Raw genomic sequence first — 144,179 nt, forward strand, 5'->3', positions numbered from 1 at the left:
CTCCACATCCTGCTATCAGACACCATCGTTCTTTTATCTGTTCATACTCTCCTGGGATCCCTGTTTGTCTCCTTATTCCCTCTACATCCTCCTCTCCTATCCTCCCCTCCTATTTTCTCTTTCTTCCCCACAAGTCTCTTGTCACTGTCTGAGTTCCCAGTGGCACATCTTGAAACAAACAATCTCGAGATAGAAATGTAATATGGACAGAGTTGAAATGAATAGAGACACTGGAGGACCAAGAATATTGCACTGACAAAGGAATGCTTCAGAATGTGTACATGGATGTGTCTCCAATACTCGTCTAATTAAAGCCTGGTAAAGGAAGCCAAAAGGAACGCATGCTCTGGGTGCGTCTCCATGTAGTTTAAATGTGTGTTCCGCAGACAGACTTCAATAAAAGCAAAGACGAAGCTCATAATCCCCAGATACCCCCTTGTCATTTCTCCAGGCTCCCACCCCTCCTCCTTTTGCAGTTGTTCTCAGGGTGAAGCTGACACGGGACCCTCTTTTGCTGTGGGCCTGACATGAACCGATATCGTCCCCATCTGGGCCTGCGCAGAGTCTGGGCCTCTCATCACAGAACTGGCTGCCTGACAGCTCATCCATTCAGCCCAACCCCACTAGGCTTTGCCCCAGTGCGCGCTGCTTTAACTGGGCCTCCATAACAAAATGTCTGCACTGTGTAGACTGTTGAAGGCAAAAAGGGCAAGGAGCTGAAACCCGTCTGCCAGTATGGTATTTGAGTCTTGGGGGGTTGTAAGGTGGTCAGAACTGGAGGCTCGAAGAATGGATGGCTCAGGGAGTGAGACGTGGAAAATGAAGTAAGGTTGAATGAAGAAAGATGCTGGAGTCAATAAGTGAGCTAATACAGCAGTCGCGGGCGGAGCAGGCATTTCTCTTCTCGGTCCCATGTGGTTAGCACGGTGAGCAATTCTTCAAGTTAAAAGAAGGATTTGGGTTAGATGTGGAGGCCCATGAGAGTCAATGTGGCATTTGCACTATGCAATGGGTACTGGCTGGGAAAAAAAAAAAAAGGGAGCGTATTATAGAACAAATAATATATTGTCAGTGTTACAGACAGAAAAACAAACAAAACAATGTGGGTGAAGGTGTTTTTATAGTGAGGTAGGAGACAATGAATATCAATTAAAAATCACCTTCATCGAGAAGAATATCGGCATAAGCCACTGTTTTAATCACTTAGACCTAGATACTGAGAAGCTCAACCAAAATAGCTCCGTGTTCCGCCCCGCTTATTCCCTCACGTCTAAGTGGGTGCACCATCGCTGAATAACCTCCTCCACACTCTGATGGTGGCCAGTTTCTACTACAGATGGAGGGAAATTGGATGGATAGAAAAAGAAATAGAAATAGGACAAGCAAAGCCTGAAGCAAATAAAACAGAAGTGAGAATCAATTTTATCATCCAATTATCATTTTGGCCTGACCCCTGTGCACTCAATATTACTACTTTCAGTAATAGATTTAAAAGTACTTTCTCGTCATCCTAATTAGAGTTAGTACACAGACAAAAGGATGGACATCTTATTAATCCACTAAACCTATGCTGGGTGCATTTGGTATATAGGTTGCTCAGCAGATATGCTTGAAATTTTCAAACTCGTTTCTATAAAATAAACGATTGTACCGTTTAAAACTACATAGCCTGCATTGATTGCATTTTGTCAATAAATAAGGAATTATTTAAAGAATTACATAACCACACTTGACATGAAGCTCACCAGAAAATCTGCATAATTAATCATGGCGAGAAATTGTTCAGTTGTCCTTGGCCACTATTGGGAGGAGATTAATTATTTTCTGAATGTGAAGACGGTATTATGCCAAAACAGTTGATCTTCACTCACAAATTTACTTAACACTCGGCTTGAAATGCCACCGAGAATTAAAGAGCATGACAAGTAAAACATTTCCATTTGAATTGAAGGTGGTAACTATCGAAAGGAAGCAATTAGTCAAAGTACCACAGACTAAAAATAAATCATTTAGAGGACATGACAAAGGTTAACAATGTTTTGGAAATATCTAAACTACTATAATCCTTACATTGTGTGTCTTTCATGGTTATCCGACATGTGACCACTCTGTCTGTATTACATCTGCTGAATGACAATAAAAGCTTTCACTCATAATGTTAGCTGTTGTTACAGGGAAGCATTTTGGGCTGTTTGCTTCATCGACTTCTCCAAAGCATTTTTCAACGTGAAAACTGGGAGATTCAGACAGCACAAGGCCAGACTACAGCGATGTACTCCTTCATGTAAGGGTATTTGGCTCCCCTCTGGTATTATGTGCAGACACCAGTCGGGTTTGTTTGATAGCAGGGGTCATTAACCTTTAGCCATCAAGAACAATTTGTGAATTGCGCAAATCTCATTCTGTATTTTTTTTCCCACTCACTTATGGACACTCCGGTGACAGCCATGACCTCTGCCATCGTGTCAAGGACCAGAGCTGTTCTCAGGATAATGGACAAATTATGCAAAGGGCTGAACAAACGGAATGAAATACACAAAAATCCCTTATTCCTGTTCTAGTACCCATGCATTCCCTTCTCTTGTAATGCAAACATGATTCTAGTTCAAAAGTGAGAACAATTGATTTTCCACATTTCAATCCATGACTCTCATACTTCGTCCAAATTGGAAAACGGCACTTTGACTGAATAAATATGGAGACCTTTTATGCATTGAAGGGTAAATTCACTCCTACTAGGATGTAATCCCTCTAGCTTCAGATTTCCGAGACATGCAGAGCAAAGCAAAGCCAAGCATGCTCATAGTACAATCACAACAGCAATGAGACCTATTACCATATTAATAAAAGCTGTAAATTCTGCCGTATCAGTATCACCCACTCCATCAGTGAAAGGTGAAACACATCGGAGCTGCACATTATGCTGAATATTTTAAGTCCCTTTTCTTGATGGGATATGACATGCAGCAGGTAGAATTACCAATTCAACTCTGTGTATTAGGCAGCAAGTAGATACTTTGTCCTCAATGTCGACGGCTTAGAAGCGCGACACACTGGATGGGATTTGAGCGACTCTGACAAGAGACAAATTGTGACGGTTAGACGACTGAGCGAGAGCATCCCCAAAACTGTAGCTCTTCTGGGGTGGTCCTGCTCTAAGGAAGAAAAAGCAGTGAACTCACACGTGGGTCATGGGCTGTTAAGGCTCACTGATGCATGTGGAGAGTGAAGACTTGCCCGTGTGGTCTGAAACAACAGACAACACACTGCAGCTCAAATCGCTGCTCAAATTAATCCTGACTCTGATAGAAAGGTGTCATAAGGTATGGGTTAGGGTTTTGTATGGTGCGTGCACGTGTGTATGTGTGTGTATGTGTGTGTGTGCGTGAATGCGTACATTGTAAACCTTGCATGTCTTTTTGCAACTCATCTGCACCTCCTTTGCTCTAATGGGGTTGGATAGGTTACATCTGCTGCGTTGCACTGTGACATTTCAACTCCTAAAATTGATGTAATTGTTTTAAGTGTGCCGGGGGAGACACTGTGCACAGACGCAGGCCAACATAACACAGCTGAGGTTAGTAATAAAACGGGAAGTAATTGTAAGTGTTTCCATAGAGACTGATAGCAATCCATATGGGAGCCTTGTAGAGATTAAAGCTTTTGACCTCAAGGCCAGGAAAGTTTCATTTAGCTTGGTAAATGACACTGGAAAGAAACTGGTTTAACAAAAAGTGATGACTTGACTCTTTTGTCTTACTGCTTATGTTCGGGGCAAATGGATACCGTGTTAAATATGCATTGAAAAACAAATATTTAATTTCCTTTCTGTCACAAACACAAGACTCTCACCATATTTAATTAAATTTGACAGTAAAAGTGGAACAAATTGCTTCAACAGATGATACGTAGACAAACACCTGTGCATTCCCCACAAAACATTTTTAGCGCGCATTCATTTTGCACCCGTACTTTCTTCATCATTGAGACGAGGCACTGCAGTGAGCATACATACACGACAATGAGGCACGGTTTAATTCCTCAAGCAGAATTTCTCTGACCAACGATGTCTCCGATTTCACTGAGAAGTCCCTGATGCATAACATACTATCCCTTTCAGTGTCTTTGTAATATTGCATTAATGCAATGTGCAATGTATTTTATCAAAAGCAATACAAAGATAATTGGTTTACTTGAATAGTGTTGGTTACAATCATTTACTTCTATCACTAACTTCATTCATGTTCCTACTTTTAGTTGTCCATCTGTCAACGTGATAGTTTCCCTACCTTGTCTCATTCCCATTTACCTGTAAGCCACTCTCATTTTCAGCCCCCCAAAGAGACAAACAATGGTCTTACACAACCCATTTCTAGGTTATGTACTATGTAATTAAACTGATTTCTCCAATTATACTTAAGTGCAATGTAATCACAGCTTGCATTAAGTTCACGGGCAAATTTTAATGAAGTGTTACATTACCTAACTGCATTGGAGTTGACAAGGGTGGATTCAATTGGAGGATGGCCATGTAAAGAAAAACAATGTGCTCAAATACCGTAATTATTTCTTATTATTCTTATTCTTAATAATATTATTAATCAATTATTCTAAAATGTAGAATTTAGTATAGTTTTAAGATAGATATTGCATTATGACTTCACTGAGTATTGGTTTGTTTTTATGAGCTGTATAAAGATTCATCTGAGATTGGATATGTGTGGAAGCAATAGACTTTTTACCATGCGTCAGATTGTCACTTAATGTAAATAGTCTAAAACTATCAAAGGCTGTCATGTCTTGTCAGCTGCATTGCAAATACTGTATAGACAGATATCACCAAAACAAATAACACAAGCTGTTCTTCAATTATCATTTAGATTGGAAATTAATTGAATATTGTAAATGTCATCATCCTTAATAAGCTCATACCCAAGAGACAAAGCACAATCAAAGCCAGCCACGTGATGCAGAAACAGAATAACAGTATTTGTTTTTAAAAAGTAACCACGGGATGACCAACTGGCAGATCCAGATGACCACCCAACAAGCGCAGTTACAGTGAATCCTAAACTCCTAGACTAAATAAATACTTGTTGGCCAACCCAAAGAGCAATAAAGAGGAGCAACCTGGCAACAGAACAAGAGTCTTCTGTCTATTCTAACACAGTTCATCATACCTAACAATGAAATTAAAGCCGTGAAAATAAAACTAGTAGACCTCCCAGAACACAAAAGAGAGAAAAACAAGGAACTACATGGAGTCTGAACCCAATCCAATTCTCTGCAGCAGTATCAGCAGGGCCAGGAGGCAGGGAAACTTAGTGATGAGCTTCTCCCCTCCAGATTTGTCTTTATTATGGGATGCACCTCTCGTAAGATGTGAATTGACTGAGAGAGTCGGGCTGATCAAGAAAGAGAATTGACACCACTTTTTGATATGTTACAAGGATTATGAGTTTTCATTTCATGCTGCCGTTTAAAGAAACGGCCTCATTGAAAGCTTTAAACCGATCTATAAAAAGTGTATTAAACCTGTCGGCAGAGCGAGCTCATACTATACCGCAACATAAGGCGCAGGGGCAAAGTCAGAATGTCATGGATCTGCAAATAGCAAACACGTTTTCTTTTAACATGTTTTTGATGTTACAATAAATTGGAATGTAGACAGAGTTTCATAGTCAAAGTGTCTGAGTCAAAGTTTCGCTGTCACAATAGACAGCAATGACCTGCATGATGAGAATTTCATGACACAAATTTTACTCCAATTTTGTTCAATTCTTTGATGAAATGGGTCAAATGGGAATATGCAGGTGCTGGTTTAATGGGTACAATTTACTCTCTGTTCCACACTGAGGTAGAACACATCTAAGACCTGTCCCTGTCAATTAAGCAAATGTGTTCACATTGGCTCAATGTGTTCACAGTATTTCAAAATAGTAAAAAACACCATCACAACCAAAAAGAAGTGTTTTTTGTAGTTGTTGGGGTTGTTTTTTTTATTGACCCTAAATTGGGACTTTGTGAATAGCCTGCATCCATCCAACCTCTCTTTCCTTAATTGGTTCATCCAGAATAGGATTGAAGCAAAGGGTTGCACACACAGACAAATGTCACTGCCTAGACAGGCTGCTAAACTATTGCAGATCCAACATCACATACACACACCCACAGGCATTTCAGATCTGACCCAACAAGAACTGTACACAGAAAGATCCCAATAGGTCAGCAGGTCAAGCAGCCTTTGAGCTGCAAGGTGACCGTGCTAACCGCTGAATCATCATCTTGCCTGAACAGACTTGAATAAAGTCCTTTTTGTAATGTGAAATTCTCAAGCTTCAGTTTTCAGGCTTGGTTGCATAGAGCAACACTGAAGTCCAATGTGTAATCTATTTTGCGTCATGCTCACTCTTGCATCTTTAATATTGGATTAATGATGTAAATAAAAAAGTATAGTGCACAGAAACTGCAACATGTGCTGTATACAGTGTTAAGAAAATTGAGATCATGCAATTACAACCCGTGCAAATTCCATGAAAGTCTGCAGCATGTGCAAGGTTTGAGTTTGTTTTTCAAAAACCTCACATTTTTTGCGATAACATGTCTGGAGGGAAGTCATCAAGTATGCAAGATGAACCGATTATTAATATTACATTGTTAATGTCATGTTGTTATGCTGCACACAAGAGGGGGAGACTATGCAGTGTGACATACAGGTCCAGAAATGATGAAGCGTCTCCGATGGGAAGTAAAGCATCTTCAAAACCTCACGCGCATCAAGTTAAGATGAAAAGAAGTCCAGATGTTTTGCCTCTGCCAAGCATCACAAACTGCCCCAGCATGAACAGAACCAATCAGCTCTTACTGTGTGTAGTTATTTTGCAAAACGAATGTGCAAGTTATATCATCTATAGTCTTTCATGATTTATTCTTTGAACCTTATTACTGTAATATGAACTAGGCCTATTATCACTTAAGTGATTTTAAAACTTCTTTTAGGATGCAGTAGTTAAAAGTAATACAGCAATTATTTCCCAATTCCCATTCATTAACCCCCCCCAAAAATTTTTTTCAATATTTGCCAGAATATCAAGGTTTTTGACAGTAACTCTAAAAATCAAAAAAAAAACTCAAAAAAAAACTCAACATTAACAACTCTGCTTTTTGCTGGCCTAAATGTGGCTTATTGCCATGGTGCATTCACCCATTGAGAACACATCATCATTTTAAAATGGATGCTGAAATTTCTCTGGTGCGCTCACTGGTAGCATCAAAGAAATCTTGTGGGGGAAAAAAACCGATGCCTTTTACATTCAGTATTTTGCCTGTTTTGTGGTCGTTGTTCTGTACCGCTTTTAAACTTTAATCGAAGTGCACCCGAGTTATTTTGAAGTTAGTCCTACTTTTCAAATACACGTAGTTCCTCACATTGGTGTGCGCCACGGTTCAGATGATACCTCCACAAATGAACTCCACGAGCAGAGCAGTTGCACCAGCTTTCATTTCAATGCACAAACGTGAACACACCCGAAAGAACTGTTGTCTAAAAGACTTAGCCACTCAACCGTGGTACATACTTATTTTCTGAAAAGGTGGAAGGTCCAAGGGTTGAAAAGAGACTACGCTCTGCTACTTGAAAAAACTAAACGTAAACAGACCAAGTAAGATAAAGAGGAAGACTAAAGTGCAGTACTGTTTTCCACCTCTGGATAATATAATGATAATATCTGACAATTACTGAAAAAAACCCACTTCGAGACCACAAATACATCACTGTTGACTCGTACGGTAAATAAATCATATCCTTATATTAAGTGTTTTTGATGCTGCGTTTGAGTGTTCTCATTATAGAAATATATAGAGAAAAAAGGCATTAACAGGATGTACAATTGAGATCATCTAAGAATATGAAGTACCTGGAAACTAAAGAGGAATCCCTCAGTGATTGTAGCTTTTACTAACATACACAATACAAAGAAGGGTGCAACAATAGGATTGTCCAGATGGCTTTAACGAGTGAGCACTGAATGACATTATAGTGCCACTCAAATATCCTGCCACCAAACCCATTTTGATTAAGTCTAAGATACTGCATCTGGCGGCAGCTCTCAGTTCCCAGTCTGATGATTTAATGACAGGATCTTCAATCCTCAGTATAAAACAATCACTCCCACACAAGTTTAGTCTGGAGACTTGAGGCAAAGCCTCTAGAGTAAAGAGGGAAATTAAAAATACAGTTACATTGTTAAAGCAGATGACAGATCCACACAGTGATGTCCCCCTCATCTGTGTGTGGTTCGTTACAACATTTTAAAATTACAAGCGGAGTTTAATGCACAAATGTTTGTATGCAGTGAGGAAATTAAGACGTAGCCCCACAGCAACAAAGAAGAGTGGGAAGTCCCGTTTTCAGGCTTTTGTTTCAAGGAGAGGAACTGTGGATTATGCAGTAAGCTCAGTAAATATTTAGACAGCGAAACATTTAAACTTCACAGTCATATTTTGGATGTAGAAAAAAAAAAAAAAAAAAGAAGATCCATAAACGTGCCCCTTCGTTGTCACAAACTGGTTCAGTGTTATAGAAATGAGACCACACAAGTTGGAATTAAAAACCACTATGAATAAGTAGCAGGTACACTAGGATTGTGGGAAATTAAAGACAAAACAGCCAGACAGCGTGGAAGCAATTGCGGAGTCGGACTGACTATGAGAACTCATATGAAAGAGCAAGACCGTGTTAGTATTTTTTTATTTCTTTCTTTTTTAAGTTCTTTTCATCCCCTCCGGCCCACCCAGCTCCCGCAGCGGGAGGCATGCCCCAAGGCGGCCATCCCAGCAGGTATTTCTCAATCTCAGGGATGTGTCCAATGTAGAGTGCATTCGGAGGATTGCACCACCATCATTACATGCTGTCGTAGAAGTACTTTAATCAAAGAAACTCAACCAAATAATATTTACAAAGAAGTAAAGCATTTTCAAGGTACATCCTTGGTGTCTTCAAACACCTGAATTGAACAAACCCCGACGGTTATGAAAAGAAGACTGTATGCTCTCCATGTCCCAGCAACTGCTCGTCCCACAGATAAACATTGTTATGGGTGCAAATTGCAGCCTGAAATTTAATGCAATTGTTTTTGGGTTCCGACAATATCTCTCTGAAATTAAGAGTTTTACGTGCCAAGATTCTATATTCTATGCATTATAAGTTTTAAAGCCAATGATGCATTTTCCTCTTTAAACTAGTATTACTTCTCATCTGATGTAACACTCACAAATTTACATTTCTGGGAAAAACAAAGCAAAGAAAAAGAAAAAGCTGTGTTTTTGTATTCATGAAGTAAACGGAACCATTTATGTCGGGAGCTTCCTTTTCACATCGCAAATGGATCGAATTGCTGCAAAATTATTAAAACAACCGTTTGCTGCCGAAATTAAACCACCAACACAACATTGCCATACTTATATGGTTTTGAAGCCAAGTTAGCAATGTGATATGGTTTTGAAGCTAAGTTAGCAATGTGTCCATGCTTATTTTTTGTCTGGTTATCGTTGCAATGTTTAATGTAGACTTTGGAGAGTTTGTTTTAGCTTTTCTTTTTTTACTTGACGTTTCAAAATTCTTTTTGTGAAGCCTGTCAAGGAAGGATTCTCACTATCAACGATAATCCTCCCATCCACTTCTCACTAATTCAAACATAAGATACTATTATGCACATAATAAATATAGATATTAATTTAGATTTAGTTTGATAAAAAAAAAAAAAAAAATGTCCAGGTTGAGCAAGAGTTGAGAAACCACTGTTTCAGTAGCACAGAAAACTGACAGGCTTTGAAATTTAGTGTAACTGTGTCTGAGCCTGGAACGACAACAGCTCTGGCAGTGCGAGAAAAAAACAAAACAAAAAAAATGTCTTTAAGGTGGGAATACATTATCAGCAAACAGACTTGAAGAAGTCCCATAATGGCCTCTCACACCAGCTCCTTTTATTTCCCTTTGAAAGCACCAGACACTTTTCTATTAGGCAGGAAAAAGAGTCTCGGCCAGAATCTGGTGAAAGAAAACTAAACAAACCAACACAAAGATAGAAGACTCAGAAAAGCTTCCAGGGGCAGATGAGGTCCTGTTTTACGCTAAATTTATCTTCGAGCTCAGTGTTCCTACAACATATATCCTTTGATTTTGAGACAAAAAAAAATGTTTAGCATTAAGCCTTTTAGTGTTAAGCTAAACCTGTGGCGGCTGTTATCATTTAGTTGGGAGTATAGTTGGGATGTGCAGTATATATGAGGAAGTGCCATTATCTAAATATGTTCTTTGGGTAACGGTCAACACATATTCAGTAACTGAGCAGTGTCTCTCTTTTCCTCTTCTACACTTAATACCGAAGTGCGAGCATTATATCACTTTCCTCTTGGTCAATTCCAGGCATTGACGGGAGATCAATAAGACATGCTGTTCTCCTCTCGTGGTGTTTGGAGATCATGTCAGGGTGGAGTGATGAATGGCAGAAGAACAGGCTCCGCAGTGGAGAAAAATGAGCTGGACAGGGAACAGGAGGTCAACCAGGTTAATGATGTTGGCCGTGATTATTTGCAGGTGTGAATGATCTGAGATTAATCATTCAGGAACAAAGCTTGAATGACAGGAGATGAGAAATGGCAGTGATCAAACTGGAAACGTTCATGAGCTCCACAAAACCTTTACTGAGGTGGAACAACACAATGACAAGGGCAAATAATGCATCTACCCCCACTCCATCCACTGGACTCCGCCGTGTTTGACAAAACAAATGGCAAATTTTGGGACACGTACTCCGGGCCGTCCGTCAGTCTCCTGACATTTGTCAGAAGAATGTCAAATATAAATCATTTGGATGGTAGAAGAGTGGCACTGAGTACTGGGAGAGAACAGAAAGTAATTAAATTGTGTGTGTGAGTTTGTGTAGCTGTGTATGTGTGTGTGTGTGTTACAAGTCACAGTATTGTTTTACTTGGGTTCTTTCATGCAGTACATAAACAACATATAGCCTATGTAGCCTATCTTTTTGAAAGTCTTCCGGTCATGGGATTAATACTGGAGTTTTCATTAATATCTGGAATGTGAGGAAGGTCTAATTTCTTCGTGGAAACAATATATCTGAAACGTATCGAACTTGATAGCTTCAAATGTATTGAAGAGATCGATGAAGCAGATTTGATGTCACTTGACACGTTTCTGTCTGTCTGGTGGGTCGTAATTGATATTCATCCTGTCTCGATGTGCATACACAGTATGTATGTTCGAAATGTAATGTGTTTTCACTTAAGCTGAAGTATGTCATCAAAGCTCCTTTGTCATAAAAAAAATTACTTTGACAGGATCAAGAGTATGTCCAAATTTGCAGCTCTTGTGGGATTATCATGGTCCGACTTTGCAGTGGCCAGTATAAATCCAAATTGGTCTAAAAAAAAATAAAAAGGAACTAAGGAACAATATTGATGTGTTTAAAAAAAGTCTACCGACTGCAACTCAAATTGCTGCAGATATTAATGCTGGTTCTGATAAAAAAAAAAAAAAAGGGATCAGAACAGTGAAATGAGGCTGTTCAGCTGGAGAACAGCTATGGTTGCCATACTGACCCCTGCCCACTGTCAAAACAGTCGCCAACGTGCTCCTGATCATCAGAACCCAGCCACAGACAAATGTAAAAAGGTAACGTGGACTGACGAATCACATTTTCTTTTAAATTACGTGGATGGCTGGGTGCATGTGCCTCGATTACATCGGGAAACACATTTTATCAAGAGACAATGGGAAGAAGCAATGTTTACAGCTTTGAGCAATGTTCTATTGAGGAGCCTGGGCTCCGGCAAATCGTGTGGCTGTTACCTTAACACGTTTTACCTATTCCACAATTTCATAGAAAACGTGGCCTCTGTCAGCACGCTACCACAAAGTAGATGTTAAGCAATAGTTTGAGAAATACAACTTTAAGTTCGGGGCATTGACTTGGCCTTCAAATTCTACAGATTTCAATTGTCGCAATCTGACAAATAGGTGAGATTAACGGAGGTCACTCCCTGGGACTTCCCAGATCTGCTGCTAAAATATTGGCTCTTGATAATACAGCATTTCTCTGCGGTTTAAAGGAGTCCAAATAAGTCCTGAAGAGTGAGCTGTTTTGAAAGTAAAAGGGGAACCTACATGTTATTAAGAACGTGGTCCTAATGTCATGGCTGATTGGTATGTATATTTATTAAATCACAAAGTAATCCAATTTCAGTCACAAAACAAAAGTAACACTTTCCCTAAAGCCACATTGTCACGGTAAAAACAGCAAGACATTATTTGCCGAGACAAAAAAAACTCGGACTCATTTTGTGTCAAGATTATTCAAACGCGGACCTCTCAAACATATAATTTTCCATCTTGGCTTATATAGATGGTCACAAGGTTGTTTGTCATTTTTTTCTGCGGAGCATGTGGACATGTTGCCTGTTTGCTGTCATCATGTGATCGCTTGGACAGTCAACTCCTCCAAATGGGACATTGCCCAGTTTCCAGCATATGTTACTTCAACATCATTTCAGATCAACAGAATAACATAGGGGGAAAAACATGTTTTTTTGGGGTATAATATCAAATGACTTTTATGGAATGTATATTGAGTAAAAACACACTAAATACCACATATATTAGTGTATTTTGTTTGAGCTCATCCAATTAAACAATAGCACATACTAACAAACACACGGCACACACACAGTCACAAGTCAGATGTCCTATGTTGAGTCAACCAATTGAAGCAAAGCACATTACCCGAGCCTATGACGAGGAGAGATACATATATGTTTTTAAGACACATTTGAGAGCCCCAGAAAGCAGTTGATATAGATTTATTGGCCCTGCTTAAAATCTATCTGCACGGACGTCTACACCCGGCTGTCTGTGTGGTGAAATCAGCAGCACAGTTCTGGGAATCGCGTTGCGGCAAGGAGAATGTGTGTGTACTGTTCCAGAAAGGATCACTTTGATATTGCAATCAGTATCAGAGTATGTGCAACATCAATTCCAGAAATGTCGGAACAAATAAAAAATGGGATGGTGGTATTTCCCCGTTGATAAACGTGTCTTTTACACAAACTCAAAATGAGCAAATGCTTCTGATGGAATCTTAAAATAGTCTTAGTTTTAACATCTGATGTGTTGTCCATGTTTATAGCTTCAAGAAAGGATGGAAGACTTTTCTATTTACAATAGCCTGTGACCTCTAACTCTTTCTCTCTTTTAAATGATTTCTACCAACCTGTGAAAGCCGATGTTTTGAGGTCATTGTTGTGATAAGCCACGTTATCTTCTCAGCCCAGGTGCCCTATAAACTTAGAAATGTCAGGATAGCTTGCACTATTAGCAGCAGGAGCTGTCATTGGGTTCACTAATTGAATTTGATGAAGATGTGCGCACTCTGTATGGTGTTTGTATGCCAGATTTCTTCTGGCACATCCTCCACGCCACTTGTTCTTTAATCAACATTCAAGAAGCGTGATCTACTGAAAATTGTCTGAGAAAGGTGCAAAATAACGCAAGCTGTCATTTTAGAGCATTTACCGTCATGACTAGGGGACAGTGGGTGTGCCTCCCAGATCACCCAAACTCCTCTGAGGATTTCATGTTAACCTCTGCAAATGTTTGTTCATTTTTACTGTGTTTGAAAACAAATTGTGCAGATCCGCTGCTGCCGTTACTGTGATGAGGGATATTTCCCTGAGCTGGCTCACCGCAACTTTTGTTTGCAGATTTTATTAAAGGGTATTTCTTGTGTTGTACTTCAAATGTTTACTTTCTACCAAATCATCTCCAAGGTTGCAATTTTCTTTCTCTCCATGTCTCTCTTTTTTCCCTTTTCAAGTTTAGATTCATTGCCTGTTATGCTTTGATATGTTTGATAACTTCCTGCACAGACGTGTGAAACTCCACATTTTTAAAACGGGTTCTAATGCAAGCAAATCCCTCATTTGAATAGTCCTGATTGCGCATGATGTCACTCGGGGTGTTATTCTTAGTTGATCACCCGAGAAACACACGCAAACTGAAAATGCAATCTATTTGAGTGAGCGTGTAATTTGATGCCTTTTATACAGGGTCTTAATAAACCAGACTCTAACCGACTATTTCTGGTGGCGCTTAACCGTTTAGCCGAATATAGTCCCACACATTCAAGAGATGGAAGAAGGTTGGGGACCGACGGTTCATGCACTGCGAGTGTTTAACACGTGCACTCATTTGTAGAAACACGCAGCGAGCTGCCAGAATTTAGAGATGCTCCTATTTACATTTTCCAGGATGCCTTTTGAGATTTGTACAGGGATATTTCAAAGCAAACATTTATTGCAATGCAGATATTATTCATGACTTCTGGATTGATTATCTATAAGTGTAGTATGCAGATTGTCTCAGCAGTATATGAATCAGGTTGAATGAGAATATAATGCGATTTGTCACAAGTGTAGCAGAAACTATTTCACCGTGCCGCATTTTAATTCTAGTAATTTAATGATTATGGTAAGGTCCATTTTCATAAAGCACACAGTTAATCACCAATTGAAAAGCATTTTTCTGCCAATGGCCTGCAACGATGCTAAAAGCACACACAGCATGAGTCTTAAGCTGATCAATGAAGTGACCTCCCACAGAGCTGTTTATGTCTTATGCCCCTGACACATAATCGATTGATAAAAGTGGAATTATGAACTTGAACCAATCAGATGTTCTAATCAGAGTCCCGAGCTATTCATACATGATGTGCATGACTGAGCAGCAAACTGATGGACAGGAAACAAATTCAGAGAATAACAGGAAGGCAACATGGAGTGCATGGCTGTGCAGACAAACAGCAACGCTCCACTTACGTGAGATATGAGGCAATTATTCACAGTAAGTGTATCAAACACGATATCAGATTCTCTAATAAAATTTTGAGTGCATATATGTATTGTTTTTTATTTATATTTTTGTGAATTATACCTCAGATGTTTGCAATTAAAGGCTAGTTGCATGTTTCCTGAAACATTTGGGACTTCGATTTTCACGAATCCAAAGACAGCTAAGAATCCAAATGCACTGATTAAATAGTTTTAATCAATTGCATGTGTATGTGTACCTGGATATGATCCTATAGTGGTGCATAAGGACAGTAATTGGTTTCTGCCTCATGTTAGATGAATCACTTCTCGTTTCCCCCTGACTGATAGACCGTTTCTGCTTGGTTTTGTCAGTGCGGCTGAATATTATAAAAGGCAAAGCTCTGGAACTGACCAACGCATCTTTAACATCACGACAAAATATGCTCACAGTAGCCATTTTCTCACTGAAATACACTTGCTTCAGACTACTGTATTTTTAACTGAAAAATATGTTTTCCCAACATCACATGAGCGATGACTAAAGCCAAATGGTTGAGGCTGATTTTCCTCTTCGGTTTGAGTAATATACTAAACCAAAATGGCATTAAAAACATCCAGTTTATATATTTGACCATTGTACTTCAATATTCCACATTTGCACACTTGCAAAATAAATAAAAATATCTGGGTCTGAGAGCCCACTATCCTCAAAACAAAGCACGCACGCACGCAAGATATGGTTCTAATGCACAAGCCAAATCAAAGTTTTTCGGAGTAGTTATCTGAATTATTAGGGTAAAAATGAGTATCTGTGTTTCTGAATCCCTTTAAATGGATGCTCAGAAAGGCTAAAGCCGATATTTGTGAAGACAATTATTATCAAGCAAAGCAAATCTCAACATCACAAGTATAATAAAGTGCCATCATCCTCTTCACATATTCTGTAAACAGCACCATGTTCAGATAATGATTGACACTGCTCATGATTATAATTGGCCTAAATTCTGAAAGATGATTGGACTGATTTGTGGCAAAATATGCACTCCACGCACATTACTTCAAAATCTGAAGAGCTGCAGTCGATTAGCAATGTTTGTTTAATCCCTTTATTCACATAACAACAAAGTCCTTTATGCCAAACAAGCCAAATGATTTCTGAGTTAACTTCTGGGACTTTAGTTACAGTAAAAGTGAAATTGATTAAATACTAAAGAGCACAAACTGAAGGCATGTGCCAAATCAAAACATATTTATGCTGCTGCATCATTAAAAATGGAACACTGGTATGTTTTTGACAAATCAAAGTTAAGTTTAAAAAAACAAAAAACTAAAGAATACTTTTTCCGAACCCCTTTTTAGCTGCGGTTTGCAATCACATGAGCTGTCTCCTTGCCTTGACGTCACTGTCTCTGACTTGACGTCACTCGGAAAAATGATGTACAGTAGGTGTCCACATTTGATCAGACTGCGAGTTTGGAAATTGGATGGTCTCCTTAGCCTGTGTTTGAGAGCGCAGAAGTGAAGAAAGTATATCATCTCCTTCACTTGCTTGCTTCGCCTTTTTGCGATTGTGCACTCATATGGGCAAATCAGACATTTTCCCTTGATGACATCAACTGGGGAAATGACCACTCCCTCTGGCAGTGGGTACTCCCTTTGACCCTCCCGTAGGCAGATGAGCTCTGCCCTCTAAAATTACCAGCCGGGGCAATTTTTGCTCCTCGTAATCACTACTGGAGACGGGCGTGGATTCGGTGTGGACACACACACAGCTCATTGGCGTTGCAAAGGTACAGACATAGAAACAGTCTGTTCTCAGTGGAGTGGATGTTAGTGGCTCTCTGACAACTATGTGAAATAGTTGACAAACTGTATAATATTGGACATTTACATTTCTGCACTCTTGAAAATATACAACATACGTTGTCACTGCAACTCAGGATTATTGGTTTAAAATTATGATTAGAAAAAGTATTGAATGACCATGCTCAGCGTTCATCCATCCACTATAGCGCTTAATCCTGTGCAGGGTCGCAGAGTGCTGGAGCCAATCCCAGCTTATGATGGGCAAGGGCACAGTTACACATTGCACACTGCACAAGCCTCCAGTCCATCACAGGGCAAACACGGAGAGAAAGACAACCACACACACACTCACATTCACACCTAGGGGGAATTTAAGGTCACAAGTTAACTTTACATGCATGTTTTTGGACTGTGGGAAGAAACCAGAGTACCCAGAGGAAACCTGTGCACACATGGGAAGTACACGCAAACTCCACGCAGAAAGGCACTGGGCAGTCTTTGAACTCATGACCCATTACAAGCCTTCACTGCCGCCGCCCTCTGGAACTCACTCCCACAACCCATAAACACTCCTCAAAACCTACCTGCTCAAACTTGCTTTTCCTTAAACTCCTATTTTATTTTTTTCTTTATTTTTGTTTCTCTTATGTAAAGCATCTTTGAGTGTACAAAAAAGTGCATACAAGTTTGATGCTTTATTATTATTATTACCTGTCCACATGCCGAAGTGTCCTCGGGCAAAACACTAAACCCCAAACTGCTCCCATTGGAGTGACAGTGCCTTGCATGGCTGCAGCCTCCATGAGTGTGTGAATGGGTGAGTGTGGTGAACACGCTAAAGCGCTTTGGGGCTTCACGGAGTTGAATGGTGCTATATAAGTGAAGTCCATCTACCATTTAAACGCCACTTCATTTACAAAATCAAAGGCAAAGATGTCATTTTCTTTCCCAGAGCTGTCATATCTTCAATCATCATTTACAGTCTATGGTTCTTCTGTACAATTAAATATAAAATGGATGCTTTCAAATTCCAAAAGCTTCCAAATTGTATTAGGCTTGCCGGCCCTACATCTCCTTGACAACAAGCTTCTGAGAAAGAGTTTGTAAATCGGAAGCATAACACCATAAAAATGTGTCGCAGCTCAAGTATATTTCAGTCCTCTCCCATGGAATAGTTATAAATGTTTAAAATCCCAGACTAATGTTTTATTTTTAGCAGAGATCCTTAACAAATCATGACAATGAATATTTGTCATAAGAGGGCTTTCTTAAAATGGTGAGCACTTGTTGCTAAAATAGAGATAAACAATTTACTAAAGGGTTCTTTTAAAGGCCATTAAAGGAAGAACAAAAATGGGCAGTAATATAGCAGAAGCCCAGTTGGGCTTCAAAGATCTAGTTTTGAAAAGAGATGAGTCACAAGGACATTTTTCCAAAGAACAAACAATAGAATGTGTCTCAATAATATTCAATATGAATAACAATGAAGCTGATGGATGGACATTTTAAAAAGTGAGTCTGGAAACCTCTCCTTCTGTCCAAGAAATTCTGGAGGTCAAGGAAGCTCTGAAATAAAATATTACCTTAAAACACAACACAATATAAAGCATACCAATTCATTTCAGTGGGAGTGCCAGGGTTACGGGCAGACCCACACGCCTTCCCCTCCTCCTCCCCACTCTAACTAATGAGAAGCTGTAAATGAGGAGGTTTGGATACTGTTTATCTATGTGGCTGTGAGGGGCCAAGGTGCCCTCATACACAGCAGCGTGGAGAGAGGGCGACTGCTGGGCATAATACTTCACACATCAGCTGCCTCTCACATATGGCTGTCCTCGGCTGGCCCTGGCTCCTGCCCCATCTGCCTTCCCACCTCAGTCCCCAAAGTTTGTTGTTTCCAACCAGCGATTGGCTGCTTCTGAGTCTTTATTGTGCTGCCACACTGCACTCTGAGCCAGACGCATAGTTTCTCTCTGTGCCCTCTTCTTGACTGTCATGTGCATGTAACTAATCTGTCCTCCTTCATTCGATACGAACCCAGTCTCCTTCCCCTGCTTCCCCTCCCCCTGAATCTCTGCCCTCATCCTGCCAGGCTCGGTGTTAGGTCACATCTGGAATGGAGAATTATTGCTGCCCCATCCCAGCCCTCCCCTCTATGTATTCACAGATGGCCTGTTGATTTTAACCTCTCTACTGTACAGTGAATGCTGCCTGTTGGCAAGAAGAGAATGGCTACAGGAGAAACCCTGTTGAGGACTGCAGTGAGTAGATTGTTTCTATGTTTTCATTAAACTGATATGAGAGAATTGGTCATAACATTGTGACTACTTTCCACATGCTTTGAAGGTCCACATGCTTTGTAGCTTGATTCTACAGTACACTGATGGTGTACTGTAGAATCAAGCATCAAGATGTTGGCAGAATATAACATCCTATAAGATTTGAGCCGGAGCGTCCATGAGACCAAAGGCATCCGTGAGCATCGGTACCGTATAAGTCACTTCCTAATATAAGTCGTACATGACACATTTAGAAGCAACTTATCAAAATATACCAGTATGTACCACCTGAGACCAGGAGGCGACTTTTTATGACAACAAAGTGCAGCTACAGTACAACTGAAATACCTCGATTACTACGGTATCTGACTGATGAAACGGGCAAAATGTTGCAGAAAAGAGAGAGAGAACATAATTTCAACTAATCATTTGGTAGTATCATGACAGATTATAAATTCACATAAATTGGTGAACGTGAGCTGGGTTTAGACCGTCGTGAGACAGGTTAGTTTTACCCTACTGATGATGTGTCGTTGCAAATGGTAATTCACAGATTCTCAAACAGCAGCTGTTGGCCAAGGCTATAAGTGGTACAGCATGCCACTTATATACTAGTGTGATTTCTATATGCATCCTATTTATGATCTTTCCCTCTTCTTGGTGCATTTTTTGACAGATACAGACTCCCAGAAATTATGGTACGACCATGGGCGGTAGGTTTAAGATACCCTGAAACAGTCACGAGCCATCCCAATTTGACCCTTTCCATGCTCACTCAAATCTTTACTGTTTGCCTATTTTTTTTTAAACACATTAACTTTAAGGACAAAATATTCACTCATTGCTTGATGTATCACAACCACTGAACACTCAGTTGTGCTGTACTTTTCGAACAGATGCAGGTGGTTAACGTTACTGGTTTTATAATTCCACCACGGTGTTTGTTGCGATGGATTAAGCGTTTGGTATTCAGTCCACCAGAAGGTGCCGCTTCAAATCAATATCAGCGTAGACAGCCACGACTAAAGTAGTCTTTGTGTGTATCTGTATCTAACATTGGTCATATTATTATGGGTGATTGGTGTAAAATTGAAAAAAGTAAGAATCTTTGAGGATGACTGTGAGAACAAACCTGTTGCTTTGAAAGGCTTAATAGTAATATACTGACTTAACAGGTAACCTCTCACAATGATGCTTGGCACTAATGTGGCCTTCTTGAAATAGTGAAGGGGACTGCCACATACTTCTGACCTTTTTATGTCTACTGCAGCTTTATTCCCGTGTTTATTATGCAATTGTGCTTGACAATGAAGTGGTGTCTACAGAGAAGAGGTGGTGGGGAATGGTTTGTGTAACCTGCAATCTTAAATTGAATGAAGCAGTATAGAAGATGGATTAAAGATTATTTTTTTTTATTTATGTCAATATTAAGTTGTTTTCTATAAAACTGTTTATACAGCTTGATCAATTTCCATCCCCAGATACATTTATAAACACCTGCTGGATGATCTCAAGTGAAAGATGTTGACATTCTCACTAATGTAATATCATTCATATCTAGTATGCTTCTTTACAGTGCAATTCAAGTCTTTGGTTGTAATAGAATTAAATAAGGATGATTGTACAATTGAAAATAACCTTTAAATCTAACTAACTATAACTCTATCAGACTTTTCTTTTAAGAGGTTAATTTGTAGTCTGTGTAGCAATAAGTCATTGTTTTTAAAATGCAGTGAAGCAGATCAAGATATTTGTCTTTCGGTTATTTGAACATTTAGTTCACTTAAAATGTTCCGTATGGCAGTATATCAGTGCCAGGAGACGTGTCAGACAGAAGCATTCAATATTTGTATTTGCAAATAATAAAAGAAAAACGAGGGACATCCAACTTATGTGCGCTGTCACAAAAAAGGTAAAATGATGGGGAATTATTGTTCACAATTATACACAACAGATGCTAAAAAACAACAGCAGCAGACATTAACGTGGCAGACCAAGGAGACTGAACATAATAGATCAAACTCGCACAAAATTCATTTCAATCCAAAGATGTCCGTATGCAGTATTGCCACGCCGTCAGCACAGAACTGGGGGAAACCAGGGGGACACCAGGGGGACACCATAGCACACACACACACTTTGAATCTGTTAAAAAATAAATAAAGAAATAAATAAAGAAATAAATCCTTTAAAGAAATACAGCCAAAAGCCATTCCTCCAAACACAAGTGACTGGGAGCAGGAGAAAATCAGAAAAGGTGCCTCGTGCTGGCAAAAATTCACATATTTGGCTTCAAAATAGGCAGTTTTTACATCAAAGTGCTGGAGAGTAGAAATACTACTTTCTACAGGCACCACTGAAGCATGGCAGTGGTTCATGGCAGGTTTTGGGGTTGAAGTACACACAGATTCCTAACCATCTGGCAATACCATCGGGGAAGAAACTGATTGGTCCCAAATTCATTCTGAAGCTTGACAGTGACCCAAAACATACAGGCAGAATCATAAAGAACCATCTTCAATAATAAGAAGAACAAGGAGTCCCACAGCAGATGGTAAGGCCTCCACAGAGAACTAATCTCAACATCACTGAGTCAGTCTGGGATTACACAAAGAGTCATAAGCAACTGAGAACATGCTAATTCACACCAGAACTGTGGCACGTTTTCAAAGTTGCTTTGAAAACTACTCTTAAAACTGGGTCATTTCAAAAGCAGAAGGTCTTTGCTGGGATCAACACTGATTTGATCAGTCAATGATTTGACTGATCTTTGCATGCTGGTATTTGCTAAATAAAAGCTATGATTTCTGCTTTTATTGAAATGTGCTCAAGAGGTTTAAAGCTGGAATTGACCAACCCATATTTACCAAATTGTAATACTGGGTGTATTACATTTCTTGGTAAGTATGTGTTAGTCGATAGTATCCAATCCCAATATGAAAGGCAGTGAAATTTGCAGTGTGTTGTTTTATTAACCACTTTATTATGACATTTAGTAATAGCCTGAAGAGAGAAGTCTACATATTTAGATTTTTCCAGGAAGGAGGCATCTCGAAGAAAACTCCATCAGATCAATTCGACTTTTTAGAAGTCTTGGAATACGTTTCACTCCTTTTCCAAGTGGCAAATCAGTTTGTCCTTGCCAGCCTAGTCAAGGGAACAGCTTGAAATGGCGAAGCAACTTGTACAAGATGTGAAACAACTTCAAAGACATATGACCAAGTCCAGTTTACCTGATTCAATTTATTTAGAGATATGGAAATGGATTTTGATGGTCATATTTGCCTCCTGTCTGAATGCAGGGTTCTAAGCAGATAATAATTTATTTAAAAATGTGCATGAGTTGTCACACGTCTGTAATCAAAAAGCTGACTCACACAAATGATCAAAGATCAAAGATTTTCCTGAAAGTTCAGACCAGGTGATGGTTATCCTTTAAGGGTCCCAAAGGACCTACCGGTACCCAGAAACACAAGCCGAGTCCAAAACACGAGGAGTCCAAAAAGACGAGGAACATGGGATGTCTCCACACAAAGGTATGATGACCATCTGGCAACAGACACATGAGGGAAGAGGGAGTATATACTGTACACTGGTGATTGTGGGGAAAGAGAAGGCACAGTTCAAAGGCATTACCAGAATCAGATGCACAAAAGAGAGGACAGACAGGAAGACTAAATGTGCATCGATAGAGACAAGACAGGAGAGTATCAAAATAAAACAGGAAGGGACAAACAAGTAAGACTTAATGGAGACACACATGGAGACCTGACAGGAACTCTTTACAGCTGTTCTTGACGCACACACACACGCACGCACACGCACGCACGCACGCACGCACGCACGCACGCACGCACGCACGCACGCACGCACGCACGCACACACGCACACACGCACACACGCACACACGCACACACGCACACACGCACACACGCACACACACACACACACACACACACACACACACACACACATACACACACACACACACACACAGTCAACATCAACATACCGTCAGAAGCCAGAGGGCTGATAGTGAAGCCAAAGAAAGACTACATACATTGAGCCAGTCTTTCAATCTGCAGCTTATCTGCTCGGCAAACACAGCAGTGGAAGAATTTTTTGATCTGAATCAACTCCAACTTTCACAAGGTGATGGGAAATTAGTACGTAAACAACTACTGAGCCCAAATTAAAGCAGTTCCCAGATGAAATTAGATTAGCAGTGACTTGGCCAGTGTATGTCGGGTAACTGTTATTTCCTAAACATTCAAAAGAAACTCAGTCTAACATTATACTCATCAAGATCAGGGGAGCTGGAAAGGAGGGAAATACACCTCAACCTCAACACGAGGTTGGAAGTAATGTTCTAGAGGATGAACCATAGAGGTCACTCCCTGAGCTCGCTCACTGGACCACAACAAAGGTCAAGGTTGTCAACTCGACAGTGTTTGTTACTCCGGACTCTTCACTACACTTTTGAAAGCCTTTTTAAGTGTAACCCTCTGAGGCGTGAATTATGAAAGCCTTGATCTAGATTTGATTCTTCTCAGGAAATCAAAAAACAAAGTTACATAAACGTCCGCTCCAGTGGACTATATGCGCCTGATCATTCAACATAACACATCATGAACTTACTGTAAACATGAATAACTTGTGTTTTATTGTAAATATATGTATATGTATGTTTTTGTGCTTTGAAAGACATTTCAACAATTCTTTTAGACAGTTCAACACTGTATATATGTATACACCTACAATGTTCAGGCCTGAAAAAGAAACCAATGAATTTCTTTCCATCTCTTTGCGATGCAGGACTGCACTGATCCCAGCATGTTGGTTTGGTTGTTGTGACAAAAACTGACATTTCATTCTCCGCATTGCTGAAGAAAAGTGTGCAAACCACAAAAAATGCATATTTTGAATTGATAGTCTATGTTTGATGACAGTAGGTACCTTTCACAAATCATATTATCACAATATATAAATTGCAAAGCTCTAAAACCCCACCTGAAATTGTCATGGTAAAGCAAACAGTTTAGCTCAGATGAGTTACCACAATTAATGTAAAATAACCCCCAAAAATGCTCAGAATTCATCTCTTCGCAATCGAAGATTCGTTGGCTTCTGGAGGCCTTTAGCCGTCCCCGATAATAGAGAAAGAAATCATGTTTAATGTGATTTCTTTATAAATCTTGCTTTCTCACCACAATGCGGCCACTCTAAACTTTATAAATATCTTCTGCGTCACTATATTTATTGCTTTTTTTGTTTTCTAAAGTGAGAAAATATAGGTCTGTGTTTTCTTGTAACCCCAGATAATTGCAATGTAGTCCCAACTAGAATATGCATCCCCCCCCACAGTAATTTTTTCGACACAACCGTACATGCTGAAATACTGGGTTTGTTTTGCCGTATGCATTTCATGCATGGCGAAGGAGAGACAATCTAATTACTCTGTTAGTTCCCATCCAAACAGAGGCAATGTGGCACACAGGAGATACAGTACATTAATAATGGATTTAAAAACACGAGACGTCAAATGAAGGGAAATTTTGCAAAATGGAGAGCCGCTCAGTGCTTCCATTAAGCTGTTGCAACTTGATTCATCCGCTGCAGCCTTTTGTGCACTTTAAATCCAAACAGTTGGCCTGGTGTATTTCCGTCTGAAATCACATTTGGCAAGCTTCCCTTAAACACCTCTTTCCCCTCCTCGATAGATCTCTGCTGGTAGACACTGGCAGCAGAAGTTTTTCTATATTTAGTATCAGTTATTATCTTAGTATTACTGGTAGTAGACGCAACATGTGTGATATCTTCAAAAGGTGCAAAATTAGAAGATTATCATTTAATCTTTCAATACCAACTTGCACCATCTTTTGAACTTAAAATACGTATTTTTTTAACCAAGGTGCATATCGTAAAAGTTGATGCAAATCTTTACCAAACAGGTTGATGAATAATACCCCCTACACTGGATATTCTGATGAAAATAAGAAATCAAGGGTAAGAGAAGTCAGAGATTTTTTTTTATTTATATTTTTTTGCTGATGATATAGACTATTTAGTTAGAAGTTTGTGGATCAAGTAATGTACGCCAACATCATCGGCACACAGTTGCAAAAACACAGTTGCTGTGCTGAAACAATAGAAATATCACACTGAACACAAGGCAGTGTTATAACATTCTCTTCTCCGCTTATACTCAAGCAATTTTGGGCAATTATACCACAGGCTGAGCTTTCACACAAAACAAAGCAACACATTCAGCATTGTGCACTCTTCAGCTTCAGATGGCAAGAAAAGAAACCCAGTCAGTTACCAACACTAAAAACTAACGACTCTGACCAATTTTATATTCATCAAATTATTTTTGAATTAATGTCACATTAATGAGCTGGAAATACAAATATGTATGTTTCTGCCTGAAACACCAAATGAACTACTGGACAAATAAATAAGGGATACTATGTGAGACAGAGAGACTATTTGTAGATATACATAAGTATTAGGGTACTCAAAAAGGAACAGCATGAACTTGTTGAATGATGAGAAGTTGGGAATATTTTCAAAAGGGGACAAAATATTGGTAAAAACAAGCACTACTTTGAGACACTAATAGAGCTTTACCCTATTAGCTATGACCTGTTCACAAAAGAGACACATTTACTCCTTATCTGAGGACTATTTGATGATCATTTCTGCCACCCGCAGTCACATTGCACACAGCTGTAGCACAATACCTTAAACTCTTAAAAGGTGCAGCACCTCATTATCACTCATGATAAATACTGCAAGCCAGAACACAAAGAATAACACTTTTTTTTTTTTTTTTTCTTTCAGCTGGTGGTTCCATTATCAGTTCAGAATCTGTGAATAAACCAACAGATAATAATGGGCACATGAAAGACAAGAGTACATGGGAAAAAATATAAAAAAACTAAAAAAAAAACCTCCCTTTTTTATGTAACTCATAATGAAAACAAAACATTCACAAGCATTATAAGGAAAAAAAACACACATGATGCAAATATATGCATCATATGCAGGGCAAGCTCGTAATAAACATGGATGAAGATGAACTGATAGGAAGTCTATGTGTCAAGACACAGAAATTGAGATTCATAGTGTTTTATCTTCCTTTATTTGATTAAAAAAAGAAATCAGAGTGCAACAGCATGGAGGTAACAATAATACCACTCAACAAAAATATGTGAAAACAGTGTTTACCATCCGCAACCAGGCACCAACACATCACATTCCTCCAAAGACAATTGATTTATTGACTTTAGTGGTGACACTCTATTACCGTATGTCATTCAGTGAGGATTCACGCCACTTTACCCTCTTTGACACAGCCACCATCTTGCCTCAAATCTTGAGAGATTTCCAAACTCTCTCAGATCAACGTTTCTGTTTTTCTTACAGCAAGCGTATCACCTGGAAAGCACCAACAGCACATACAATTTCTATGTGTGACAATATTGAAAACCTACTGTGTGTACTTAATGCTTCACATTATACATTCGTAATGGATACACTCATCTTTTTACCATCAGTTTTTTTTTTAAGTGAGATAATTTAACCCATGGTTGAACATGAGGTCTGTCCGGAGCTTCTGTTCTTCCAGTTTTTAGATCCAACAACTCCAGCTTGTAGCACTCGACAAACTGTGTTCCAACCCCTCTGAACTGATTCCCAAAGGGCCATGTGCGATGAAAAACCTGCCAGGCTTTGGATCCTTTGGGAGCGCAACTACAACATTGACTAACATCTTCAGCATTAGTTACAGTCAGGTTAACATTTCCCAGCTTTCACTTGGTTCTCATGTATGACCGCTGGTGTTGTATCACTATTACAGTATATGTTCTATTTGAGTTGGTTTCAATATCTGTATTTGACTGATGGGTCTGAACTTGTGTTTTTGCATAGGTATAGTAATTCATGGAGTTGCCATTGTTTAAGCACATTAGTGTACTCACAGTGTCTAGAAAACTAAAATGTGCTGTGCTGTGAGAATCCAATGCACAGAACGATCAAATAAAAGAATAGTAAAAGTGGTATCGACTACAAGTTTGACAGTAATAATGAAGGATAGAGTGTAACTGGTTTTATTTCCACAGGTTGTGACATAGAGATTTTTTCTTAATTGAGCAAACAAAGCTGATTGACATTTGGTGTCAAATGTCCCACACACACACACACACACACACACACACACACACACACACACACACACACACACACACACACACACACACACACACACACACACACACACACACACAAAAAGCATTGTTGCCTATGAGATACAGCCAATGCAACAGCCGCATATTATGTCCTACAGTAAAAACACAATCCGAATCCAATGTAAGGCCACTATTATGAATCAGTACTTTATCAATACCAACATGACAGCTGATCAACAAGCACAACACATCAAGACACCACTGTGTAGCATCGCCATCAGAGCATCAGATTAGCACCAAATGTCAACAGCAGCGCCAATCTAATCTAGAGAAAGTAAAATTTTAAAAACTAGCACTCACCCATCACTTGTAGATGAAATCCATTCTGCGATCCTTTTTGATAAATTGCTCGGAGGCTGCTAAAACCACTGCTATTCCATGTTCCGGAGCTTGTACTGAAGAGTAAACATGGCCGGCTTGTTGTGCTCCCAGCTAGCTGTCACCCAGTCCTACTTTTGGTAGTTTCCCACTGTAAAATGCTGCACAAAGTCTTCCTCAACTCACAATTTCCATTTCTTCTGCAAACGGGCGCCTTGAAAAAGGCTCCAGAAGCAGGGTCGCTATCGTATCATCCGATCTTGCTGTTAAATTTGCCGCCATCACCTCCAGAATGGCAGCTAATAACAGAGCGTCATCACGCGCCTGCCCATGGGCCAATCAGTGAAGCTCATTTCAATGACGACACCGAGACCAGCGCTCGAAACTCCGCTTGCCCTCCGGCGTACCGTCAATAACACGTCAAAATGTGATTGGCTGATGGTACTGTCACTCAACATTTTAACCCAATAGCAGCGTCCAGCTTCGATCAGAGGTTAGCGATGCAATTACTGCTGTGATGCGTTCATAGGACATAGGAGATTTGAGCGCCACAAAATATAACCATTCGTTGTCTGGATAAAGTTGCATACTGAACAAGCATTAATTAGTATTGATTCCAGACTCAAATTTCAGAATCACTTTTTAATTATAAAAAAAAAGATAAATTATTTTTGACAGGGCTTGCTGCCCCTGACTGCACACCACTGGTGATAGTCAAAGGATGAGGTCATAATCTTTGGTAGGTTCTCAGTCGTTATTCCACACTGCAATTGCACTCCCATGCATACATTGTTCAAATATTGTTAATTCGCTAACTAATCATACTTTATCAATCCCCTTGGGGAAATTCCTATTCTATTTCTAGGGTGCCGAGTCAACCACAGTGGGGCTCAAACCTGTGAACATCCAATCCCAAGTCCTCCTCTCTAACCTCTAGGCCTATTCTGGGCATATTATGTGAGGTACTGCATTTTCAATGAAAGCGTATTGGTTCAGAGTCAACGAATGTCTATTAAAGTGGTCGGCTATAGAGGGAAATAAAATTCTCATAGACACGTTTCACGGAATTTGCTAAATGTTCTCCAGTTGACATAAAGTGGGAGAAATGCCAAAGTTTGTTTTGTTTTTTTCATGTCAGTATTGTTTAGTTTGCCAGAATGTTTAAAATCACTGACACCTCCATGATATTGCCTGTGGTCAAAAGTGTAATGATATCACACACACACACACACACGCACACACGCACACACGCACACACACACACACACACATCTTTTTTTAGTATAATTTCAGAGCGAAGCAATTTTTTTCAGTTTTTCTATTCTTGTGATGTCAGCGGAGTCTTGCTGCTGAGCGGCTCTCTTGGAGATGCCATGCTCTTTGAGCATGACACTATACCAACAAAGACATTATAAGTTGGATTTCTGTGTCTTGTAGTCACAGGGTCCTAAAACTGGGTCCTCTAGTTGAAGGGTGGTGTCCGGGCTATTGCCAGCTTTCTCCCTATTTAAAGTGATCTACTGACAAGGACGGCAGCAGTGCTCTGAGTTTGTCATGTTTGTGGGCCCATTCCCGACCAGCCATAGCTTTGTGGTATGTGACATTATCATGCTATAAAAATGAAAGATGGATTCATTACTGCCGCTAAGCAATGCACTAGCATGGCAGTGATTGCCACAGACCCTGCATACCCATGCAGTCACTTTAGTGAGTCGTGTCCATCGTTAGTTGGGAAACAATGGGCTATTTTTAGTAGCACCACTTTTTCTCTATTCTTCCTCTAATGAACAAATACACTGACTGAGTCGGGATAAAATTACACTCGACCATGTCAAGATGATTTTAGGATCATTAGTTATGAGGAAAATCTCAACATATTTATATAAATGACCGTCATCAACTTCTATATTTATTCCAAGGTATACATTCATTGTCTGTTACAGGAAGAATATTCTAAGCCATCCTTGTCTCAACAGAAGCCATTTCCTGTGGAGTTTAGGCTGTGGCTATTGTTTTCTTGAAGCAGGAAACACGTTTCTTCTATTAATGGAAACATGAAAACAGGTTGAAGAGAAAGACTAGTATCGTAAAAAAAAAAAAAAAAGGGATGTTGCTTGCTTTCCCTTGACATTTCAGTGTCTCGTGGTTGAATTTATTTATGAAATGCATTGCTTTTTATATCATTATGTACAGTTAAGAGCAACAATGAAACAAAGGTTTGAAGACACTGCAGTTGAGACCAGTGTTGTTGAAACCTTTGAAACCACAGCTGGCTTGTTGTGGCATCACTGATAAAATAACCTAACGACAGCCTCTGGGCAGAAGCTGTCTTGCATACGCTCATAGACTGTTTGTAGAAGATGTGGCTGTCGAGAAAATCAGAAAAGAAAAAAAAAAAATCCAAATAAACAAAACAGAGGGGAAAAAATAATGTAATTAGATCAAACAAAAATACAGTGCCAGAAAACTGATATGTATTACACGAGGTACTCTACTCCAGCAGTGGGTGACCTAATCTGGCATTTCTCAGCATCCTGCCTCTGAACAAAGTGAAACATTTTCAAACAGGCTTTGTTGGTTTTCTAGGAGTGTACACACTTGACTCCAGTAGTACCCTGGAGGTTGGAGAAAAAACGGCATTCTGACTGAAAATATGCCAGATCTGGGCTCACTACAAAAAGCCTAGTGAATACCACTCTTAGCCTCAACATCTACTATCAAAGTGCAGTTGAGCAAGGCACTGAACCATCAGTGCTTCCAGAGGTGCTGCAAGACTGGCAACAGAAATAAAATAAAAAATAAACCATTGTAGTGGGCAAGAGTGGGAGGAAAAAAACCCTGAGTGGGTATCTCAAGCTTTCAGTTGCTACACCGACTCGTCTTCTTTGGTCAACATAAGAAAATAACATGGAAACAGCCAACAGTGAGCTCCTCTTGGATACTATACAGTAATACTGTAACTATGAAATTATTTTATTATTCATTACATCACCTCTCTGGATTTTCTTATATCATTGTGCGACTGGAAGCGTATGTGAACAGAATACTGATTTGTGCCCATTCTGCATTTGAAAGTCACGGCGATTTGTGTTATTACTGCTCTGTCAAGCTGATGGAGGTGGGATTGATGGGGCTGCTGAGGTGTTGCCGAATGCTCGCATGAGAATAGAGGTTACAGTCTTTTTCTCATCAGCACCTATGACACTGTGATGAGTGGAGGCTTGTAGTTTTGACTGACAGTGAAATGTGTAGGCCGGCCACGTACTTCGGAGAGGCAACATGTGACTGGAAATTTACAGGAAAACACTTCAATTCATGAAGCACAAAACCTGAGTACAGATATGAGGAGGAGGGGCAGAAAGAAAGAGAGAAGTCAAGAAGAAGAGCGAAAGATTTAATGAAAAAGGGTTTAAAGTCAAGGTTGAGCGGAGAGAAAGATAAATAGAAAAAAAAATAGGAGTGGAACTATAGAACAGGTTCAGATTAACAGCACTGTGGCACATGTGTAGTGTGTGACTTGATTATAATTGACAACAGGTGGAAAGTGAGAAAATGAGCGAGATGGTCGAATAAGTCACAACTATTAAACCTGTAAGAACACAATGTGCTCATGAATTTGGAAAGTTTTAAAAATGCCTTGACGCTCCACATTTGATATTTGGCTTGGGGAAAGAAAGAAAAAAAAAAGAAAAAATCTTTGTCAAGTTCACTGAATCATATATTTTACAGAGATAATTATTTTTAAAACCTAAATAAACCAGAAAGTCTTAATATTTCTGTTTTTTTAGCGAATGCCCCATAACAAGGCACTGAATTCTATCTCAATGTGAATCTGAGCAGCCATGTAATATAGTTTTACCAAAATGGTGAATGTGGTGTTTCACAATAAATACGACAAAACAATAGTAATAATAGACGTTAATACAATGGCGCAAATCACATTAAATGTGAAAATAGGCCACATTCTCTAGAAGGGTAGGGGCTATCATGGCTCCCTGAAAGGAGAACTCAGTTGGCCAGACACCGTCGCTGATGTGGATAACGTTCATTTTATTAGGAGCGAGTGTTAAAAAACCTCAAAATCCCAAAACGTGAAGATCACACATACAGTATAAAGATATTGTAGATATTGAGTGAAACAGATAAATATTCATTAATTAGAGTACAATCATCAAATGTCAAAACAATAGCTCACAATACCCTGTTTTTCCAACACTGAAAGCCGGAGAATGCTCAAGAAACTCTGGTGCTCTCCCAGGGGAGCTCGGCCATCCAATTGACCCTCATGAAAAGAAGACGAGAACAAAACCAGGTGGGGGAAATGTTTTTATTAGTACGAACTGAGAAGTGATGACTGGCACAGCAGTGAGTGCCACGTTTGGAAAATTGAACTTCAGCAGCACAAAGGGGAGCCTGCTATGGTCCAGGTAGAAATCCAGAGATACTTTTTCATGTTTTCGCTCTTCCAGGAGCTGAGAAAACAAGTACTATGGTTAAAAATTTGCAAAACCACATTACCCTACGATAACAGCAATGGTGTTTTAGTTATCTTGGTCAGGAGCCATGGCCTTTTTTTTTTTTTTAAAGGAACCAACAAAGATGGATGTTTTGAAAGTCACAGTGTTCATCTGCTCGAGCATTTGTTCAAGTACAAAACGGCAAAGAGGAGAACAAGAATTGGGACTCGTGAGGAAAACATGTTGACTGTCTGCCATCTCTGTCTCTCTGCCTCTATTTTGTTTGCATGGAGGGTTTTCTGATGACCTCTATGATTTAGTTGGAGTGCGTCAGTAAGCCAGCTAATCAAAAGGAGAGATGCAAAGGTCAAGCAAAAAGCCAAGAAAACATGTGGTCAACATCATCCTGCCAACCATCTCTCCCCTTTAATCTCTTTGCCGATCTCTCTGTTGAGTTCAGTCTTTTTGAATGAGTGGCTGTATCACAGCTCCGAGTACCTTCTATGGCAGACAGCAGTGGGTAGTTTATCTAACTCCACAGCCCTCTTTCATCACATCAGACTTCCAGCTGTCATTCTGGACATCCTTCCAGCCACCACACTGAGGGGAGAAGAGGTTAAGTCCAACAGAGCTGCTCGGGTTCCTCTCCAACATATCAAGCCCTCCTAGGAAGTCGGAAGCTGAAGCAAAGGGAGCTTTTCCTCTTTCCTGTGGTTCACAGTGTGCAAAGATAGTTATTATCAGGAGGAGGGGGTGAGCGAGCATCTTATGAGGCGATAAGGTGCCGAATGAATGGATGTCTTTCTTCTCGAGTCTTTCTTTCTTCTCGTTTTCTTGTGCCTGTCCTGCAGTGTATTTCTCTTTCACCTTTCCTCTCCCCATGCCTCCTGTGCTTCTCCAATTCCACACAGCAGCTGACACCAACACAGGTAATTCTGACTAATGTGACAAATAAACTCTTCTAATCTCTACAAAGCGGCTGCTGCTTTCTCCTGTGCATTCATCTGTGTTAAATCAAAGGTTTTATGTAAAAAAAAAAAAAAAAAAAAAAGGTTTTTATGGGGTACTTTTCATCCAAATAAGCAGCTATATCAGGTTGTAAGCTGGACAGCTTTGAATTTACTGTGTAAACAAGTGTCAGGCTTCATGCTGAAATGCAAACCCCTCCAACATTTGCCTGTCAAAAGCAGACTTTTCCCAAATCACACCCTTTCCAATGAGAAACGACTCCCACAGCGAGGTTTAAGTTTTTAATCAGGTGTGTCTGGTGTGTGATTCACCTTCTCTGCTATTTGAAACTGCTGTGACCTTAAAGAGCTTAGCACAACATCACCACTTCCACCACAGAGCCTCACTGCATATGCAAAGCTTTATGCTGTCAGCTGTGCAAACTAGATAAATAATGTCGGTAAATGCTGCTATTCCACAAGTAAAGACGTCAGATTTGTGCCGTCTGATCAGTCATATTCCAAGTTATATCTCCAAACGCTGCATGCATCTTATTTATTTATTTATTTATTTTCTCTCTCTCAGGCTGGTGGGAAAGTACATTACTGTGTGTGTGTGTGTGTGTGTGTGTGTGTGTGTGTGTGTGTGTGTGTGTGTGTGTGTGTGTGTGTGTGTGTGTGTGTGTGTGTGTGTGTGTGTGTTTCATTGGCATGGCAGTAAAAGCATTTAAACATTAACAACAATGCATCAGAATATATGGGAGCTGTCAGGCTGCATGCCGTGTATAGCTGGGAAGCACGTTGCCAGAGCACGGCTGTCTTGTAAGCGAGGGTAGGTTCAGTGCAGCAGAAAGACAAAGCGTCACCCTGCAGTATTTATGAACAGTTTTTAGGGGGAGGTGCTGAGTGCTCTCCTTTGTACTCACCAGTCTACATATCCTGGCCTACATAACCTACGTGTGACAACAAGCAGCCGTCTGTTGAGTGCCGTCTTCTCTCCGAGGGGAAGTCTTGTGTTTCTCACACTTTGGCAGCATCTTGTCTTCGATTTAATGTGCCAAACAACAGATTCATTAGAATACAGGTGCACAACGAAAGCCTCAAGTAATGTCAGTTGGTCCAGATCACAAATAGGCAACATTTTTCCACCTCTTCCAAGTTATATTGAGTCAAGCACATAGTTTGAGTTTTAGCTGCCAAAACAGTCTCTGCCAGTGAGGATTATGCTGCAAACACGAAACAATGGAGGTCAGTGGAATTGTATTGTGCTATAAACATTAACTATTTACATTTTAAAAATTAAACAACTACAAGGCTTTCCAGAGTAGTTTATTCAGGATAGGGTTTTTTTTTTCCCCGAAGTAGCAGGGTGCATCCGACTCAGATATTTATGTGGGGTTTTTAGGTTTTACACTGACACACACACACACACACACACACACACACACACACACACACACACACACACACACACACACACACACACACACACACACACACACACACACACACACACACACACACACACACACACACTTTTAGAGATGTGTTTCTACTGTTGCTTGTTTTCTGAAACAAGCAACAGTCGTAACTCTGAGTCTCCCACCCCCAGTCATGTCCAGCAGCCATGCAAGTTTCCAATAAAGGCAGCAACACGAGGAGACCCCCAATATTTTCCTGTTACAAGAGTAAATACTGTTAAAAACACTTAATGGCTCTCAATCATCTAAAAGTTTATACCGAAGCTGCTAAACAACACAAGGGCAGGGGAAAAAAAAGAAGACTCAAACTGGCATGATTTGTGTTGTGCTTTCAATTGCTTGTTGTGAGTAGACGAACATCCCTGCAAAAGGTAATAAAACCAACACATGCTTGAATGCACCCAAACACAAATTTTCTAAGGAGTAATGATACAAATTTATGAAATAACAACAATTACTGTCTTTAACAGTTTTACGTCCCCCCCTCCATCATCACTGGGCTTCAGTCTGTCCCCCTGTGGTGCTACATGATGCCATCAGGAACGGATGTGGTCTAGATACCACACAGGCCTCTCAGTACCACGCCAGCTGCAGCCTTGCCACCCATGGCACCCTCTCAACCTTTTGGAATTTAACGGTTCATGTACGTCAGGGCTGAACCATCTGGCTCTCTAAAGAGTTTTTGCATGTCAAAATGACTTTGGAGGTGATGAATGGGCAACCTGATCAGTGCAAATCATGACAGTTTTTTTTTTTTCTTTTACGTTGAATAGTTTATTTTTCTCCCTCCATGAAATGGTTCTTTTTTTTACTAATTAGTCACATCATTCACCTAAGGCCAGTTTTAATACTAATTTCATCATGGTAATATATATATATTTCCAAATCTTAACACAATATCTATTTTAATATCCTCGCTACACATTAACCACTTTAGGTGTATTCCCAAGAATTTATTTGTTTGTTCAAGAGAAAAATCGCTCATTTTAGTATTGCATGATTTGCCATATATTAAAAATAATATTACCTGCATTCATGTATGACTTTGCCAAAGCTGCTTCAGTCCTAGTTTATCCTTTAAATTAAATGTGAATCTATACACTCCAGGAATATGTGCAAATATTGATATAGCATATTGACTATTGGCTAATATTTATCAGCCACCGTGTTGGCATATAAAGATGAAGGTGGATCAATAGTTTCACCAATAACATATTCTATTTTGCGTTTAGTTAATAAGCAAAATGGTACATCAGTCAATAAGTTAGAAAGCTCCTGCACTTGACAGTTGGAATTAAAGATATATGTTTTTCACCTGATTAATGTGGTGTGGATCCTGTGTGCAATGAGACCCTTGATTGTAAACGGATGTCATGCCCATTGTGCCACACAGCGGATCTGAGACAGAGAATGTCACTGTCCTTCTGTCACTCACCTGACACCTGGAAACAGGGTGTTCGGATGTGCACTGGGCTGTGATCTGAGCTGTAATACTATCTCCCATCCACAACGCATGCACAGCTACACGCTTGCTGTGATAGTCTGGGTGGTCTGGAGGAAGGGAGACACAAAGGGTAGGAAGGAAAAAGAGCAGTACATCTGAAAGGAGAAACATTAGAAGGGCTCTCAAATGTTTTCCATTGAGGTAATGGAGATGTGATGGCGATGTTTGACCAGATAAGAGCAAGCAGGCATGAATGGAAATGGATCACAGCTTTATTTTCCTACGTAACCCACAGGTCAGCATGATGAAAATGTGACTAAGAAATCTTGTAGCAATGTTTGCTTTTAGGAGATAGTTGTATTACCCCCCACCCTCCCACCACCACCACCACCACACACACACACACACACACTAGCAAAATGTATGTCATGTATAATACATTTTGTTCCACATTATTTAATTTAGTACACGTGGTACAGATCTGTGCAGTGGCACCCCAAATAGAGGAAGGCAGATGGGAGCGCTTACCAGTGTTGAGCCAAATTGAGAATCTTTAAAGACAATTTCCCTGCAGTTGGTTAAGTAAATGTCAGATAGCATTCAAACAAATCAAACACCCAAACCAGGGAGTCTTTGTGCTATGTGGCACACATCTCTAGGGAGTGTCTGTTATTTACACCCTCTCATCCTGTCTAGGTTGGTGCTGTGTGGATGCATCACATTCTCACTTTGTTGTAGATCAGCTTTAGACTACTTTAACTGTCAGCCGCAGCCCTTTAAATCCCTCAAGGCCCATTCTATTTGCACTAGCCATTAGCCGAGGAAAAGGCCTCTGTCTGTCGCCCCGCTTATTTAGAAAACTCTTTGTTTGTTTTTCCCTTGCTGATTTGTATTTGATGGTTCGGTGTCTCACCCCTCATTGATGTGGACTGCACATTCATTTCTTATTTTTTATTTTTTTGCTTGTGTTTCAGTCTATAAGTTTCAGAGAATAGATGCGGGTGGGGGTGGGAGTTCAAAGCTCTAAAGGATGGCCTAATCATATGCAGGCACGCTGTCAGAGACTTTAATCGCCTTTGTCAGCCAAGTCTTTGAGTTCAGAGAGGGGCCAGCATCCCTCTATGATACCCACTGCTCTGTTCATACTGGAGATACATAAACTTTGAAAACAAAAGAAGTAAGGGAGAGGCACAGGGCTTTGATCCCACTAAATTCTCCGGTTGCCATTGTAGTACATGCTATACCACACTGAAGCTTGTACTTTTGAAAAGGTTCCAGCAGACAAATGTCTCGCAGATTTTCAATGGACAATTGACTCTTAAGGCCATCAAAGTGAAGGATGAGCATTCATCATGCAAGTGGTCTCGCGCTGTCACAACTTCACTATTGTTGCACAAGATTTAAACTGGAACAGCATCTCTGCTGAGTATATTGCACATGGAAAAACGTTTTTGCATTTACAATTGTATCCCTTTGCAAGTGGGAGCATAATCCACCACATGTCCATAAGAAAATCAAATGATCTTTGCTTTTGTGACGTGTATTCCCTCTTCCACAGTCGACATAAACTGCCTGAGGATCAAAGTACTGATGAGAAACACCAAACACTGAAAACTCCTGCAATGAATCACATAATTGCTCGGAAATGTCATTTATGTTCGCATTTTAACAAAGAAAGCCAATGCGGCAGATAAAGAGCAAAAGCCATTAAGGTAAATTTAATTATCTGCCCCACTAATTTATTTTCCTATCATTAAATTCGTCATGCAGCAAAAGTAACCGGTGGGAGTGTGGGTGTACATGTCATTATACGTGTGTGTTTATAATGACTCAAACTCGACTTATAAATGTTCCCTTTTTGCTTTATTGGGCTGTGTTGACCTCGGATCAAATCATAACTCAAAGCTTTTTTTATCCTAACCCTGAGTGTAATTACACAAGGATGACACTTCGATAGGCCTCAATTTCAGAAGACAAGTTTAAATATAGAGTAGACAAAATGGGTTGCTCAGGATATGTCCTAAAGAACATTGTCAAAATGACATTGTGGTAAAGCTCAGTTAATGAAGGCATGGCTAATTGATATTAGAGCAAAGAATCAATGGTGCAGCACTGCCAAAGGAGAGTGGCTTTGGTCGTAAGAAGTTTGTCCCCAAGGTCATATTCTGTTACTGTAATATTGACCTTCCCTCTCCCTCCTGACATTCTGTCCAAATCACATCCTGTTGTTATCGTCCAGCCAGTTAGGGATCTGTCTTCCTGTTCATCCAATCCATCCTCTCTGTAATGGGCTCTGAAGCAACCCAATAATTTGCACATTGATTAAACTAAAAATCCCCCGCAAAAATCTTATTACGCCCCAAGAGTTACAGCAAGCAGTGGGTTTGAAGCAATATTTCAATTCTCAGACCACTGCACTCAGCAATGAACCTGTCAATACTAAGAAAAGACACAACAAATAAAGAAGTACCCTTGACCAAGAAAGTACAATGACAAAAAACTCAGAGACACCAATCTCAAGCTTTACTTGAAACACTAAAATAGAAAAAAAAAAAAAAACTTTACCAATAATAGGAAACAAAATAGGTGAAAAGAATTGCTTTAAAAGTCCAGGTGGCATTTAGTGAAAGGTCCTCTTAGCACTCGAGTGTCTTACACACCAGACATTGGGTATTTATGAATTGATTCAGTAGTGTCAGTCAGTCCTGCACTTTGCCAGAGGCGCTAATCCATGTGATGGAATTCATATGTCTACTTCATATTAAGTTTCCCGTGTTGCTTATTGACCTTTTCATCTAGCATTTTCCCTCACTGATGTGAGCTGGCCCCTTCACAGAAGCTGTCGAGAGCCATTATTTTGCTGCTTTCAATTCTGCTTCGGGTAAGAAACACTTGAACACTTACCACAGTGGGAAGGAGGGCTTGACTGTGAAAGAGAACCGACAATCGGGGGCGCCTGGTGCAGTCACAAGGTTCCTTGACCGGCTCAATATAATAAACATGTGTTAATTGCTGTTTTTTTGGTTTCCCTCTGCAAGTTTGTACATAAGAAAATACAATGAAGGACAGACCGTTACTTTCTGCACGGCTTCTCTGTCAATGTTGACCAGGAAGAAAAAAAAGTGTCTTAAAATGAAAATATGATCAAGTGAAAGATGCAATATTTCAGTTAAAATTGCCTTAAAGTATTTCATCGTCACAACTTCTTTTTGATTACATCACACACTACGGAAGTAGGAATAGATATTTCGCATACAATACACAAACAGTTTTCGGTTAATCCGGGTTAAAAGGGCAAACCACTGCCTGACAATGAAACAATTAATTAGAGTCTGAATACACATTAGCAGAGAAACACAAAAATTAAACACCCATTGAGATGCTGTCACCTTATAAACCCCCAGAACTTTTGCTAGTTTTTTTTTTTATATTTCATTGACCCACTGGTACCTAAACTTTAACTCAGAGAGATTGTAGAGTGGAGTTCAAGTCCCATACAACTTAACAGTATCAGCATGTAGATATTTTGAACTAAAGGTGACTGTGAATGTGGATAATGATCATTATTATTTTCAGTATCAACACTTTTGCAGAAAAAATATCCCGTTCTGTTTGTGTTTCATGTACACTTGTATTGGTCATAACTTGGTTTCACAGAAATACACCATGAGGTTCCTCTATATTAAGAATTTCATATTCAATGCAGTGGTCAGGATATACACTTGTTTGTATAGGAAGACCTTTCTGAAGACACGGGGTTGTACTGTGACATATACTGTATATTTATGTTTAGAGTCTCTCGCCTCTCCTTTCAGGAACCTTTCCTCTTCCACACAAACGCATGCACATGCGCACATTTCTTTTAATGTCACAGTCATTACACACATGCGTATATTTCAATTTGCAGTACCTTTTTGAACACTGCCACAAATGAAAGGACTACCCTTGTCCTTTTAACAATAGAATATGATGAATACCTTTTCTTCTTCATGTTGAAAATATCTTCTCTCCATTTGCCCTTTTAGCCAGCTCAATACAGAACAGCACTTGATTAAATCTCATCAGCGTATCTATTTGGATCAAGGACCTTGATGAAAATGCAAAAATCAGATTTTTCCTATCTCGTGTTAAATCGTGAACTTAATTTGTATGTGACTAAATAACCGAATGAGTAGTATAAACATGTTTTTGTTGATTCATCAAAACTATATGTGAATGTTGTTATTTATTATGAATTAAACTAAAGCACAGTCTAGTACACAATGTTATCCCCATGATTATTAAATCTGTTGATGTTGTTTTTCTTCTTAATGATTCTTTCAGTATAATTTTCCATATAAACTTGACTACTTCATATTTCCAGGTTGTGTTCAGGTATGTAATTATTCACTGGCCGCTGCATCTACATTAATATTTCACTAGGTTTTTTTTTTTTCCCACTTTCAATAACAAGCTGTGTGATCTACAAAGTACTGAAATAGTGAATGAAGTTGACTTGGAGTTTTGTACCTTATGTACTTCTGCAAGATATTTGCTTGAGCGTATGATGCAGATTTAAAGAAAAGTTCCAACACGCGGCTGAATGAGTCTCATATGTAAGCCACCGCAGTCCTCAAAATGGTGGTTTTAAGTAACTGTGCCTCGTCGGTCTTTTTAATTAATATCTGCCTTGAGGCAACTAACTAGATGCAAACAGGAAAAAAAGCCATGGCGCATACCAATGGTCTATAAATTCAGTACGGGGGTAAAACTCTCTGTGGTCAAAATGAGAAGTAATTTCATAGATTCTCATTGAAATAATAAATAGTTCCCTGAATAATTTATTCTGAAGTTGAGAAGAATGAATTCTTTTGGCATTGACGATTTGGCATGTATAAAACATTAGTGCGACTGTTTCAACTTATTCTAGTGTATTGAGTTGGATTCCCGAAGCAACTCCAAACACGAGCTGCACAAACATGAGATCCTCATCAAAAAGTCAACATTAACACAAGTTGCTCAGCGTTCATTTAACGTCTTCATCGCAGCGCGTAAATATTTACTTGCACATTGGCGTTGGAGGTTTTTACAACAGTTTGGTGTCGGTGTTTTGTAGGACTGCGGTCTGGAAAATGACTGACGTTGCTCCCGAGACAGCAGGATACAGATTGATGCACTGAGTCACAAAAGGAAACAGCCATATGTACTTCTGCAATTAAACAGTGATGATGGAATAGTTTCCTTAGATAAATGTAATGGCGTATCATTAGCCTCAATGGTCTGTCATTTTGTATTGGGAAACACTGAGAAACAGACATTAAAAACCCATTTCAGAGCAGTAATACTTAAAGCCCCATTCATCGCAACAAAGTTTGTCCGCTATCCTTCTTGAGCAACTAAACACATCAAGGAAGGAAGGCTGCACCTACATGAGTTATCCACTCGGAGCATCTGCCATGTAGTTGCCACAGATTGAGGAATGGGCAAACTAGATTTAAAAAGCATATAGAATATCTAAGAACAGGGCAGTGTTGTAGGGACTTAACTTTGTCGTCTCACAGCAAATCTGGCGGAAGGATAGAATGCAAAACCTAAGGAGCATTAGTACACATAATTTCAAGCACCAATTTATTCGCCTCCAAGCAATTAGGGGGAAAAAATAATTCAGTGAGAGCAGTCTCTTTTGTGTGTGAGCTAATGTGATGAATGGAGAATTGCTTGCCTGAAGCTACAGAACGAGTGTGTTACTGTGGATGTGTGTGCCGTGATAAGAGGTGCTGGCATATGTGCCTTTAACATAACAAGAGAACATTTCAAAGTATTCTCAAATTCTCTTTCACCATTTTGAAAGTAAGCTGGCGCTCGGAAAGTAAACAACGCGGCCCTGTTTGACGAGGGAGAATTGGCCGTGTCGATGCTTGAGAGAACAAAACTATCTGGTGTGTGAGGTTATCTCTCGGGAGCGGAGAAATTAAATCAAAGTCATGCCTAACCATTCCTCAACCAACTCATACAAGAAGAAGAGCAAACATTATTAGTAATTGCTTTTTTATTTGATCTTTTCATCTTTTTTTTTTTTTTTTTTTTTTTTCCAGATAGATCACAATGAACACAGCCTTTAGACAATAGCAGTTGAAATAATCCGTACAAATGAATGTCTCTGGTCTTTTCACCAGCTGCCCATTGTAGCGTGGAGCCCTATGCTATCAGTGTGGGCCTGGGGGGGTGGGGGGGGGGTGAGGGGACAACACTGACGAACACCGGGTGCTTGCTTTAACTAACCAAAGAGGCATGTTGTCTCTATGTGTGTGTGAAGCAGTGGCTGTCTCAGTCTTGTGTGCACCTGCATCGGTGCGAGTGAGAGACCAGAGGCAGTTGGCCACATTCAGCAAGGCTCTGTCCTAATCAATTGGTAAAAACCAACAGTCTCAAGTGAGCAAAAATAACCCACTCGTATGCTTGAGTAATGCACTTCCAACAGTGTGTGGTGCCGAACAGTGACAATGAGGAGCCTTACATTGCGCTCGATTCCAACTGATCGCCAACGTCAGCAGCAGCCTCTGCTCTATAATACAGCAAAAAGCCTGAGAGAGGGGCCATGGCTTTAAAGATACGCTCTATCCACTAGAAACAGCTCATTTCCTTCTGCTCAATATGTGACTGTAGAGACAGTGGCCAGATCCAGGGAACACCATTTGAAGGGACAGCACTTTTAACATGCCTCAACACAGACTGCTCGCAGCAGCAAGGCAAGTTAGAAAAGAAAGGGAAAAAAAATTAAATAAATCCTGGGGTAACCTCTGCTCTTTGTTTTAATAAGTGCCATAATGAAAGAGATGATCACAGCAGCAGAGGGAGCTCAATGTGGGTTGGAATTAAATCTAAAGAACGAAAGGTACCATAAATTGAAGAAAAAAGGATTTGATTCGTCAATAAGAGCATGAAAGTGCGTCAGGCCTGTGCACGCACAAACACACACAGTGTAGAGACCGCTTATTCGAGGATAAAGACTAAGCAGAAGGAGGTAAAAAAGAAAATAAACCTTAAAGACAAGTGTGGAAGTGTCCCATTTGTCTGGAGACTGTTTTGCCCTCTTTTTCCGCCTTCACTGTACCTTTAAGGGACTTTGCATTCAAATGAAAGGCAGTGTGTTGCTGAAGTGCCTATAGTGTGCTGTGGATGCGTGTGTGTCTGTGTGTGTGTGTGGGTGTGTGTGTGTATGTGTAACTATTTTTCTCTGCATCACAGTTCTGCTGCACTGTTTGCATAATGTGAATGTTAGGTTTGTCTGATTTATCTTTAGATATTTGATCTGATCAATAAAAAGGGCTCTCATTTAAAAAAAACAAAAAAAAAAACATAAATATTTTTTTTTCTTCTGCCAAATCTTTCAAGCCCTCTCTATAAACAGCCGCAGCCATCTCCTAGGAAAAGGGTAAGCTGAAACCAAATACCAAACAGAGGAGGGAAAAAGAGAGAGAGAGAGAGGAGAAAAGGCAACAGCTAGTTTGCTCCTCGGATGAGAAAAGTAAGCAAAAGAAATATTGAAATAAAAAGGGCAAGAAATACGGAATGATTGGGGAATGTTCAGATGGAACTCAACTCAGGAAAAAAGGGGAGAAAACAACTATTAAAACCACTCAGATGTAAAATGTGCACAAGACAGGATGTGTTTTATCTGCTGTTGAGAGTCCACTTCAGCTCAGATGGAGTTCAGGAGTCGCCGCACCAGGGGGCCGACATGGATGTAAAGTCACTGTTCCCTCCCATGGCTGCGTCATACATACATTTGGTGATTGCGGTCACATTTTTCTAAAACACTTCTAGTCTAGTAGCCTACTGCTCTGCGTATTTTACTGTCAGAGGAGATTAGAAAAAGCACCTCCCACTATTATTCCAGAGTGGCCGAAATGTGCCAGAATTTTCAAAAATAAATGTCTGTATTCTTTTTCTTTTTTTTTTCTTTAAGAAAGCCTGAATGTGAAGAAACCTGGTTGTATAAACCACGTACCTAAACAGCTAAAGACATCAAATTCAAAGCAACGTCAGATAGAATTTCAGATGTCAAGTTTCTCTGCAAAGTATGAGAAGTCTAACATGTATTGAAGAAGGAGTACATACATAAAGGACACAGACTGCTGAAAAAAGAACCTATTTCGGTCCTTTATAGAAAATGCACATTCTGGTGGACCAGGGCTTTATAAGCAGTCACAAGCTCCACAGATACAACAAGCTCTCTGCAGAGACAGTAAGGCAGTTTTATGATCACCAAGGAAACCACTCCACTTTCCGTATGGCAGGTTTCTTTTTTTGGAAAGAAACTTGAAAACATAATGAAGACAAAATACGCATACTAGTTATTGTTAAAGAAAATAGCTGCCCTGTAAAAAACTGCTCAGTAAAAATATCCAAACTGTTTTCTTGTGGTTGTTGCTTTTTGTTGTTGGTTTACTTTTGTATTCTCAATCAGCTGGCTCATTAAGCTTTCAACAGTTATTGTATGTGATCCAGCTGGATCTCAGGGTAAAAAGAGGCGACATCTCAAAAGCACTGAAGCCAGCCTGCAAAGATGCAGAGTAGAGATGGACAAAAAAAAAAAAAAAAAAAAAAAAGAATGAAAAAAAAATAAAAATAAAGCACCAACAAAAACCCAAACTAAAGCAAACTCACAGAGTTCGACAGCTACTAAGGCAACTCTTGCCAAATACAATATAAGCCCATGTATATTGCAACACAACTATATATTAATTTAATAAAATACACAATATAGCTTTTGTACACATAACAATTTGGCTCAAATGCACAGAAATTGCAGTAAAATCAATAAAAAATATGTCAATTTTTTGATGTAAACACATCTAAATTGGATACATTTACACATATAATGATATTATGTATAGTGATAATGTGAAGGGACATTTTCTTGTTTATTTATATTTTTGGATAGTTGTCTTCCAAACAGTGGCAGTGTCCTTTTGTAGTTCTTCGAGTAAATATCCCGCTCTTGGCCGTAACTCCCGGACACTTTTTTGTGGAGATTCCTCATTTCATTTTTTTTTCTTACAAAATGTATAAATATTTTGTTAATATTTGGACACTATACATGGATTCATACATACAGTCATCTATATATTCATATAGATATCTTTTCACAGTTGAGGAAAAATGTCCCTTTTTACACAACTTGTGACTGCCTTGAGGCTGAGTCACACACATGATAATTCACTGTACACAAGGGACTGAAAGCTGATGATGTAAATGAAGAAGACAATTCCACAGATGGCGTTGTGTTTAAGCATTCTTGTTTACGTGTGTGTGTGTGTGTGTGTGTGTGTGTGTGTGTGTGTGTGTGTGTGTGTGTGTGTGTGTGTGTGTGTGTGTGTGTATGTGTATATGTGTGTGCAATCAGTGCAGGTGAAGGTATGTCAGCATTTGTGGTACACGTGTAAATTTTGGTGCGTGCAACTGCACCGATCAGCAACATGAACATTTAAATAGAGGTGTGAGACAGACACAGCTTACACATGTAGCTACAAATGACAGGTGAAACATGGTTACACTGTTAATAATCCTCCTTTAGCAGAGCAGTTTTCCTGCTCTTAACCCAAGTCCGTAACACACCTCCGTGAACACCCCTCCCCCTGATTACACAATCTCTTCATTTTCATATACAGGATCCATCACACGTTGAACACCTATATTAAATTCGAAAAAAGATAAGGTTTTTTTTTTTTGTCTTTTTTTTTGTGTATTTCGGCCTTTCATTGTCCCGAAAAGAAGTTTCCGCGTCGATTGTCATGTCTGACCATTAATAGTCCTTTTTCATTCAGTGTTGATGTCCATCACATGTAACAGAACCACCTACACACGCTTAAATGTAGGATTTCACAAGAGACCATGAACGACACACTTATGAGCTGGTGGGCACTTAGATAATAGCTTGCGAGAAGCCAGAGGCATAAACCTCTGCAATTTGCTTAGGAAAAAAAAAAAAAAAAAAGGTTATAAATTCAGCAGAATTCAGACGTTTGAAATCGAGTTCCTTTTTTCTTGGTCGGCATCTTGGCACCAAAACTGGTGCCAAAAGACTCACATAGTAACTGTCTGCCTGCCCAGTATTGATACATTTCTACAACAAATACAGTGAAAAGAGCTCCTATCATAAGAGCCATTTAACCCTTTTCATGTGTTTTGGTGACAGTTTTGGCATGAGAGTTTTTGGAATAGCATCCTACTCCTCTCTCTTTCTCCATCTTTTCGTTGCAGTACTTTGTGTCACTTCCTGAGCGTGCCGGTGGCCTCACTTCCTCTGCAGTCCTGCAATAGTTTGTCGATGTCCCTCACCACCTGGTCAGCGTCCATTCCGTCACGGCTCGCATCTTGCTCCACCTGCTCCAGGACACACTCCATTTCACCCGTTGCCTCTTGGCTGATCCTGGAGCGAGCCTCAGCAAGCACCTTGGCCACGGGGTCTGAGGGAGGCAAGGACGGGTAGACCCCCTCTCTGCTTTGTTTGGTGGGTGACAGGTACTGACCATCGGGCGGCCCGTAGTGGCCGGAGCACGTGGCAGGCGGAGGTTTACCTTCAGCCCCATCAGCTGGACTTTTGACTGAGGAGCAGGGAGACATGGTGGAGCAGCCTTTGCTGGGACTATTTGAGGCTGAAGGTACTTCTTGGAGCAGTGGACTGAGGGCACGTTTTGCCTTCAAGTAGGGTTTAACGTTGGCGACCAGGATGGTGTGATCACGCCTCTCTTTCCCGAAAGTACAGAACGTTTTCTTGCCATTAGGGTTGACAGTCTCATAGGTTTCTGTCTCAGGCACAGTCTCCATCCCCGCCGGCACAAACATATTGTTGCGGTAGTCGACGCCCTCTGCCTGGTTTCCTCCAGCAGGGAACTGGGGCATCCAGCAGCGGTCAGAATGACCCAGTACTCGGCATTCCTCGGTACAATTCACGCAATCCTCGTCTGCAGACAGAAAAAGAGAAGAAGACGATATCTTTGTCAGTAAGTGCGCGTGGAAGAGAGAAAAGCCACACACAGAGGAGGATGATAAAATCATAACGCTATTGTGAAACTGAACTGAACTGCAAGAGGAGCTGGAGCCTTGCGCTTGATGAAGAAGAGCTAATCCATATGAAATGCTGTTAAAAAATAAATAAATAAAGAAGGTCCTAATCTATACACACATACACATATACATGCACACGGCTTTCCAAGGGGACTGGGGGACACCTGCTAGCAGTTTCCAAAGCTCTGATCAAGAGGATGGCAGCGCATACAGAAAGGATGGGGAGGGAGTGAGAGGAAAAACAACAACAGTTGAGGTTTGGCAAAGGCATAGTGCCGTTATCATAAATTCATGTCAGTGGGCTTTGAAGCCCTCCCTAGACAGAGAGGCTCTGCCAAATGGCTTGTGCTTCTTGCCTGTGTGTTTGTCCCTGTTTATTTGTGTGTTCCTTGTTGCTGCCGTGTGTGTTCACGTGTGTGTGTGTAAGAGTGAGTGTGTGTTCTCCTCTTTCATCTCTATTCAGAAGGATGCACACTGGCTGATTATGGGAGTGTTCATGCCTGTGTCAAATCCAAAAACTTGGTTAAAAAAAAAAAAAAAAATGAATAAAATATTGAAATAATAAAAAAAGTGAAGCATTATTTTGTCTCCTCTTGGGCATGAAGTGAAAAGTTGGAAACTATCTGAGCATCTGTTGTTCCACAAATGGAATTTTTCCATTGGCCGGGTTTGATGAAATTCGAGGAAGACGCACAGAAAGACTTGTTCCAAACTGTTGTTCGGAAATTAATGCAGTTATTACAGCCATTTTGATTCACATTCACACATGAGATATTAAAAAAGACTGTAAATGGTCAATTGTAATAAGCTGCCTGGCAATAGTTTGTCTGTTGTGTTTTGCTGCTGCTGCTTCTATGTTCACCCATTTTGTTCCCCTCGCCAAGAAAGTTGGAGCGAAGGTTGTGTTTTTGTTTTCTGTGTATTTAATTTATGGAAATTAAATACACATACACAGACGTGGAAATTGTTAAATCGGTGTATGTCTGTGTCATACAGTGATAACATGAAGCAATTCAAAAATGACCGTGACAAATGATGAAGGAAGTAGAGTGGTAGAATAACCCTATAAACTACTTGTTTCCATGGTGGCAAATGTGGCGTTGGCGAAGGAATGCGCTCTACCGAGTGCCCGTTCTGGTTAAATTAGTGAAAGCTTGATTTTGAACAGTTTGAGCAAGTATCACAACAACAGTGTAAAAGGCCATTTAACAATGCTCTACAGTGAAATTCAAAAGTGTCATGCATTCACTTCTGAATTGTTGCTCAGGCTCATTTGCATGCCGCTTTCAGATATGCGATGCATCTCTGCCTGTTTGTGGAACCAAATGCCGCAAACACAGTGTTTCTAATTCCATACAACACTGTAAACCCTGGCATCTCCCTTTGTTGAAAGGGATAAGTCAGTTCTACTCAGAAAGTTTCGTTTCCATTTGTGTAGTTGGGTAAGAGTGACAGACAGCGACATTTGGCTCTCGAACAGAGTCGTTTCCATACTTTTTCCTCATTACAGCTCGTTGTCACCTCTGTCACCCCTCCCGCTGAATGTTAATGGTTTAAACCTTAATTACTTGCGATGCATCTTCACGCTTGTATGCTGAGTGTGGGACCAAAGCACATTTTATATCTGTGTAATTTATCTTCCTGTAACAAGCCTCGTGGTTTGAACTCTGAATCCAGAATCAGTAGGTGGGATTTAAAGGAATGGGAGAAAGCAGAATTTAAACTATGTTCTTGGGTTTGGGTTTTAAAGGTGGGATTTAAAGTGGTGAGAAGTGACTCAGAGACATATAACTTTTCCACTATTATTCTCAAGTAAATGTGAGAAGACATCAGCATTACTGTGCGTCGCTGTAAAGCTACTCCATCAGCACCATTATGCAATGCATGGACCTCTTCAGTCTGGGGAGAGTGCTGCTTTAAAGACCACAAACTTAGGACTAATACAATCTTTCGATGAGGCGAACGAGCGGGCAGAGTGGGTGTGCTTGAGTGCACTTGGCTAGGTTGTCTTTGCTGTGTTGCGGGTCAGCAGCCTAGATTCCTGAGAGATTGCCCTCCTAAGCTGTAGAGATGAGCTTAACACTTCACAAATGTTTGAAGAAGCCAAACAGTGCTGTCGAAGGCAGCCTGACATTTCCCATGTCGAGGCAGTCATCTGAACAGGAAATAGGGTGAGCTGGAGAGAAAAGCCCAGACCAGTATGAAGTGGACTACATGGCGTAGGCATGAATGAATGTATCTGCCCGTGGTGAGAAGTGCACACAAAGTGCGCGTTCGAGCGTGCTGGGGTGTGTGTGTGTGTGTGTGTGTGTGTGTGTGTGTGCGTGCGTGCGTGTGTGTGTGTGTGTGTGCGTGTGCGCTTGTGCAAAAATGAACTGAGATTTGAGTAAGAAAATATAAAAACATGTCAAAGTAAAAAGATCGATGAATTTGTCGAAAGCTCGTGTGTACACAATGCAAACCTGAATGCACAACACAACCAGAGCGGACTGTTACTGTAATCCATCATCGAGCTGCGAAATACAGATCCTACACGTAATCACGCTTACGCCTTGACAGACACTCCTTTTCACACACCCACCTTGCATGAATTCCGGACACAAACAATTAACTCGGCACCGACAATGTCTTCATGCTCTCAGAGGTGATTGTCCATTCACCATGTGCATATTACAGCATAAATAATCCATGCAGACACATTTCCCTCTATTTAGTTGGAGGAAACCTCTGATAGATTATTCATGTCTCAGCTGCACGTTCAACCTTGAGGCGTTCCCCTCATATCTATGGCGAACAATATGACATATGAGAGCAGGGGTGACATTCATCTCTCTCCCCTCCCCCCCTCTCTCTCTCGCTCCCTCTCTCTCTCTCTCTCTCAGGGATGGGTATTAAATGCCCCCACCAAGGACACATTTGCCTGTGATGATTTGGCAACCAGTGGCGTGCTTAGTCTCTCCCACCACCGTCGCTCTATCAGCACTGTGTATGGTCCAAGATGAATTACTCTGATAGTTACACTGCAACATGTGATCATTTGTCACAGTGTGATTTAGATCTGAGCCAATGATCTGATGATTTGATACAGCACAATGATGACACAAACTAATGACACACATTAACTGCTTGAACAAAATGTAGGCCTTTTCTTATTCATAACTATTGTCATTACCGTTTGTGCTGTTTAATATTGGTGCAAAACATACATTTCTGCTCGGAACTTTTGTAGAAATTTCACTTGTTTTGTTGTAAACTCAAAACTTCAAGATGGCTTGGATCGGAAGATATAAATCTGTGTTTACACCACAAACAGAGAGGTTTTATCTTTCAGGGCTCATCCATTTATCAAGTGTGAAATACTTGCCACTGATATTATAGGGCTAAATAAAAACATGCCCTTAAACTTTACCTCGCATTCAAATCTTGAAAAGGATATTGGATTTTAAAACCACAGTGGCTTTAATAAAAATGCACAGGAAACATTGTAAGAGGCCGGAAAATATACAGAATTATGTATATGTGTTGGCACTGGAAATGGAGATGGAGATACAATGGAGATGAAAGTTCAAGAGAATTTCCAAGAAAAGTGAGTGAATTATCCAATCAGGAGTGAGACACAATTGATGTTTGTATCTTTGCAGCCCGAATGTAGACACTTGACCTGAATCACTGATTGAAATCAAATATTTATTACAACTCCATTGCCAACAAAAAGGTTTAATTAACTCCACAAAATCCTTTGTACTTGTGGATGATTTCTCACCAGTGATCAGCCGGCGTTATCTCACTACCTTTGGCAGGGTTAATTACCTTGCTTTAGGGCAGAATTTCAAGACGGGGTAACAATGACTTAGATAGCACAGTTCTGTAGCTGCCAGTTATCTTTAGTGCTAAAAGCAAATGAAACAGATATAAAAGTACCGGGGCTGCTCAAGGAAACCTTTGAGCAGAACGTAAAAGGACACAGAGTGTCAAAGAAACCTTCGGCAATTGAGCCCCAAGACCCTTAATCCTCCAACATTGCAAAGAGACGGAAAATAAGTCAGCGATCCGAGCTCACCGGGCGATTTGCAAACATTTGAGATAACGCTACGCCTTCAAACACGCAGCGTGAGATGCACCGGCACAAGTAAAAAATATAAATTAATGAAGGCTTTGTTAATTACTTTCTGCACCAATGAAGTGCAAATGCAAAAATGTAAATGTCGGTCCCTGCATGTATCTCTCTAAACTGACTTTATAGAAGCAGATCTTGCAGAATAAATTTCAAATGATTTGAATAAAATGAACCATGCATTTCAATTAAAAGCAGAGTAGGGCATCTAAATTAGAAGGACTGCTCAGCGTACGCGGCAGGAGAAGGCCAGGAAGAATTAGTCAGGAATAACATCTACTGTGCAGTCAAACTGCTCACATACGCCCGTACACGTGTGTGCCTGGTTTATTTACCTATCATTAGGGAACTGAAATTAGCTTTGAAAAATGACTGCAATTGGGAAATTTTAAATTTTTCTGCGACGACAGGGCACAATCAGGGTCTTTATAACGGCATATATTTCTGTTTTGCTCAAACATTTGATTTAAAATGGTGTTCTCGCTGCCTTCAGTCAGCTGAATGACTCAATCTCAAGGCTCTCGAGCACTCAGCCTTTGTTATGCAGTTATGACAGATTTATAAGAACAAGAAAATACTATTGCCGTCTCAGTTTTTTAAACATCGTATTTTCTGATGCCCGAGGTCAGGGTCAGGGTTAAGGTGACAGGAGGCATGCAAGTGCAGATATAACAGAAAATGCACAAAAGATCGGGGGTGGAGGTGTTTATACACACGCCCACACACACTAAATCTACCATCACAACTCCACTTGATATGTTTCACAACAAGCGCTCAATGTAAAATGTCAATACCAAAAACAATAAAACCTCTAATGACCTAACTAGGTCAGATATAAATGCTGAAGGGACAAGAGTCGGAAAAGTTTGAGTGGACAACAAAAATATGGATCAATTTATGATTAATTCAGAAAGTTATCTGAGGCAGCAGCCACACGTTATCACCATCCCACATATTTTTGTTATCAGTGTCACAGAAACTTACAGCAGCTTTCTCAGCATAACAGTAACTGTGAAGGTGCTACTTCTCGTGAGCCATAAAATCCTCTCAAGTCTGTCCAAATGATATAAAAGCCACTTTTTTTTCCATCATGAAAGAGTCTTTGACTAAACTAACAGTTCATTAGCGAGAGCCGGGCCATATGATGACGCACATTAGTGAACAAGTAGGTGCAAAACTGACGAACAAAAAAAAACAACTAATTAAAAAATAAAAAAAACTACAGGCCACATTTGTGTCTCCTCTTCCTCTCCTTGATGGAATTTCTCCAGCTTTTAAAGTGGAAGGCTTCAGTATGGTGGGTGAAGGATGTGCACCTAAACCTATACGTGTAAAAGTGCGCTTGTATATCAGCATGTGTCATAAAGCATTGCGTGATTTCCCTAAACAGTCTTTTCTCCCCGCAGACGCCTGCCCCTATGGCCCAACATCCCCTTCTCTCCTCGCTTTATTACCCAGGCCTGTGATTAATGTCCCTCTGTCACACACTGTGGTTCCCCGAGAGGGAGGGATGGACCAGGAGAAAGCTGTACTCACAGGCTGTGGCTCAGCGATGGACAAACTCACACTGTCATGTTCTTAAAGTTAAAAAAAAAAAAAAAAAAAAAAAAATGAAAGGTGAAACCCTGCAAACACGCAACCGTGGTTATGAATCATGCACACCTGGATTGTCAGTACTAAGCTCCATGAACTGGCGACATGACTTCTGAGACTAGAGAATGATGTGAGATAATGCATGTCGGTGCATTTGTGTGTTGAGGTTGTAGCGCGGTGAATATATACCCCCAACCTACCCAAGGTGGACAGGAGGAATGGCAGCTGACGAATTGCACGGAGCATCTGTGACAGACCATGACTGCACCTGTTCACCTGAGGGAGCTCACAGTGTGTGTTTATGCGTACATGTGTGTGCCATTATGTTTTTAATCTCCTCGCCTACCGCTATCTCGCCCAGCTGATCCATGCACCCCCCCCCCCCCCCCCCCCCCCCCCCACACACACACACACACACACACACACAAACATACACACACTCTTCCCTGCCCCTGCATCCTCAGCCAATCAGGGTAACTAAATATTTGAACAGCATAGATGAGAGAGTCTCCACTGTGACTGAGCTTAATGTTCGGTAAATACCTTTGGATTTCTCAGGTCAGTCTACCAGAATACATAACTTAAATAGTGAACTTCAGACTAGAAACTCACGAAAACATTACAGTGAAGAGCCACTACAAAAAAATAAAATAGGAACGGGAGGCAAGAATAAATATTATTGGGATAGCTCAACTGTGATGGATAGACGGCCTGTCCAGGGTGTACCCGGCCAGCTGAGGGTGGATCCAGCGCCCTGCTACCCTGAGCAGGACGCAAACCGTATAGAAGATGGATGGATGGATGGATGTAGAGCGATAGCTCAACAATTTGCTTGAATTACATCAAGGTATTCTGTGTTATCATGTCACTCTTGTTTTTCATTTCTCATGTAACTTTGTTTTTGCCGTGACAGACTCAAAAGAAATCCCATTGTTATATTTTGCCTCAGTACAGATAAAAGTTGTGTATACTTCTCTCTGCTCACACGCCAATGTTGTGGTGAAAATAAGGACGTTACTCAAGTGAATTACTGCGTCTGACATTGTTGATTCTGAAGCACCTCTCTGCAGTTAGTCAGTTTGTTTTGCCAACATTAGAGGCTGCTGTACAATAGTATTTCTATAAACCTGCTGTTATGGTATATTCATCACAGTTTGCTGTGGGACTTGTATTTTATGGTAGCTTACTGCTCTGCTTGAGGCCTATAAAGAACAATAGAATGTGTTAGTGGTGTAATTTAAATTGATAATTGTTGTGTTTAAATAAAATCTTTGACTTTGTTGTTCTGCTGAATTTATTTATCCTCCTGTTTTTTACATACAAAAAAGGAGACAGTCAATACAATATGCACTACAGTGGATAAATTGCTGGTTATTAACATTAATTCAATGCTCTACTGCGGTGTTTAGTTGTGTGTGGATGGAGAAAGCCTGGACTGTTTTGTGCAGTGGGTGGCCTAGCACAATAAGAAGGATCCTTCTCTCCAGTGTAATAGATTTTATCTCAGTGGGAGGCAAGAGAATACCGATGCATAACAGGAAGTGTTTGGCAGAAACGGTGGGGAGCACCAGTGGCTGGCAATGCAGAAACTGAATCAAGGACACATATCTTAGGATCAAACATGTCCTCTCTTCAGGCATTCCCTGTAGACCCTTCCGTCAGCTAATGCCTGGCTAAGTTCAAAGAACACGTTGAGGAGAGAGTATTTACGTGTGAGAGAGAGAGAGAGAGAGAGAAAGAGAGAGAGAGAGAAACCCATGGGGAGGAAGAGGAACATAAGCTCATATTCACACTTATACAAACACACAAAGCCTAATCAATGGTGAGCAAGCAGAGATGTGTGCTGTGGGTAGCTGGAAGGCGCTGTGGGTTGTAAAGTTGCGTCACATCTGGATTGCCATGCTGACGGTCTCAAACGTTCCTTTCAAGTTGACACAAAGCAGCAGGCAAATCTCTAAAATGCAAGCTTTGGTCTTTCTGAACACAATATTGTTTGCAAATGACCTGGTGCCTGACAAAAGATGGCACACTGAATGCACATGCGTGGGTGTGCGTGATATGTCTGCTCATGTGAAGGTGCGAGTGTGTAACACTGGAAGGCATATTGATTGTTTTTTTTTAATGAACACTGTTCAAATATGAATAGCCTGTCCTCACGTTCAATGTGCTTCCACTCCATGCTTCAGACTTGTCATCCAAAACTGACCGATGCGCTACCTGCCAGCCATTACTGGCTGAATCTAATTGACCATTAAGACAAGTGTGTGAAAAGTGAAGAAAAACAAGATCTCAACATTGCTCTGCTATCTTTTGACAATCAGACCCGAGAAAAGAAAAGAAGAAGAGAAAAAAAAAACCCCCTGAACAACCTCAACGGACAGGTTCAACTGAAAAGAACGGCCGTGGGAATCTATCCAAGGACAGAAAGTGCTGAGAACAGGGCAACTGATGTTTATCTGCAACCACGTCTGTGACGTGTTACAGCACTTTTACCGAGAGTTCCCACTGCTGTGTTTGAGCAAACCTACTCAGCCGAGCGTTTGAGTGTTCTTCATTGAGGCGTTTTAATTTCTAAGGACAGAAGAACAAAGAGGGGGGAAAAAACAAAAAAACAACAACTAATTACAGAGTAAACAGAGACAAAAATAATGTTGTTCATACATGAGTGCTGAGCTTCCACTGTTCACAATAGTCAGAAGTACATAAATATTGCAAGGTCAGTCAACGAAGAGCCAATCAAAAAGCTGGAGTCTCTCTTTCAACCTGTGACTTCAGTCCTTGTATAATTCACATTTCCTCTGGCTATAGACTGTCCTTCCTTCTTTCACCCTTTAAGTGTTTTAATGGTGGAGCAATTTCAGGGAGGCTGCCACAGGCAAGCTATTAGACATGGATGTCTTGAAGGGACAACCCTCACGTCACCTTTGCTGTTATCAAGTTATTTATACCTGGCAAACAATTAACTTGAAGGAGCTGTAACATTGAACAGAAATAAGCGTTCATTTTGTGCTCGCGTGAATTAAACACACACAACATTTCCAGATTAACTGTTTGTCCCCAAAAAAATACAAAAATAAAACTTCTACAAAAAAAGGACTCAGGCTCCAATGAAAAAAAAAAATCCATATTTTTGAAGTTGGTTCCTCGAACACACACACACACACACACACACACACACACACACACACACACACACACACACACACACACACACACACACACACACACACACACACACACACACACACACACACACACACACACACACACACACACACACACAGAACTTTCCACTTTTATCGAGAATTCTGGAAAAGTTGCCACAGTTGTGTCGATTTAGTCTCAATTGCTTCAGCCTATTTAATCCCAGACTGACGTAATAATGTTGAGATCAAGGCTCTGTCGGGACCATACCATCTGTTGCGGGACATTTTCTTCTCCAATTGCTGTGGACAGAACTTTCGTACTCTGACTGGATGAGAAGTTAAACGTCTAATACGATGGCATTTTTATGCACAGCAAACTGCACAATCTTACACTCGATGGGGGGAAAAAAAACAACAATATGTTCTTCTCATAACATACAAACACGGACAATCCGTCATACTTTTGATGGAAACACCGTTTTATATCCAAATGGTGGACATTGAATGCTTAGAAAGCCAGGGAGGAGGAACAAAGGCTGACAGAAAGTCGCAGGTCAATAGTATCTCTCTACCTTTACCTGGTGAGAGACATGGGGGGTGGCACAAAGGGTGGCAAGGAGACAAGAAGGGGACTTATTAGAAGATGAGGCGAGAAGCGTGGCGAATCAGTGGCTAATCCTCCGTTTCCTCTAAGCCTGTGTAATTAGGACATGGGGGATTGCACCATGACAGGGGATGCTTCTGGACCGCCTTGGCTTTTTTTTTTTTTCCCCCCCCTCGTCTCTTTTGTATATTTTTTTTTCCCCTTTAGCCCCGGTTTAAGGCAGTTTGTCATCTAAATATAGCGCGCCTGTGCATTTGTTGCCTTTACTGTGCGCGCATCGCAGCATGTTCACTCATAAGCAACGCAAATAGACACAGCATGCCTGCACCAAGTTTTATTTCTATTCACCACTGCTTACCGTTTGCAGCGTGAAGAAAGCACACTTGTTTTGTTTGCTGATTTGGTCGCAGCGTGACACTCTTAGATTGTATTTGGACATATTTGTGGGAGTCAAATGGGCTTTATCAATCAAACAGCACTTTCTCCAACTCCCACTGAACCCCGAAACACACCATGTGAGAAACCTGACGTTGAAGAGCCTGAGAATAAAAAGAGCTCACAGTATGGACCCGACATTAGACCGCAGACCAGAAGAGCTGATCAGCATCCTTCTGCCTGTTAATAGACTTAATCTACTTCCCTCCCCCAGCAGACAGCAAAGAAAGTTGCCTTGGCCCATTTAGAGACACAGCAAGTACAAGAAATGAAGTGAGAAAGAGACGGAGAGGGGGAAAAGAAAAAAAAGGAATGGGGGGAGGGAATTAAAAAAAATTAAGCCAAGAGAATCTATGAGTCACAAGCTCATTACAGAAATCCTGTTTCTATCCAAGAAGAAAACAGGTTTAAACCGCCCCATTAAAGAAAGAATGAAGGGAAACCTTTTGTTGCTAATTCACAGAGGGTTGTCTTTTGAAGTGTTTCACTCCAGCAAACTTTCACATTTTAACCATCCTCCTTTGATGATGCGGCCCACAATTGTGGCATCTTAAAGCCAGTGGATGGACAGCCTGAAAATAAGGCGCTCTGGCCCTGTCCTGATAAGTGGCCCACAACAACAAGGACAGTGCAAAACGCGGAGAACTGTGGAGGCTGCGCTCAGGCAATCCATACAATAACAAGATCCACCAGACGCACACAATACTGTCACATTTGCCGAATTAAATCACTCCCTTTTATTGTCTCCCTCTCTCTGTCTGCCTCTCTGTTTGTCACTCTCTTTTGAACAAAAGGATTTGAACAACTCAGGGTGTCATGGCTTTGTGCAAGTAATCATTCCCATGTGTGCTGCTTTAGCAGGATTAGGGAAAGTGCCTCTGATTCTCTGTCTCAACAGAAACGTCACTGTAATAAAGCTGCACGTACAGTATACAGTATGCAGTGCAGTACTGCTTTCACTCTTAGGATACTGTGGTCATTTGACTAAGCTCTATACTGTAAGTAAATCTGACAGCGAGCTCCTTTATCTTTGTGGATGGATCAGGAAAGTCTCAACAAAGAAGAAAGAGTTCATTAGTTATTCATGAGCAAAGATTGACAACTCTAATATGAATGTTAAAAAAGGCTAAAGAACTGAGAAGAACAAATTGACACTTGTGCTTGAGCAGATTCCAGATCATCGTGAGAGATATGCATCGTTTTAATTCACAGAAAATGGAAAAAATGATTTATTTCTCTAGAAAGTGAAACCACAGCAACCACCTTTGGCTTCTCTAAGTGACACTTGTGAACACATCTTTTACATTCATTGAGCAGAACTTATAGTGTCAGTGCCTTGTCAAAATATTGTGAATTAAAGCATGTGCCTGATATGACAGGATTCAGGTATTTCATCATGCAGACTAATCTTAACAGAACGGGCGTGTTTACTGGTCTGTGCATAATTTCTTATTTCCATGTGTATATAATTAAAGGGTTGATAGAGTTAAGTTTGATTATTTTGTAAAATGTGCCTTTGATCTGTCAAACAAAAGCACATGTCAGGATGTCAACACTGTCAATATATTCGATATTGCACACGTCAGATGTCACTGCCACTTTGTGCCAGAAACGACAACAGCCCGATTTCATGTGTCAAACAACCGGATCAAATTCTGTGGCGACACACTGTGGTGAGCCTGAATGTTAGGACACCGGGGCGCACGCCGCCTCACGACTCCAAAATCGTCTCTCCGCACATGTGCTCATGAGACCAATATGTGCGATAAGAAGACTGTACACTTTAGCATGTAGGCATTTGATCAATTGTGCCGATGAACAGCAGTGAAACTCCCCCAAGGATATCGGCGGGTGTTGAACAGAGGCTAAGTGGAAAGGTGGAGAGAGGTAGGTTGAGTCGATGGTGTTGGCTTTCTCAGCCCCGGGGCCTAACACATTTAGAGAGCTAACTGACACACTTTGGATGTATTAGCCACAGTGAGCTCTGCCAACCTCTTCTCTATTTCTGCTGCACCACCTCCTCCTCCTCCTACTGCCGTCTGTCTGTCACTACAATCTCCTCTCCATGCAAGACTGGGGAACATGCCTTGTGTTTCAGCAACATTGCTTTAGCATTGATGTTTCTCAATGCCCAAGCCATTTGGGTGTTTGCCGTCTAGACACTGGTTGCTTATGTCTCCGTATGGATAAATATCCGCACACGCCAACACTCTCTCTCATCTGTTTATAAGTATGATTAGATTAAAAGAAACTGACGGAAATGCAATAACAGTCTATTAGTATACCTGTCAGGGGGGATAATCATTTCAAATAGAAATGTGTTTTCCATCTCACTATCTAATTTATACTTTCTTTGCCTCTCCGTCTGTTTCACTCCTGAGACCGGTGGGTTATGAGTGAGTCTTTAAAAAAAAAGGCTGGGTTCAAGTCAGGGCCACTGCAATAAAACACAAATAAATAGAAATATATGGCAATAAATGCCTTTTCAGCCTGAGCTCATGAGGAAGAAAACCCAAAGGCGCGAGGACCCCCGCTCCCACTGACAAACGCATGGATCGAATTTGAAGGTGAGAAAAACAACTCCCCTCAATCTGCACCGCCTCATTCTATGTGGCGGTTTAAGATTAGGGTCAAAGATTAGAAGGCTTACACAAGATAAGAATGGGATTAAAAGAGCTCAGAGATGTAAAATTACAGATCACAGAACTGGTAAAAACACACCTGAATCGTAAATAAACTCACAACACAGCAGCCACCTGTCCTGTTGGACAATAACAGCATCATGGGTGGGAGGAAAAACAAAACAATGTATTCCTGATGAGAGAAAGGGAAGTGAATATTATGGAAGCAGCATCCAATATTCCAGAGAGGGATTCAGCACACATCAAAGGCTGCCTCTGCAGTAAGTCTGTTAGATTTGGGATTAATGGACTCCAGAGGGGCCTGGACACACACACACACACACACACACACACACACACACACACACACACACACACACACACACACACACACACACACACACACACACACACACACACACACACACACACACACACACACACACACACACACACACACACACACACACACACACACACACACACACACACACACACACACACACACACAATCCACTACTACAACACTGGCTGATAAGATTCACTACCCAGGCTAGCAAAGCACTGCAGTGCAGAGTATCTACCCTGGTAACGCTCAGTACTTGGCTCTCTCTTCCAGTACTATACAGCATTATATATTAGAAGCCCGTCGGAAGAGTTCGCACAACTTCTTAACATTCTAGTAAATTCTGGACAGCAACTGTTTCGACGGTCCAGGTGGTTGAAGTGCAAGATTTCCATGAATGCTGTGCAGGTTTTTCCAACCATGTTGATTAGAATGTTTGGACAGAGTCCTTATTTTGCTTGTCAAATTACAAAGCACATGCCCAGACACACATACATGCCTTGCATGTGTGCACGCACAACCGTAAGTTGCCTCCGAGCTCCGATGACTTCATGCAAATTAGAAAAATGCAAATGCAGGTGGTAAGGCTCAGCTGTCCTCTGATGCAGTTTGACGAAAACACAACAAAATGGGAGGAAACCCACAATGAATCTATTTCGTTTAATCTCAACAGACAGAAGGACAACCTAATCCCAACTCTGACTGTCTTTCCACCCCACTGCCCAGCTTCTCCCTATTCCACCACCCCCTCCTTCCTGCATCTCATCCCTGAGGGCTAAAACCACAGGTGCAGGCAAATGCAAACCACTGGGTGGAAAATGCTCGTTGACAGCATTCTGGTGTGTTTGTGATTGGTCAGTGAACAATAAGGGAGTTTCCTGAACCACTTGTCGTGCTGATGGAACAGCTGGACACCAACACCAGACACGGATCAGGGTGGGAAGAGACCATGCGGAACAACAGGGAACTTAAGACTAAAATGAGATTCAGTAGAGCTTGAGCTCACTGTCATTTCACAAACTGTGAGTTTGGATGGAAGGCAAGAGTCATAAGTAAATACAAAGTCAAAGCCAGCTGTGAGAAATTTGTGTTTTGATCATCTTTTACAGTGTAAATGTTTTTGCCATAAACAAAATCAATAGAAGACAGACATGTGTTGACTTTTTTTTTAACTGTATATGTGCAAACACTTGATCCTGCTTAAAACTGTGCTCTGATATAATGCTTTCAAACAAATGACAGGAAAAAACAAAACATTTCTTTAGTCTGATAAGAATAGAATAGAAAAAAAAAATCAATCATTTCAAAAAGTACAGCCCACCTTCAAATCCATATAATAAAATGAGATGTTCTAAATTAGCTGCCAATGATTCCACAGGGAGTGAAAGGTGGAATCTGTCTCATTAAAGCTCTGACATCGTGGGCCTGCGTTTCATGTCACTGTTGAAGAGAGTCTCATCACGATGGCGTGACGTAAAGAGCCTCTCTAAGGCCTTTTGAAAAAAGATTGTAGATGACTGTGTGCAGGGATTTAACCAAATCTCCAGATAATTTGAAATAAATCATCCTACAATGAGAAAGATTTACAATTGATGCAGATTTCAAATCCCTTATGAATTCCCTCTGGACTTGCCACTGCAGCAATTTCAGCCAAAGATCAGAGTGTGTGGCGCAACAGAAGTGTACAGTAGTGAGGCCCGATTGAGTAACCGGACAAATATCCGGTGTACTAATCGTCAGTTGGACTTTTCAAGTGCCATTTAAGAAGACTCACAATCACAATCATCAAACAAAACAATCCAAAAGCAGGCATGAGCAAACCGGAAGCACCAGAGTCAGGACAAAAAGGACTTCCAACAGTATTTGTAAATTATTCCCACCTTTTATAAAGGAGATTGTTGTTTGGCGAGTGAGTATGTGTTTAGGTGTCCACCTGATGAAGTCACTTGATGTCGGGTGAATGAAAGCCAAGTCATAAACTAGATTCCATCTCTTCTTGTTGTTCTTTTAGAAGCTGTGAGCAAAGACATTCGCCACGTGACACCGATGGCCTCGTTTCAAATAACGCTAGAGAGCTCTTCAGCTTGTCTTTGCAGCTTAATGCTTAGCCGAGAACTCAAGGTGATTTATTTGCATAATCAGAGAAGAGCCGTGTCGGCTGCCTACAGACCAGAGTGCAGCAGCATTTGGGGACGTCAGCTGTTGGAATTTATCAGTCATCACTTGTAGTTTGGTTGCCAATAACCGTCTTGGAAATGGTACGATGTTATCCATGCGTGGTCTTTGATAATCTTCACATTTGATCCAAATCTGTCATCAAATGTCAAGTACAATGTAGAGGGATTGCAAACATTTTGTCGTTTTGGTGACAGTAACAGTAAACATGTCCACCATTTTAATGGGAAAACCTCTTATCAACTTGGGAGTAATATTGAAGGAATGACTGTTTTTTTAGGCCCATTTGCTGGCTGGATGACCGATTAGCAATTAAACATAATTAACTGCCAGAGTCAGATTTAAACCAGAAAAAGAAACACCAAGCCAAAACCAAAACTGAAATCATAATGTCATTTTGAAACGTGTTTAAACAGTCAAGAGATGCTGCATATAATAGTTAAAGGAAGTTAAATAGCGTGGGACGATTATCCAACACGACCCTCAGAAAGCAAGGTCGTCTGTACGCATGCTCCCCCAAGGACAAAATGACATCTTAGAATCTTATTTTAGAGAAAAAAGTAAAAGTGAAATTTTCATCTAAATGCCCGAGAACACTGTAAATGGAAGAACTGCATCTTTTGTTTTGTCTTTTTTATCAACTGAAATCTAAAAATGGAAACGTGCGGCAATCACCCGTTATTTGTATGCCTTGCGTTGTGATGCAGTTGCTTTAATAGAACAAAAGCAAGAGTGTGCATTTTCCATCAGCCTATGTGTGTGGTACTTCAGTGGCTTACTCTGCTATTGTCTACTCTTTTGAGCACCAACACACAGACACACGAGTACATGCAAGCCGCACAAACCCAAAAGCCGTGAGCGCGCCCAAACCCGCTCTCATCCACGTGATCATCCCGAGCAGCATTATCACAATCTAGGGAACTAGATTATCCCTAGGCTCAAAACTTCATCCTCTTTGATCCCCACTTGGGAGGGGATGAGAGGCAGCGCGGGGGACCATTACCAAGATTCCCCACTTGTTAATCAAGGCAGATTTTGATCACCTTCAACAGCAGATGGACAACTGTTTTCAAAACACCACCACCGAATGGGCATTACGCTCTCAAGGAAACTTCCTCCAACAACAACAACCTCATGACTCTTCAAAAATGACTCTTCACGTACTGATCTCGGGAGTGCTTTTTTTTTTTTTTTTTTTTTTTTTAAATAGCATCAGATAGTTTCGGGTATTTTAAATATCAGGATGAAATGTGTGTGTTCAGAAAAAAATGCTGCCTTTCCTCAAAATGGGATAACATTCGGGTTGAGTGCATTGGCAAACTCCTGGATCCACGGGCGACTGTTTATTAACATTTTTATAAAAAAGTCAAAAATACAGAAAAATGTGGGAGGAGGCCGATTGGATGAAAATTATTCTCTTCAAATACACTTACAAATACACCCATCTTGGTTGTCACACTCTGAATTTCAATGAAGTGTGTATGTAAACCAGAAGAGGAGGGGCAAAGAGCCATAAGCACTGCAGGAAGATCCATCACACTTAGTTGTTTACAGTGCGAGCCTTCTAAATCTCCATAATAGATCTTTGTTGTGGTTTGAGGTGGGATGGTGAGGTCAGCTGTTAATTGGCTGCTGGTAATTACAGATGCATCTTAAGCTTGCTGACATTGTCCATGGGGCTTTGGAGACCCCCGCAACTAATGCACTGCAGAGGCAACTGCAATGTACAGAAAATTACACAACTCTCATTCATGCATACTGAAGCAGCAATTAGAATTCTTCATGTTGAGTCTAACCTGCTGTTTATCCTGTCGTGATGCAACTGAGGGCATTTCATATGAGGTATATGACATATTTAATGGGCTAAATAATGTTTAGGTTAGACTGTTTGCAGTTTTTTAGGGCATTTAAGATAGGATCACCCAATATTTGCCCCGTCTTTCATTAAAACGTTCACGTGCGTCTTTCTTCAACTCCTCCATCCTCTGCCAGTAACCATGAGGGTGTTTTTTTCCCCTCAGTGGGGCTGCTTCATGAAGACGAAAGGCAATGTAGGGACAATAGCAGCCACCCAATTAAAGCTGTGTTGGCCTCGCAATTCCTCAAGGTATTGCCATGTGACAGTTTAATTAACCAAGCCCCTTATCTTAATTTAGCAGGATCAAAAGTAACAAACTGAGGTTATCGGAGAAAAACACTCCCAGTCGCCATCCTCACATACTCAAAGGCACACATAAACGCACGGTCTCAATCTCCGTCAGTAAGGGAAGCCATACTACAAATGTCTCTCTCTCTCTCTACCTCTCTCTCTCTCTACCTCTCTACCTCACGCGTACACACACACACACACACACACACACACACACACACACACACACACACACACACACACACACACACACACACACACACACACACACACACACACACACACACACACACACACACACACACACACACACACACACACACACACACACACACACACACAGGAGATGCAAGCACAAGCTCATTACATCTGCAGGGGTTGGCCTGATGACAGCCTTTTATACCACAGCAGTTTGGGCGAGCGTGTGTCACAGTGCAGTTACATGTGACGGAGTTCAGACGCGTCTTCGCAGGGGATGTGTTTACTTTGACAGGTTTTTCTTATGCATTTGGTGACTGTGGGGAGCCAGGCACCATGCTATTTAAGCCAATCTCCCATGGAGGCTGCCTGCTGTCAAGCCCCCACCCACCCACCCCCACCCTCCTCATCTGTCCATCCATTAATCCCTCCATCCATAAGCTCTCTTTTAGTCATCTGATCACTGATCCATCAGTTGGTTCATGATATCCTTACTGCCTTGCAGCCCATTGATGTAGATTTCAAAATGCTAAATACAGCTTTGAGATCATATGGTTCATATATTCAAACCTCACATCTACTCTTTCAACTATCTCTGACATGTCTGATCATCCTAGCCCACTGTCATCATATAAACCATATCCACTCTCTTTGTTTTAATGTTTCCTCTTCTTCAAATACTCCATTATCTATAGCACTGCAGGCAGTGGATGAAAGGACATTACTAGTTATGGTTGAGCAGAGAAGAAGTCCTGATGCCTTGGACAGGCCGGGCCCATTTATCTCTCTGGTTCCTGATGCAGTGTAACATGGGGAAACAATGCCCCAGGGCACCACAAATATTCATTCGCATCAGCCCAGAAAACAGCCAAGACAGAGGGGTTCTCCACTTGTATCTTCATGATTCAAAGGGATGCTGTGCTGAATTCATTGTCTGCAGACATTTTTACTGTTCAACATTTGATCATGACTAAGAAATGTTAATTTTCTGTCATTTGCTGGTTAGGATTGGCTTGTTTTTCGAAGCAGTGCAGTGTCAGTGACATATTCAACTTGTAATGTTTCTGGATAGAAAGTAGTTGATGTTTTTTTTTTTATCGACACTCCAGTTTGACATCTCCAATTAAATCGCATGTTTTGTTCCCAACTGAAAAAGATGAGAACGATAACCTATACAAAATAAAAATATCAGGGTTAGGGTTAGTAAAAGATATAAAAATGAATATGCTATCAAGCCACATGCAAAAGATCTGGTACTATCCAACACTGAAACGCGAACACCATCCATGATAAGAAATACTGCGAGTTTAGATAGTTGAGATACTGCTGCAAAGCCTCGACCTTTAATGAGACAAGAATTCATTAATGAGCAGTGGATATAAGCAGTTGAGAGTAAAATGCCTATGGTGAGTTCAGGTACAAAGTAAGGCGAAAAAAAGATCTCTGCAACCTCTCACTTCACCTCCCACGATACCGTGAGCTGTTGATGAGAGAGTGAACTCCTTCACTTGTGTGAAGTGGCTATAGGTGCAGAAATGATATGTACTACAACACTGCTAAAAAGTAAAAGCCTTGTCTCTCCCACCTGCTTTCCTATAATGAAGTCAAATTTTGTGGATGCTTCGGGTTTTACCATATTTTTAGGTATGGAGTTACGCCGTAGTGCAGCATTAAAACTGTCAGCCCATTAAAACTACAAAATGTACCCAGCCGTGAAGAACTCCTGTTGTGGCAGTTTGTGAAAAAAGTTCTTGTTTCAAGTTTCAATATGAAAACACAGTATATAAGTCGCAAAGTCCAAATCTGTGTTCCAACCCGACAACGTTCTCATATTTCTTGCACTGTCCAACACTTTTTATAACATTCAAAATGCTAAAGTAATTGTATAATCTGCACTCCTAATAGTGTTTTGTATGTTTGCATCTATGTACTGTAAATATATTAGCCATTTAAATGATGATTTTTTATTTTTTTTTGTGAGTTTGTTTTGTCCCCCCCAAGCGGAGTTTAAGGTGGATGGATGCAACGTGGCACTAAGCAGATGCTAAGGTCATGCTAAGTGATGCTAAGTAGCGCATTTGAAAAAGGCGCGATCGCATCGCTGCGCACAGTTTGATCCGCGACAATTCTACATGTTGTGTTTCTACCAGTGGCAGCTCAGTGATACACAACATGTGCACTTAACGGAAGCCCTGTCATGATGAGCAGAGATAACCAAGCTTGACAGGAGGTATCTACGCAAACGAGATACTAAATCCAGTAATTTTCTGAAAAAATTAAATAAAATACAATGTCAGTGGATCATATTTAACTTTATTATACATTATATCTGCTGGCAAACGGCTAGTCAGAGTCATACAAGCACAATTTAAATGTATAGTTAAAGGAAGAATTTAATGGGATCTGTTGTTAATTGATTATTTAGGCATTTTGGATTATGTTAATTATAGATAACCATCACACTTAATTCACAAACATCTTTTAAGCTTCAGGGCCTCAGTACATCACCATCAACTCCTTCAATGCAAAGGACACTGGAGACTGTGGGAGACTGGTGTTTTGCTTTGGAATGGAAAAGTCTATTACTGAAGCAAAGTAAACTGCTGACTTGAAGGAACTGCACAACCGGTCAACAAATTGGATGGTCCGCAGAGGGTGCTGCAACACTTGTCCTATGTGGTTACAGTAAACTTGTCAATCAAAGCATATTTTGTATAACAAGCAAGCAAGGTGTCATTACATTTTTCTTAGAAATATATATTTGCACTTTGTTGAAATGCAACCACATCAAAATTGAGTCAGTACTAACTACCATGCTCAAAGAGTTAGTCTTATAAAACAGATGCCTGCAGAGAGAAAAGAAAATATAAAAAAAAAAAAAACACAAAACAAAAGATTTGACACAGGCCACATAGTACTAAAAGTGTGTGTGGGTGTGTGTGTGTGTGTGTGTGTGTGTGTGTGTGTGTGTGTGTGTGTGTGTGTGTGATAAAACACACACAAAATGGAAAAATGGACTAACTTATCAAAACCCACTCATGCACTGAAAGTACAAAGAAGTACAGATGGTAACACCAGCGCAAGGGCACAAAACAACCTAGAAAAATTAAAGCTGCAACTACTATTCATCTTTTTTTTTTTTTTCTCCTTCCACTAATCAACTAAACTTTTGCCTTTAAAACACTGCAAACGCTAAATACTAACAAGCTGGTTCATTTACGTTCAGTTGAAACAGCTGTATGCAGACAGGAAGAGGAGCAGAACGAGCAGCGCTTCGCTCACAAGCTGGTTTTTCAGGTAGCTTTTGGATGACATGTATCAAATATGAAAGCCACATGAAAATGAGAGGCGGATAAGATGAGAGCAATCATGTATACGGCTGAAAAATAATAGGGAGGAAGTAAAGGAGGCTATCAAAGCATATGTAAAAGAGCTTGGTTAATGTCTAGAATTACAGCCGACGCGCACACACACATATACAAATGCACAAATGCCCAGCTGTCCGTGGACAGAGGACAGATGGCCGCGGAGTGGCTCTGGTCCAGGGAGTGACGATGTTCTGTATCATTATAATCTGCGCCGTAGTTTCCTCCCTACTGCTGTGCTGGACAACATGTTTCCCCCACTGAGAGCAGATACTGGAACAATTTTGCTGCTGGTCTGCGACACAGAGTCTTAGAGAGGTCCTGCAACAACAAAGTAACAGCTATTGTGGCTGCTTCTTCAGTTAACTCTTGAAAACTTGGGGGGAAAACAGTCAATTCCCAGCCTCCGACTCAAAATCTCACAACAATCGATGGATTTCTCATTGAAGAACCGCACAAGGACAATCCAATGCCTGTTTTAAAACCTATCCATTCAGCCTTTTACAAATGAGTCCTGTTCACTGGAGCTATCATTGCCCAAGTTTGTTTATCTAACAGACTCACGGATACGAGCACACGGCTGCACAGCACTTTTTCTGATTGACTGTTGAGTTTGGAGAAAAAGCTCACTCGGCAATCACCCACAAGCTAAAAGCTGGAGCAACATCTCCACTCCCTGAATTCATTGCCTGAGCTTCTATCTCAGTATATCCCCACATCAAAAGTTGTGATAAGATCCTAATTGTGTGTACTGTAATCACAATTTTTACTGAGCTTTGCTAAAGCTTTGCAGTGAGGCTAATGCCTGTGAAAAAACCAAAATGTAGGCTGCACTGCCATGGGGCTCAGACACACTATGTTAATTAATTTCATTTATAGTACAGATGCCACACCTACAAGGTTGTTGCTCACGTGATAACAAAGCCAACAACCGGGAGCAGATAGCTGGGTGTCTCTCCTGCTCCAGCTTTGTAGGCATGTATCTTTAATGCGTGGGGTAGAAACAAGTTAGACGAGGTTTTTCTTTGTTTTGTTTTGTTTTTTTTAGATGCTCAGCAGAAAGGAAGCACCCCGGCAGGTAATGTAGGTCTACTAGTGTATTTACAGCAAGCAAGTCAGTGTGAGTGTGTGAGTGTGTGAACTGTAAACGTGAAACATGCAAACTAATCAAACCACCTTGACTCACGTTCTGAAACAATAACAAAAGCCTCCCAGTTCACCAGTTCAGCGTGAAAAGGTGTGTTTCATTCTGTGCAAGCAAAATCCACTGACTGAAAAGCAGAGGTAGGTAGATAGATAGATAGATAGATAGATAGATAGATAGATAGATAGATAGATAGATAGATAGATAGATAGATAGATAGATAGATAGATAGATAGATAGATAGATAGATAGATAGATAGATAGATAGATAGATAGATAGATAGATAGATAGATAGATAGATAGATAGATAGATAGATAGATAGATAGATAGATAGATAGTATCATTTAAGTCTTACCAGACCTCACATTAGATGAAGCTTTAACAATATGGCTGCAGAGTGATTACCTTCAAATCTCCATGACGCTGGACTAATCCTCATACTCAGTGCACCTACATTTTACAATGGGCTTTGAATAATATTTCCACAGAGTTTAACGGCTTTGTGTGTTTTCTCCAATATAATGTGATTGAGCACACTCCTGGATTAATACCCCGTCATGTTCTCATTACAGAGTGGTGCTAGAAGAGAGAGAGACCTGGGCGTCTGTAAGTGTTTAAGGTCAGCAGCTCTTACAGGAAGAATGAAAAAAGCCTTCTCAGAGGCCTCTCATACTGACTAAGACAGATGAGAAGTCCAATCATGCTATGCTGAGACGTTAATATAATGCTAAGAGTGAAGTAGGACATATTTTTATTCGTGGCTTCCATAAACACGCTATAATTATTCACTGCGGCTACCAGGGTGGAGGGATAATGTCAAAGATTTACAAGCCAAGTGGTAAGAGTCAAAGATATTCATCAATCCTCTCCACCATTGTGGTGCCACAGTGCTTGAGATAGCTTCACCAGCTGAATGAGGATCAGGGGTGATCCGCCATGCAGGCGGGCTGAGGTTTAGAGGTAGAAATCACTCCCCACAGCCTGTGGAGTCAAAACTCACATACTTAATGCACAAAGGGAAAGGACACAAGAATACACATTATACTTTGTGACCCACAATAATGATGTTGGAATTTATTATAACTTTGAGCATTAAAGAAAATAGACTAATCCTTTTAAATCTTCTATAATGAGAGAGAAGAAGTCCTAAGACTGTGATATTTCCCCTCCCTTCACCCCACAAGATTTTAGGCTTTTCCACGGGATTCCAGTAGCTTAGCTGCAAATCGCCTCACTGCTGTGCAATACAGGCACATCCTCTAAAAACGGGGTGAACACACGGTCTGGCACATGTGTATGGGCACACAAACACCCACAAATCTTATTTGACTTTGAGTAATGCATCCTAGAGAAGTCCAGATTGCTGATGGTTCTCATTTTCCCCACCAGGAAAGTAGCTGGCGATGTTGCCATGAATCAGGCTATCACCCCTACCAGGGACAGACCACGGAAAGCCGACAAGATGAGGGGTAGGAGAAGATGACACTCTCGGAAACAAATCCTCTCTCCTCGCTGCTGTTTTCAGATGCCGCTTGTTGTTCTAATCCACTCCCCAAGGCTGTGCTGCACACTTCTTCAGTAACCTAATATTAAAACAAGACAGATAGTTCTTAAGCCGAGGTCAAAGTTGACCCTCGGTTTCATATTGGTGACTACAGATGAAGGGATCTAACGGCAATGAAAGAGGAACACAAAGTCGTGTTCGTGCCGCCATGAGAGAGTTGACTGAAATGACGCACGTACTTGTCTCCATTGGAACAACGGGTGTAAACACGTTCTGATAGCCTCAATTAATCATGTTTAAACAGACAGATGTGATAGCATCACATGAAACCATGACTCCTCCATATGCTACCTGTTTAGAGCAATGTTTGTGAACGGACTAATTGCAATGCTCTCAGACGACGCTTCCCTCTCAGCAGATGTTTGTCCATTAACCTGCACAACAATTACTTTACCATCATGTGAACAATCGCACATTAACAGCGCCCTCTCTGCGATGGAGAGTGCACCCTGACGGATGCTTACAACGGGTTCATTATTGAAACTCACAGTAAAACAATGATGTTTCCTGCATTAAGCTTTGAAAAAGCAGCAGTTCATAAACACCTCATTTGCCATTCACTGAAAGTGTAAATGTTTAGGAAATGATCATTCCTTAAATGGTGGAGTTGGTTATAATTACTTACCAAGGGCGAGGGGTTAGACACTGTATGCAAAGGTAGAAGAATTTGTCTTGATTGCGTAGGTAGATTCTAGTGGGATAAAATATCTTTAACAACTGTACATACATATTGTTTTCACATACCACAGCTATGGAGCAGCTAATGATAAGAGGAAGTAAGAAACACACTTTTCCTGTTGTTTTTGTAGTTACCCATATGATAAACAAACATCACAAGCCTGCTAATTTGTCCACGAGATTTGATTGAGCCACTTCCTGGCCGTACAGCAGCTCCTTCACAACTCCACTTTGGATTCAATGCCCACTGGAAAAGTTTCAGGAGAAGTGCGTCTTCAAGCAGCCTGTCTATCAGCAGACAGATTTTGTGTTGCTTTGTTTTCATTTCTTTCTTCTTGTGGAATGGTGTTATTCACTTCTGTCTGGCTGTCTTCCATTCTATATTTCTATAGCTTGATAACATTCATTATGAACAGCGGTTTACCTCTTGAAAGGAAACCGCTGACAATATTTACCGCAAACAAAAAAAAGGCATATATCCTTTGATCAGACCGTGAAAAGCACTAATGCACTGCAATGTTTTGCTGGTAGTGGAACAATTGGTTTGCAAAAATGTGAATACAATATGCTTCGTACAAAGGACTTTAAGGGGAGTTTTGGAATATCCCCAATAACAAACATAAAAAACAAAAAAAAACAAAATATGACTACTGTGACAACAAATATATCATGACATAAGTGTAGTAGTTCCATCTAAATGTACACCTCAGTAATGAACTTGCAACATGCTAACCGTGGTGCTTCTAGAACACAGTTCTAAAGCATTCAAATTACAGATATGTTAAGCATCTACCCACCCTGTGAGACTCGTGTCTGCCTTTATCTGTCCATGAAATATGAATGATGTTGAATGGAATGCCCTTTTCCAAGAGTCAGATAAAGGTTTACTGAAGGCCAGAGTGAACAGGATGGAGGTTGCCATGGCTACACGTGTGAAAAGGGCATCTGATCTGACTTCTGACCAGTCAATTAATCTTGGAATTGCATTTTTTTTCTTTCTTAATCAAAGGTTCACTCATGATTCAAATTAATTTCTCTAAATGAAAAGAAAACTGGAACAACTGAGATTGCGGGGACTAAAGACGCTTTGGAAAAGTACAGTTATGCTAGAGTCTTAAGATTAAGACCACCACAAGGGAGGACGGGTGAATATTTAAGATGGATTAAAGTCTGAATATTAAGTTTGTTTGGTCTCAGTGTGGATGGGAAGAGAAAACGCATTATTCAACAAAATAACTGGGAAGGACTTAATTTTCACACGATTTCACTCATAAACAAATGTAAAGGCATGTCCTAGTTTTGCTTGGAAGTGTCACAATGCATAATGAGGACTTTTTAAATCATGCACTGTTTGAGCGCCTGGTAATTCTAGCTATTGTTTTTAATTGAAAATGCTAATGACAGAAATACTAACAGTGCTGTATAAAGGGATAAATAGGATTTCCAGGCGCTTGCTATTCACAGTGGCGTACTCATTTGAAATACTTATTCATCCTGTGATATTTTCAACAACTTTGCCTGCTTTGCTTGCTATAACATGACTTCTCAGCTTAGGCTGAATAAACCAGAGTACACTTCCTATTAGAGCCATGTAGGTCAAACTAAAAGGTCCATACAGAAGCAAAGACTTCAGACATCGTCGGTTGTTTGTTAAGCTGCTGAGATTATATGTAAAGAAGTGAGGGATTTTATTTCTGTAATGTACACATGGAGAATCTAAATCTAACAAAGATGAATCAGCACTTGCTAAACAGTGCACTCGAAATGTTTTAATCAAGCTGAGCAGAGCAGTAAACAGACAAAATATCCAAGATTACATGTTCTATACATTTTATGTGTTCCAATTTGGATGACCTATTGACATTTTGAAGTCTATAAACTACAAAACATCTAAAGAAAATCTACAATCAGCAAAGGACTTATATGTGGGCTCTATATTGTGAACTGGGTGCGTGGGGTGCTTCTGCCAAGAGGTTGCACGTGTGAAAGCAATTGAAAAAGTGTGACACCTCCCTCATTTAAGATATTCACCAAAAACTGAAAACTGAGGGATGATGGGAGATTTTTATCTCGCTGCCACAAATAACAGGAAAAAAGTCAATTTCACCGCCTTCTATGGAACACATTTCATGCTGCCTTTCCTCCCCGCAGCCACACTGTCCTTGTAGTGTCTCCTCCTCCGCCCAACCTTCCCCTCCCTCCCTCTTGTGTCCCACTCATGCCATCCTCTTTTAAAAAGAAGACAGAAGGAGCGTTGATGATCATAATCCAGTCGCAGCTAATTAGGGTAGGTCAGCCGGTACAGTCAAACAGTATCCGTCCCGCTCTGTGCTCTTCCTCCCCTTCTTCCATCATCCCTCTCTCTCCCCCCATTTGCTCGGACAGCCCTATCAGTGGGTAACATCTCGCTACACCACTGCCGCCTGTCTGTTCGTGATAGCGACTGTAGCAGTCATCTCCACAGAGGCGAGCGATGTGCTGCCAGCCACTCCGCCAGAGCCAGACAAGCCTGTATTAATGTCTTCTGCAGGCGCGTTGGCGCATCAATTAATCGCTGTTTAAAACTGGGGGGGGGGAAAAAAAATGCATTTGATATACTTAAGCTTAATTAATACATTGCTACCCATTTCACAAGGCTAATTAATCAATTTGAGACGGCTCTGTGGCGTGAAGATGTCCAGATTATGTTGTCTGTAAGGAAAGCCCACTGTACATTGGAGAGATAAATTACAATTGTGGTATAAGAGAGTTATACGCTTCTGCAGATAGCGGAAGAAAAAAATGGGGATAGCTAAGTAGGAGAAAAGTGAAAAGACAGGTAAAGTTAGACACAGCTAAAAAGGAACCTGTTGTGTCCACACAGTGAGCTACAACTTTGCGACAATAAAGACTAAGAACTGAAACAGAGCCGGGGATTGATTGGGACTTGAACTACATGCTTTGTGCACATGTAGTTCTGTTTATACTGAGCCAGTGAACGAGGCTGCAGTGTTCTCGCAAGGAAAGCAGTGGGAGCTACAGAGAGTAATTGGGAGGGCTCTGCTTAGAGGGAAACAGAGGACCTAAGATGGGATGAAGGAGGAAAGGAAGAGTAGGGGGATTCAGAGAAACCTATGAAGTAGACATTAAGTGCTGAGATGTGACGAAAAGAAGCCTTCAGCAAAACTACCAAGGAGACAGTGACCAATGACCAGCTCCCTTTGGTTGAGTTTAGTTTAGACGTGCTAGTATCCCTTCACGTATGTAGTACATGGATGACCTCACAGGAAGCTTTTATGATAACCACAGAAAGCAACACCCAAATCCATTGCAGCAGCAAAAAAAAATAAAAATACTTCTTTGATAGGTCATGTTTCAGTTTCCTCTGTTTGCTTTCTTCTTTTTACTGAGCCTCATTAATTACCCATGAAATGCACTATTTTATCTGGACATGAGTGGATCGGCTTCAGATGAAAAAGGAGATGGGGATTTTCTTGAGTCTATAGTGAAGAAGGTGCTCAGCTTACAGCTCATTGCAAACTACAAGAAGACATTTAAGCAAGTTTTCGAGTGAAATCTCCATCAGAGTGGGAAGCCATCAACTGGTATTTGTGGAAGTTAATAAAGATGCACTGGAACACAGCCAGAGAGATATTCACCACCCCTCACGCCACATCGCTGCTCTTGCACCACGTCTTGACCTATTGCCCCTGCCCTCCCCCACAGCTTAGCTAAGCCCGCGTGTTATTGGCTAAACACAAGCAGCTGCAGCCGGTTAACTGTCTAATCTCACATCAATCCATTTCCCCAAACAAGGAGCGGTAGGGAAGTGCAACGAAAGTCGCGGAGCGCGCGCGGGGGGGGGGGGTTGGACACAGTGGAGGGTGACAATAAATGAGAGTGCAGCGATGAGAAAGAAACGGGTAAAAGCAGGTTACAGGGAGTTTCCAGTACTACCATGTTTGTCAGTGTGTGCATATTGACTCCCTGTTGAAAATCAAAACAACACGGTTCAAGAACACAGAAAAGGTTGACAAACAGGGTGGAGCGAGGCTCTATCCACACATACCCGGCAACAATATATAGAGACTGACGTTTTACTGACTGCTGCCCAACACACATGCGCTCAGCTCCTCTTTGTCATATACTGTATCTTCTGAGTAATGTGATCCTTTCAGTCCCGCATGGACAATTAGATGAGAACATTTTGAAAATGAGAAACATATGGGGCTTTTTAATTGGCCAATTTCTCTTGCCAACGTGTGTGACTTTTATTTTTCCCCTTCTCTAGAAACCAATGAAAAGGGAAAAAAAATGCTATCTAGTCAGACATGCATATTGCAGCACATAGTGTTGCACATATTGTCATTGTCCCTCCGCAAAGAGCAAAACAGGCCTTCTGTTCCCGGGATTAATAGCACCATTACCCAGAATCCATGTTCAGGATACAGAACTGTACTTCTGGATCCTCTCAAGTGAGATACACACTTCTTAGCATGGAGACTTTTGTGAATTTCTGTTGCTGTGGGGATATCTGTTTTACCAAGCACGAAATGGTGCACATCAGGGTACATGTCTAGTTGACGCTGCTTTGAACAATCAACCTCACACCTCCTTATCCCACCACTTTCTTCTATACCTACAGAATGTACTGTATAATCTTGACTTGCTTGCCTTCCCTGACCCAGCACTAATCATACAAGGTGGCAGGGGTGAGAGGGACTGAAACAACCCATATCTGGGAAGTTATTGTTCTACACATGTCATGTGTAATCTGCCCGACCCACAGTGCTTGGAATAATTATTCATATTTAATCACCACACTACGAAGCTACATCGCCTGCCGCTCACTAAGTCATTTTCCATGTTCCATTATCAAAGTTTCAGAGACGGGTGCTTGGGGAAGGGGGACTAAATGGAGAGGCTGAAGTAGTTGGGCTTATAAAAACATAATGGGCTTGTCTGCTTTGATAAACTGAGAACGTGTATAGAATGCACACTTGCTCGCACCCTCCAATACACACAAAGACATGTACACACGCACACACACACGCACACACGGAGACACACACACACACACACACGAAACATTTAATAGGAAAAGTGTGGCAAACAAAGTAGTGGAGAACAAAGTAGCCACTTCTAAGTTCAGATTTTGAACATCCAGGTGAGTCAAAAGCACAACTGTTACAGAAATACCTGCGAGATAGAAAAGGAATCTTTGCATTCATGGTGTCTTTGATTTCTCATGCACTCAAATGTGCCAGGAAAAGCTGACCTTGTTCCAACGGTGGAGGTTTGACGCCTGCTGCCTTCAACTTGAGGGCTTCTTTTGCAGACATGTCACAGCACGAGCCTTTGTTGGTGTCCTGGTCACTGTCCGCCTGGTCGCTGTCACCATGACCGCTGTCTCTGAGGCTCGCGCGCTCTGGGTCTTTGAATGTTGAACTACTGGACACACAAAAAATACAAACAAAAGGTGGAACAGTGTTAGCGCTTGTTTGTTTGTCGATAATTCCTCCGGGCGTTATCACAAGTGCAAACACAGAGACAGAAAATCACACACTCACAGACTCACGTAGACATCAATTAACCTCAAATGCATGTTTTTAGACTGGAGGTTGAAAGCAGAGTTCCCACACTAAACCTACACACACATGCACAGCAAAAAATGTTGACAGGTTTTTGATTATGAACTTTTTTTTTAGTTATGCTCGAAGGTTTTTTTTTTTTTTTTTATAATAAAAGAATGCAATTTGTGAAAAAAAAACAACGAGGACCTTTTCTTTTTCTTTTTGAACAGGGGGATACATCATAAGAAGAGAGTAGGAGTTAAACATAATTGCTATTATATGAACTTACAACGATTCAAAATTCATAATATTGTAAATAATACAAATATATCAGTAACGGTGGATATGCAGAGAAGTACTATATCCCTGCTACCTTTTAGGGAAAATCCCACAGAGGTTATAGAGTACACAGTTAGTGACATTTTAAACACAATTAAATGTACATGCTTCTACTCTGCTTTTTACTCAATACAATGAATTGTCAATATAGTTACTGTTGTGATAGGACTGTGCAGGGACTATTGGCAAAATAAAAACAAAGTTCTGGGATCTAGTGAAGCTTATAGATCCCGCCTCTTACCTTTGAACAAACTGTTGTCTGCTACCCATATAATTAGGCTCAGTGGGGAAATTGTCCGTCTGTAGAGAAGAGAGAGAAAAGAAAGTATGTAACACACTATTATGTAGGGAGTCCTGCTGTGAAACAAGAATTTCTAGCGACATATGATTAATTATGCAGAAAAAAGGGAAGCAGAGGACAGAGAAGGGGTAAAAAAAAAAAAAAAGAAAACACTGGAAATGGGAGCTCTATTTCACCAACGTTTGAGCGTCTCATTAACTACATAAAACGGGCTAATTAGCCCATCCAAGCATAAGTCACAGATCCCAGCATCAAATCTGGCGGACATCATACAATCAATAACTACAAGGGCAAGAATCCCGATGACAACAGAAAACTTTGCAGTTGCAGTTCTGTAATGTGGCATCAAGTAACCAAATTACAGCATACTTTGTTGAAAAAATTAAAATGCAGTTTGCTCCTTGTGCCTTCAACAACAATTCTGCCGATTCCCTGAAACGACAGGGTTTTGTTTTTTTTTCCTCCCAGTTTCACACGTAGAGATAAATTGTTTTTTGAGAAAATAGGGCTTCTATGTGTTGAACCATGTGGTGTTTATTCGATATGGGCAACCTGATCATACACTGGGGGCTTCAAGCTACGTGGATCGATGCAAGAAAGAACACTACATGCACACACAAACATGCACAAACAAGGTAAAGTCTTACGTGCACACGCATTCTAGAACAAATATGACACGTTTGACAAAATACAGTGGCATAATGGAAAAATAGAACAAGCCCTATTACAAAAACTGCACACACACACACACACATGCATGCACGCACACACGATATCTTCTGCATGTATGATGCAGTTCTTTCCAGTCTACATCAATCTAACTGGTACTAGACACGTACTATCCTCCGCTCTAAGTAATTATAATAATGTTCATTATATGAGGGCTTTTATTCATGTCGAAGGACATAAAAGGTCACAAAGATTCTATTGCAATGTCTGGCATTTAGAGAGAAAAAAAACCTATAAACCTTGTACTAAATGAAAACAACTATCGCAAGGAAATGCACAGAGCTCTTGTAAGAAAGAACACAAGGAGCAAATATTGAGTTTTTTTCAGTTCTAAATTCTTCCAGGGATTAAAAAAAAACAAAACGTGTCCAACATCCCTGTACATAGAGGTATCGGCATGGAGGGGAAAAAAATGTCTTCATAGAGTTGCACTGGCATTCATCACAGCAGCACAAATAATTACGCTGTGTTGTGCACAACTCTGTCTTGAATTCATCGCCGTAAAATGTCATGTTTAGTGAGTAATGTCTCGTTGTGCCAGGGTTTTTCACATGCACAGCTTGACTCACAGTCAATACAGTATTTCAATGTCATCCATGCTCTGCGGTGGCTCAGTCTGAAAAAGGGTGTGTGAAGGTCAGACAGGCCACCTCAGTACTCTGACCTTCCATGCTTTTGCCAGCACCTTTATCGCCACCTAAACACTTTATTCTACCTCAGCCTTCACCAATATTAAAACGAAAACACCCACAAAATGGATCAAAGGCTGGAATCTGACCACAAAGTAAAAGAAGAATGAATGTTTGAAATCATTTGGCATTGAAATGATAAAAGCCAGAGGTTGTTTTTATTTTTTTTTTAAGAGAGATGGAAGTTTTATATTGATGTGCCCCTTCTGTACTTTTATAGCCAAGAATCAACCTTGGACATATTTTTCAATCAACTCTACACTGTTCACACCGAATCTGATCAGGAGGGAAGGACATTAACAGAAAGGGTCTTCCTGATTATTGTAGGGTTTATTTTCCACACCTGTGCTTGCTAAAGCGAATGATATCCTCGTGCACATAGCATTTTCTAATTCATGCCAAAGCAGAAAACAGCTTAATCTGTTTTATAACTCATGGTAACACTTGCCATTGTTCACAATAATACCCAAATGGCAGTGTTCCACAATGGCATTAAAGACTGTTTGATACTGTGTTGGAAGTTATTATGGTTTTCATTAGTGTAAAAGTGGACCCTGGATAGCACCGACCTCCAAGGGTAACTGCAGGTTGCTATGAAACGAAAACCTGTAACAGTATCTACTAAATATGCTATTGATTCTCAAAACTATTTCATAATCTACTTCTGGCTCCCTTCATGGGGCTGGGACATTTGGGTTAGGGTTAGGGTCTGTTTTAACAGCTATACTGTAGAGGAAATGTGTCTAATCCTAGACAATGTGTGTATTGAGGCGTGTGCAAGGCCACTAGTCCAGTACATACTGCAAAACATTTGTATTTCCTCTCTTAATTATTCCAAGAATTTGGCAATGTATCAATCAAGCAGTAGTGAATGTGACAGCTGAATAGTTTTTCAGTGATGGCTCACTTGTCTGGAATGAAGAAAATGTTGGGTATAATGATTTATGTATGTATGTATGTATGTATGTATGTATGTATGTATGTATGTATGTATGTATGTATGTATAACTATCCACTGTAGACATGCCCATTGCGATCCTATTCTTTAGATATGTTTTTGTTTGTAACAAGTAGAAAGCATGCAGGTTGTGAAATACATCTTCATAATAATAAGAAAACACTCCATTTTGAACTTAAAACTTGGTTGTCATTTGTAAGGATACTTAAGGATGCTTAATATGCCACTAAGGACTAATCATATTTGTAAACCAGCACGGCTAGGAATGTATATACCTATACCAAAGTGAAATTCACTGAGATAGAGCTTAACAAGTCATGGTGTTTTACCAACTTCCTTTATTTTTCTTCAGAGTAGTATCTCATTCATTAAGCCTGTATTTTGCAAAGTTACTAAAGGTGAAGAATTAGTCATGGATTTGGTCTGTGAGTTATTTCCATTCCATAATGTAGTATTTTTGACTAATGTCATGATTTAATGACAGTCAGGCTGGCAGTTACGCTGCAGTTTTCTAGATAAATAGACAAACTGCACAAAAAAAAATCTCCTCCATGGAGGTACGAGTGCATATCACACTTAAAGTAGCGTATGCCCCCCCCCCCCCCCCCCCCCCCCCGATTCCACATGCCAATAAAAAGCACATTACGCCACTTCATAGAAATCTCTTTCCTGCCAATTAGACTGCAGCCTGATCTTAAGCGTCCATCTCTTCCTGTCTGTCTGTACTGCCCAGCCCTTTCACTACAATGGGCCTCTTTCCAATTAAAGGGTCGATAATGGCCAGTATGTGCTTCTTTGTAGTGAACAATTCAGAGTCTGCAATGAATGACAAGATAAACTGAGACGTGGTGATAAACAGTAGATATATAAGCAGCGATCACATTATTATTATAATTCTTTTTTTTATATATTTTTTTTTATTGACTATTTGGTTGTAGCTTTTGCCAGAACCATTAAACATTTACTGCCACATGTTTTGCCAGTGTGGAACTTCTTGAAATGATCTAAAAATGAATTGAACTAAAGTGAGCTAAATCGAACTATATGTTCAGCCTTTGGAGTTTAAAAACTTTTTGACCTAAACTGACATTAAAAAGAAAAAAGGACTGTACCTGTTCAATACAAGAAATTTCTTGCAGTTTTTTTGGGGTGTAAATCTATCTTTTACTTGGATATGAGTGGAGTTTACATTAGTGGTGAAGATGGGAATTACAAAAGCACACATTGCTGTATTTCGGGCTATGATGTCTTGTACACAGTCCATGTAGCAAGGCCAGAAAGGTCAGAGAGACACTGAGCAGAGTGAGGCTGAGTAAGTGTAAAAAGCTGCACTCTATTCTGTATTCCCATTGAGGCCCTAAGACTGACCGCTCCGACAGCCGGCCGATTGAGACAAATGGGACGAGCATATTGGAGTGCTGTTCTCCTCTCAGGCCACGTCGGTGCATTTTAGGGCACTGTTCATTTCTATGGGCGTATGTTTGTGTGTTTCCATTGCCGTGTATGTGTATTTGATATCTTACATAGGGGTGGTGAACAAGGACAAATTGCTGCTTCTCTTTCACACATCATTGGACAGCTCTCTTTTATTTACAGGCACACGAGTACGCCCCACCCCGCTTCTTCTTCTCCTTCGAGGTATGATACATGCATTTGTCCTTTACTGTCTACCTGGAAACATCCATAATTCTTATTCAGTGAGCGCATGCATGTGTGAACACGCATTTCTTCGGGTCAGACGGTGTGAGGGGTTCCTAATCAAGCCTGGTCACGAAGCCAAAAACATCAATGCGGAAGGGTTTAATCTGATTTAAACTGACACTACGAAGACTGCATGTCTTTGTAGTGTCTTTGTATGTGAGTGACATTGCCACCAAGTAACTTTAAGTTTATTCCACTTGGAAAACTCTCAAAGTAGATCGCCAACAGCTAAAAGGGAATAAAGGATGACGAGCCAGAGAAGTTTGGAGGACAGAAAGTGCGCTGGTGAGGGAAAGGACGTGAAACAAAAGCATATAATAAAAGGACATCGCAACAGACAAATAAGGGCAAGATAGCAAAGTGAAGGGATGATGGAGGGAGCGGAAAGATAAAAGGGGCGGAGTAACAAGACAATAATTACACTGCATTGACTAGTTAGTGGCTGAGGAGCAATTGCAAGTGATCAGATCTAATTAGCATTGAAACATCTTTCTGGAGATAAGGGAACAATCAATCTGTGGGCTTAAGTGAACTTAAAGTCATCAGAGTCTTCTTACTGCCTGCTAACCATCTTCCACAGATAAGCGAGTAGATGTCTACTACAAATAAAGTTCAGAGAAGCCAGACACTGGTGCTGATGGCCGCTAACATCGACTAGTCGGATTTAAGGGATTGTGAGTTGTCACCAGTCCTGATGGACGTCTACTCCAATCGTTCAGAGTAGTACTGAATCAAAAAGGAGACTTTCAAAGACTCTGAATGGTGACTTCGATGTAAAGGTGATGTGGTAAAGACATTATTAGTTTTATAGCCTTTGTTTGCCACTTATTCAGCTAATATGTCATAATAGTTTTTTGAGACCTTTCTATTTTGTGACGCGTGATTCGCAGAAACAACAAGTATACAACAGGTCCACACTGTATCCTGTGCATTAAGAACTGAGAGGAATTATCCTGAAGTATGTCTTCCTGACAATAACAAAAAATAAATAAAAAATGAACCTCGCAAAATAGTTTTCTGTTTGCAATTACACTACATGTCAACAACACTCAAACACAACCTCTATCATAATTCCAAGATGCCTGAGTGAGCTGTGTTGTTGACAGTCGTTCAAAAAAAAAATAAAAAAAAGTAGTTAAACTGGCATCTCTCAAGTGTGCACAAATGCAACTGTATAAATGACAGCAGGCACAGCTCAAATCAAGCATGCATACTCAGCAAATCTCTGGGTGCAGAAGGAAAAAAATAATACAAGAGAAATGTGTCTTTTTGCAGTGCAGGAAGTTTTAGTAAGGAGCCTTCACACCTACTGTGTTGGGTTATTCATCTAAACTGCACTGCTTGAATTGTAATTCTTTAGTTCTACTAGTTTTAACGGGAAGTCTGACAGTTTGGTTTTTCGAACACAAAGGCAAGATTTAAAGACCAAAACTCTTTTTTTGTTGTTGTGTGACAGTCCCGAACTTCCGGATGTATTGAGAGACAGACTGCATCATCATCTGCAGTTTTCTGCTTATATCCAGTATATAGTAAGAAAACCCTTGCGGCAAGATTTTGTTCTAAATGTTTTGCTACAGTGCGTCAGCCACATAAAAAGGCTGACTATACTTTACACCAAAGTCCTCATCGCCCAACGCCAGCTTACCACAGCAGTCATATAAACAGCTGTCCTGATATCTATATAACTTGCGTTTCAACAAATTGCATCCTTTAATGCGTACACTATAAATAAAATTATTTCTTTCTAATGGACAATCTACCCTGAGTATTATGTTCCAAGAAATATTTAAAAATGTCTTCACTGAAGGAAGATAAACCTCAGTAACGCGAGATAACATGCTGGGAAATCACGGGCACTGTAATGATAGTTTATCACTGGCGACAGTATCAGAATATTGATTATTTGTCTCATCCCTTGTGATTAGTCATTTAAAGTATCTCTCTCACTGACAGTCTCTGTTTTACTCTACATACAGTAATTGTAGTAAGCTCAAACTTGGTCTTACAAATCTACAAATCCGCAAAACAGCTGAACATGAATAAAGTCGCCCACATCTGCACATGTGAGAGTGGCTGCTTGTTTCTTTTATTTTTTTTTTTTTTTTTTTGTGAAATTGGTGGTTTATTATGAAGCTGGTGACTCAGGCAGCTCTAATCCAACTCAATAGTCTCATCTTGTTAATCATGGTTTGCCATAATTCATAATTCATGGTAGAACTGCATTCCAGTTTGTTTATTTATTTATTTTGTGTTCGTGTTCATTTGGTGGGGAATGAAGCTTTTTCCCTTCATTAAATTGGGCTAAGTAGCACTTTGGAGGCTTTTACACTTGCATAAACAGCATGACCTCTCCCTTGCCTGTTCATTCCTAAACAGCAAAGACACAATATCCATAATTAATATGCAACCACTCTCATTGATTGTCTATTATTTTAGTTGACCGTACAGTGCCATTAGAGATGCTTATTAGGAACCCAGGGGAAACCATCAAGTCGTCTTAGTGGCACGACATTTTTCATTTTCAGTCTCAGCGAAGAAACACTTTACATGAAAAAAAAAAAAAAAAGAAGAATTACAGAAGAACGTGATTTCATTGGAAAGTGTTGACTTGATATTCAAACCACACACGGACTTGAGGACTAAAATCAAACAGGTGAAAAGCAAGAAAGAAAGGACAGCCTGTACATTTACTGATAGTTCATTATTCCTTGTGAAGCGCGGAAATTATTTTCTCTTCTGTCTACAAAATGACTGCTTTGGTCATATTTCTAAGGTAGTTTGTCTATGTATAACAAGGATAGCCGCATTTACCTTAAAGGTACAGCGATAAAAAAAAAGTCTATCAGTTCCCAAGGCTACTTTTGTGAACACATTCATCCATTTGTAATAATGTTTTTCATTTGATTTAAGAGCCTATATTCCTTTTTTTTAAAAAGTATATAAAATAAATAAATAAAAGAATGCACAGAGGGATAAAGTTCTGAATCTGACAGACGGTCAACAAAGCATTGTTAAATGTACTCTCTAGGCTGCCATTATCAACTTGAGAATCAGCTCATGTAAAATGTAAGAAATGCCAACTTCTGAGAAGAGTGCTTATCCTTGAACTGACTTCTCTCTCTTGCTCTCTCACTCACACACCAATAGCCTATAACAGGTACTGGGGATCGTCGAGGCTTGCCTTTTGTACAAGGCTTGAAAAACTTCTGAAATAAGAAGCCTTTTCTAAACGATCATGCAGCAATAAGGAATAATCTGTTTACCAAAAATGACAGAAATACATGTAATAATCTGTTTTTAACGCCTTTGCGTGTAATTGATTTTATAATGGGCCAATTAAGCTATTATTGACTGACTCATCGTTATCTGACTAAAATGAACAACATTACTCATAAACTATTATGATGTTGACCAACATTCCCTCGGGTGAAGATTACAATAAGCTGCCACATTGGAAACACATAACTGAAGCTCTACAATGGAAAACATTCATATCGTAGTTTCTCTCAATTCGAATGTGACCTATTTTACGCTGCACCTGTGGTAAAAAAGAAAATGAACAGAAATCAGGAGTTCTTTACTGAAAAATCCAAACATTTGTAATAAAATTAACAAGTTAACTAATAACTGAATTTCTGTTGTACGGATGGAGAGGAGATAAGTGTCATCATTAGTATTTTACAATACCACAGTGTATATAATGGTACATTTTAATCAATAAAAATGAAACAAATCTGTTTTTGCTGGAAATAGTAGAGATGTAGCGCTTCTGCCATTGTGGGATTCACTCTGCCAGTTTTTCCTCCACTAATACTAATTACAGTGGTTCATGTATACTTGAGGGGTGGCAGTGTTTAACAAGGCAATTCTTTCAAAGGACCTATTTTTGTATTTTACATGTTTAAGCAAAGACATACAGAAAATGTAATCACCAGATGTTTTCAGATGAGGAAAAAAAAAAAAAAAACGACCCTGAGAATACATATTGTAAGTTTATATTGCTTGCTCGCCAGCTGCTGTACATTTGTCTTTAGGCAAACTGAATTTGGGGCAGAATAAAATGCCATGTGAGTGGGATATTCAGGCATCAAAATTAATTCCAGTTTCATAAGGGTGGCATTGGTACAATTCATATCCTAACAAGCTGCAAACTAAATTCAAATTGAGTGAATTCATACGACTGACCCTGGGGTTTTTGGAACTGAGTGAGCAGTCTGCCATAATCCTCTTCTACCAGACCAGGGAATTGGTGTCTACATGTGTGAGGGGGTTTGTGTGTCTGGGTGTGTATAATTCATGCAGTGGGGGACACGAATCTGTTTACATAGTCACTTTGTTGGAACCCACCACTCTTTCGGGGGAGATAAACATCAGTTGCTGATTTTTAGGGCAAAATATTTGAGGATGGGTAGCTTCAGGTCAAAACGAGGTATCAGATATGATGAATCCTGCAGTGGTCAGGGCCAACAAGAGATACATGCAAATCAATGTATTGTCCTTTGAAGGGACAAAAACACTGCGTGTGGGTGGTCAGAGTGAAGGGGGATACTTAATAACTGAAAAGTGAGTCACTTAAATCAAAAATTCTGTGAAAAAATGTCATATTTGATAGCTTTCCAAAAAAAAGTAATATTACTGCCAGGCACAGTTTATTTTATCTGTCAAAGCACATTGAAAGACAGCATACATATATAATTGATGGTGTAGACATATAAATAAGCTGGTGACTGAGAGTATGCGTGTATGTGTTATTTTTCCCTGAGCCAGTATTGTGAAGAGCTGTCACACCTGTGGGCTGTGGAATGAAATGAGGCAGTCTGTTCATGCACTGGCAGTCAAAACAGCACCGAACCCCAAAAATAATTAAATAGGAGCTGGACATGAAATGAAATTGCCCCAAATCACAATCTCCTAGACAAAAGAGTCTGACTGGAACAGGCTGTGACCCCATCTCTGTTTTCCAAAAAGCACCATTTTTTTTATGTTTTTCTCTTTCTTTTTTTGGGGGGGTCTCCAGCAAACAAGGGCAAAACAACAACAACAACAACAACACATGTCATTTTAATCATGTTCAAAAATTGCACAACTTGTGAAATTTTGTATTTATCTCTTACCCTGTTATTTTAGAAAGTCTGCAGCTCTTACAAGGATAGTCTTAAAAAAACAAAAACAAAATGAATACAGACAATTGAGGAGCCAGTTCACTTGTGGCTGCCATCTCTGAAGCCAGCTCAGAGGAAACTTCTCTACTCTGAAGGGGACGACTGCCACAGCACACCATGTCTGTACCACTATCAACACAATCCACAGCTGCGGCAGTTTAGCCCCAGGAGTAAATGAGAAATGTAGCTTTTGGCATTGACATCTATTCAGATACTTAAAAACAGTTTGCCAACAGTCAGCGATCTTTTCCCTTACTACTTGAGACATTTTCTGTCGACATTTACCCAGCTGTTGTGAGCATCTCACGGCTGGAAGGAGTGTTGTGATTGTTGATCCGGGGAATTGTACAAACTTTGAAGGTACTGGTTATGAGGAATGGTAGACAACGGACTTAATTTGAGTGAACTAATGCCACGCTTTGGAAAGTGTGATTGAATACTACAAATGATGGTTGAAGTAGGTGATCTTTGTACGGAGGCTGCTAATCACTCATCAATGCCTTCAACAGCTTCGAGATAACTGAAGTCCCGAGTCGGCACTGAACAGACTTCACTCTCAATTATCCAGCAGAGATTAGGCATTTATCCATTAATGAAAAAAATTTCAAAATATAAAAACAACTGCACTGTATGTACCTTTCTCTACTGAAGGCAAAATCAATGTTTGAGCTGAAGAGTCCATTCGAACTGCTTGTTTTGTGGATTAAGTACGTTGTTCTGTGAGCGCGATCAAAATGTGACATCCCTTCATACTTCATGTCAATTTTATTAAAACAACCAGTTATTATCCAAAGTACATATAAAAATAAAACTCTACTTTAAAACGGACAGTTTTATTCTCCATGTGTCTAAAGTGGGTGGGCTGGTGTTTTCTCTATTCAAACGGTGGCGACTTATAGAAATAACTCCACTAATGGAACCTTTCTGAACAAACCTGAGTGTCACTCAGCAGCTGCCATCTGATATACCCCCAAAATAATTATAAATGTCCACAGGAATGCCAATGTGACAACTTCTGTGGGTTCATATGTCTTTATAAGAATCTATTGGAAGATGTCTACAGGGAATAGTAATGCTCTTGGTGGTTTCCAAAAGCGTATTATCCTTCAGGGGCAGGTCTTGTACCAAAATATCATTAAATCAGCTGCAGACATAATGTACACTCACATTTACATGGACTTCAGACAGACTTCACTTGTATAGCACACTTCACTGCTTCAGTGACCATTCTCAATGTGTTGTTGTGGTTTGTGTTGGGCTGAGGAGGAACGGTTGTGACCACAAGTATGTGAGTTTGATTCCCACTGCCTCGGTTACCACTGTATGTCCCTGAGCCTGGCCCTAGATCCCCATCAGCTCGGTGTATGGTTTAATTTTTAAGATCAACTATGAATAGGATTGTGTAAATGGAGAGAAAATTTCCCCAAGGGATCAATAAGCTATTCCAACTCTTAAAATCTTTTACACTGTTAGTCACATTCGCCTGATCTCACACACACACACACACACACACACACACACACACACACACACACACACACACACACACACACACACACACACACACACACACACACACACACACACACACACACACACACACACACACACACACACACACACACACACACACACACACACACACACACACACACACACACACACACAAATGTTAATAGGTGCCATGCCGGTAACTCAGTTACCAAAAACAGTTTTACTGTTAAGAAAAGTCTTATTGGTAACTGAACCATCAACCTTGGAATTGAAAAATAACCCAGTCCACCAAGTGAGCCTCAGCTGTCTGTTACATTGTTAAATATATTATTAGGTCGCCTTATCTTTTATCAGTTTTCATGAAACGACAACTTCCTTTGAATGTAATGGTGAAGAAAAATCATAAAACAATAATAGGGAGGTTAACAAGACAGAAGCCGAGACCAAGTAAACAATCACATAAAAGAGAAATATTATTCCGTTTGAATTGATGGAGGAAGACCCATCCTGTAGATGAAAGGATTTTTTTTAGATATTTCCCCAAAGACCCAGAACCAAGGCCAGGCGCAGATCTATACAGATACACAAACATGAGACACACAATGAGCACATATGTGTAATATCAATGCATGCACAAGTGCACATACACACACCTGGGTTCTCCTCCTTTGTTTCTACACATAACCACACTCACATCCACATCCACACACACGTGCCCACACAGCAGATGGACTATGTTTCACTTCAAGGTCACCTATCTACTGTATATGCATCAGATCAGAGGGGCTGGGGTATATTAGCAAAAGGATGAACCAGATAGGGCGGGAATGGAAGACAGGAAGGATACTGTCCGTACACCTCGCTAAAAGCTGACAGGAGGCTTTAAGATAATGCTCCGTTGTCAAAGTGTTTGACGCTGGTTCCTCTCCATCTCTTTTAAGTGTGTCTATCGTGCATTAAGGATCTGTCAGACCAGCTTTAGCATTAATCAGCTGGCCCACTGAAGAAACAATCACATAATCTCAGGCTGTAAACCCCGCTGACCTTCTCCTCAAATGCATATATATACTCCCCTTCAAACCTCAGTCATTTAAAGGCACACGCAGGCCCCTGCGTCTGTGCTGGTAATTTGTTTCCTCCCCATTCTCCCTCCCCTGCAGCACATCGGATTGGTTCCTCCCTCAGCAGCACCCAACCCTTGTCTCTCCACCTGAGAGTACATCGACTCAGCATGTCAACGTGACCTCAAAGAGGACGCATTTCAGACCATGTGTAAGGAGAGTGGTTGTTTTACCCCATCAATCTGGAGAGAGGAGAGGAGAGGGTGGAGGAAATGAGAAAGGGGGGAGGGAAGAAAAGAGGAGACGGAAAGAAAGGAGAGACAAATCAAAAAAGGAGGAAAAACGGGGGTAAAGAGAAAAACTTCTATTCATCATCTCGGCAGCGTTGAGTGTATAAATAGCAAGATCTGTTCAGAGCTATCACTGAGCCGACGCTTCCATCGTGGTACTTCATTTATTAAGACTGCGCACAGATCAATACAGCAGACATATACACCCTGTACTGTTGACAAGATAATCTCATCATTATGAATTTGGCTGGGATCGTCAGTAACATGAGCAATTGCAACGCTTATCTAAGATGACAAGAGCGGCGAAAAAAAAAAAAAAAAAAAAAGGAATCCAAAAAGGATGTCAGAGCATGAACAGGGGGAAGCCAGGAAGAGTGAGCAAGCGCAAGCTTTTTTTTTTTTTTTTCCAGTAAGCAATGCTCTGAGCAATAGAAAATGAAAAACAGTATTTCAGTAGCAAACAGAGCAAAAATCAATAAGAAATGAAGCAAACCAGCAATTGATCTGAATGCTAAAGGCCCCAAAAACATTTCTCTCGAAGACATAAACCCAGTGAGGGGCCAATTGAGTATGTCTGCGTGGTACAATAGAAAAAGATGTGACCAGCCAAATATACCATTTTCAAAACACCATTAACACTCGCCATTGTCACTGCGACCCTGTAGAGCAAACACGGTCAACATTTGACGACAAATCTTGTGTGCCCACCACTTAGTGGGCCTTTTGTTTAGGCAATAACATCTCAGAGTGCCGACTCAGTCGCCTCTGTTGCCACAAACACATAACAGCCACTGCAAAACACAGTGGCTGTCAATTCCCTTCAGACACACACAGGGCTTTAGACATGGGAGTCAGATTTCAAACTGTGCTACAGATATAAGCAAGAATAGGGGAGCCAGTTGGATCTCTCCTATTAGAGTGTCAGACTTTCTTGAGACACACTCTTACCATTCACACAAAAACATACACCGGCAGGATTACAGCTTCAAAAAAGAAAAAGAAAAATGCACTTCAAATTGCAACACAATTTGTACTTTCTTGTATGGGGGAAGTGTAACGTGGTCCGCTGATTGTACAGGCGGAAATAAGTTGTTTTATATCAGTTTGTTTTGACATGTGGTTAGGCGAAATTAGAGCAAATGAGATGGTATTCATGGTATACCCCTCCAATCAATTAATCACATTACTGATGTAGCTGAAGAAGTGCTGATCTGTAAAAGGCAAGGACAAGTAGAGAGAGATCCAGGCAGAGAGGGATAAATCATTTCTCTTATACTAATGAGATAGAAGGTGAGAAGAGATTCACATAACTCATTCTTTGAGCTGCGTGTTGTTTCTACAGCACATGCCTAGGGGGCACAGTGAAGGAAGATGTGGCAGAAATAAAGGCTCTCGCACGTTGGACTGGTGCCAAGACACAGCAGAGCGAGTTCTACTTTGTTTGACTTTGAAAGTGTTTGGTTTACAGCAAGGAGACCCAGCTGCTGGCAGTTAAAAGAATACATCACAATGCCATGTATACCTATGCAGTCTTCTGTGCGCTGTGCATCATACTGCACAATACAATGTGGTCAGTCTCATCTACAGCCATCTATTGCTGCAGGTTGAGCACCCCACTGCTTAAAATGTTAAGTCTGAAGACCCCAGGTGGGATCTAAGAGCCTTGAGGGGGCAGCCGGCCCCGACAGGGAAGCCCATTTCAATCTGAGGGAACCAGCAAGACCGGTGCTTCAGAGCACAGCTGGTGGTCTCGGAGCAGTGTGTGTATGTATGTGTGTGTGTGTGGGTGTGTGTGTGTGTGTGTGTGTGCGAGTCCATATACATACACACACACATATACTTGCAGACACATGGCAGCTAAATCTCATATTCCTCCACTGTGAAGGTTATGTTTTCTTCTCTTGTTTCAGCGACCTCTGTTAATGCTCAGTTGGCTCCTCGTAACTCGACTCCATTCAGCACAACACAAGCAGCACCAAAGTTACTAGGAACATGCACATATATGTATTTTTTATTTATTTTGGAGGGGGGGGGGGGGTCACAATCTTCTTTTCTTTAAAATATATCACGTGTTGAAGGGAGTGAGATTGAAAAGAAAAAAAAACTGCATTTCAGTAGTCGGGTCCTTCGGTGAAAAATGCACGAATCCATCTGGTGCATCGGTACAACTGCAGTGCAACAGAAATATGGGACCCTGTTGAAATACATCAGCCGAGTAAGAAAAACAAGACTGTCAGACAGAGAGCAGCAGCAAAACTGACAGTCAACACAAGCAGCAGCGGTCGTGGCCTCAGCAGCCTTGTAATGACAGAGTGGGAAATTCATCAATAAGTCGCACAGTCTGCAGGTCATCCTATGGAAAGTAAATCTATCAAAGAACCGGACTGGGCTGCTTGACAGACTGACTTGATATTCTGAAGCTGTGTTGTCAGTGAATCGTTCCTCGTCATCCATGTTTCCCCTATAACTCACACACATACAATAACTGGAAAGTGAATGTCTACTGACAAGCGGCAGTCTTATTATCATGCCCATGTCATCTCCAATTGGCTGCTTCCTACTGAACCAAGCAAATTGGCTTAATGTGTCCGGCCAATCTGGCTATCACAGAGGTCAACTTGTGTTCTCATATCCTGTCTGTTTCTCTCCACGAGCAATAAATAAAATTCTTTTGTTGCCCTGCATTGCCAGGTCGGGAGGTCTGTTAAAATAACTGAATTATGCTGCACAGCTAAGTGCTGTGTCCGTATGAATACACGGCAGCTGGCTGAGCTAGACTGAAAAGACTTACTTACTGTTGTCATACATTTTTGCCCACTTCATAAACTGGCTTACATTTTAAAAGACGTTGAGTTAATTACTCATTTTGTATTGAAGTTTTAGGTTTTAAAGTTTCGAAGGCTTGTTTGTGGAACGCTGCCTCCAATCTCAGATTTGATTCTCTTTTTCAAATTCCAGGAAACTTGAAAAATGTCATTGAGACAGATGAGAGCCGAAAACAACTGACTATTTGAGAGGTTACTACAGCTTTCACTACTCTCTATGATGCTGTCTCGCATTACACACAGACACAGAGAAAAGAGTGATTGAATGCCTCAAATTCTGCTTACATCAGATACTAAGTAGCTTCTGTTTCCCACTTATCCTCTGTTTTACCCTCCTCTTTGGACCATATTCACAAATATGTGGTGAGAGACCGCTGATGTTTATCGTGACATCTTCCGCTTTCCTCCGATCTGTTAAATGTTATGATTTATTAATGAGGGCCGATGCAAATATAGCTCCTGTTTTGTACTGCGCTTTACTTAGCTGCTCCAGCTCCAACGCACACACACGCTGTATTGAAACAAGTACTTCTGAAGCCTCGGATATGAAACCAGCGATGGTATCTAATGAACAAAACATGCAGTAAAAATGTTTTTTGTAATGTTTTAGTTAAATAGATGTAACGTAATTTGTTGTTGCTCCCCAGAGCAACACTCTGTGGTCTGACTTCACTTCTTCTCAGTTGTCTCTCTCACATGAGCTTTGGGAGAGATGAAGAAAAATAAAACTTCCTATTAATAATTCAGAATTTCAGCGTGTAGTGTTATGTACAGTAGCAGCAGGATTATTTGAGGAAATGTGAAGATACACCCTAAGGCAAGCTGGGTTTTCTTTTTCCTTTTTTTTTTTTAAAATACTGGCAAGTTCAACTAAAACAAATCAAGCCGAGTGACGCCGAAGCTCAAGTGGGGGACAAATGCACACAAATTACAATTGGTTTTCTTGCAACTGCCGCTCATTCCTGTAAATGACTGTTTGGAAATGCAGGGTCTGAGCTGCCAGCACATTGGCGGCTGCAGAAATTGTTTCAATATAGACAGGTATACCGAACTTGTTCCATAAAAAGCTTCAGAGGAAAGAAGTTATCTAAAGATGAAGGGGGAGAAATGAAATAAAGAGTGCTTTTCTATTCATTGCCTCTGTGGCCACTGAAGTGTGGGAGCAATTTCAATACAATATACAGTGGAGGCTTTGATAAGACTTTTCGGTGGAATCCTCAAAAACAGCCCGAGCCTGGTTACATGTGCATCGGTGTGTTTGTGTGCACGAGTGTGCGCATTTCTTGGAGGAAGGGTGTTTCAAGGTTCGGACAAATGCAAGATTGTCACGCTCATAAAAGAGAGGGGCTCTGTCATGGAGCCTGCCAGCTAAAGGCTTAAATCACATGCCTGGAATACACAATGACGTTACACCCCCACACAACACACACACACACACACCCATATATACACAAACAATCTGCCTAATTTATGCAGAGTAAGACCATTCCTCGAAGCATCCATTTTCAACATCTGCTCCAGCAACATTGTTGGCATGCATATGCTCAACCTAAACAGATCAAAGGAGCGCAAATTCTATCTCCTCTGTAGTATACACGCTTCTTAAATGATCACAGTCACACACAACAGATTTTATTTTTGAAATGTTTAACTTCACTGAATAGATTTGTTACTACCAATCATTTCCTGAACCCATTCCAAAGCCTTGATGTTTTGAGACGACTTCCAATTTTGTTTTTTATTGATTCTACTTTAAATGTCATGAATTTAGTGTTCTGACAAATTTGAATATTATTATTTAACCATTAGGGGTATAATAATGTGAGACAGGCATTTTAAGAAAAAGAAAACAAAAACGTTTATACATGCACGCTGGGTATTTTATTTTATGACAGCAGCAGGAGACTTCTTATCAAGTGACAACACTAAGGCAGCAAAGAGAAGGACCCCTTTTCTCATCACCCCCATCTCAGTGCAACACCACACAAGGCAGAATACCGCCACCTAAAGGCAACTTTCAGAGCCGCTCAGACACCCATTTTGCCCTTGTACCACTTGCACCTTATTAACTTGGACGGTATCCCACTGTGACAGGATTTTGGTTAATTAGTGTTTTATGGTGAATCAAATTACACCACTCCAAACCTATCAAAACAAATCAATATGATAAAATATGGACATTTTGAAAGTAATGAGACAAGAACATTTGAATGTTTGGTTGCAATGGGATCAGCATCTTAAAAAGGTAAAAGAGAGGAGCAGACACCTACAAGCCAGCCAGTTGAGCGCACAAATTGGCAGAGCTGATGAAGCTAACAATAATGTGCAACAAAAACCCTAAGATGTATTGAAGACCGAGTGGGCACAGGCCAGCATTGCTGAGCGTTTTTATTGCAATCCCTTCTTCCAGAGCGCTGAGGAATTTTGCTGCAGATTGGTTTAAACCTCGATTCCACACTAAGTAATTCCCCTCAACGCCTTAAGCGGAATTAGGCATCATTACGTATCATCCATTTCCTTATCCCAGGAATTCTCTTTACAAATGAAATGAAGCTCTCCACTTGGCCGGGTGCTGGCACGGTGGTGACAATGATAAGGACAGTAGAGCTTGGCTGATATGTTCATATTATTTCTCTCTCCCGGCTACAGACCAAGTCCAGCCTGTCTGCCAGTGCCCCGCTATAAAACATCATTAGAGACCAGCAGCGGTGTGGAAAAGGACTGGGATTTGCAGACAACTACAGTGGCTCTACTAGTTGCAGATGGAGATAGGAGAACTAAGGTGCCCTTGTGCAACTCAGTGAGCAGGCGATGTGCTCTCTCACTTTGTCCGTCTCTTTATTTATTTTTCCTATTTAGCCTATGCTCTGTTGCAACTGTAGTGACATATAGGCTGAGAGGCCTTGGGATCGATAGAAGGGGAATTCTGTCTTTGTTTCCTGACATTTTTCCCATAGCCACTCTCCTGACTCAGGTTACTTACTGTCCACACGAGCGGAGAGAAGAGGCTGACGTAGGGAGGCGGGAGGAAAGTGATACGCTCCTGTACAGCTTCTGAAGAAACTTAATGCCTCGGGCTATCTCCTTCTACACAGGTTTCTGTTGAATAATACAATAGAGCACCCAGCATGCCTGATGCGTCAAGGGGACCCTCTGTAAACAAGACACTGAGGAAGGTGTTGTCCCTACTCCTGCTTATTTTTCCTTTGAAAGTCTGACTAAAAAGAGAAAAGGAAATTCACAAAATGGCTGTGCGGCAGCTTCACACAGTCCAATTCATCATCTCTACATTAGTAAAAGCTGCCCGCAGAATGGACCGGCGATTACTCTGTCCTTCTGATTAAGAAGCCTCAACGGTCTTCGTGCTGACCCTTGCCCTTTGCAGCTGGCTCATAAAAAAAGCAGAGCAGGGACAACGGGTGAGAACAACACACAGTGGTCATCCTCCCTGGTGGGAACACGTCGCTTCTCATCACAATCACTGAAACATGGAGCATACTGAAGTGAACGGGGACCTTAATGTTGGTACTATTAGGTTGAGTACATCAGGATGTAACTGGAAAGAATGTCCTGTTTAGAGGCTGTTAAGTTTTGGGTAAAAATATAATGTTACCAGAGCCGTCGTCTATTCGAGAAGTAATAGTAATTACAGTATAATTTATGCACATTCATGGAATTATTTGTTATTTATACAAGCGTGAAGTTATAACATATATAATCCCAGGGCACTTTCCAAAGGAAGGTCACAATTTTTCAGAAATATTTTATAAGCACAGACTTAACAACAGAGAGAACACGCACGCACACGCACACACACGCACACACACACACACACACATGCACGCACACACACACAGGAAGAATATCCAACAGAGCCAGACTGACGGTGGGTGGCTGACTGCCGTGGCCAGTGATGAGGTTAACATCAGAATAAGGGTTCACTTTGCTTCGACTGCCCATTATACCCATTGTTACATACCACTGTCTTAAGCAGGCTTTAATCCTCTCCTGACACGACAGACTTTTAATGGGCTTAAGGCCAAAGACACAGGGAAGTTATCACGTTAGAGGCTTATAAAGTCCTAGTACTCCAAAGTCGCCTAAAGTAGCCGGGAAAATAAGTACAATCACTTAATCTCCAGGAATTAAAATCACTACAATACGCCCAAAAAAAAGCCCCAGAATTTTTTCAGAACAGTGAACAAGCATCTCTCATGTATTGGAGTGAAGTTATTTAATTTTGATAAACTGTTTGGATGTATTCTTAAAATAGTACTCAGGTAAATATGATTAAATATAAGTAAATGTTTAATTATTGGATTAAGACTAGAATATGTCTAGGGATTTAAAATAGTTTTGGCCCTGAAATGAACATGTACCTGCTTATAACTCAGCCACAGGCTAAAGGCTTTACTCCAGAGAAATAATATGACAGTGATTGAGTGATTAATGAAAAATTTCAACAGGAAATCTGATTTCAAAAGCCTGCCGTGACATATTTCAGGCACAAATGATTTGTGTTGATGTCACTGGCTCTGTTGTATGAGAGCACCAGAATGACTGTTTAATCCTTCTAATGCTCACCCCTCCCTTTCTTCTCATTCTCTCAGTGCTCCTGGGCCTCGCTGCCTCTGCCTGTCCTTGTCGTCTTTTTCTTTCATTTCACAAAACAGGGGGCAAACGCTCATATTGGAAAATGGGAGAATTATGAGGGTTGTGACGTGAAAACAGTGGCACAAGAGTGAAGGACAAGAGTGCAATTTCTCTTACCTGTATGATGGACATGCGGTTAGTAGGTGTGTCTGTAGTGCTGGTGACTGGGCCTGTGAAGCTGGTGTGGCATCCCACGTGGCCTTGGGGCACGCTGAGGTTATTGGCAGTGGGCTTTAGGTACATGACCTCTGATCTTGGTGAGCTGAGTGGCAGGCGTGTCTGGTAGTCAAAGTACATGGGAGAGGTGGCCAAGGAAGGGCTGCTTACCACATTCATCACATTCATGGCATCCCGCTCCTCCACCTCGCTCTGCACCAGCATGATGTCGTTCTTGTTAATCTTCTTCTTCTTGCCTTTCCCCAGCTGAGGGTGCGAGTACTCTGCAATACGACAATTATAAGTGCGAATCTCCTTGTTTTCCCGCTTGCACTTTATAGCTATGGTAACCATGGCAGCCAGAAGCATGATGGATATGATGCTCAGAGTTACAATAAGTGGCAGAGACATGTCCCAATTTTGATTGTCCTTCATGTGCGGCAGTCCATCGGGAGGACGTCCATTGGATGCCTTGACGATGAGTCGGGCAGCAGCAGTTAGAGTTGGTTTGCCATGGTCCGACACTCGAATTATGAGCTCCACGATGGGGTTCACATCGTCCCAGAATGGGTGCGCCGTTCGCACCTCTCCTGTCACTGGATCAATCTCAAAGAGGTGCTCCTCGTTGCCATCTGATATTTCATATGTGAGTCTTCCACTCTCACCATAGTCATTGTCCACTGCTCTCACTGTGGTAACAATATAACCAACACCAACATTTCGTGGAACATGGATCTCGGCCGTGTCGTTTTGGAGAAGCGGCAGAACAATGACAGGGATGTTGTCGTTGACATCCAAAACACTGATACGCACAGTAGAGTTGCTCTCTAGGTGTGGTGATCCCGCATCTCTGGCAAGAACTTTGAAGTCAAAGTACTTGATTTGTTCATAGTTAAACGATCTTACAGCATAGATGGCTCCATTAGCAGCATTTACGTTCACGTAGGTGTTGACATCGCCACCACTCACATTAGAGTTGACTATGCTGTAGTACACAGTGCCATTCTGACCGAGGTCCGGGTCATGTGCCAGAACTGAACCCAGGTACTCTCCAGGGATGTTGTTCTCAGGGATCTGAAGAAGGTAGACTGACTTTGTGAAGCGGGGAACATTGTCATTCTCATCTAAAATCTTTACAGTGAAGGACTTTGTGGAATTTAGAGGAGGAATGCCATTGTCCTTGGCAACAATGGTGACATTGTACTCATCCTGCACCTCCCTGTCCAAAGGTCTGTCTGTCACCACGGTGTAGAAGTTATCATAGTTCTCCTCAAGTTTAAAAGGGACGTTACCTAGCACTCTGCACTGAAGCTGCCCATTTCTGCCTGAGTCCTTGTCCGTGACACGGACCAGAGCAATGACAGTGCCTGGAGGTGCTGCCTCACTGATGGCCCCCTGTCTCACAGACACAAAGCCTATAGATGGCCAGTTATCATTCCTGTCAAGCACTTTCACTGTGACTTTACAATGGCCTGGAATTGGATTGGGACCTAGATCTTTTGCCTGGACGTCAATCTCAATAAATGGGCTCTCTTCGTAGTCAATTTCACCCTGAATCTTTATGACCCCTGTTCTGGAATCTATGGAGAAGAGCTCCCGGATTCTCTCCGGGGCATACCCACTAAAAGAATAGACTACCTGTCCGTTGTTGCCCTCATCGGGATCTGTGGCATTTAAATCGATCAGCACTTTACCGGGAGGTGAGTTTTCAGGAATTTCCACTACATAAGAGGGCTGATCAAACACAGGGCTGTTATCATTGGAATCAATAACTTTTACATTTATCTGCATGGTACCTGACCGAGGATATTCACCCCCATCAGTGGCTGACAAAATAAGGGTGTGATGGCTTCGCTCTTCTCTGTCCAGTGGACGTTGAATAACTAATTCTGGGAATTTAGTCCCATCACCACGGGATTTCACCTCCAGGGAAAAGAGATTGTAGTCATCGCGTGTTATTTGATAAGTTTTCAAGCCGTTTTCCCCTGCATCTGGGTCATGAGCACTGGTCAAGGGGAAACGTGTTCCTGGCACTGCATTTTCTGAGATGTCAATATCAATCTGGTCCGACGGAAAAGTGGGCGAGTTGTCGTTAATGTCCTGAATATCTATTTTGATCATACATATTTCTTTGTCATTGGCAAACACCTCCATGGAGAGCTGGCACTTGGGGTTTCGCTTACACAATGTTTCCCTGTCGATGCGCTGCTTTGTGTACAGCAGTCCGCTTTGGGGGTCCACGTCGATCAGATGCGGGGCTGAGTTCTCCAGTACTCTGAAGTTGGCTTTCTTACCCTGTCCTCCCTGCCCACTCTGTTCGAGTCCAAGTCTGGCATCTTTGGCAATGTTCCCAATCACTGTCCCTGGACCTTGTTCCTCTGGGACAGAGTAATTCAAGTTTTTCAATGTCAGGGCTTGAGCCCACAAGAGGAGAAAAAAGAAAATAGAAAGATACATCTCCACTCAGTAAAAAGCTGCTGCAATCCGTGTCGCGTTTACGCCTCCTTCGACCTGTTGATGTTTTGTCCAAATTTGGTATTTCTATTATTCGGGATCAAATGAAGAGTTCTGTTCATCGTGTGAGGCCTTGACATTTATCTTTATAGATTGTCTTTGCTCTGTCGCTCTCCTCCTCTGCAAGCAATCTGTGGTGCTGAATACCTAATTTATATTCAGCTGAGCACCCAGACTCATCTGAGCAATAATCGCAATCCAGTCTCCAAACAGAATAGTCATTGTGAGTGTTTGCTCTTACCACCTAAGAAGACAAAAACAGAGGAGAATATATTTATTATGACATGTACTGTACCAATGTATGTGTCAATTTGTCATTGAAATGAAACACAGTGAGCTACAGGAGCCATTTATCCCACAAGAAATCAGATCGGCTGCCAAGACAAAAATGAAACAGGGCTCATGTGTAATTCATCTCCACAATTATGGGGGAAGCTTGTCAATTAGTTAACCTTGGGAAGACACTCTGCGCAGCCCAGATGCACAGACGAATAAAACGCTTCCCCTTGAAGCTTATTTACAACATTTACTGTTCTAAAAACAAGCTCCTGAAAACTGTCTCTAATCACTAACTGACCCCAGCATGAAAATGGCACTTCCACACATGATGAGGACGCGGACTGAAACTGTAATAGGGCAACTTTAATAATGTGGTAACACTGCAGACATACAAGTGGAAATGGCCTATTGTGGCGGCTATTTGAATAAGTGTGTATAAGATGAGCCTCTTACACGCATTAACAAATCCGCATAATCCGGATATTTAAAATGAGCCTTATAAAAATTCAGAAATGAGCTGCCAACATCTCAGCACAGCCGTGTAATTCTCTCTGTCTCCTCTTTTCTCTCTCTCTCTCTCTCTCCCTCTCTCTCACTCCTCGGTCCCTGGAAGAAGAAGCTGTTGCATCCGCACGCATAGAACGGAAGGTTGTAAAATAACAACAGACGGAGGAGAGGGGAAAAAACAAAAATGTGCTCCAAAAGAGGAGAATGTAGATTGCGAACTTACCTAAGAGAAATTGCGGCTAATAGTCCGAAAAAACGCCACGGATGAAATGAAAAGAGTCAGCTCCAGCCGGGCTCAGGTAGAGTTTCATCCACTAACATTTGCCTCCGTATCCCTCCTTTCCTCTCTCTGAGCTGGAGAAGAAGAGGAGGGGGAAAAGCCTCCGATGCAGAAGCAGGCTACAGTGCAGCGCAGTGGAAATGGAAAAAAAAAAAAGAAAAAAAGAAAAAAGTGCTCCAGAAAAGTATGACTGTAATGTCAATGAGCTGAAGTCCTCTCCGCTGTCTGATTAGGATGCAGCGGCTCGCCTTCAGCCCGCAGTGAGTCACCGTGATCTTCAGCAAGGAGGAAACTGTTCACAGGAGAGAGAAAGAAAAGATCCAGGTGTGTAAGAAAGGTACATCCAAAGTGGGTGGGTTTTTAAAAAAAAAAAAAAAAAAGGATGATCAGTGTTTTGGTTTTTGGTTTTTTCCCCCCCACCACCGGTCCGCTGCAGCGCAGAGTTGCTTGCTTCCCGGAGCGGCGTTTTGTCCTTGCGCGTCGTCCCCGTCAAAGTCCACAAAAGACAGCTGCTGAGGAGGTGGTCAGCAACAAAATCGCAGTCTGCCACGAGTCTCCGAGTAGCCGGTAAGGGAAGAAACGGAAAGAAAGAAAAAAAAAAAAAGTGTTTTTCTTTTTTTGTTGAATACACACGCGCGGTCGTAATTTACTATTTTGCGCACGTAACGCAGCCTTGAGCACAGAGAGCGCTTCCTCTCACTGACTGAACTCCGGACACCGCATGGTGCATTAAACATTGTCGCTGCTCCTCCGGCAGCCAATGAATTTGAAGAGGTGGGAAGAGAAGGAGGGATTCAAAAGCCGCTTTGGGTACAGACTACAAATGATTGGTGGCTCGCAGTTCACCGGTGGCGGATCGAGGTTTTCTTTCAAATATCACACTTCATTGTTGTTTACAATAAAGGAAACGGTGCGTTGAACACGCCTGCCAACAGACGCATGGGGGGGGGGGGGGGGGGGGGGGGGGGATTGGGCTGGAGTGGTATGAGATTTCACTCAGAAACAACACACATGAATCTGCTGACGTTTAACGGAACAGAGGATGTCAGTCTCTTACCATGAAATCCATTTACATGCATTCTGAACAGAGGGAAGTGTTGAATTTACAACAAAAGCCCACAAAGTATATTGACTTATCAAACCGTGAGGAAGACCACACCATTCACCTTATCACTTAAAAAAAAAAAAAAGGTTTTCTATTCAACAACAAAGGAAACATCAGTCTTCACATGGAGTCGAAACAGTTGTTCATTATCATGCAGGAGTGTTGTGCCACCCAAAGAAGAGCTCTCATTGTGTTAAACATTATTTTTTTCTCTGTGCATTTAACACTGTTACTCGTGTAATAGAGGTACTTGTGATTGCTGAGGATATCTGGAGTCAGGCCATGGCCTAACACATCATCTTCAGTTTAATTTTATTTATTTTTTATGTTGAGGAGTAGAGAAAATTCACTTCAGGAAAAAACTTTCTGTCTGAATGTGTCTTTTTGGGAGTTCCACTGCAAAGAGAGGAACCATCAGCAATTTCTGGCCCACAGTAACGACCGAGCTGAGATGTTTATTCTGTCAACAGTTTTCTATCATTCTGCACATTTTCCATACAAGATTCCCAAATATTGAATTGTGGTTTTATGCGACATTGTTTTTATCACACCACAAAACAAATCTGAAAATCTGATTTTTATTTTATTTTATTGGTTCCCATAATACCGCAGAATTTTTGTGAATGCCACAATTTGATATTTCAAATTTTAGGTTCCTGAGTCGTGGGAATTGCCTTTCTTAATGTGCCAGAGGTTCACCAGTAGCTAATTCAAAGACATTTACATAGGTGCCCCCACTGAGACACACCAGGCGCGACATGCACGGTGCTTGACCTCCATCAGGTAAACTTTGGATTCAGCATCTTGTCCAAGGACACTTCAACCCGTTTCTTGGTAGTTCTTGGGATCAGACCACCAACTCTGGGGATTGTAATAAAACTTGCTCAACCACCTGAGCCACAGCTGCCCTCAATTACAGGGGTATTAACTGGGAGTACAGAACAAATGATTAGAACGATTAACAGGGCATCAGGGTCAACTTGCAAAGAAAGAAAACACACACGGGATGCACAAACTTCCAAACCAACCTGCTAAATACCACATTGTTTGACAGCTTAAAATTGGAATATTAGCTGTTCCATAGCCTCTGAAATAGCCGGATAATCAGCCATTGCATTTAAAATGTCTTCTGTCACGACTGATTCCTTATAATTGAGCTGCAGTTTGGTCAGAGATGAACAAAACCTTTCATTTAGTGTTGCTATTTTGACTTGTCAGCACTGTCCAGTATAATCTTGTATAAACATGGGTCTCAACCTCTTCGACTTTCCCGCTGACCTTTCTCTCTGACAGGAGGGAATGACAAGAGTGTCAGATTCGTTTAGTCAGATGGCGACCAAAGCTCATTATTAAACAGCAGGTTTGATGTACTAATGTCAAGATGCTGATAACTGATGAAGGTAAATGTCACATCACTGTCTCCATCGGTGCTGTGTGTGTGTGTGTGTGTGTGTGTGTGTGTGTGTGTGTGTGTGTGTGTGTGTGTGTGTGTGTGTGTGTGTGTGTGTGTGTGTGTGTGTGTGCAATGCATATGTGGTTCTTAATCAGTGTGAATTTATTTAAACTCCTAGTCATGAGGGTTTTCCCAGAATTATTGAGGAGCTGACAATTTTCTTAAACTTGATTTTCTAAATCTGAGTGTCAGTGTGTGTACGTGGCAAATATTTGTACACACATAGAGTTCAATTAGTAGTTGTTTTTTTCCCCCCCTAAAGACTGCATTGTGTCCATTGCCGTTTTTTTGTTTTTGTTTTTTTTAAATAATTTTCCCAAACAACATGCTTGCTTATTTCTCCCATTCAGCTATGAAAAGGAACACACTGAGATTAAACAATGCCAGGAAAATCACCTGCCTTGATGAAATGTCACCAGTGCTGCCAGAGATAAACCCAGCCATTAGCAGCTTTCTTCATTAGCCCAATTAAATGGCCCTCAGGAAATGCACTGACAGAAAGTGTATCTGGAATGGGCTGCTGGTGAACAGCTGCATTAAAACCTTATTCCGTAAATTAAATTTCAATCTAATGGCAATGGCCTTTCTTCAGGTGGTAATAAGAGCGAGGAGGTCTCTTCTTGCCTCCACTATTTAACTCATTTCTAAATTTCTCCTCCTTCCTTTCTGGCACGCTATGATTCTTCTTCTTCCCCCCAGGCAATAAAAAAAAAGTGTTACATTCTTCCAACAGAAAGAAATTTAAGCCACGAAGCTGGAACATGTGGAGCCCCACTGTGTTCTCTCTCTCTCTCTCTCTACTTCATCTGTCAAAAAACAAAAAAAAAAACAAATCAGAGCTGACTTTTACATGGGGGAGAGTTTTTTTTTTTTTTTTTTTTTCCAAGCAGCTAACTGTCACCTCTTTCACCGCTACTTTTTACTTGCTTGTTGTTTGTCTCCCACATAAATTTCTCCACGTTTCCGTCTGAGTATGTGCCTCTCCTCTCTTTACGCTGTTCGACTAGTTTGCAATGTTTAAGAGGGAGTGAGTTCTGAACCTTTTGTTTATTTTGGTCTGCTGTGGGTCCTCGGTGGAGAAGAGCTGGTTTTCAATGCGGCGTCTGCTTTGAATCTAATCAGCCAATTAAATGGAAACAGCAGGAGTAATTTTGTTATCCTTGTAAATGATGGCATTAAAACAAAGACCTTCACATTGATGATATTTTTAAGGAACATGAGTCTTTTGGATTTTCCAAAGACGTAAGCCCTATACAAAGTATATTAGTCACAGGCACCCACATATAATGATGTCTGACTGCTCTAAGCTATTAATATTAATCTCTTTGCCACAGGTTAGCTGCATATCATTCGTTTTGCTGAAAGTTAGTTCAGCCTGCATTTGACCTCATATGCTGTATATTTTACAGGTTAATCCCCGGGTGTCTGAGAGACTGCTGAAGCTAAGGTTTCCTACAGCGTAATAGGAGGCAATGGAATAAAACGGAATCTCAAAACCGAAAGAAAGGTAGGCTCCCGTTTCATTTTGAATGTCATTTACTCGCATTCTCTTGTTGTCTGTGCCTTTTGGGGTTTCTTCTGTTGGTGTGGCTGTCCTATTACCCCCTTTTCACATTAACATTCAAGTAAAGTGTTGTATACACTCCAAATGGGAGTAGTGCAGAGGGTTGTCAAGGTATGCTTAAAGGCAGAGTTGCTTAATGAATAAAAAAAAGAAAGAATCCATGAACATTGAAGTCTTTTTTGGTGAAGCACACGTTTCACACAGCTTGTCAACAGGCATGTAACCAGCGTTACATGAAAAGTTAATTTCAGACATCTAAATTCTATCAAACACTCGGCATCGTCCTTTTTGTGTGTTCTGTTGCGAAGCAGTTCCCATTCCGGAGGTGGCCTCGTCTTTCACTTTCAGGATTTAGTGAGAGAAGACTCGATGCTTCCTCAACATGTACTGTGCACTGCACCTTTTCTGTCTGTGCACACAGTGATCTTAAAGGTGTCTATATGTTGATTTCTAATCTATCTTTACATGGGCCTGCCCGTAATTATTGAACAGGATGTGTTTCATAGTCAGCGCAGTCTGAATGTGTGTGTGTGTTTCTGTACGTTTGCCCGTGTGTTTCCCAGTTTACACAACCAAAGAATTATTCGCTGATCAATGCTCACTGTGTAAGTGGTTCTGCCTCATTGGTGAGAATGATTTTGTACGTTTTGTTGGTTGTTGAAAAGTTGACGAGCTTGTCCGGCCACAGCGAAAATAAGAACAGTTTGCCACGCAGATTTTGTTTCACGGGAAAACAGCATGCCAGTCCTTACATCTCGAGGCAGTGTATTAAGCCGAGTTAGATGTGAATTAATGCTCTCAGGCTTGTTCTTTGAAGAATAACGGGCGACTCCTCTGACACGAGGGAGATTAATTGTAATTATCTCCTAAAGCTTCTTAGCATCACCTATTGCTCTCAAAGAACCAAATTACATTCAGCCAGCTGAGGGTGGACACAGATTATTGGCAACACATCCTCATACTAAAAAAAACACAGAAGAATGACTCTGAATCAGCAGAAGAATTTTTCACAGAGTCCAAATGAAACATTTATTTAAGTATTGGAAGTGGCATCTACAAGTCATCCCTAACCCTCTTTATCTTTTTACAATGGGACACTCCTTTGAATATACAAAAGCTTGAGCCGTTCAGATATAATCAATGGAAGCTATTTACAAAAGAGAAATCGTCTTCTAATGCTTTTCTATACCAGTTATTTATGATAACCAGGCAAAGCCCCGTCCATAATCCTAAGAATCCCCAATGGGTCCTGGTACCCAGATTGAAAAAAACACTGTTCTTCAATGTTGTGTCAGATTAGGGAATTTTTTGTCATCAAATGTATAAGTAACATTGTGAAAAAGGCTCATTATATCCTTTACAAGGCACTTGTGAACTACTCTAGAAGACTGAAATGAACCGGTGATGATCTCGGGTTTTTCACAGACATGAACAGACGTCTTCCTGGTGAAAATCCTCACGCAGGAAATCCCCATGTGGGAGTCATATTCACAGCAGCCACTAGAGGCCCTGGGACAAGCAAGTCCAGGTTTGTGTTCACACCCCTCCACAATCAGTCACTGCTGTTTTTAAGTCGCTGTGTGAAGAGACGCTGAATATCGGTGTAGCGAGGAGAGGCATGTCTATGGTTATACCTCCAGCATGACTCTTGTTCACCCTGACGTGCAGATAATTACCTTTCCACTCACCTGCAGCGCCGGGTGCCATGCTGAGACAAGGGGAAGATGCCAGCTTTGCCCTTTGGCATAGGCAGGTATTTGTTAGTCGAACATCAAGTGATTCACCATGACACATAACCCCCATTTATAATTATCGTCCAACGCGTTAAATTGTCCATCAGCTCCCGCTTCTCTTCGGGCTTCTCCTCTGTCAGACACCATTAAAGTCTTCCATCATTATCTCTCAGGTTTTAACATTGTTCTGCATCAGATAATGGAGAAAGAACCGAACGTTTCCTTAAAAAACCTGGCGGAGAAAGAGAAAGCGGGCAGTCATTGATATTGACACGACCGCTTACACATTCCCCTACAAAGCTTTTGTTTTGCTTAATATTATTACGGAGATTAATGAAAACAACAAACAGGTGTTTATTAGGCAGAATAAAGGGCTTACCAAAGTGACAGAGGAGCCCCCTGAGAAACAACAGACAATAGCTTTTCATCACCACTTATTAGCAGGATATTAAGTCCTTTTTTTCTCTCTCTCTCTAGTGAACCAACAATGTAAAGCTGCTCCCTCCAACAGAAGCTGATTTTCAAATGTTTATTCTACAAATTGAAGGTATGAACACCTTGGTTCACATGCTGTTATGACTATGAAAGTGATGGTGGCTGTGATAATAACGAGGCTTTGGGGCAATTAAAGAAAAACATCTTGGGAGAAAAAGCAAGTATTTTCTCATCTTAAGAGGGTGACATTGCCTTTAAAATGGCAGAAATGTAACCGTTGCAAGCATTTAGAACAAAAAAAAGAACGAAAGATGCACAGCATGGGTTTTTGTTTTTCTGTATGTTTTTTTTTTTTGCCTTCACAGAAAACCTTTGCGATGGATGGAATTGGATGCAATGATATATGCCGACAGGTGTTTGTACAGCAACACAGAGTTTCATCACAACTCTAAACCAAAGCAAAACCTCCTAATGAAACCCGTGGCCTTGCAGACCTCGTCCTTCACCACAGACAAGTGACTGGCATTATTTCTTCTCAATCTGAAACCCACCATCTGCTCTATTCAGAACGTGGGAGAGCTCAAGAAGTGAAAGCATTCCAAGAATACCAAATAGTAAACACACACTCATTTAAGTTACTCCGAATATAGTGGAGAGTAATTTAGTCATTCAGTTATTTGTCGTGAGCCACACAAATGAAATCTGACATGTAATATATGATATGATATGCAGGGATTGCAAAGGTTCTCGTGTTCCCTTCTTAAGCGTAAGTACATTGTGAGAATACCGAAAGTAAATAGAGAAATACTGTTGTAAATCCATTTGATGTAGGAAAGTACATGGTTATAAAATTTTATTCCAAATGTGGCAAATAATGATATTGTGCAAATGTAATGAAGGGGGTGAGATGGTATTATCATTGCATGCATCTTTAACAATATAACTACTGTTTTTAAATCAGTGTGTGTCACCATGGAGCCAGTGAAATTATGAAGTATGTTAAAAAAAAGAATTAAAAAAAAAAACTCGCTAAAACAACCGGCTTCGATCTGAGAGTCTAAGCAACATATGAAATCAGAAATGTATTGGATACAAGTTTAAAAAAAACAACTATAAAATTCAAGATTTGAAGCTTTTATGTGCATCAGCAATGAGATGTGATGTAAAATAAGTGAGTGTATAAAAGCTAGTGAAATGAAAAGCATATCTGACTATAAACTATAAAGGAAAGACAATTTCAAGCAAAAAGGTAGAATTACCAATACCTGGAAAAAAAAAAAAAAGAAGCTTTCTGACAGAACTCGTAAAGTTGAAGGATTGATTTTCTCAAGATTTTCATCCCCAGCTTAAAGGTGTGATTTTGACTATGAAAAGAAGGATTCTTGAAATCATTCAAGGAACTTAATTCACTTTGTTGCTGCTGCATTTCAGTGCATCACAAACTGTACCCAGTCAACCATAAACTTTCTCTTCTGAGTCCAAGTTTTTCTTTTTTTTCTTTGAAACAAGTAATTAGCCAGTTTGATGACGAGGATGACGATGATTGAAAGTTGTCCTAAACTCTTACAATGAGGATAATGTTATCTTGGAAGGACACACATTTGAGTCTATACTGTACAGGCACAAGTCCAGACTCCCTCCGTTTGATCCTTTTAATTCATCTGTATAATAAAGGGTTGAAATAAGAGCGTGCGCTACTTTGCATCAAAATGGGTCAAAGTGGTTTTCTGGAGAGGGGGTAGCATCATATGGGTCACTGCATTATTTCTGGAGATTCTGAAAGAACAAGTGTTACAGGATTGTTGAAAATTACCAACCAATTTTATATAGGTGACCTAGTAGAGAGTCTATAATTGTCTTACATTGAATTTACTGTATGTGAAGCGAGCAGATATGTCTTATCCTCTTTTGCACATATAATCTAGTATTTATTGTTCCTATTATATTGCGTTGCTTGCAGCATCTGTATTTACTTAAGTCGATCAAAGAAAATCTGCTGCGATGTTTATATTAATAAAACCTTATCGTGGTTCATAATTAGATATGATATTTCAAGATTTTCTCTTTTTTTTTTTTTAGGAGTGAACTCACTCAAGGTGCATTTTAATCATGGCTCATGTCAAACAAATGATCACATTATTGTTACCCTTTCTTCTTTTTTTTTCACTCAGCAGCACGTCTGAGCCGCTTTAGCGTTTTCATTTGGAGGTTTTTGGAGACTTAAAACAGTATTTGAGATTTTGCTTTTGGTGTTTGGCTTGACTTGGACTCAACTAGGCCAGTTCAATTTGTCTTGTCTAAGGCGATTTTGACTCCAGGGACGTTCACAGTCGCAGCCTTTGTGGCCTTGTGCGTCTGTCTCTTCTTCTTTATCTCTCTTTCTCGCTCTCCCCCTCCTCATGCGCCATCCACTCCTTTCTCAGTGCAACACGGCAACCACTCCGGCTTCTCCTTCCCTCTTTGCGACCTCTGTCTCAGTCACCCTGTAGTGAACAGGTGTATCTGTCTCTGTCCTGATGAGTTTATTACTCTGAAGTGTCTCCCGAGTCCCCGTGGACCCCCTGCCTCCTAATACGCTTAGCCCTCACAGCTTATGTCAGCCAGAGTGGGTGGTCTGATAACGCTCCACTTGATCAAGCTATTCGCATCAGGGTCCATCTGGCCGGCAGTCACTTCGGTCAGCTTGTATGTCAGGGAGGTGACGCGCAGATAGACAAACACTCGTACAGAGTAACCTTCCCCTCACCCATTTAAGGTGACGAGAGTGGCACTGCAGCGTGGTATCGCCGTGACCAGCTTTTCAGACCCCGAGAACATTTTCAGATATCTTTTTTTTTTTTCTTTTTTTTTTTCCCGCCAGTGAAGTGGTATGAAGATTAATGCATAGTGACTCAGCTTGGTTCCTCCAGCACATCAAGCTGCCGTGCTCTCAAGGGGAATCAGAAATAAGTTCTTAACATACACAGCGTCTAATAGACTGATTTTATATTCTGGCCATTCTTTTAAAAAAAAAAATTAAAAATGTATCTTGGGTTTAACCATGGAAAACCGCAGTCTTTTTTAGCTCACAGCTGCAAATGATGTATTTGTTTTCTTCTACTTTTGTGTTTTTATGCACGGATTGGATGTGCCTGCACTATAGGTGTAAACACTCCTCTGATGAGCTGTCTGTTTTTAAATTCCAAAGGCACACTTGTTGAGAAACTTGGCATTTATTGCATCCAAAGATTCTGAGCAACATTATTATTCATTTGGAGTTTTTACTCTGGCCACCTGATGAATGTCAGTCCAATACTCACTCTCCTTTTAATTACTTGTCTGGACACTCCCAGCTCTTGGGAGAGAAATATGACTCTCAGCTGTGAAAACTTTCTTTATGTTTACAAGCCAGTCTGCCATTTGGTGCGGGAGAAATAGTGTGCGGTGGGTTTATCTGAGCTGTTTCCGTTAAAACAGCCGCCTGTTAACGGCATCTGAAAACAAAGCTAATGAACGGAATGGCAATGAAGCTAAACAGTAAAGCCACAGGCCGAGAACTAAACCAACACAAATACTTCCAACATGGTGACTTTGAGAGGACTGCGTACATTTTTTAACGACAAGAAGGCGACTCTTTTCCATGCAAACACAATTTGTTCTGATATTCGACGTAACAGCTCACAGTAACCAGGTCAAAAAGACAGAAGCAACACATGATCCATCTTGTTTTGTGGGAAACATAATGGCATGTTTCCAGGTTTTCTCTACTCACAGGAACAGGGAGGTACAAGGCTTTGCCTGCATTTCATTCATAGCGTCACACTCGACTCTTACCTACAAACACACAGCATATAAATACCAGCAAGCTCACACACCTGCTGAGTCATCCATCGTGCAGGGGTGTCGAGCTTGTTTTAGTTCAGAGGCCACACACACACACACACACACACACACACACACACACACACACACACACACACACACACACACACACACACACACACACACACACACACACACACACACACACACACACACACACACACACACACACACACACACACACAGTCCCATTTCGTCTCAAGTGACTCAGGTCACCAAAATTATTGCACGGAAAGCTATGGATGACAAATCAGTTTTCCTTTTTGTTTCAGTGCAAAGTTGTTCTGATGAAAAATTCATTTTCACTGCTTTAAAAAAGAAAAGAAAAAAAGAACTCATGGTAAACAGCCAAAATGTTTATCAAAAATGTGAAATCTGAAATCCTATCAGTAAAATCTGTTGCTCTTCGGGAAGCACAATTTCTGCAGGCTTCATCACTCTACCCTCGTATGAAGGATTCCACACTCGGGTTTACGTGCAGAATTTTTGCTACAAAAGGCTGTTGATGCTTTGCTTCTGCTAATCCCGCTAAAACTGTGAGAGCAACCGTGGATAAATATAGAGGAGCTGTCACGTTTAATAAAAAAGAAATAAATAAATTGATGGAGTTTTTTTTTTTTTTAATTCTGTAAATGTTACACTCTGCAAAGTCATGCTGCAGCCCCGATAGAACCCTCTGGGGGCGTTTCTGGCCCGGAGGTCGTATGTTTGACACCTCTGCTCTATTGGCGTCAAGCTAAGATCCTGGATGTCAAAGGAAGAACAGGAGGTGACGCTTTTCTTTGGCTGTGAATAACTATGAAATTATACCATCGCTCTCTATTTTCTCCCTCTCCCTCCCTCCCTCTCTCTCTCGCTCTCTCTCTCTTCCTTTTGTAAATGCCTGCTCCGCTACCTTCCCACCAGGAGATATTAAAGGGGTTGAAAGCAAAACAAAGACTCCAGCCCCTCCCCATAGAGCAGCCCGGCGCCTGCGCTTAGATGTGTATCACACTGAAGTGAAAGTGCAGCACCTGATTCGCTCTGAACTCCTGCAAGTCTTTGTAGAGTGTCAGGGCCTTGAAGTACAGTATGCGTACGGTTTATTGTTCCTCATCAGTGGATGTACAGAGACGACCTTTTGACTCCATGAAAAACCTCACATGTGATGTTTACACAAGTATTTTCACTCTGCTTATTTACATTTATATGTGATGTTCAGCTTATTCCACTTGCGATGTACCATGTGCACGTTCCCTGCATCAATTCTAAAATAAACATATAGATGAATAGAGGATAAGCCACGACATAATGCACCTCTCCCCTTTTGCCATTCTGTCACGGGAGAAGATACACACAGCATAAAAACCTCCTAGTCAGTGAGATAGTTTTCCCTGTTTATTTAAAACTATGTTAGATGTATGTGCTTAATGTAAATGTTTTATACCAGAACCATCTGCTGAGTGAAAATTAAGAGCCAAACACATTACCACCATCTAGTGGTAACTTTACAAGAGCTTTCTCCGTCCCACAGGACAAGCTCATGTACATCTTGTTATATGTAGTGCATATTGTAATTTTAGTGATTGTTTTCATGTCTTGGAAACATAAAATATCTATCTATCTATCTATCTGTCTATCTATCTATCTATCTATCTATCAACATTTCTATTTGTTTACTTCCCACTAAATGATTTTAATTGTATATTCTGAACACTGTCGTCTCGCCATGCACATCAAGTGCTCTGATTAAGAGACATCTCAAACTAGAGCTAATTAGCCAGATAATAAAGAATTCTGAATGTCAAGTAAATTATGAATTCACTTCCAGCGTGTTCGTGCAATTATCTTCAAATGTGTCCTTTTTAAAATCCCCTTTTACCTGTTTCAAAGTGCCAGTGCTCCATGTTTATATAATAGATCAACCCATTTGCCAGAGCATTTAGAGACTGCTAATAAGCCTCGCTCATAAAAGTCATGAACTCGTGTCTCTCCGAGCCATCACTGACATCCATGCACATAGCCAGCCTCTCTGTGCATGTGGCTGAATCTTCACGTCTGCATTTAAATTGAGAATCTAAATATTTTTGGATTGTTGCCTTCCAGCAAGAAAATCCATGTTGGGTTGTGTGGTCAGGGTCTTTCTGTGTTTGATTTCCATGTTCTCCCTGTGCTATGTGCAGTAACGTCCCTCATTCAGAAGATATGATCGTGTGATTGACTCGGTGACCATGAATCAGCAGTAGGCATGGATGGAAGTGGTTGATGGTCTGTCTCTCTGTGTTTGTCCTGTGATGGACTCGAGACCCGCCTTCGGTCATAGTCAGCTGGGAGTCTTAACTTTGATGAAGTGGGTATTGTTTGCCCCACAGAATTCCATCTTCACTAACCAGGGGCCAGATTGTGACAGAACACTTGAGGATCACATTTTTGGCAACTTAATCAATTTTATTTAATCCCATGCTGCAATAACAGAGGATTTACAATTAAAAATGAGATTGAAATGTGGTGAAATTACCCACCCTCTTCTGATAACCCGTGAAACCAATATTGTATCAATTTTGGGAAATTGCCTGACAATGAAAAACAATGGAGATTGAGGTCAGTTGTTGCCGGTGGCGAATATAGACAATGGGTGGAAGGATCTGTTCCATTAGCACCAGTGCTATTGGAGTGAAATTATCAAGGCACATATAAAATCAGCCTTGTGACAATGTTAAAGCGCTCTCTCAGCCCATGTTTTTCATTTCTGCCAGTTGACTTTGATTATGTATTCATTAGTTGCCATGTAGAAGAGACGACTTAAAGACAACAATCTAATGCTAAAAAGTCGATTTTATAAAACAATTTTGGGTTCATTATTGTTGTTGAGGTATTAATATAATTTGTAATATTTTGATATGGTAAACATTCTTTTTTAATGAGTAATTTCCATGAAGGTAGTGTAAACTAGTAAAATGTGTTTTTAATTGGGGGAGGACTTTTCTTGGTGATGATTAAGACTTGTTATTGGAATATTATGTACATTCCACCAGATTTCTTGGATTGATGGTTGGATGCTGCCCATCTCCTCCACCGCTTTGGCAAACCTTAGAAACACAGTTTTTATGATTATTTTACTACTATGGTTGTTTACGATGGTAGGAGTGGTTGTCATTATCGTCTCGTAATAAGAACGTCTCGGCCTTTTGGTGAGTTTGCATATTCTCCCTGTGTGTGCAATGCATTTCTGTGGTTCATTCTCACAGTCAAAAATATACATTTGAGGCTAAAAGGTGGCGGTAAATTACCTGTTAATGTGAATGTGAGTGTTTGTGGTTGTCTCCCTGTGTTTGTCCTGAGATGGACTGTCGATCTGTCCTGGGTGTACCCTGCTCAAACACCCTACCCTATCTGCTTTAATCACAAAGCTGTTACCCTATTAGCACATTGCATATATGAACTTTGAAACAAGAGGGAATGTATTTACAATGTCGCGACAATTTACCTGGAAAAAAGCTTATTTTGCTGCACTACATGGTAAATAGATTTCACTTATAAAACACTTCTCCACTGTTTCAGCAACCCCCTTAAGTATTTTATACTGTTAATCACATTCAGCCGCATTCAGCCCCCCCTCACACACACACACGCACACACACACACCGATGGAGGCGGCTGCCATGTATATCTAGTGATATCTTCATTTCAAACATCAGTCCGTATGATTCACCCTGATTACCTGATTATGTCTTCATCAGTTGGTGAAATTCCATTTATATAATGCCATCGTTTCCATTAACTTTGCAGCCTAATAGCAGGTTTTCAATGTTATGTCAGGACTGTAGCACTCTCCATGGTTCTGATCTTGCAGATGGGACTTGCTCCAGTGCGACGCTGGTTGCTCTCTCTCTCTCCCCTCTACCCACACCGGTGGGAAGGCAGCCGGCAGTTAGAAGTTCCAGCCAATAGCTTATCATATTTAATCACTGACTTCACCTGTTGCCTAACTGTTAGTGCTTTCTGGCTGCTGAGTCTTGAGTACACCCGTCTTGCGTGCCTCTGCCAGAGAATTTTAGCTCAGCTGCTGTCAGCGCAGCCTTGTAAGTTGTTCTGTTTTTTTAGCGTGCCAGGTTGTCGCCCAGTTCCCTTTTTTTTTTTCATCTGCACTTGAGTCCCTTTTGCATGTGTGCATGTGAAATACGACTGTTTGGTATAGCAGCTTTGCAAACATAACAACTTGTCTGGCAGTCCTGATGGTTTCTTCAAACATTTAAGACAACCAGCATTTACATTTTGTTTTACCTCTTAAGGTCGTGCAAATAATGACTCTTCCAACTCAGAAGAAAAACACAAGTTGTATCTTGTTAGAATGGTACACATATTTTTTTAACAGTATGAGTATAGGTGCTACGCCAATAAAACGTCAAAATTAAGAAAAATACTTCTTCTTTTACGTAGTAGTACGTAATGTAGTAGTTTAAGTTCCCTTGGGTTATTTTAACTTATGATTCTCTAAAAGACTTAAAAGGACTTTTCAAGTCACCAAACCAGACAGAGATCATTTTGGACGACACTTTATATTAGGCATCATTATTGCTGCTATTCGGCTATTTATTTGTACACACCTAGCTTTTCGCGTGAAGGTACTTTTTAAATGTTCTTTAAGCATCAACAAATTCCAATGTTGGGAAATGTTGACTTATGTCTGTGATTCTTTTTTTTCCCCTGTTAATACATTTCACCTCTGAGGGTTTTGCAGCATTTCTATGAATGTTTTAAATATATTGAAGTTCAATAGGCACAACTTTTACATTCAAAAGAATATCAGTCGGTGTATTTTGCAATAACTAATTACAGGGCTCCTTTAAACACACCAACTATTTCTGCTACTAGTTATCTTTAATTCCTTTAGATTATTACAGTACTTATTCCACCAGCAATGTTGTGCAAGTTACTGAAATTTAGCACTTTATTACACCGACTAATCTAATTACTTCATCAAGTTATTTGAGTAATTGAGTCATTATGAACTACAGATTAAATATGACTGTGTAGTTGTGGACTTTTTGGCAGGCATGCGGAACTTTGTGTTATGCCTGTTGTGGAAAACAAACTTAATTCATATACCAATGGCAATGAGAATATGGAACAACAGCAGCATCTTTTGAGGCCTTCAACTACATGACGGTTAATGTGAACACGGCGCAACAGTCGTACATCTTTCAAGTTGCTGTCAGGAGGAGGGAGTTGGGTCAGGAATAATGAGTTGCTCCTAATCTGATGAACAGGAGCTTCAGAAAACGTAACAGTGGTTATAAAAGCTTTGGCTAATGTTAAGGCGGACAGCTGGGACAGGAAGTGGGAAAAGGGCAAAACGACAAAGGTAACAAGCTCATTTAACCTTCAGTGATTGTAACCGTGTTATTACTTTCATAACAGTGGGTTCATTGAGCAGAGCACCCTTAACCCCCAGCAGCTCCCCTGGGCACTGGACTGCAACAGTCCACTGCTCCTAGAGTGTGTAACTATTATCAGCTATGAAGACAATAGGTTAACGCAGAGAAATACAATTCCCATTGTGTCAAAGTGTGTGTGTCAAAAATAAATTGAATAATCCTGCATGTTTGCATGTTAACAACTACTGTTTGTGATGAGAGTTGATTCGACCAACATTCAAACTGAGACATTGAAAAAATCCTCTTGACATAGAAAAACGGGTTATTTTCTCATCGTTATGAACGTCACTGTCACAGTCAGGAAACGTGAGTTATTCTGTCAGTTTCCTTCAACATCTGAGTTACTGTTTGGTCTTTGCTGTGTTAGCAAGTACACTGTGGTAAAGTAATGATAATATATACAGGCGACCAAATGAAATGGGCTTGTTCCTTCATCAGGTATGGACATCTGGTGCACAACTTACAAAATGAATAACTTAATAACCTTTAAACCTGCAGAATAAGTACGTATGTACTCTACAAGCCATAAGTTCTGGTTTATAAATCTATTGTCTTACAATATCAACTGATCACTTTAACACTGATAAATGCATTGGTAATTTAGAGTATTTCCCTTTTTCACACTGTTATTGTTCGTCTTCAAAATGGTTGCTCATGCCAATGGGAATGACGGAGGGGCAAAATATAGTAGCATTCACTATTTTGCGGAAGTCAGTTCGCACCACGTGATTTGTAGACATAGAATATGCAAAGTAGAATAAAATATCCGTATTTTCTAACTTTAAGCACCAATCAGAAAAAAAAACCCATCTCCCCGTCTGTTTTTTTGTAAGTATTGCTGACAGTTAGGGGAGATGACGAGTGATTTACGGACAATGTGATCTGTTTCTTATTTTGTGTAGCCAGCAATTACAATAAAACTAATTATTGCTTGCACGTCTCTTCCTTTCGCCGTCTTTCAGTCAGCCATTATTTACTAAAAAATACAAGCACACAGAGACTTGTGAAATATCTAGAGAACAATACAATATTAATTAAAAGTGTGTGAAAAAATACACCAAAAAAAAAAACCTAAATCATTAGAAACAGAATTAATAAGAGTGCATCTGAAAAAGATAGAATTACTAAATAATAAAGTATAATTCTCTTGTTGTATTCAGACAGGATATAATAGCGTTGTCTTCCAAAGAGACAAGGAATATAATGATACTAAAAAACCCAAAACTATGAAACATATATAGGATAATGTGTCCTCAATTTCTTCTTTTATGTTCAACTAAATTCTTTTGTTTTGGGATCCTTTCCAACTTCACAGAAATCCTAAAAAAGTATTTTTCTTTTTCTTTTTTTTTTTTTGTGTTGATCTTTCTTTCTGCTTCTGTTTATTCTGACAATCTGCCAGACAGTTCCTTAGCAACCAGAAACACGCGTATTCCGTCAGCAGCATCATCCCTTCACACTGTTACAAATAACTTGCACATGCACCTCTCCAGCATCTGTCTCCCCTGTTCTGCTGCTAAAGATGCAGAAAATAAGTCTCCTCTTTGATGTTGGAGCATAATGCAAGCATCAGCGTGAACATTGTATACCCCAGTCGTAATGGAGAACAAAAGCCCAACGAGGTGAGCGGGTCTGACCCTTGACTTTTCAATCCTCCTTTGACTGTCTTAATACTACCACCTACAATCACCGTGCTTCTCATTAAAGGGCACTTCCCATTAGAGTGAGTCAGTCCCAAGCTACAAAGCCTTGGGTTTTTCAATCCTACGCTGTATTCATTAAATCCTTTCTTCTTTTTTCTCTCTCCGCCCTTTATTCACATTAATATTTCGGACTGGGAAGCCTAAACACAACAGAAGAGAGAACGTGATTTCATTATTTTAAAAGAAAATGATAAAAAAAAATAACGCCCGTACATAGAGAAGAGGAGTTGGACACATAATCATTTTGAAAGAGATTTCCATTAAATACGATTTTGGCATTGTTTATTCTACGGCGATGAAAAGCAAGTATCCAAGGGGATGTTTTCTGAGAAGAGTTATTCCTGCTGGTTCAGTCAATGATAATGATGCTTTTGAGCTCAAATTCAGGGAGACGCAGCACAGATGGTCTCAAAAGCAATGACAAGAAACTTTCAGGTATCTTGAAAAAAACATTGCTATCATCTTAGTGCAAGGTACATGAACAAAGGTTTAAGCACTTTTTCAGTCAAATCGCTCCCCCCCAAAAAAAATTAAAAAGGAATTTAGGAGAATTGCATTGTTTTTTGAGAGTAAAATCTAAACTGGCAGGAGATATCATTACCTTTGGAGCTTGCACTTCAGTTACCTCTCTTCCTGTTTATGTTGCTCCACCACAAAACATTTTATTTTTTTTTCCCTTGTGTGAAAATCCTCCTTAAAATCTCTGGCTTTCAACTTCAGCCGTTATATGCAGGAAAGTACAGCATTTAAGTCTTAGCCAAAGACTACAACCTGCAGTTGTCAATCTTTGGTCTTCTCTTTTCTTCTTGCGGTTTGAGCCGCACTCTATTCAGCTGCCGTTTTGGTTGTTTTATATTTATAGTGTGTAAACCTTTATCGCCCGCCACGATTCCTGAGCATGCAGCGGGCCCACGACTGAATGAAACCAAACACGCATTCACCTGCTCATCACTTCTGCGCCGTACTTAACAGGTTCGATACAAGTGCAAACTCAATACACCAATCTGAGCTGAATGGGTGTATATGACAGGGATGAAAACAGGAGAGCGGTGTAAATGGGGACCTCAGCTGATTTATAGCTTCTCTTTGCACAATGAGAGGCCAGGTGTTTGGATTGCAGTAATCCCGGTCTCTCTGTCAAAGGCAGAGGTGCTCTGCTGCAAAGACCGGCCTCTTAGCCCACCTAGGCCCTTATTGGATTACCTTTGCTTTTCACAAGAATTACTGGTGTTATCAGATTCTGTGTCCATGTTGTTTGGTGATTCATGTTCTTGTACTTGTGACAACTTTATTTTTTATCCTTTGTCTTACCGAGAACTCTGAGCCAAAATTGGCCTTTTTCATGAAGTCCTGTGTTCTCGAAGCAGCGTTTGACACATGAAATGCTCCCCTGGGGTCTCCAGAGAACAGAATAAAATCAATAGAAAGACTATTTGAGAATTTCAGTATATGATATCAATCACAGTGACAATATTGCCACTGCTCCTGTTGGTCAAGCCTGTGTGGACGTATTGTTGTGGACATAGAAAAACTTCAGACAGAACTTTGAGTTATTAATTATTAAGTATGAGTCTCACTGATTCCCATTATGATGTTTTGAAGAATGACACTTTGTGGTAAACACAAACACACTGCCGTTTTATGGTAGATAATAGAAGTATGGACCGTTTAGGCCATTTTTATTTATGGTGTTAAATGTAAACCACGTATGCACTGTCAGGAATACTGGTCTTATAGCTTATAGAAATATAGCTGTTTTTAGTATTTCTAATGTGATAAATACCAACACTCATATGCAGACTGGTAAATGTTTTTCACATGTTGCCACGCCAAAAAATGCTCTTGGGATGATTATCAGTTTACAGGGGTCATATTATACATATTGTCAACACTTTCACATGGGTCTTTTTGGTCAAAAAACATTGTAATCATAGTTTATTGCCCCAAATCCAGCTTTTCCTTGGTTTCACCAATTTGAATATTCAATCATATGAGCTGCATGCTGAATCTATGTGAGCTGGATTGTCTCCGCCCACACATGCCCATCTCAAGAAGGCGGGTCAAAGGGAGGACCTACCTTTGTTGGGATTGGTTAAACCCCCCAATGACACTATATAGGGTTTGATTTATGATTGGCTCGTTGGAGCACACACCTTTTAAAACTTGAAACAAGTCAGTTAGAGAGACGACAGATTTTCTTCAGTTCTGTTGCGTCGTTCCAGGTATGGGAACGCATATTACTGTTGGAAAACCATTAGAAAGTGAATTTTGCATAATATGACCCCTTTAATGTCCGGTTCAACACTAACATGTACTTTTAACTGTAGTATACATTGGGTGACCGTGACCTTTATGTGTCTCCAAAGTGTGCAACTCCATTTGTAAGATCTTCATGTTATTTGGAAATCCACGCCCCCCCGGGTGTAAGTGCAACATATTTTCAAATACTCTGGCAGATAGAACTCTCCTTAGTCCATCTATGACGACGATATTGAGCATATCTTCTCTGAACCGTGCCCTGTAGCTCAAGATCACATTTTCAGCTAAAATTATAAAAGTGACCGCTCTTAAATGCAACAGCGCTGCAGGATTCCGACTGTGTACTTTAGCTTGTTAAAACAGACCTCATTGATGGTTCTTTCCTCAAATGGTCCAGGCTCATGGCTTAAGATACACTTACTTGATGTTTAAAGGCCCAGGAAAGCTTTGTAACTCATCTCTGGTGAGGCGTGCAAGCACCTGGCTTCAGCCACCTTACTTCTCTGGAGCCAGATAGCCTGCTTAAAATAAGATATAAAATATATGAAGGCACTGAAACACTTCAATATCACAGGCACGTGTAAATCTTGCTCTCAAATCATCTTTTTTTTCTTTTTTTTTTTTTCCCATTAAGGTGCTGACTTTGTGAAAGTCAGGACAGGCTATAATAACCATTTTGTAAAGCCTGCCGGAGCTTTTGTGGTTCATTCACCGATAATAGCATGTTTCGCCTTAAAGTTTCTTGGAATATTATCAGCATTGATTCACACCAGCTGCGCTCAGTGGAAAACTTAATTCTCAAGTGTTATAATTATCTTTAATCAGCAATAAACAAAATCAGACATCATTATAGTTGGTCTCAGGCCAGCAGCCATCTAAAGCTGGAGAAACAACAGAAAGTACCGTGATGTCAGACTTTCAACTTGCAGTCACGCAGTCCGTGTAATGCGACTCCCTGTGGGTGGAGCAGTGATTCTGAACATCACGTCTGCATTAACCAAGCATTTATTAGAAAGGAAAGATGCTGGAAATTGTGACAAAAAATCCTGGGAGGCGAAAAGCATTTTGTCACAGCACCCGGGCTGAATTAACAATGGCTCCAGAAGAAGCTGGTCGCACAGTCACATAGACAGGGAACAGTTTAGGAATCTAAAAATCTCACGTCCGTGTGGAACATGAATCACGTCCCACTTCTTATTTACTATTATCAGTCACAGCAATGGTTACTGTCAAATGAGACAGCAATGAGACAGACTATGTAATGTATGAAATCAATTACATATTTTATATCTTTTTGCCGAGACTTCAAGAGATTTCACTCTCTAAATTATATTTGATGTTGTTAAAGTCACTGCTGCCATTGTAAAAAAGATTATAGAATAAATAATGGTTGTTAGAGAAAATTACTTTTGCAGTAACATGTAATAGATGCATCTGAGCTGTCTGTCTGGTGACAAATGAGTAGATTGGGTGGTTTTTCCGAGGCTGCCTGCAGGCACCGGGGGCTTGACTCTGCAAGGGCAAAGTTAGAAATCCTGTCACATGCTGATTGGTTTGCACTCATTTGAATGACAACGCTCACCTCATCAGGTAGGAGTTCATGTTTGGGTGCACTCCGCTCACGTCTCAGTTGCATTCTAAAGAAAGCCTGATGCTCACATTAGCATCCCCTGCGGAGCCCAGTCACAGGCATCTCGGTCATTTGCATGCAGCGCTCACGCTCTCCTCCCCGTGCTGCAACTGACTGACAATTACAAACAGGAAGTAGATTTCCAACGGCACAGCACAGATTTCCTTCCATCGCGTCAGAGACCGTCTGTGTATAGTTCAATGCACGGAGTGTCATTAGCTCTCGCTGCTTAATAAATTACTTTACATAGGACATAAAATGTTTCACTGTTTCTCGCAGCAAAGCGTGCGTTTTGTATTGCATCACCGCTGTCACAGCACTTGGTGTGCAGCTAACAAAGAATAAAATATCTGGAATAAATCATTGGTCAGGACAATTATGTGACTCAAATGTGTAAAATTAATAAACGCGTACATGGAGGGGTTCTGCTTCTCTGCATGTGCATATACAAAATAAATGACTCACACATTTCCAACATATTTCCCCCCAAAATAAACTGAAAAAACACAAGGTTCTTTTTATATGTGTGTATTACAGCTTTACTAATATTATCAAGATTCCATCAAGGCTTTTCTTTCCCTCTCTCACTGCCCGTATGATAGAAACTGTTGATTTCATCAAGTTGCATTAGATACCTTGGAGCACATCATTGCTCTGAACTGCGATTGGCTGCTTGATGATTGTGTTTTACCAAAGTCAATGTTGCTTTTCAAGATGAAATTACCCTGTTATTTGCCTTTTGGGCAAGCTACTATATTCATTTGCTGATTTTGTTTTCACACCACACAAATGTTACGTAGACAATTTTTATTTTGGTATTAAGAGACTCATTTCACTTCAGTGACTGGACTCAAATATAAACCTCCTCGCTTTACTTTTTTGTTTCCCGTATGATAAAAATAGGCAACATACATTGCTGCGCTCAAAGTTAAAAGATTGAGCCATGTGTAAAAAAAGGACATAATTAGTTTTTTTTTCTTGATGTTGTTTAATCTCTATAAAGGTTTGTATTACTGCTTCTCTTTATGCAAGCAAACTGTGAAGCAGTTTTTCTGTGCATGCATCAAACTAATGGGCATTAATGTACACAGAGAGAGTATATTGTCATCAGCCACGAGGATAATCAAAATACAATTATTCCAAATATGTGATACTCAAAATGTCATTTTGACTTTTGTTAAAAATCGATTTTGTCTTATCATGAAAATACAGCCACAATTCACACTATAATTCACTCGCAGGTAGTTTAATGTCGTTGCGCTCATAAAGAAAATTCAGGATTCATTTATACATTGCAGGAGTAATAGAGAAACAAATGTAATACATTATGTGTATCATTAACAAGAGAATGACATAAGACTTAATATGCAGGAAGAGGAAGCTGTGAATGAATGTTAAAGTTTAATAGAATGGAAGCACTTTTAATGAATTTCAGATGGCAGCATTTATCCATAAAGCCTGAAGAAATGACATTCTTAAGTATGATGTGAATTCTCCTTATTGAACATAAACATGTTTCCAAGACAAACATTAGGTTGCAGGCCTGCGGGGGGACGTCATCACACCTTTTCAACTCGTGGCTTTTATGTTTTAAAAAGTGTAACTGTGTGACACATGAGCTGTCTTTAGCAGGGGAATCACAACATAAATGATCTTACGATGAAATGAAAGGGTTGTTTTAGTCACATTGCAGATTAAAAACTGTAACAGCGTACTGCTTCTCTTCCTTCTCACATCATGAAATACAATGGCACACGCATTTAATATTCACAACCTCTTCACATTCATACCATCAAAATGGGTTTTCAAACCAACTATGATGGATTGTGGTTTCACTTTAGCATGTCACTGATTTACTGACTGTGCCATGTGATTCAACATTAGGCTGGATAAAGACAGGAGTAATCTGTGATAGAAGGCTCCTTGATCAGGTATAGGATAAAGTCAGGAGGATGGTAATGAAACCGGATGGTAATGAAACCGGATGGACGGGCGGCACTGACCGAAATATAGGAGGGTGAAGCGGCGGCAGGGTTGAAGATGTTCAGGTTCTCACTGGGGGTGATCGGGAGTACGAATGAATACTGGAGAGGAAAATACCCTAGTTGGGAGATTGGTGCCACCAGGCAGAAGTTTCATGAACTGAGTGAGGATTGGACATGCAGGTGATTGGTGTGAGGAAGGAGGAGACGGGAAACAGAGAGGATTGGAAGAAGATCTGACATTCTGACTCCCAGCATCTTGAATGTCTGAACATACTTCTACTCAAACCCTCAAGTTGTCCAAACCGATGGTCACCTTAGATAAACTGCTTTTGTAGTGTGCACACAGATGTCATTTATAGAATATGTGTCCACACAAAACACCATAGGCCTTCCATTTGAGGTTTTTCAAGCACAAAAAGGTAAACAGTGTATGTTGTTGAATAAATGTCAAATTACAAACTTGTGTAGTGATATCTGAGCAAGTAGAATTTTATCAACATTTTATCTCACTTGAATTGGCCTCAACTGAACTTCTTAAAATAAACATGACGATGAGCAACTACGATAAAACAAAGATAAATGACAGGTTAATTAAGTGTCACAAATATTGTTTATATTGCAACACAGCAAATACTCATTTGAGACCATTTCAGGATATATGTAACCCTTTTTTGTAAACAGAAATACGAGATAGAGTATGAATTGTTCCATCCTAGAAATGTTCGCATTTGTGAACCGTTTGTGGTGTTTTATTAGAAAGAGCTGATATTGAGCAGATGTTAGAAAATCAACCCAGCGGAAAATGGATTTAGGTGGAAAATGCTCAAAAAAAAAGAAGTAATAGCACCAAGCCATACAGTGTTATTAAAACTTAACACATAATGTTGCTTTTCGCACAGTGTCGTTATCAGCTTGCAGCAATTGACAAAAGCGCTCATAACTTTTCCATAGACATCTCAACTCAACATGTGTTTGGAACTCTGACGCGTGATTCTTCGTTAACAGCTAAAATCCATTGCAGGAGAACAAAAAAGTAGGCAATGTGTTGCCTTTATTATCATGAGATTGAGACTTCATAGGAGGAATTTAACCACTAACAGCTCACTGGCATGGTGTGGCGGTGCTAAATGCCTGAATAATGCAAAGAGATTCCGCAATCTAAGAAAATCTGTGTTCAACAGCCACTTCTGTATCATAAAAGTGATGTGGGGACTCGAGTGTCAAGAAGGAGACAGGCAGAGAGCATGCGGGCTTTGTAGATGAGTGTACATGTGCACACGTGTTGAGTTTGAGATGACCAACACAACAGATGTACCTATGTACATAAAACAGTTTTGACTTAGAACAACACACACAGACACCAGCACAACCTTGTCCGCCCCCTTCTCAAATTAATCCACTGAGCTTGTGCCTGACTTGAATCATAACATTGTACAAGGTGCCTTTATTAAACAGCTTGTTACTCAGTCAAAACAATTAAGACTGTGCATTACCGAACTGGTATCCTGGCAACTGGGTATGGCAAAGCAGAAATAGAAAGAGACGGGGGGGGGGCAGAAGCTCATACATCCTGCTATGAATGATTTGTTAATTATGACGTTATGACCGTTCATGTGCTTTTGTTTTATTTTACATCACTATGGTCTGCAATGAGGGAACGGATGAGGCACACTCGTGTTTCGCCAGTTCGTCCAAGTTTCAAGCAGCCACAACTGTGAATCCAACCCACAGGCTCTTGATAGAGCCAAGCAGCGCTACAGGGACTTGCTACAAAAGATAATTTTGACAGTGGCTCGAGGGCTTTTCACTACTGTTATTTAGTATTCCCACCACATAGGGACACAAGCTCATGTGCAGTCCCAGTTTTCTTTTTTTTTCCCCTGTCTGTCCCACACACACACACACACACACACACACACACACACACACACACACACACACACACACACACACACACACACACACACACACACACACACACACACACACACACACACACACACACACACACACACACACACACACACACACACACACACACACACACACACACACACACACACACACACACACACACACACACACACACACACACACACACACACACACACACACACACACACACACACACACACACACACACACACACACACACACACACACACACACACACACACACACACACACACACACACACACACACAAATACATACAAACACGTGGGCTCCTGCTTCTGGTAAACAAATGGGTTCACACCAACACGCCAAGTATCATCTCGCTGTGCTTTCCAGCGGAGGAGATCCTTTCTCCTTTTTGATGTGGAGTGTGCCCCTGACAATGAAGTGCAATTATGGTGCACTACACATGCTTTACAATACAATTTGCATATTGCTGTTCAGCTCCTTGTTTGAAAAACACATATGATTCAGGTCTGCAAAGCTTGCACTGCTAGTAGTGATCATTTGGTAACGAAACAACAGAATAAGAGTAACTACACCCGGCATCCTGACTCCTCACTTCATTTCGCAAATGAGGTTTTCATGAATGCCCATCAGTAAACACGCGGAACACAACACCTTGAGGCTAAGAAACACTGTTTGTTCAGCGTGAACATGTATTACAATAAGATAAGTGGAAAAACAAATAGCGTACACATAAGACGTAGGAAGCCATGTATGCTAAACAACATTATTTGGTCATTATTTAGATCACTCTTGTGTTTTGACCTTTACCAAAGGGTTAAAATAGATTAAATTTATATTAGGTGGTTAATGGACAATGTTTTTTATTGTTGAACTAAATGAAAGCACATTAAAAAAAAAAAAAAAAATGACACCCGCAGATGTAATGGCACACTCAACATGTGCGGACACACACATGCTACTTTTAGATCACACATCGTTAGCCACAGCGGGTTTTAAAGTGGCAGTTTAGGAGGACTTGTCACTCACTCTACTGCCTCCGCCTTGCTACACTCAAGGCTGCCAGGCCAGTAACGACAAGAGCAGCGGCACCCGGCACGCCATGCTAACAGCTAAGCAGAACATAAGGTGACATTGACACAGTCATTGCACCAGCTTTCGTTCTGCCCATGACGTCAGTGTCCTTCCAGGGGGAGAGAGAGAGAGAGAGAGAGAGAGAGAGAGAGAGAGAGAGAGAGAGAGAGAGAGAGAGAGAGAGAGAGAGAGAGAGAGAGAGAGAGAGAGGGAGAGAGAGAGAGCAAGCACACAGGATGTGGGCTAGCTGAATCACGTGATCAGCCATCCCCATCTCTATTTGTCAGATGCGAGGCTTCAACATGCCTACCTGTATACTGAGAAGTGGAGTCGAAGCGTGATGCACTGCCTACCCTCAAGTACCTTCCGGGGAGAGACACAATGAACGACATGACGGAAAGGGATGAGAAAAAAAAAGAGAGAGACAAAGAGAGCTGTTGTTGGGTTGTGGCACCCCAAATGGAGTCACGCGTCTTTTCGCCATCAGTCATGATACGTCCATAAAACATGCAGAGACGAGGCTAAACACCATTTAAAGTACATGGTTACAAATGGATGACCATGAATCCATAGTCTCCAGGGACGGGGGGCGGGGGACAGAAAGCCTGGAATAATGAATATAGAATCATGAAAGGAGAAGAAAAGGACAAAAATAAAGAACTGCGGCAAAAAGGGTATTAAAGACTGCCTGCCCAGAGTGCAGTCCAATAAAGGCAGTGTCAGATGGATGATAGTGTCCAGAGAGAGGTTAATAGGAAGCATACACAAGGACGAGAAAAAGGTAAATGATGATACAATGTGTGATTTGTTTGTTGCAACTCTTGTATTGTATCCCACCTTCAGTGGATCATTTATGCTGCCAAATGAGTCTAATCCTTTGAATTCAACTATGTACAACACAGAGAACAGAGAATAAATTTAAATAAAAAAATATATACAGTATACACACACACACACACATATATTTATATATATATATATATGTATATATATATATATATATATATATATATATACACTTTGCGTCTCGATTGTGTTACAATTGTTTTTCCTCTGTGGTCATTTCTTACCTGTACCGGTTTGAGTCAAACACAATGTCAAATCTAATTGAGTTGGAAAGCTGTTTTCACGAGCAGTTTGCGATTGGGGGTGTAGGCTGAGCTGCTACCATGCTTGTCAATAAAACCACATTAAAATGAACACATCATAATTACTGCCTCTATTATCCTTCAAGATCTAGGACAGAAGCGCCCGCTTGTAATTGGCTGACTAACTACCCCATATGTCCACGGCCAATAGAAATAATTGCCCTTGTGTGTAGCGCTGACATGTTGACAGAGTCATATCACAGTTTGTGACAACAATCGCTTTCAAGGTGCTCTCATCCAACGGATTCCTACGGGCAATTATTGACTGTGCTTACAGTCAAACAAACCACTTTATATTTATATATATATATGTGTGTGTTTGTATGTGTGTGTGTGTTGTTTCTACGATTTTATTTTATTTTTTTACAATTAACATAAAAACAACCTTTAAAGATCTTTTTTTCTTCTTCTTCTAAAGTGACAAAAAGGAAAAGTGGTTCATCACCTGTTGTTTGCCTCGTGTATAAGAAGGTTTATCATTTCTATAACAACCCAGCAATCAGCAGACGCTGACAGTTGTTTGTACAGTCAAAAACAAATTATGCGCGATATGTATAAAACTGGATCATTTTCGTACTTCTGGTAAACTAGGAAAAGTGGACTCTTTCAGATATGGCATCGACTGCAATCTTTGCCACATCTATAAGCTGCTTCAAAAGGATTTCATTTATTCACCGTCTTAACTTTGCTCGTGGTCGTGGCTTAGTTTCGACACTCCTGTTGCCACACAAAAAGGAAGAGATTAAGAGACTAATGCTTTTAGAACAAAGTGAGGCTGTTGGTCTGTTGTGAGCTTTGACACTACGCTATTATAAATCTGCAGAAATGAAGAGCTTACAGAGGTAAAGATGCAGTAATTCTCTCATCTCCTAAAGGATTTAACAGTCTTCATGATGAAGGGGAAAATGAATCTTTGATTAATATTTTGTGTGGGGCTATGCACAGATGTAGATGCCATCTTCTAATCTCTTCTTCTAATGTGTTACTCCCCCCACTTTTCTCGTGTGTAGAGAGTCGCATGAAAAGGCAAGAGGGTCTGAACAATCTTTGAAGACGGATTGCTGCCAGCTGTGAAAACAGGGCTGATGTGCTGAATGAGTTACATGCTAAACTCGGACACTGAAGCTTGAAAAAAACAAAAACTAAAAAAGATGTAGTCCAGTGCCGGTCCTCCCTTTACTTTCACAAAGATTAGATAAGAGTTTATTGATACCGAGTGCTTTTTCCTTTCTTTGCTTCAAACAAAATCTTGCTTAAAAGTTTAATCTCCAGACATTGACCTTTCAACCACAGATTCTTCTTGTTACATTTCCGTTATTCATCATCCCCTGCGTTGACCTTCGATGTGTCTTCAGAGTGTTTTCAGACATTACTGTGCCATTAATGTGAAATCTTGGCTGAATATTTCTCCCGCTTATGGAAAGCTTTGGATAATCTTTTTGATCAAATCAAATACAAAAAGCATAGTGACATTTTCTGAAGATAATTTCCCCTGCAAACAGGCTTCTGGATTACTCAGGAGTATTTGTGAGAATTTCTCATTGTGCCGAAAAAAAACATTATTATACTTGTGTCACACTGGTGCCAGCCAAACACCGGTTTTGTTGTCTGGTTGAAACTTTTAATTTTGTGCAATTACAAAGCTCGGCTTCCCTGGAAGTGTATAGCTCAGCTTGGTGCGATTTTGATTATTGACTCAGGTTTGTCTGATTAAACATTGTCAGAAGGACGGCCAGACTAGACAGGTGTAAATACACTGACTAGTCAATAGTCACATTTGTCAATCCCTTTATTAACTGCTTCTACTTCATCATTTCTGTTACTGGCTTTGCTGTTTCACTCTTTGGCTCTTCTGTCTCAACCTTGAGGCACCGTGCAGCACATGCCTCGTATGCTATAGATATCATACTGCGTGTGCAGCCAGAAGCTATCCTTTATGCTGCTCTGGATAATGATTAAACTAATTAGAGAACATAAAGTGCATGTCTAAAAATAAACATGCACATTTTTGTTTTGTTTTACAGATGAAACATGAACACAGCTACAGTATATGTGTTTTTTTTCCTCACATAGGTGGAGGGTTTTGTAGTTTAGTGTTCAGCATCTGAATCAAATGTTTCCTACATTCTGTGAACTGATTCGAATTTTTTATTTTTTTTTCAAAAAGCGATGTGTGTTTATTTCTGTATCCATGTATACACAGTTTGTAGTTCACTGAATGGGTGGCCGCGTGATGGAAGCTCATCAGCTGAGTGATAATCTAATTACCGCTCCAGACTAAGATAGATGGAGCAACGCAGCAAAACACACGTCTTTGTGAGATTTAATTTGCCTTGTAAAAGCTACACAAATAATTTAGGCTCCTGCAAGAGATATGAATTTTGATGCATGCACATCGGTTATCGCTGCTCGGGAGTGGGGTTGGTTACATAACTCACAGCGTGCCCGGCTGTCGACAAACAGAGAGTCTGTCGAAACAAACTCAGAGACAAATTGAGTGGCCTGACTGCGGGATGTGATTAACAGCAAAGGAGGGCGGCATTTTGAGAGTTATTGATAAGTGGCGACAGATGTAATGGCTGCCAGTGATAGAGACCGCTCTGTTAACTCTACTTTTAGGGATTTTTTTATTTTTTTGGGGCCCTTTTTAATTATTCAGTCTCTCCCAATTTAAAAAGGGTGGAATATTAAACAAAGATTTGATGCAGACTGAAGGAGATGGAGGTATTTTCATTGCTGTGGATCGTGAGGGCACGCAAGCAAATCAATGAGAGTTTTGGAGATGCATGGAAATGTGACAGTTTTGCCCGAGAGAGACAACATCTTTATAACATCTGACCCCCGTAAAGAGATGGCTGTGCGTCTTCTCTCCCACATATGCAATGCAGAATTGTAATCTGTCAGTTGAAAACCTCAGCAGTCTAATATATGGAGGTTTTTTTTTTTCTTTAATAAATTGTAACCTGGTGAGGTCATTTTAATCAATTCGTGTAATTACAAATTACAAATCATTTTGTGCCAAGGGAGTTTTGTGACATGACGGCTCTAAAATGCTTCCAAGCCAGCAGATCAACTCCCCGCCTCCCTTCTCATCCTGATGGAAATGAAGTATATTCAAATAGTTTTGATGCTCAAGTCACATCTATCTTTGGGTTCTCTGATTAATTGAATTAAGCAGGACTTGAATTAAATATGATTTTATTGCACAATACTGAAGCCACAATTTTTCCCGGTAAAAAAAAACTGAAGAACGCTTTAAGAGTCATTCTTCCATATCTTTTTTGTTATTTAGACTCTATATACACTTTCTGACTTAGAAACATATTTTAGATGTTTGAGGAAAAATAAAGTAATGTGCAAAAGACTGTTTACTTTTATCAAAGAATTACAAACTCAATTAAGACTATATCATAACAACAGTGCTGTTTCATATATTTTAACACATTTTATTTGTACTGATTAAAAACATGTCTCCCGTACGGTTTCCATTAATTGAATCTACTTTGTGGCATGAGAAGAAAAATTGTGTACTTCATGCCTGCAGTACAGAGCTTTCTTTTTTTTTTTTTTAAGATGTCTTTTCCAAGTGATACCAAATACAAAAATCCTGTTCGTGTCTCAACGCCTGCAGTATCCCACCTCATCACTACTGTGATTTTGAAACGGTGGGGAACTTCATATTAGTGTCATAGCTACTGCAAAATGATCAGAATTTGATCAAGTCAGGATGATAACCTCTGGAAAGGATTGTCGAGCTGCACACTTTCATTATGTTGTCTTTATTAACAATAACATAGTACTCAAGTTGGCTGGCTTGTAAAAACAAAACAAAACTGATATGATTTGTGCATAGATCTGTGTGGGAGTGGTGAACCAAACATAAGATTTACAAACTCCATTTATTGCGGCTCAGTGACAGAGATCTTCTTTGTCAGATAATGGCGTAATTAGCACTATATGAACTTTTGTGACAAAGTCTTCATGTAATGATGTGACAAAAAGGTTACTGAAGCAGGTGGAAGGTTGCTGGTCCGATAATCTAGATCTCAGTGCGGAACGAAAGCCAGAGCTTGTCGTCGTCCTAACTGACGTCACTCTAGGTCCTTGAGCAAGGCTTCTAAACCCCCGACTCAGTACAATGGTAGCGGCTCCTTAAGAATTTGTTAAAAACAAATCACACTGCACTACTGTATGAAAGCGACAATAAAAGCATCTTTCCCTTTCTTTCTGTTAGTTGGTGAGCATTATTAGGCAGCAAGTGAACATTTTCTCAAAACAATAAAAAATGGGCAAGCAAGTTATAGCAAGTTTGACAAGGGTCACAATGTCATGGCGGGGCGTCTGGGTCAGAACATCTCCAGAACCACGGCACTGGTGGAGAGTTCCCAGTCTGCAATAGTCAGTATCTGTCAAAAAAAAAAAGCCCCTGGAAAAGAAAAGTGATGAACCAGTAACAGAGTCATGGGTGGTCAAGGCTCGCTGAGGAGGAATGAATACTGACATGTGTAGTCTGATGCAACAGATGAGCTGCTGGAGCTCAGTTTGCTGCAGACGGATCTAAAAACAAATGGTAAAATTACACGGTGCATTGTGATGTATTAGGTCAGGAATCACAAAATTAAAACTGATCATTGAACGTACAAAAAGCAAGGAGAGACCAACATATTCCAACTTTTGAGTATTTCTCTTTCTTAAATGGCTTTTAGCATTTCTAGTTTTTTTTTCTTCCAAATAGTCATCAGGATGAACGCAAATATGAAAGATTTCTATTGAAATGTTAAATGTGTGGAAGTAGCAGTTGCAAAAGCTCTTTGAATTTTTCTTGAATAAATTGCAAGCCACGGCGTAGTAGTTAGATTGTCAGGTGCCCAGAACCAAAACTGTGTACATGGCTGGAACAAGTACCCATGTTCATTATTGATTTCTGTGGTCATGTTTTTGTTTAGTTTTTTTGGTTTTCAGTCCAGTGACGCAGTTGAAGCCCTGCACTGCCTGTTTCTATGGAGAAACAGATTGAAAGCAATCAGGAGTGTTTTCAATAAGTAAGAATGCCTTACAATTATCAGCTTGACTAAAATATCACAGTATTAAAGAGAAAAATTGTCAAAACATGCTTAATTCTAAAAGAGCAATCAAATTATGACTGAAAATGTTATGCAAGAAACGAGCCTCCAGATGATGGTGTAGTGAATGTGCACAGTACTGGAGAAGTGTTGATAAATTCAGGGGAAAACAGTACAAACGTGGTGGATCCCGTCATCGATATTGTTGATCTACTGGTGCGGGGTGCTTGAACCATTAATTACGACCGCGGTGTGGATGTGCAGCATCATCGTTTCAGAAAAGAGACAGCAGCGAAATGTATCCACAAAGTTCTATTTTCAGTGACTCCGAACGCTGCTGTCATGTACGAACAACCAAAACGAAAACAAAGTTTGAAAATGACTTGGTCCTTTAGTCTGGTTTGGATGTGGGGAGTTTCTCAACATGAGACTGGAGTGTAAACTACATACATGTTACATTCGGGCAAAAACAACAATGGGTTTAAATCACTTCCTAAAAAGTCGATTTTATGCCTTTTTCTTTTTGCTGAAAGCCGAGACTTTCAACTGAAACTTTGTTGTGTATGGAAGCCTACGCATTATGACAATAAAAATAATTCAGATTCTGAAATTATTGGCACAGTTTGAAAACAATGTAGAAAAAATAGGGCTGTCAAAATGATGGCGTTAACACAGATTGATATATCAGCATGACTAATCTGATTAAAGATGTTAATGCGATTAACCCAACTAATAACCCAGAGTTCAATAGTGTTGTCTGCAGGCCAGGCGCTGCAGCCTCCGGAGCAGCCCGGAGCTCACATACATAAAGAAGAAACCAGCAAACTTTAAATATGTAAGGTGTGTGGAGCTCTGGGCTGACGCCGAACTTTCTTAAAATGCCTAAACGAGCTGCAGAGGAACCAAAAGAAGGACAGATTCAGAAACGGCACTGATCATTTCTCGCCTCAAATGTTTTCAGAAATACTTTTCGTTGAACTGTTTCCATCCTAAAAGATTACGTTTGTGACTGAGCCACAATGTTGGTCCTGTTTGAACTCTAGGGGGAGCAGGCAGCCAGTGACACGTCTCCTCTCGGACAATGTCAACATGTCTGGGCCACGTTGAGTTGGACAAATGTTTGTTTTGAAAAAAAGATGTTTTTTGGGTTTTTTTCTTAACATGTAGTGTTAAAGGTAAATAATAAAGACAATAAGCACATATACTGTATTTTTCCTTCTTCCTTCAGTCTGCTTGTGCAAAATGAACAACCCTGTAATTAATCTGATTCCAAATTGTAATCATTTGACAGAACTGGTGAAACTCTACTAATATCTTCTCTACCACTTTATCCAACATGGAGACGTGTACTGTTGGAGCTGGGCGAACGCAGGGGAACACCCCAGACAGCCCGCCACTTCATCACAGGCCCAACACGGAGAGACAGTCATGCACATTCACATTTCTGGGTCATTTTAGGGTCAACAATTAACCTTCATTATTTTTAACTAAAGAGGGAAACCAGCATACTCTGAGAAAAGATGCAGAGTTTGTACAGAAAGGCCCCTAAGCAGGAACTCACAACAAGGGATATTCTTTCTATGTGGTGAAAGTGCTAGAATCTTGGATTTTCACTGGAAATGTTTTTACCTTCTGCTCCGTTGGAGAGCAACAATCTGTCCCATAAAAGAAAAGGCTCAAACTGGCACCACAAATATAAGATGTTCGTGAAATGACAAGACATGCAGATGCCAGGTGAGCGTGGGATTGCCTGCAGAACTCAAAGCCGACAAAAATTCATCTTCCATTACTGTTGCTCACGCTCGCTCTCAGTCTGCAACAGCAGCTGTTATTTCTCGTCCAACAGCTCTTGAAATTTTCTCCACTTTACACCTTAGTGTATTTCTCAGCCGCACCGCTCCCTACCTTTTTAATCCCTTCATTGGAATCAACTGTATTTTCCAAGTGTCTTTTTGACAGGCTCACAGAATATGATTCTGCAGTGGAGACAACTGCTCATCTGTTGTCTTTTTCATATCCCCCGCTCATCTCCCCCTCTCCATTTCTGAGCTGACAGAAGCCCATTTTAGATGGAGTGTCCTTTTGCGTCACGTACCTTTCTCATCAGCGAGAACAAGTTTTTCTTTTTTTCTTTTTTTTGCCTTCCCCGTCCACGTACCCTATGCGGCCCTCTCACCCCCAGATTTATTGTCAGTATGGAGGCTGGAGTTGACTGCTTCCTCTCTGTGATGTATTTTCATTGATGCCCTGACACTCCGGAGTGTAGAGATGAGCCTTTACCATCAATAAACCACACTTTTGTTGGTGTAGACATACAGGTAGATCAGTGAGTGAAACAAGACGTGCAGAGAATTGAGCGGAAAGGAGAAGTTAAGAGACATTATGATTTAAATGTGCAAACCGAGAGTGGTACATAAGTGATTTACACTCCAGTGCGAGTCATTGAACTGTGTTTAACCCAAAGGATTTACTGCACTTTTCTTTTAATATTTCACTAACTTTCTTGTAAATCTATTTTTGCCAGCCTCCTGCAGCTTCCCCTTCTCTCCTTTCACCACCTCCATTACTTTTGCACGTTCCCCTACTTGCTTCTCCTCCTGCAACACTTTACCCCATCTCTCATCATCCTCCACCTCTTTCTCCCATCTATTTGATGACTGTGCCCTTCACCTTGCCCTCATCAAGTGAGCAAATCAATAGGAGCTGAGTGAGGCCAAGCATCACTCTTTCAGTGATTTCCCCTTTGCTTTGGATTTGGTTGCATGAGCATGTACAGATTTTTGCCCATTGATATATTTGTCTGTGAGTTCATTAATTCAGACTCAGAACAACATTGCTTTTCCACTTGTTTTTTTTTTTTGTGTCTGTTTTTGTTTGTTGAACTTATTAAAGTAAAAACAACAATGGTTTTACTTGAGTATGCACTTCCAAATCTCATAGTACTTATAAGAATATTGACTCAATTATAGGTAAAAGTAGTTATAGTATCATCACATTTATTAACTTTGTCATTATTTACCTTCATCAATTTAATTCAAATGAAAATATAAAGTAAATATGTACAATTCTTAAAATAAATACACTACTAGATACAAAGCAAATCAGGACAAAAACTTTAAATATTTCAAACTTTGAGATAACATGATTATGAAATGTGTGCAGTACATTGTGTATATTGCACTTAAGTATGAGTAAAGTTGTACAATCGACATAATTAATAATCAAATACAAATACCCAAAGATATTATTTAATTATTGTAAAGTCAGTATTTGTAATTCCATTTCTGAATATCCTGTACCACCTTGGATAAATATTACAATATTTGGCACGGTTCATTGCTTTCGATGTCGATTTTGTCTATTTATTGAAATTTTGTTTTTAATGAACAGAAAAAAAAAAAAAACAAACTGACATTTCCATTCCCAAAAGGTACCTCAAATACCATCTATTGACTCACATTTATCCGGTATCACTTAAAAGCGTGTTCCAGTAATTACGTTGCTTTTAAAGACTTGAGGTGTCTCTCTGATTGAAGATATTCAGTAACTTACTGACCAACTAACCATAATATAGACATAAGGTCACTCATACTTTCCCAGAATATGTAAATAACACTAGCAGACAGACTGGAATTAAACCACTGTGGTGCTCCAGGGGCGATCTTTCTGTAATGTCCCATTTTGCAACTTGACAGCAGGAGAGTTTCAAATTCATTGGGGCTGTAAGAGATGAGATTTCCATGGACTTGCAGTTAACGTAGAGGCCCGGCCCACACACCCCAGAAAAACAACCACCGTGACACCATAAATGAACGCGAGTCTAACAACGTCGCAGCAACCCTGACGCTGAGGCTGAACGCTGAATGTAAGTCACTCTTTAGTGCAACATTCCACGCTGATAATTTCAATGGTGCTCTGTGACAGAGCGACATGGGAAAACCATTACAGAGCAGGTAGAAACCCATTTCACATGAACCACATTAAACCAGTTCAGTATTAATATGCTGCTACATGCTGGTTGTGTGCGGTTGTCCTGCTGACTTAATGTTTCCCGTGTGAATTGCTATCGTAAGGTTTACAAGTTTAATTAATACATTTTCAGTAAGTTGTTAAAATCCGTTTACAATATTTGTACAATTATTTACATATTTGTGTTCTGATAGTTTTACATTGTGGCGGGGTTCGCTCCCGTTCAAAGAACAACCACAGCAACTCCAAATGGCAAGTTGACTTTTTCTTTTATTGTCCCCAAACAGTGCCGGTGCTCGTTATTTACAGTGAGAAAAATATTTACAACAACAACAGAAAAATCTAACCTGATCCAAGCTCTTCCTTTAGCTGGTGGGTTTGGAAAAAAACAGTTCTAGTCTGAGTCGTGTTGCTCCACAGTGCAACTTCAAGGAATGACTCCCTTCTGCAGCTTTGCCCACTGCTTTTATACTGTTACACCCCTCCCAGGGGTGTGATTGAGTCATCTTCACCAATCATAATTTCATAACACAAATAATAATCACATCCTACTTTAGAACACTTAATTTTTCAAATAAAATGAACAGAAACATTTTCCAAATGAAGTCACGAAATAATTCCCCTTATAAACAAAAATTTATAGTTAAACAAAACACCAACTGATCACATGACCCTAAACTCGCGCTCAGGCTTTGTTATAAACCCGGGGTTAACTCCACACCGTCTTGCCTGTCACCAGCTCCGCGGCGTCATGTCACCTGGTAAGTGTTGCGTGTGCGTGAGGATGTTTGAATGTTTGCACGGGTAAAACATGGCCAGTCCAGGTGTGCACCCCTGGCTGACTATGCTAACAGGTGGGGAACGAAAGATGAATTCAGTGAATGATGTCATGCGAAATACGGAGGCGAATGAGGAAATGAGTGTGTCGTGTGTCGTGGTGTGCCGTCTGCTACGCAGGGTGTGTATGTGTGTGTGTGTCACTGCGCGTTCACTGACCGAGGGTCTCCGCTGCCTGCGTAACAGCAGGGCGGAGTGCGGGCGAGCGCATGCGTGTGTTGTTGCCCCGTTGCTGATGGAGCGGCTCCATCACGTACATATGTACATGTTAAAAGAGTTAATTAAGTTGGTTGAAATTATCTGAAGTTTATGATATGTTCACCGCAGTTAAAACCTTTCTAAATGCTCATTGGTCAGTCGAGACATGTGATTGATGACAAGAAAAGATGATTAAGAAGTGTGGTTGTGAAGTGAAGGAGTAAGTGTGGACTGAAGTAAAGAGACTGCTCCAGATAATATCCGTCTCCATCCTTCTGTGTACTCCTTATAAGGCCACGTTTACACCATTTTCTTTTTACAAAAACGGATATTTCCTCCTGTGCGTTTCCAAAATAAAATCTTCATTGTCAAGGACCTACATATACACCTGGTTTCAGAGCTGCTATGAGCATGCCAAACCTGCAGGGGGCAGTGTAACGAGAAGCATGAAGTCATAATAGCCAATCAGAATCCTTGAAAACAACAAAACGTCGCTAATTGTGACATAAATATCCACCTACCCTCCTTTCGATGCAAACAGAGGCATGCAGTTTTTCCAGATCTCCACTGTGGCCCGAGTTTTCAGGAATCAGGGTTTAGCGGTGACTCGTAGCTGCGTTCATGTGTAAATGCATCGCACATTGAACCCTCACGTTACAGTATTACTTTATATTGTGGATCAAAAACAACAATTTCCTCGCATTATGTAGGATGTTGGTGCTTTTTGATTTCACCTTTAATCCAAAGATCAAAACAACGACATTCATTTAATTTCTAGAGGTGTTGAAATGGGTTGTAAAAGGCAACTAAGTCATTGTAGGGAAGCAAAGCAGAGGTGGACGATTTAAATAATTTCACCAAGCATGCCTCTGTTCTTCTCCCATATGAAAACAAGAATTTATTTCAATAGTTTAAATGCATCCAACCTATATATTTCAGATACAGGTGGTATTTAACACGCCAGGATGTAATGGTGATCAACTGTATTGTTTATTACTACCAGAATGTCATTCATCAGGGCCATGGGTGGACAAGGCTCATTCATGCATGTGGTCCCATGGAGACCCCAGCTCACCGCTTACCGGTCTTAAAGGATCTGCCAGGAACATCTTGGTGCAAGATTTTATAACGCGTGTTTAGAGATGGAGAGGAGTCCACGCGGCGACAGGTCAGAGCTCTTTTCGAAAATCTTTCCTCTCCAACCCATTAATCAACACTGTGAGCATTTATTACCAAATGCAATGCATTACAAATTACTTGGGACTTTGAAGAAAAAAAAAACAAGTAGTGGTTTGTCCTCTGTCTTCTGAAGTAATTTATATCTCCATATTACATTTTATATTCGCCACTCGGCAAAGTCTCTTGAGAATATTAAATGAATATCAGTCGAAAGGTAGATACATTATTGGATTCAGTTCAAATGAATTGCAACATCCTATTTTCACATTACTTACCAGTCAAAAAATATAAAAAGCCGACAACGTATATATAAACTGTAAGCATAAAGGCTCAGCTGCCTACACAGTTAACACTCATGTTCTTTCCCTCAGCAAATTCAAAGGGAAGTTTATATCTCAACTTCCAGTATTATACAAAACATGAAAGGAATCAAATAAAATAACAACAATTAAGAGGCAAAAAATATTAACAGATCATTTTTAATTCGCTAAAACAGCCTCACAAGACAGCTGAAGAGCAATTTGCTTGTTTCTGTGTGCTTTTTCGGACTCCTGTTTTTCATTAAAACAAAACAGAAAACAATCTGTACCCAGTGTTTTACAAAAACAGAGCAGCATATTTTGATAGGGATAAAAACCATTGTGTGTGTTTGAATTCGGGAGCGAGGCTGAGGAAGTGAGAGTTCCCACTGAAGACGAGCGTGAGCGGCGAGCAGCAGGCCATGGCAGACTTTCAGAGAGGTGTCGTTCCACCCCCACATTCTGCCGGAACATCCTTCATTCTCGGACCTAATTGAAAATAAACAAGATCGCATGGGACTGGAATGTAAATCTGATGGACTCCAGAAGTCCACTACCGGTGGCAATGTTTAATCTTATCATACTCTGGGTCGGCTCCTGGATTAATTGACCCAATTAGGCTCGAGCAGAAAGCACACAAAAGTAAGCCTGATCCTCATTTGAGCATATCAAAAAGCAGCTTGCATTTCTTATTGGTCAGTTGCATAACATTAGGTTGTTCTTTCAAGGTTCAAATTAGGATTGAGCCATTTTCTTATAACTGACAACAAGCTTCATGCATAAGTGGACAGTGTAAACAGCTAATATATATATATATATATATATATATATATATATATATATATATATATATATGCAATCAATGTGTTTTTAAATAAGCACAGTGTCCCAATATCGTGGATAATGAAGAGGTCTTATTCAAACCATAAGATGCTGATTGACTAACAGACACATGGACATAAAAGTTTTGCTTAACAAAAACTCTCTTAATTAAAGTGAGTGGTTGGACTTTCAAAAGTGTAAAAAAGAAGAAAGAAATGTTGCCATGGTCAAAAGAAGCTGGTTTCTTTTGGTTTTTTCCTTTGTTGTAACCACAAATAATAAGTCAGTGACCTACATACAGACAACAAGAGAGACACAGCAGGTTACATCAATTATGTGATCCCAAACAAAAACATATATTTTGCTTCAAGTGCAACACGTTTTAAATTTAAATTATGTGACAGACTATAAGGCACCAACATCAGATGTGAAAGGATTTTTGCTGGAAAGGTTTTACAATACAAACAAGCCTGAACATTATTGTGCTCGTCATTTAAGGCAATTACCTGCGCTGTTAGTTTTCTAAGACGGCCACACGCTCATGTAAGTTAATAATTTAAAGTCTGCCATCACTATTACATACGGTTTGTATAAGAAACCAGCTTCCAGTTTCCTCTTTACAATTGACACAGGGGTTGGTAAGAAGATTTTCGTGGTACCCGGTAAGAATCGAGAGCTGATCACATTACAGTGTCAGCAGTTGAGTTTTTCTATTACCCTTCTGATTAGAATTGTTTAAAAAGCAGTGACCATGCCCTCAGCAAATACACTTTGATGGAACAATAAATGCTCAAATCCTATCCCTGGCTTTCGTGAAAATATATTTTTCATGCAACAAGCTATGTTATTCATCCATAGTTATTTATTCCCAATGTATTGTCTGTATTTACCAGCTTTACTGTTTTTTTTTCTCCATTTTATAGAATTAAAAGAACAACTCTCCAAAATAATATCACAATATGAACAGGTGATTGCTTTAGTCTTTTAAAGTGGTCATTGTCCCCAATGTCAATGCATCTTTCAGTCATTATTACAAATGAGATGTATGTTCATTCATAATCTATAGGAGGATTCACTAGATCCAGTGCAAAAATAAAGATTCATTTTCATACAATCTTTTCTTATTATCTGTCTTCATGATACTAGACAATGAGCTATTTCACATAGTAACAGCCTGAAGGTACTTTATGTATGGTCAACGTCAATTCGTATTAGTTTAAAAACTCGACAAATGTTGACTTTTTTAGCTTCTCTTTTCTTCTTTGGCGAGAGTGTATGTTATGCTTTGCATTTTGATATAATAATCGCCACAGTTTTTGTTCTGTCAGTGACATGAAACCACTGATCTTTTTTTTATCAAACACTTGTTCCACTGGATAAAGCATCGTCGGTAATATTACTATCAGTGTTTCGTTTTTGGGGGATCCTGAGCTGTGAAATATAAGCTAAAAGTCATTTTGTGATGATTTCAAGTTGTTTATTCTTACTTTGTTAATTGTAGTACTTTCAACTCTACCCATGAAGAACAACTTACGCGTCACCTGATTATCCTTGCATATGCTCAGTGCAGTCTTGATTTCACATGCAGGAAAGATTTGCGACCCCCCCCCCCCCCCCCAAAAAAAAAAAGAAAATGTGTTTGGGTTCATTGGTGACTTGACTGGCAAACTGTTGAGACTGTCTGCAGCCCACAGTCAGCTGGGATTAGCTACGGTGAATTGAATAAAGTACAAAAGATGGATGGAAATATAGCACCATTATGCTTTACTTTACAGATGTCAAGTGATTTGGTTAGCGTCACGTGACTTGTAGTTACACCTTTCTTACTACTAATTGTTGTGGTCTCCTTCCAGTCACAAGGTAGAGGTTTGTTGATGTGTCAAAGTGCACTCTGCATGAATGGTTGAATGTGTCTGATCATCTGAAGTGCTCTGAGATGGTAGGAAGACAAGAAACAATTATGCACACAGTGCCATTTAGAATAAAAGCCATCTAAAGCACTTTACAAGTACCTATGAATGCAACGAAATGAAGCATTGAAATACAGTTGGATTTATTAAAAAGAAGAAAAAAAAAGCTTTATGTAGGACAATAAGTACAAAAGAAGAAAACTCCATTAAAATTGCAAAAATGAAGGAAAAGCAACAGCAGAAGATTGGAGAAACGGCCGTGTGTGAAACCCTACTTTAAATTAGCTGACAGACCTCAGTTTCTGTGGAAGTTATGACCACAAGTTGGAAGTCACCAAACAAGTGCTTCCACGCCTGATTAACCATGTTGAATTATGGGACTGAGTCGGAAGTGAAATGGTAGATGAGAACATGCCACTGATCTTCTTCTCTGGACCGATGTTATCCAGTCAAACTCAGGTAGACCCATATGTTTGAGCGAAAACAACACCACCTTTAGTCCAATAAGCTATGCATTGTAAATTGTCCTTTCAGCATATCACATATGATTAGACATTCCAAATTAGTTACTAGATGAAACTGGTCGAAGCTACATGGATGTGATGTCTTCCTCTCCCATCGTCATGGAAACATGACCCTTCAGCAGTTGGTGCAGCGTTTGTACGGGAGTGCGAAGTGTGAAAACAGACCAATCTACGTTCTATCAATTTGCATTTTCATCTGCTCAAACAGACCAAAATGTGTCTCCTGGTCCCCGCAGACGTGTGAAAGCAACATGGAGTTTGATTTGCGCTGCTTAGTTTTGATCCTGTGGTGAGAAATGTACTTGATGAGTGGAATCCACTTTGCTTGTACCTGCCCGAGCTGGTATGAAAGATCGGATGTATTAGTTCGAAATAGCACGGATACAAAATAAGGTGTGTCAGAAATATGACAGTCGTTTGGGCTCGGAGGCCTTTCGGTTCAGAGGTTGGATGTTCTCTCTCTGGATGCATGTGTTCTCCCCAGATACGCCTAATGTCCCGCGTAAGTTGGGAATCGGCTCCAACCCTCTTATGACCTCAAGTTTGACGACATGTAGTGGAAGATGGACGGACGGCTTGATATCGTGTGAGCGCTAGTATATGAGCATTGATGTCTTTAAGTAGGCCAGCAACTCAAAAGCTCATTTTCCTCCCACGTCTCAGCATATGCCGTATGTTAATGAGACGGATGGATTGTGTGCAGGGTGACGGTGGTTTGCGTGTCTGTGTGGAAGCAGCTTTATCATAGGCCGTGTGAGAAATTTTGATATTAATTGTTTCTCAGGGAGTTAATTAGGAAGCACAGCATGGCAGCTATACGAGTGAGTATTTTTAATGAGTGACCGAGGAGTGTCCCTGCTCATTTTTATTTTATGTCAGCGATTATAAAATATGCAGAGCAAATCTCAGGAAATGCTATACGGTCTCAATCATTGTGAAGTCTGTCCAAAACACAATGTGTTGGTGCCTAACAATCAGACCGAACTGCTTAAATACGCTCCTAGAAACAGTGTTTTTTAAAGGTTATCATGCATATCTTTCAAGTAATTGAGGAGAAGCTGAACATCGAACAAGCAACATCAAATCCACGTATGCAACGTCTTCCAAAATATTTGCTTTCCGCTGTATTTACAAAGGAAATCAAATCTCTATGTATGTAGAGTGTGTTGACGGAAAAGCTGTAAATTATACATTTTCTTTCTTCTTTAGTGGGATGAAGGAGCATTTCAGCTATCGAAGATTACTGTGCCCCACACCTTTTTCTTTAAAGAATGCAAAAAACATGTGTACAAAGAAATACTGAAGCAAGATGGATGATAGGAAAATAAAGAAACTCCAAACATTAACCATCAAAGACCATGCCTATTTGGAATCGCTTCAGACAACTCTTTGGTTTCTTTTAAAAGTCAAGCCTCAGGCTTCTCCTTAACTCTTGCGGGCGTCTACTGATCCCATTCCAGTTATCTCATCTTTCATGATGCATGTTGGCTGAGATTCTCAGCAAGGGTGTTTTCCTCAACAGTGTTTTCCAACTCGTCTTCTTGCATCA

At 40.5% G+C, this 144,179-nt stretch overlaps 1 protein-coding gene across 2 annotated transcripts; it reads right to left on the reverse strand.

Moving 5' to 3' along the window:
• Positions 1–45,589: 45,589 nt before the first annotated feature.
• Positions 45,590–101,241, reverse strand: pcdh17 (protocadherin 17). 2 transcript variants are annotated; one of them, XM_080489285.1, is made up of 5 exons: positions 100,484–101,241; positions 97,132–99,718; positions 77,183–77,241; positions 76,308–76,480; positions 45,590–46,813 (listed from the first exon to the last, which is right to left on the reverse strand). In XM_080489285.1, the coding sequence occupies exons 2-5, from the start codon at positions 99,415–99,417 to the stop codon at positions 46,119–46,121; spliced, it is 3,213 nt and encodes a 1,070-aa protein (XP_080345411.1). In that variant the 5' UTR covers positions 99,418–99,718; positions 100,484–101,241; the 3' UTR covers positions 45,590–46,118. The 2 variants fall into 2 exon arrangements, with proteins under 2 accessions (XP_080345411.1, XP_080345410.1); XM_080489284.1 differs by having other exon boundaries at positions 96,922–99,718.
• Positions 101,242–144,179: the final 42,938 nt, after the last annotated feature.

The sequence above is a fragment of the Lipophrys pholis genome (assembly GCF_963383615.2).
Source record: "Lipophrys pholis genome assembly, chromosome: 2".
Lineage (NCBI taxonomy): Eukaryota > Metazoa > Chordata > Actinopteri > Blenniiformes > Blenniidae > Lipophrys > Lipophrys pholis.

Coding starts and splice junctions, on each gene's coding strand:
- pcdh17 (XM_080489284.1), bottom strand. CDS start 99,417: ATGTATCTTTCTATTTTCTTTTTTCTCCTCTTGTGGGCTCAAGCCCTG. Junction 77,242..96,921: donor ACCGCATGTCCATCATACAG/GTAAGAGAAATT, acceptor TCTTCTCTACAG/ACGGACAATTTCCCCACTGA. Junction 46,814..76,307: donor ACCTCCACCGTTGGAACAAG/GTCAGCTTTTCC, acceptor TTCTGTCTGCAG/ACGAGGATTGCGTGAATTGT.